The following is a 143,442-nucleotide window of genomic DNA, read 5'->3' on the forward strand; positions in this document are numbered from 1 at the left end:
ACATTCTAGCTTTAAATTTAGACTAGCATTGTCGTGCTGGCTCTGTTACAGAAGGCCATCCCACAGGCCATCCTAAGGTCAGTGGGTTTACAGAGTTCTTGCTGCCAAGCTTTTCAGATATGCTCAACATTGTTGCAACAATGTTGATGTGCATAGTGTATTTATTGTACTTGGTAGATGCCTGGTAGAGCAAGCGTGACATAACCATTACACTACATTACATTTAACGGATGTGTTGATCCAAAGCGACTTCAACTGAGGACATAAGCAGGAAAATAACATAACCCATAGAAAATTGGCCACTTGCCATACTCAATATATAATGTATTACCACACCCTGGCAAAAATACTTCCAAACAATCTGACATGTTTCTGTAAGGCACCGCATTCCAAAGTATCTTTTTATTGGAACCAACCAACATTTAGTTGGGAGTAAACGTCCACCCTTCCACCAGTGTAAAACCTTTACTACCATAATATTACACTATATTGCCATTCTGGAAACAACCAACTCTTTTACATGGGCCATCTCTTAAAGATGCGCTGTGTAGAATGGTGGCCAAATTTGATCTTTCCATGAATATGTACTAAATTATACACTAATATTCGCTATTTATGACCCAAGTACTGCAAGTTTTGGCATAGTTTAAAATGTCTGTTTCTGGAAATTCAAAATGGCGAACATGGAGAAGATCCACCTTCTCATGTACGAAAAGTGCAATTTTCACAGTTTTAATGAACACTTAGAATTGATGGTGGAGGTAAATATGTGACATTTGCGCTCCCTGGCTCCCTCCCTCAGTTGAAGGCAGCCAAGCTGGAGATCCGCGACCTGGCGTCAGAGTTTGAGCTGGAGCGTGACGACTACCTGGCCAGTCTCCGGCGGCTGGAGCGCGAGGGCCAGCTGCTGCAGGCCCTGCTGGAGCGCATGGCGCCCCTAGTGCGCCGCGACTGCAACTACAGCAACGTGGAGCGGCTGCGCAGGGAGGCGGCCTGGGACGAGGAGAGCGGCACCTGGAGGCTGCCCGAGGTGCTGGTGCAGAAGACTGCCCTGCCCGCAGGTGAGGAGGAGGAGGCCTGGGGGGGTGTAGAGACCAGACTGCCCGCAAGTGAGGAGGGGGAGGCCTGGGGGGGTGTAGAGACCGCCCTGCCCGCAAGTGAGGACGGGGAGGCCTGGGGGGGTGTAGAGACCGCCCTTCCCGCAGGTGAGGAGGAGGCGTGGGGGGATGTAGAGACCCCTGCAGGTGAGGAGGAGGCGTGGGGGGGTGTAGAGACCGCCCTGCCCGAAGGTGAGGAGGAGGCGTGGGGGGGTGTAGAGACCGCCCTGCCCGCAAGTGAGGAGGTGAGGAGGGGGGAGGCCCAGGGGGGTGTAGAGACCGCCCTGCCCGCAAGTTAGGAGGAGGTGTGGGGGGATGTAGAGACCAGACTGCCCGCAGGTGAGGAGGGAGAGGCCTGGGAGCATGTAGTAGCTCAACAGATAGTGGGGTGGATTGTAGGTCACACAGAGTTGAAATTAAAAGGCAGTTAGGCAACATTTGCTGGTTCATGCAGTAGCTCAACAGGTGGGAGTTTGTGTGAAGACTGGTAGGTCAGCTCTATTTACTCGGAAATTGAATTTAAGGGCCATTAGGCAACATTTGCTGATGCAAAAGACAGGTAAGTTATAGCGTGAAGTGAGCTGGGGTGGGCACTGTAATGTCAACTCTATTTGGGCAGAACTATTTGAGGTGACTAAGCAACATTTGCTGGTGCAGAAAACGGCCCTCCCTGTAATATCTCAACTCCATTTGGCCTATTTTTTGGCCTGTTTAGGTCTGGAGCCTATCATATTTTGCACAGAAATGAAATTATAGGGCAACATTTGCTGGTGCAGTAGAGCGCCCTGCCCGTGAGGTGAGGTGAGGTGAGGGGGATGTAGTACCTCGAAAGATTTTAAATTTGGTAACCTATATAAATAGTTTCCTACATTTCCTCCTAAATTTTTTCATTCTCAACCTCTGCTAGTCTCCTAAAGGGGCATGACAGCTCATAAACATGCATTGTAGGACCTTACGTCATATTTGATTCTGGAAGAAGCTCCTTATTAACTGTCTCATTCGTCTCTGGTATCTCGACCATATTTGTACAGAAATTAAATTAAAGGTGCACTGTGTAGGATGGTGGCCAAAGTAGGTATCGCAACTATGCTGCTCACTGAAACTGTGCTGCCTATTGCCAAATTTGGTCTTTTCATGAATGTTTACAAAATAATAACTAATGATAATAACAAATATTTAATAGTATGGCCAAAGTTTTGCAGCTAGAAATGTTTATTTCTGGACATTCAAAATGGCGAACATGGATCCCCCTTTTCATGTATGAAATGTGCAATTTTCCCAGTCATAATGCATGAATTCTTCGAATTCGAGGGTGCTGTGGTGAGCGTTCATGAAAAAGTTAACATTTGAGAATGAGCAGCATGGATTCTGGATAGAAACTACTAAATAAATATTACACAGTGCACCTTTAAAGGCCACATATGCTGATTCAGAACACCACACTGGGACTGCCCACTGGTATGTGGCAGTGTGTAGGGGAACAGACATTGCATTTGTTTTGTGCAGTAACTAATCTTGTCATATTAAGAGTGATGTTGGGTATCTGTGTCATGATTAGGTACCTGTTTCATAGTCACTAACGTTGCCGGCCAGGCTATTTGTCTCCAGTGTACTGTAATGTTGAATGTATCCCTGGTAAAGAACACACCTCCATGGTTTCCCCCCTCTCTCTCTCTCTCTCTCTCTCTCTCTCTCTCTCTCTCTCTCTCTCTCTCTCTCTCTCTCTCTCTCTCTCTCTCTCTCTCTCTCAGCAGTGTCTACTCCGGTGGCGTCCCCAGCAGGCCGAGTCCCTGGGCGCCGCAACTCGGGGCCGGAACCTGGAGATGCTGCACCCTTCATAGTGAGCCAGCTCCTAACCAATTACTGTATCTACTGTTACCTACTACAGTGCATGCCTATTGATGTGCTTTGGTCACAAGATGGATGGATGGATGGATGGATGGATGGATGGATGGATGGATGGATGGATGGATAGATGGATAGATAGATAGATAGATAGATAGATAGATAGATAGATAGATAGATAGATAGATAGATAGATAGATAGATAGATAGATAGATAGATAGATAGATAGATATATCTCATTCAGTAAAGAAATACAAATGTGAGTATGAGTGAAAACTGTAAGTATATTTAGAATTTGAACGGCTTAATTTCAATATATGATACTGCATGTCACCCAGTTATGTCTTTTTAATGCAAAAACATGTCTGACTGCTGTGATGTGTGTATGACTTGCTTGTCTTCAGGAGGAGGAGGAGGACCGCTACAAGGAGATGCTGAACCGCAGTGACAGTGAGAACATCGCCAGCAACTACTTCAAGTCCAAGAGGGCCACCCAGCTGCTCTCGGGAGAGCCCATTAAGGCTATGGGTAAGATTAACATGAGGATGATGATTGATTATAATAATATAATATAATAATAATAATAATAATAATAATAATAATAATAATATAATATTATTGTTATTATTTGTAGTAGTACTACTATTAGTAGTGTTGTTGTTGCTGTCATTGTTTTTATTCTTTTTTTATTATTATTTTATTTTTTATTTCATCTATAGATTTAATCTTCTTATGTATGTGTTAATTGTCTACTTGGAAAGTTCTCTGACACCATGGCTAATGGTGAGACCATGCGATAAGAAATGGAAAGGGAATTGAATTGGTGGTCAGGGCTGCGGGGAAGACTGCAGTATGTTCATGCACAATCAAGGCTGCATGCATGTAAGACTGTGTTATGTTAGTGCCCATCAAGGCTACTGTAATTGTATTGCACTGCTCCATGACATTTCATGTGGCTCAATCAATGCTGCTATGTGACACTTCCAAACATGGACACAAGATGGCACTCATCCCAAACCAGAGGTTATGACTAAACAGCAGCAGAGAGGTCTAATAGCAGGGGTGGGGAACCTTTTTCATTCGAGGGGCCACTTCAAATTCATCCGAGGGCCGTAGAAGTCTTCAGAGGGCCGTATTATGAACACAAACCAGGATTTCCCCCTGCACTTTCGGCCTATATTGAAGGCAGCCACCTTTAAAACAGACCCCACCTTCTCTAGGTCCCCTGAATATAACTTAATTGTATTGCAAATGTATTTTCTAATTTTCCTTTACAAAATATGTCATATTTCATGTGAAGCTGCATAACATTAAAACTATATTGTGGGCCAGATAAAATGGCCGCAAGGGCCGCAAATCGAGACATAGGTTCCCCACTCCTGTTCTATAGACAGGCTGTGCCAGCACCCACTACTCCTGAAGTGAAAGTAATGTACATTGATAAGGCTTATGGCCGTGACCTGGAAAGCACTGATATTCACTTATATTGCTGTCATAAAAAATATGGAACAAGGACATCTTATGTAATACTAATAAATGTCACTGTAGCCTTCTGCATTTGAGAAGACACATTTACAATGTCTCAAACATTTACGACATTAAACGCTGAATCAATATTTGAGGACAATTGATCCAGCAGCTGAATATTTCCCATCCTCGAGCATCGAGCCAAGGTTACCCGTCGGACCCACTCTGCTGTTCGAAGTTATGATAGGTGTCCTTACTTGGACTCGTGACGAAGCAGTCATGTACTCAGAGGGTTACTCAGGGCTGGGCTCCTGAGCAGTAGGCCTAATCCCATTATGCTAACAAGAGCTGACTAGTCCACGTGTAGCTAGGGCCTTTGGGAGGTAAGTTGATGTTGCCACACTCTCTAACTTATTCTCCTGCTAAAAAAAAGGTTTATTGCACCATGTCTAAAAACATAGGCGTTTCAGCGGTCAAGCATACTGCTTAGTGCGGTAAACCGATTTTATTAACGAAATTAAACTGAAGAACATAGTTTCTTTTCCACTTTGTTTGACTCTTTTTATACACCCCCAAAGTCACACCCTAAACATTTTTTTTTAACTTTGAGCTTGCCAAATAACTAAATTGTTGACACTGTATGCAGCAAGTCTAACCAATTACCAGCTTTTATTACATTACACTAGCTGTCGCCTTTATCCAAAGCAACACTTGTTTAGGTTCAGGTATTGGTTACAGACCCTTGTGCAATGTGGGGTTATGTGGCTTGCTCAAGGGCACTTCAGCCATGGATGAAGGTGGTGGTAAGGGTGGAATTTGAACCTGCAACCCTATGATCTAAAGGCCAGTGCTCTAACCACTGAGCCATGGCTGCCCCTATTCCTATACAGCCATAGGTGTAGGCCAGTGGGAAACTGCACAGACAGTGTTTCAAAGTAAATTATCACACAATAGGGCAAAAGGTTCACTACCTTGTTTACATTGCAGTTCATATGCAACCAGGCCATAGTTCGCGACACAGTTAGATACGTCAATGCAGGAACATTATGCTATGGTTATGGTTTAAGATGGTTGTGGTAGGCCTACATATTAACAGATGTTGAACTGAATCCATAGTAGTGTGTCTTGCAATGCGTCATCACTTTTTTTTTACTGGAATATAATTGCAGAATCTGCTAAAAAGAAAACACCCTTTTCCTAAACTGCCATAAGACTTCATATCATTCTCATCTCATCTTCTCTTATTGTCGTCCTCCATGGGTAGTTGCCGGTGTGTCTCTGATTGGCCTTATTGTTTTGCTTTGTTTTACTGGGATACAATAGTTGGGAACATTTTCATTGGAGGGTCTACATGAGGGTGTCATCTAACCGTCATAAGAATGACATAACCCATCTGGAACATTACTGACACATTATTGATGTTTAACTGTTGTCATAATATGTCAGTTTTTGTAATGTCATGTCACCCAAACAATGTCAACTTGGCATAAAAGTGACACATTGTGACAACAGTCATAAACATCAATAATGGGTCATTAACACATTGATGATGGATGTACGCAACATTGATCTAGGCCAGTGGTTCTTAACCTTTTTTCCTGAACGCACCCCCTTAGCTGTTCCCAAGACAAGCCGCGCACCCCCATCCCAAATGTCTACACATGTATGCGCACAAAAGAAAGACTTAATTGCTTAATTACAATGATTCTTACTTTAGACATTAATCAATACTTTAATGAATTTACATGGGGACGAAAACATGTTTAAACTTGGTCTTAATTTGGCCTAACAATAATGTTTGGAAGCAGAATTTTGGTCAAAACCTCAACGCAAACAAAATTCCACGCACCCCCTGAAATCTGTGGCGCACCCCCACGGGGTTCCCGCACCCCAGGTTAAGAACCACTGATCTAGGCGCCTGGAGCTGCATGGATGCATGGTCACCTTTTCCCAAGAAGGGCTTAGGCATTTAGCAGGTGTTTTTTTTTTGCTGGTGCCTAAGGTCAACATTTTCTTCAACATACTGAAAAATTGGGATGCAATATGACTAATATTAACAAAATTATTTCACTGCCATAAGCCTTTGTTAGACTCATCTTATCCTTGGTGGTGTTTGCATTTGTCATCTGCTCTGACCAGTGATTGGCAACCTGAACTGAGAAGCTGCAATCCCATGCCGCACATTATATAATATAATATAATGTAATGTAATGTAATGTAATGTAATGTAATATAATATAATTCACGTATATTCCAAATGTCCTGCTTTTACCTTGCCAATTAGGGCACTTGAACTACAGGTACAAATTTGGAATATGTGGCACGGGATTGTAGCTGTATGGCTTCTGATTGCATAGGTGGGTCATTGGCATTTTTAGTTTGTAGACAAAGTGTGGAGAGGCAGCCTTTAGCTTCTATGCTTCAAAGCTTTGGAACCAGCTTCCAGATGACATAAAAAATGCACCCACTATTGATAGCTTTAAATCTAGACTCAAGACAAAGCTGTTCTCAGATGCTTTCCCCTAGCTTAAATTACTTATTCTTATTATTTTTATTTTTTATTTAATTTGTTTCATTTTATTTTATTTTATTATTATTTTTACCTTGTGTTTTATCTTAATGTTTTTAAATGCTTTTTGACTCTAATTCATTTCCTTCTTTCTTCCCTGTTTCCTTTCATTTACATTTGTTAACTTTGTGAAGCACATTGAGTTGCACCTGTGTATGAAATGCGCTATATAAATAAACTTGCCTTGCCTTGCCTTAGGCAGGTGGTGCAACCACAGCTAATGCCACTGTTGCATGGAGTAAATTATTATTGTTATTACTTATATATGGGTCATTTCACGTGAAATCAGACACTTTGGGACCCGACCGACCCGGATTTCGATCATACTTGGTGTGCCTTTTCAGTAGCAAGGTAGCACCCCAGAACTGCATTGGTTTGAATCTGACACTAATATTAAGGGAGAAACAGACTAGGAAAGGTTTACATGTGAGGGTAGGACACTATACATTCAGCCTTGAATATATCAGTCAGTGTTAGTCACAAAAAGATGTCTGTGGTGTTGTTTGAAAGCTCTTTTCTGGCTCTACATATTACACAATCACCTTGGAATACAACTACTCTCAGAATATGAATTATGATAAATTGAAAAATTAAAAATTGAATATCTAAAAAACCTATATTTTAAAATGGCCAGTTCCTTGTCCAAACGTAGCCGGCAATGTCATGAGCAGCACCTAAAATGCTGGTGTTCGGTTTGTTATTCATTTCAGAGAGAATTTGACTCACAAATATGGCGTCATACAGACCACTTACTAATAATATGGTAATACCATAGTAGCATCACATGACAAAACAAAAACAAAACAAAAATGGTCAGTGTCCATGGTCCAAGGTTTCAGAAACTAAGGCAGATGTCCATTTATACACACCAAATGATGATATGTGAATGTTTGAACATTCCTTCTCTGTGTACCTGTGCCATCTTCCCTTTACCGTACTTTAAAGAGATAATCAAAGGTTCCACTACCAGAAGCACATCCTGATGATCCATGACAAGTCTATCTGGTCTGAAGGGAAAAGTGAAGGATGGAGATGGCCCATGAGGATGCAGGAAGTTCAGTTTCAGCTCTCCAGTGCTCGGCATACATTCCTCAGCACATGCTAGCCACCAGTTGCCATCATATACAGCTACAACATACCCTTTGATGCTTGAAAATGTAACACATTCCTTTACTGAGCTCACTCTTTCAACTCTGCCTTCTCTGAATGCTGAAAATGGCCTAACTTCCACTGTGTCCATTGACAATGGGCAGAAGCTGTGTAGTTTTTGAGTACCTGGAATAGTTCTTGCAGATTCAAACCTTTTCAACAGGTTCTCAGCTTCATGATGGTACATCTCTGTTGTGGCAAACTGGCAATGGATGTTCTTGACATTATCCTTGACTGACTCCCTTGAACCAGGAACGTTTTTAAAACTATAGTTTTATAATTCAAGATGCTATTCAATCATTTCACTGGAACAACCAGTGCAGGCCACAATCCATCCATTTGTATGCTACTACCAAGATCAGTTGAAACTGGGGGAAAAAATCTGTTTTGTTGTTATTTCAGACTGCAACATTCATGATACAATTGCTGTACATCTGTTTCAGAAGCTCCTAATTCAGTTCCTCAGTGACACTTCATCAATGACAGAACGTCCAAAGAAGATCCTATATTTTTTCTGATGGCTGTGCTGCACAATATAAGAACCTTAAAAACACAACAAATTTGTGCCACCACGACGCAGATTTTCACATACCTGCAGAGTGGTTGCCACATCACATGGCAAAGGTCCATGTGATGGCGTTGGAGGGACAGTTCAATGGCTTGCTGCACGAGCAAGTCTGCAACGTCCTATTGACAATTAAATTGTAACGCCATACCAACTGTTTGAATTTGTCAAGGATAATGTCAAGAACATCCATTGCCAGTTTGCCACAACAGAGATGTACCATCATGAAGCTGAGAACCTGTTGAAAAGGTTTGAATCTGCAAGAACTATCCCAGGTACTCAAAAACTACACAGCTTCTGCCCATTGTCAATGGACACAGTGGAAGTTAGGCCATTTTCAGCATTCAGAGAAGGCAGAGTTGAAAGAGTGAGCTCAGTAAAGTAATGTGTTACATTTTCAAGCATCAAAGGGTATGTTGTAGCTGTATATGATGGCAACTGGTGGCTAGCATGTGCTGAGGAATGTATGCCGAGCACTGGAGAGCTGAAACTGAACTTCCTGCATCCTCATGGGCCATCTCCATCCTTCACTTTTCCCTTCAGACTAGATAGACTTGTCATGGATCATCAGGATGTGCTTCTGGTAGTGGAACCTGTAACTGCAACGGGACGTACTTATACATTATCTACAAAAGACACAGCTGCTGCTTCAAATGCACTGGTAGAGTACAAAATGAGAGTGTAGCCATTGATTATCTCTTTAAAGTACGGTAAAGGGAAGATGGCACAGGTACACAGAGAAGGAATGTTCAAACATTCACATATCATCATTTGGTGTGGATAAATGGACATCTGCCTTAGTTTCTGAAACCTGGGACCATGGACACTGACCATTTTTGTTTTGTTTTTGTTTTGTCATGTGATGCTACTATGGTATTACCATATTATTAGTAAGTGGTCTGTATGACGCCATATTTGTGAGTCAACTTCTCTCTGAAATGAATAACAAACCGAACACCAGCATTTTAGGTGCTGCTCATGACATTGCCGGCTACGTTTGGACAAGGAACTGGCCATTTTAAAATATAAGTTTTTTAGATATTCAATTTTTAATTTTTCAATTTCTCATAATTCATATTCTGAGAGTAGTTGAATTCCAAGGTCAAGAACATCCATTGCCAGTTTGCCACAACAGAGATGTACCATCATGAAGCTGAGAACCTGTTGAAAAGGTTTGAATCTGCAAGAACTATCCCAGGTACTCAAAAACTACACAGCTTCTGCCCATTGTCAATGGACACAGTGGAAGTTAGGCCATTTTCAGCATTCAGAGAAGGCAGAGTTGAAAGAGTGAGCTCAGTAAAGGAATGTGTTACATTTTCAAGCATCAAAGGGTATGTTGTAGCTGTATATGATGGCAACTGGTGGCTAGCATGTGCTGAGGAATGTATGCCGAGCACTGGAGAGCTGAAACTGAACTTCCTGCATCCTCATGGGCCATCTCCATCCTTCACTTTTCCCTTCAGACTAGATAGACTTGTCATGGATCATCAGGATGTGCTTCTGGTAGTGGAACCTGTAACTGCAACGGGACGTACTTATACATTATCTACAAAAGACACAGCTGCTGCTTCAAATGCACTGGTAGAGTACAAAATGAGAGTGTAGCCATTGATTATCTCTTTAAAGTACGGTAAAGGGAAGATGGCACAGGTACACAGAGAAGGAATGTTCAAACATTCACATATCATCATTTGGTGTGGATAAATGGACATCTGCCTTAGTTTCTGAAACCTGGGACCATGGACACTGACCATTTTTGTTTTGTTTTTGTTTTGTCATGTGATGCTACTATGGTATTACCATATTATTAGTAAGTGGTCTGTATGACGCCATATTTGTGAGTCAACTTCTCTCTGAAATGAATAACAAACCGAACACCAGCATTTTAGGTGCTGCTCATGACATTGCCGGCTACGTTTGGACAAGGAACTGGCCATTTTAAAATATACGTTTTTTAGATATTCAATTTTTAATTTTTCAATTTCTCATAATTCATATTCTGAGAGTAGTTGAATTCCAAGGTGATTGTGTAATATGTAGAGCCAGAAAAGAGCTTTCAAACAATACCACAGGCATCAATTTGTGACTAACACTGACTGATATAGGCCTATTCAAGGCTGAATGTATAGTGGCCTACCCTAAAATGTGAACCTTTCCTAGTCTGTTTCTCCCTTAATATTAGTGTCAGATTCAAACCAATGCAGTTCTGGGGTGCTACCTTGCTACTGAAAAGGCACAGCAAGTATGATCGAAATCCGGGTCGGTCGGGTCCCAAAGTGTCTGATTTCACGTGAAATGACCCATATTAAAAAAAACTTTCAGTCCATATAAATGAAACATGTCACACAATTGATTAATGGACCGACTTAAAACAATAGAGCTCTTCAGCGTTGACGTCAACTTGTATGCGGCGTTTGGACTTCCGGTTCGATGGCGATTTTTTACATTGCAAAACGCCATAGAGATTCAGGTTTGGCAAAAATATAAGTTGCACGGCAACAACAAACATTAGCGTGTCCCCGCATCCCTTTCTCATTAGTGGAACGGATCGTATCATCATGTTGGTGTATTCACATGTTAAATCATGACGATTATAATTCAATATTGCTAACCCCTTTCTGATCATTAAAACTTCCGAACTACATACTTTCCTTTGGTTGCCATGGGTACAAGCCTCCGCACGTACATAGAGGCGCCGCTTCTGTAGTCGCCAAAAGCTTCCGGGTTTAGCATATGGACGCAACATCGTATTTATGTCGAAGTTTGACACAAAATGATCAACCATGTCATACCTACAGCCTATTTTTAACACCCTCGACAGTTTGCGGGGGTTCGCTAAGCGCGTGCTTGCACTCGGAGCTTATTTGAAATTTACCCCTATTCATTCCCTATGGAGGCCGGAAGCCAATACGAACCAGGAAGTCCTTAAATGCTAACATGAAAGACTACAATCTACTACATGCTTCCGCGTTACTGAAGAACTCTATAGTGACATCCACCCTGACACCACCCTGACGTCCTCTTCAAAACTGTCAATGACCCAGACCAGCATCAGGGTGCCCATCACCACCTCTGCCTGACCTTAGTCTACTGTTCTCCCTACAGCCCTCCACTCCAGTCCCCTGGGTAACGGCAGCCCCCACCTGACCTCCAGCGGCAGCAACCTGACCCTGGTGGCCTCCCACGGTGGCCCCCCCTCCGACTCCCTCATGCCCAGACCCTTCCGCCTGGAGGCCCTGGGCTTCCCCCCAGCCAACGGCAAGGCCAAGCGGAAGAAGAGCAAAGCCCACACCTCCTAGGATGGCAAGTGAGGCCGGGTGGGTGGGTGAGTGTATACTGGGTGTGTACACTCTGGTGACTGAGAGCTGGTGTGGTGGTGCCGGTGATGATGGTGGTCATCACAATGAGGAGATAGCAGTAGTTTCCTTTTTCCCCCTTTTTTGTTACTCTGGACTTGAAATATTTATTTTAATCTGCACTTGACCTGGCTGGGAAGGTCTGAGTGAAAACCCAGGTAGCGAGTGCTTTACACATTGATTGATCATTGAACTGGATGAATGCATCATCGGAGTCGGTGCAGAAGATGATTTCTACGAGAGTACTCTGCAATATGTGACGCGCTGCCATGGACATGTAGTTCTGCTGCTTCTGTATGAGATTTGTGGCTGCTTGTGTGTTGATCTTTGTTAAACAACTGTGACATAACTCTCTTGAACTACCGACGTCTGAGACTACTACCATATATACGTATATAAAATGAAAATTTAGAATCATAGTTCACTTATGTTTCAATTCAAATGTTAATTATGGAATAGCAATATTGAACTATCATGTCTACAAAATGTACTAGTAATAATAAATTATTTCAACTGCCTTTTTTGTTGGAAAATATTTTATTTTTTTACGTAGGTGAACATTGTCTGATCTCTATAGCACATCTTACCTTTAGAATCATCACTGCAATGTATAGTCATTGTACTTTGTGCCACTGGGAAAACAAATGCAGTATTTACTTAATACATCTTATCGCTACAACACCATGAGCAGTATTTGCCTTTCTGACAACATAATGTGCAAAGTAGTCTTTTTAAGGCAATGTTCAGTGTATATATCTACACCCCCAAGCAGCACAAACGTTCCCCCACAAAGAGGCCGTTGCCACGAACAGTCAAACGTCCCATCTTTTGTCTTGCACTAGGGGCCTTCATTTGAATAGTGCTTTTATAGTGTCAGGTATCTTCCTCAAGATCACATTTCTCACTGTGGCCGGATGGGACCACACAGTCGCAGCTTTGTCTGTCCCTCTGAGTCTCTGAGTGGTGTTTAAGTCCGTCCTCCTCCGCTATGCAAAGCGCTGGAGCTGGCAACTCAATCATAACACTCCGCTATCAGATCATCCCTCTCAGCTGTTATGGCAACCAAGCTCCTATTGTCACCATGAGATGGATATCCCAAACACACACACATACACATACACACACACACCCCTGCAAAGTCCCTCTCCTTCTGTCTAGCAAAATATCTCTGTTGCTTTTGGTCAGTGAGGGTCATTAACACCAAGTGTTTGTTGTGTGACTGATTATTAATAGCAAAGTCGATTACCCGCTAGACTTTAGTCAGTGGTGTCTGTGGAGCTACTGTAGGGCTGTGGGGACGTTTTTCACAAAGAGGAGCATTATAATCTGAAAGTGCAGAACCCTGTTGACGAGAGATCTCAAATGCCAGTGGCCTGCGTGTAAGATGAGTAGTTTGACTATCGAGCGAGTAGTGTGTGTGTGTGTGTGTGTGTGTGTGTGTGTGTGTGTGTGTGTGTGTGTGTGTGTGTGTGTGTGTGTGTGTGTGTGTGTGTGTGTGTGTGTGTGTGTGTGTGTGCGTGCATTTGTGTCTTGTGTGTATTTGTGTCTTGTGTGTGTGTGGGCGACTGCATGTGTGTGTGTGTTAAGGGGAGGAAGCTTGCAGTAATGAGAAACCTTGGAACATAGTGTACGTGCCGACTGAAACTGGGAGAGAAGGCATTCAACTGCTTTATACCTGCACTGTGAAAGCATTCTTTGCCACGACTCAAACTGTTGGTGAGGTGAGGAGAAAAGAATGAAGTGGGTTAATAAGTGATGAAAGTCAGGGCTGAAAAACAGCTTGATTTTTAAAGCCCACAGTGTTTATACACCATGGCTTCTTACGCAACGGCTCCGATTTCTATTTGTGCCTTATCCCCCTATCAGAATACCTTCGACCATTTAATTCCCCCCTGTGCTCGACGAGCTAACTTGGGAGTTAACCCACAAACCTCGGCATGCAAAGCACTTAAAAAAAACATGCAGCATTTTTTTCTTGGGGCATTGTTTGACTGCTTATTTAAAATAAAGTACCATGCAAGCAACTACTTTATGTTGCAATGATTTGACTTTTGATGCTGCATTGAAGAAAAAGAAAATGACTGCCAAGACACCTGAGCTTTGTCCAGGTAACTCTAGCCAGTGGTGAAAGGGACACGGACTGAATGCGGTGTGCGTCTGATGATGATCATAAGTGATAACACTGCGGGTAACTAACAGGCCATATATCCGCGTAATGGGGTCAAAACAGTCTACGGTTACAGGCGGTCAGGTCACAAAATGATAGCGGTGCAACAACTGTGTGTCTAGGTTAGTCTAGTTACTCATGCATACAGGTGTAATGCACGCAGAATTATTTATTAATTTGATTTTTGAGGTGTCCATAAGGATGGTTTTTGCGGCCTAACATCAAAGCTGACACCAAGTGCACCTTGTAGCTTACCAAACTCATGACGAGCATACCATTTTTTCTATCCCTCACACCTACCCTGAAGTTAATCAGACAGACACAGAATTCACTCCATGTCGTAAAAAAAAACCCAACAACAAAAAAATTACATGTCACAGTAGGCCTCCTAAAACAAGGCACCAAGACACCTCCCTAAATGTACAATGCAGCTTGCAAGATTGCTAGCTGGGTTTTAGTCAGTTGTGATTGTGTGTCAACCATGAATCCCAACACAGTACACTTCATGCCAAACCATCAATACTAATATTCCCTCTGGAGAAGACCACAAGAGCTTGTAATTCTGGGATGTTTTCCTCAGTCCTTCAGCAGTCCCAGTTTCCTCAGAGCCTCCCGACGCTCCTCTGCCATGCGAGGAGGAAGCTGTACTCCTGAGGTCGCCGACTGGCTGTGCACGTGGCCTTTGACCCCAGACGCCTGTGGTCTCGTCTGGAAGGAAGCGCTGCGATCTAAGCGTCCGACCCCGCTGCCACTGCCAGTGCACTCGTCCTTCAAAGACTCCAGGGTCTTGGAGCGGGGTTTCCCGTGTGGGAGCACACCATTGGCAATCGCCCGTGGTATTAATGTGGTGCTCTTGCCATCTTTTCTCTCGCAGAAGCTCTGGCTGGAGAACGAGCTACCCAGGCCTAGTCCAGATCGCTCCAGCGTGACAGACTTGCCACCCGCGGGCCTCGCGGACACCGGCTGCGGGATGTGTGACATATCGCTCATGGAGCGGTGATGGACGACGCCACTCGTCCAGTGCGTGGTCTTCCTGGCTATGAGCTCCGCTGCGGGGGGTTTCGGGCCCTGTTTAGAGTGGAATGGGTCCAGGGCTGGCTTGGAGGCTGGGGGACGAGGTGGTGGAAACCCGGGCGGCCGTGACCAATCGCACTGATCTGGCTGGCTTGGACAGGGAGCTGTGGACGACTGTTGATCCTTCAGCAGTCCCAGTTTATACAAGGCCTCCAGCCTCACTTTCTGGGGGTTCATGGGGCACTTGTCAGTCCCCGGGGCCGTGGGGCTCACAGGGATACTTGCGGGGATCCTTTTGGGTTTGGGTGCCACGGCAGGAGGGACGACGGGCTTCCTCGTCCCCAACTGGTCTGTCGGTGCGTGTGTACTGTCACACTCAAGGGGAATATGTTTAATTGGCTTAGAAGGCTGCTTATCCTTGTCCTCAAGGGTCGCACAGGTCTCCTGTCCTTTCCTATCGCAGGCGGCTTTACGGAGCTGCACAAGGTCCCCATACGAGAGAGGCCCCCGTGGGTTGGACCGTTCCGGGCCCGTCTCCTGCTCAGGCTTGTGGTCCAGTAGGCTTGTGTGGTCTGTGGTGCCACTCGTCACCTTTAACACTACAAACACATGGGAATCTGTATGATCATGGCCGTTTACAGCCGCCCTTGCCGGTTTGGGGGATCTCAATCCCCTTGGTACGATGCCGTTCTTTGATTTGTTGTTTCCATTGGCCATGACCAGTGGTGTGGGGACAAGGTAATTATGGACCTGGTTATGATCTTGGCCAGGTTTGTTGTTGTTGTTTTTCGCAACTTCTGCCTTGCGAGAAATGGACACATCTGGTTGGGGGGAAAAAAAACAAGAAAATGAATTAAAAATACAGTCATTGCCAATACTTATACAGTACATGTACACCACTCACTGTACACCAAAACAATCAACTCTCGTGAAAATGACAAAATAGAATTACACTTGGACAACTCCTTAAAAATGAACTAATTTTAATAAATGTACATCCTTAGCAGTTCCAAATACACACCCGTTATTTTGCTTTTGGACATGGAGGCAGAGAGGTTTGCCATCCTGGCAGCCAGGTTCCCCGGCATGGGGAGATGGTCCGGCTCATCATTGGACAGTCCGCTGTCCTCCTCCGTCTCCAGAGACTCGATGGTCTCCTCCAGGAACATAAGGCAGGCCCTCTCCTCTGGAGACAGGTATTCCAGGCTGTCATCACTCTGCAAGACATTCAAGACCATCATCACAATCAACGATCTACAACTACGACGGCCCGCAACAAGGTACACCAGGCTTTCATTACTCTGAAACATCTAAGACCCATCATCATCATCATCACAATCAACATCTACAACTGCCCGCAACAAAGTACACAAGACTTTAATTTCTCTGAAACATCTAAGACCCATCATCATCATCATCACAACCAACACCTACAATTACAACTGCCTGCAACGAGGAGTTCTCTACAAACACAGACAGGGTTCAAGTTCTTGCTGCACTGTTTCTATACTGGGTTCAAGTTCCTCCAGGTATGCTACCATTCCCTCTTCATTCCCTCAACCTGAACTGATGAAGCTCTTTGGATGAGGAACAAACTCCAATCTCCATGGCTGCGCAAAAATCTCCTTGAGTGCTCAGCCCTGAAGCACCCACAGAATCAGATCACAACCAATAACATTGGGGCTAATGTTATTACGCAACCATGTTTTTGTGGAGATAATTGTACAAATATTGGTGCTGTTGCTTTGTACTTTTTATGGTGAAATCCAAGCATGAACATACAATTACTTACCATTTTTTTAAGAGCTACGTTCCAGTGCAAAAATGTAATATTAACATTAATATTCCAGCAGCTTTTTTTTGCGTTTTGCAGTTTGGAGTCAATATATTTGGAGCTTTGGCCACTTACAAAAGTAGAGTTGATGCTGACGACGCTGTCGCAGCTTCCTGCGCTGTCCATCTCCTTCATGGTGTCGGGTACTATCACACCTGGCCAGGTGTCACTCTTTGGCATCTTGAGAGAAGCAGCAGTGTGTTGGATGCAGACTCGTTAGGCTGAGAGGACGCAGACTCATGCCTAGATCTGTAAAGGTGAAAGCAGCTGTAAACAATTTGTTGTATGCAAACTCCTTAGGTTGAGAAGACCCAGACTCATGTACTTGAAATACACGCCAGATTAATCACTAAAACATATTCTTGGGGATACCCTGCAGCTGCATATGGGCAAAAAAAGGACCAAGGGGGCCACACACTGACAAAAGAGACGCAAACAATATCTTAATTTTGAAAATTATTATTCACCCATTGATGCTGGATGTTGTGTTGCGCAACATTGGCCCTGGCGCCTGGAGCTGCATGACGCAACATTCATGCTCATGAGATTTGAGACAATTATATTAAAAATCTTGGTATGTTAGAGCTGAATGAACACTTTCCAATGCAAGATGAGGCTCTTAGCATTTAACTTATTGCATGTTTTTATGTGCTTCAGAGGCTGAGATATTTCGTTTTTTATAGGCTGAGGGCAACTTTTCTTAAAAAGGGCCTAGGCATTAAGCAGCCTTTTTTGCAGGTGCTTTAGGCATCAATGGGTTGAAGCAGCATAGAAGTTTCATTTTGTGGCTTGTCTTAATGCTATAATTTTTAAAAACTCCATCTTTTAGATTTTGTGTTTTTTTTATTCTTATTTTTTTCACTGCATGGCCCACCATTTCTACAGTATAACAGATTTTTAATGTGTCTCAGTCTGCCATTCATATCAAATGGAGAATACAATAACAAACCAAACATTCATTTGCAAAACATTCATTTGCATTGAAGTCATTCGTCCAGTTATCTGTGCACCGGTAGCCTATCAGATCTACGCTATTTACTCTCTGCAGTTCTCAACTCCTGACCTTCCTCTTCCCCTCAGTCACAAACAACATTTCACTTACAGGTCACAGAACACATAGACACGCACACACAAAATCATGTGCGTATAACTATTTTTGTGAGGACTAGACCTTCTATGACTGTGCATATGAAGAAACTGACAATAAAAGCTGACTTAACTTGACTGAAAACCAGAGAGTGCTAACCTGTGCCCAGACTTAAGTAATCCATAACGCTAACTTGTCAGTGAAGAAAAGTCTTTTTCCCCTTTATAGTTTCATCAGAAACATCAAATACCAAGAAAAGACATAGTCAATGGCTGTGATGACCACCCTTTTCTCAAGTTACCCTGCTTTTGTGAGGACATTCGAACCTCACAAGTGTAGACCTACCATTACAAGTCACCAACACATCACACGAAAAGAGCATGAATTACTTTCAGTTTCTATATGCCTCTAGACTTTTATTGGAAACTGCACTTTCCAACTGTCATCCGCTTAACCTGCTCGAAAGTGAACCATTCAGCGAAACTGAACAAGACAAAGCCTGAACTCAAGCTGTTGCCAATGGCAATAGGTTAAACCAAACCCAAGCTGGCAGGCAAGTTGGCATTAAAGCCGACAACAAAGGCCATATGTTGCACATGCAGCAAAGGATGCATCTAATGCCTCTTTTCCACTGCCGGTTTTCCGGTAGGCCTACAGCTCCACACAGCAAAACTCGGCCGCCATTTTTTGCTTTGCGATTGAGCTGTGTCGTGTCTATTCGAAAAGCAAAAAGTGGCGGCCGACTTGCGCTCTGTCGAGCTGTAGGCCTACCAGAAAAATGGCAGTGGAAAAGAGGCATTAGTAGCAGAGAGACTGGATAAGATAATACTCTTAGAATTTCTGTTAGTAGCCTAAATTCATCCAAATAAGCCAAGCCATGGTGAGGTACATCACAGAGAGGCGAAGGTCAGTCCAGTTATAAGGACCTTCCAGTGCTGGAAGTCATGGGATGTGTTACAAGTCTCGAGAGTAGGCCTAAGGGAGCGGTGGGCCAGGGTGGCGTGCCAGACCCAGCATGAGTCCCCATCTCAGATGGTTTTTAGCTGATTACTCCACTGACCACACGTGACTCAGATTACACCAGCATGCTACGCTAAGCCACTTTAGCGGGATCGGGTTTAGCATGAATGGAAACGGACACATGAATTGGCACGCTGCTGGTTATACGGTCCCCTCAACGCAACTCCCCTCGCCATGCTTGCCTGCCCATTACCGAACTCAACACTGAGACACGTAACGCATAGAGTATCAGGCAGGCATGCACGCATCGCAGGCCACACGTCACATTAACACATTGCATTTCATTAATTGCCTGGTATATGGTATGGTCTAGTGGAAGGAAAGAAAGCGTGTGTGTGTGTGTGTGTGTGTGTGTGTGTGTGTGTGTGTGTGTGTGTGTGTGTGTGTGTGTGTGTGTGTGTGTGTGTGTGTGTGCGTGCGTGCGTGCGTGTGTGTGTGTAGATGGGGTGGGGCCATACCCAGTTACCTTCCCTACATAGGCCTATAGACTGCTGCAGAGGGATACGAAAGTTTGGGCATCCTTTTGGAAAGTCATTACATCAGTTTATCTCTTGTTGAGCTTTTAAAGCAGCAGCTTCATTTCAACATGTGTTAAACCACAGGGAAAGAGAAACATTTCAGTTGTGAAATAATTTTAAGATTTTTATGTGGATTTGAGCAAAAATAGGCATGTGTATGGGCACCCCAAAGATGGTATTCCATTAATATGAAGTAGAGCTCACCTTTGCTGATCTAATGGCTAATCTGTGGATTCTTGCTATTGGTGCAGACAACTCCCAACAGTGTGGTAGCCTACTACTGAATTGTTGCCAATTATTCTATCTATAGCATGTATCCCAACAAGAGATAATGACATAATGAAAGTGTGCCCAAACTTTCTCATAGCACTGTAGGCCAATATTCCTATAGCTACCGAATGTAGCCTACACACACCAAGAAAGGTCATGGAAAACTTTACGGCCTGGACCTGACGTAACCTATAAACTTATTTTGTGTTGCGGCTCAGGTTGAGAACAATCTGCTTTGTTTGTTGTAATTGTAATGGGCAGGCTACTGACTGCTTTTATGTAGGTCAGAGAAACAATAGACCACTCAACACCAGCTCAGCCATGGGAAGAGGAGATTCCCTACTTTAACTACACTCCTGCCAGCAGTTTATGTAAAATAAGAATATGTAGCCTGAGCCTCATATTGCAGCTGGGGTCGCCGGCAGGCCTATTCACTATTTGCTGAAAATACTTAACTACATCCTAACAACATTGCTATGACATTACAGAGAGCCTTAAGTAACAGATTAAGACACAGACACTACAATTTTGGTGACAGTTAGACACTACGGTAGTGTTATAACATAGGCTCTGCGTTAAGGGGTTAAAATACACCCTCAGCTTTGTATTTGAATGTGATGAAAGTAATGATGAAAATAAAGATAGCACCTTTTTTTTGGTGCTATCATATTCTAATGAGAAACTTCTCTCTTCCCACTTGGAAATCGACATGGGCGTGTGTGTGTGTTGTTTCATTCAAACCAAGTCAAACATGTCGCAGGAGACTGTGTTGTCACAGTGACGCTCAACAGCTACATTATGATCCCCTTTTACAAGTGTGACAATGTAGCATGCCTTTGACTGGAAGCCATAAACAAATTAGAGTGCCATGTTGTTACGCACATGTCGGGCCTCAGTAAAAACAATGCATCAACGCCTGCAAACAAGGTGTTATTACTCTAGTCTAGACCAGTGTTTCTCAAACTTTTTCAGACAGAGGACCACTTTCTCCCCCCCAAAAATGTTCAGGGACCACCTGTCAAATGAATTAACAGTTGAGGGGTGCTGTCAGTGTTTGGCCCTGGGGCCCGGTGTGCAATTGTTCCAACACTGCCCAATGTATGTAGGCTACTATATACAATGTACCGGTAGCCAATTGAGGACCAAATTCTGGGCCCCTCTCCTGGAGTTGAGACAACTGACCAATTTGACACCCCACCCCCATGGCTTCCCTGTTTACAGTAATCATAGGTAGACCATATTTACATAATAGAAAAACAACTCTGTGTTGTGAATCACGTCAGCATCTGTGGCTCCATTGTGGATTATTCTTGTTAATGAATTGCTTCACTGGAATTGAGTCATAGGCTGCATTATGGAACAACAGTTCTGGCACGCTGGGTCAGCCAAAGTTTGGGTTGCCAACATGAATGCCCAGCCTATACTGTCTGCCCGCTTGGTCTACAGAGATAGGCCTTCAAAGGTGCCATTATCTGAAGTTCGGAGTTCATTGAACCAGTGCGGCTAATGATTATTCTTCGATATTGCGTAAGATTAAAGGGACACTGTGCAGGAAATGGTCAAAAAAAGTACTGCAACTATGCTGCTCATTGAAACGGGGCTGCCTATTGCCAAATTTGATCTTTACAAGAAAGTTTACTAAGTAATAAACAAATATTTTCTAGTGTGGTCCAAGTACAGTCCTTTTTGCAGCTAAAAATGGCTATTTTTGGAAATTCAAAATGGCGGACCATGGAGAAGATCCCCCTTTTCATGTATGAAAAGTGAAATTTTTCCAGTCATAGTGAATACTTAGAATTTGATGGAGGTGGTAAGTATTCATGAAAAAGGTAACATTAGTGAATGGGCAGCATGAATTCTGGAAATAAATAACTTAAAATCTCACACAGTGTCCCTTTAAGTGAACTTGTCTGCACAGAAGCCTGCGTCTGACGCCTGATTTACTGTTACCAGAATCAGACATCGCGTCCTGCCCTGTAAATCACAATTTGAGTGCCACTGATAACAGGTCTGAAAACTGTGTGAAAAGATCAATTCTAATCACCCTTCCCTTATGCTTGTCCTTTACTTGTCCTTAAACTGTAGTCATATAGGCTATGTATATTAAATATATCATAGTCCATTTATAACACAAATTTAGTCTACTGCGGGTATAATACCGACTTGGTCTAAAAACAGTGATATAGGCTATTTCAGATGCAAGCGCAACAGTTCCATTATTGCAGGTAGCGTATTCATAGAACCCTTGCATGCGATGTATCTATGTGACGCGGAACACTGCTGCACACAGTCTTCAATAAACTACAGTAGCCTGTGGACGAAACTATTCCTGCACACACTGACCATTCCTCTACTAAATACGATCTGAAATACCGCACTTAAAGATTTGGTTAGAAGTTATAAAGTAGGCTAACCTGGGATAAAGAGCTGTCCAAAAAAGTCGGTTAAAAGTGTTCACGGAAATTACCTTTTCCCTGGATTCCGAAGAGCTGACTCCTACGTGGGAAAGTATTTCGCGCAGCCTTGGTACTTTGCGCCTCTGACACTTGTAGGGCTGAGGACAGGGACACGCTGGTCGTCTTTGTGCGCTTCTGTCCCCTCCTACGAGATACCGCAGCAACCAATCGCAGCGCGCAGAAATTACATTCCATGGTAAGTGATTAGTTTGCTGAACTGTCTTGCCTGCACCTGACTGAGGATGCAAATACAGTGTGGACCATTGAGCGCAGCCAGGTGTCTATGACATAGGGTCGCGCTCCGGGGAAGAGATGGAGAGGGTCTGCGCGTCTGTTTTTGTTTCTGGTAGCTACTGTATTTTACAAGCGCATGCCAGTCAATATAAATAAATCTCTGAGCCAAGACTTGTTTCATTTAGGTGGAACTAGTTAACTATTACTTTTTATGGGTCAAACAAACACACGTTTTTGTTTTGTTTTGTTTTAACCCACAAATCAAGCAGTGAACTAGTTCCACCCAAGTGATTAAACAAACATATTTGGCCACTCGTGCCTATGGAACTCCCATGAAGGCTTACTGGGAAAGGTTACCCAAAATAACAGTTGGTGTAATCCAGGCGAACGTGCGGTGATAATCCTCCTTCAAGGATCCATCATGGAGGTCACGCAGGTCAGCTAATATCTAAAATTCAAGGTGCAGCCCAGTCACTCTTCATCAGTAGAAAAAATACTGAAAATCATAGCGTAAATGCGCAATTGTTTGCGCGTTATTTTGGTCTTGGCGAGATGCCAAAGCCTTCTTTGACGCACAACCTCTCTGGCACACAGACACCCACTTCTCACAGGTATTAGAGACAGCATGTTAGGGCAGACCACGGCAGTAGCGACTGGGTTGCACATTTCTTTACTGTCCCTGTTGCCATTAAACTCTACCAAATTGACACATTTGCTACCACCCCCCAACAACCAGGAACAAAACATTTATTGCACTGACTGTTTTTCAATACAGCTATTCAGGAAAATCGCTTTTTTGTACGTGTGTGTGTGTGTGTGTGTGTGTGTGTGTGTGTGTGTGTGTGTGTGTGTGTGTGTGTGTGTGTGTGTGTGTGTGTGTGTGTGTGTGTGTGTGTGTGTGTGTGTGTGTGTGCAGAGGAGGTGTGGCCACACTTTATGGGCAATTTATGAATTCCTGGTTTTTCAATGGAAACTTGACCCTTATTTTTCTCTGGACTATGCACAGTGACCTTTTGAGACACCTAGACACTATTGGACATTTTTTCCAATTATTAACTTTTTGGCTGCTCTTTGCTATTGCCACTCAGCTATGGCAAATGTGATGTACCACTCTATTTTTCTCATCACCTACCACAGCTGTGTGTGTGTGTGTGTGTGTGTGTGTGTGTGTGTGTGTGTGTGTGTGTGTGTGTGAGAGAGAGAGAGAGAGAGAGAGAGAGAGAGAGAGAGAGAGAGAGAGAGAGAGAGAGAGAGAGAGAGAGAGATCTGTCAGATCTGACATTGGCTAAATGTATCAGTGTTTCCCATACATTGAGGAAACTATGGCGGCCCGCCATAGTTTAAATTTGGCCGCCATAGTTTACGAAAATGTAAAAAAAAAAAAAAAAAAAATTTTTTAAATTTTTTTTTTTTTTTTTTTTTAAACGATATCCGTTTTTGTTAAAAAATTACGATTTTGAATTTCCTTCGCATTTTCCTCCTGGAGTAAATACATCCTACAGACTCTGTATTGGTTAGATAAGTAGTCCCACGGTAACAGAAGGAGGGGAAAGCATCAGGAAGTGACCGTGAGGGTATTACAGTTGATTCATGTGTGCACACATGTAACATCGGGTGAGTAACAGAACATGTGCGCAACGATGCGTTATGACACGCCGATATGCGAGGATCTTCGTCCAAATCGCTAGTTGCATGCATCATCGCTAACTGCGTTTACATCGCGTGCCGCGTGTAAAGGAAATGTTTGTTGTTGACATGTATGGAATTCACTTCAATTTGTGCTGTTTCTTGCTTCAGTTGTGGACAAAACGATTGGCCAAACTCACAATAGAAAGCCTTTGCTGTGCTACTGAAAACCTTCATAGAAGAAGTCACTCTTAACAGCGGTGTTAACCAATCCAATGAGTTCTATCATTGCTCTCTCTCTCTCCTCTCTCTCTCTCTCTTTCTCTCTCTCCTCTCTCCTCTCTCTCTCTCTCTCTCTCTCTCTCTCTCTCTCTCTCTCTCATAGTAGCCTACTATTTACCCATAACAAATGGTGAATTTCTGAGCCCTTTTTAATTTGTAGCCTATACCACTGAAGGCATGATAATGCTTCATCATATTTTAGAAATAGGGCGTGCCTTTTATATACCAAATGTTTATCATTTTGAAATTGTTTCAGTTGTTTATGACTTGTGTATGACTGAAATTATCTCTGCATACTATCAGTGCTGCATTGCTTTGTAAAGATAGGCTATTCAACACACTTTAAAAGCACACTGAAAAGATACGGCCATAGTAGCCTACTAAAAACATTTTGTTCATAATAATGGTGATTAATAAATGGTGGTCTTAAATTTTCATACTGACATCCTTAAATTTGACTTGGTAGGTCACAGCAGACCATCAACTCAAAAGTAGATCTTGGTTAAAAAAAGGTTGGGCACTATAGAGCTGCTATAGAGAGAACCACAAGTGCTTGAAAGACAGGGATCAAAAGCCTAGTCAAGTTGTTGTAGTTAACTTGGGTTTGGGAGCAACATAAAAAACCTTCAGAGAAGGACAGTTGGGATGAGTTTACAAACACTCCCTAGGCTTTGTTTTACAGTTGTAATGAGTTTGGTGACAGACATGACACAGCAGAGGAGACATCGGGCTGCATATAGAAATGAATGTGTAATGAATGTGAATATAGACATAAATGTGTAATATGTTGTTCAGCCCTTTTAATGGGAGGAATTTGGAAAAAACTGGCCCTGTGACCAGCACCCCTCATGAAGAATGTGTACGCCTACAGATATGTGTGGGGGAAAAGGCATAGCCTACCCTCTAAGACCCTTTTTGTCTATGCGTTAACAATTTCACAGTGCTCTTAAATTCTTATCTCTGCTCCTATTTTGTTTTATTATTGTTTCCCAGACCCCTGCATGAGGGACGAATGAAACTGTGTTGTAAACAGAAATTATTCACTGTACTGCATTTTTTGACAATGACAATGTACTACTATTATACAAGTCATGGGTAAAATCTTATGTAGCCTTAATTCTCAAAATATAAATGGTTGAAATATAGGCCCAGGCCTACAGTTTCTCCATGCGCCAATGTCATACTGTAGTCATTGTTTTGCCGTTTTGCATTTACGCTGCAAGAATACAAACACCCCCCGCCCCGCACAAAATAAACCCCGGCTGCCCCCATAGTTTCCAAAATTTCTGTGGGAAACACTGTGTATGTAAGCATGTGCTGTATGATTAATATGAAAGTGAAAGTGAAAGGCCTATTGGGAAACACCAACTCCCATTGACACCGTGACACAGCACTTCACAGCACACAAGCGAACACTGCACAATATACACAACAAAATTGGATTTATGCCTCACCCGTGCAAGGGAGCAGCCCTCATGGAGGATAAAGCACTGGTTAATTACTCCCCCCACCAACTTGGCGGGTCAGGAGTCGAACCAACAACCTTTGGGACAGGTCGTAGCCTGATTATCATCGACTTTCAAATCTCAGCTGTTGCGTCACTAGGAGGGCAGGGCACGGCCTGGCTAGGTCTGACGCCCTAACAGCTCATCCATAACTGCCACTATATATGTAATATACAGTACTATGTGCAATGTGTGTAATGTCTGTTTTTTAAATTTTATTTAATGCATGTATGCTACTGGACACATTAAATTCCCTCGGGATTAATTAATGTTATGATCTGAATAAATTGCATCTTTTGTGGAGAATAGTTTATAGAAGGAAACAATGTTCATTTTACACAGGTCTATAATTAGTAAAATCAGAATAACTGATCCTTTCGAAGTGGTCTCTTAATTTTTAATTTTCCAAGGCTGTATGTCCGTTAGTGGGTTTGCTGAGCAGCATCAACTGGTTGAGAAGATAGCTGGACTAAATTGGTCAAGGTTTACAGTCTGAAGCTGGGATCTTAAAGGGCAACTCCTGCGAATTTCAATGTGCTGTTGTATTGCTCACGCTACCCTTGACTTGTCAGTACCCGGTGACGCCACATTTTTTGGCTCAGCCCTTTCCGAGATATGAGCTATTCTAATGGGGGCAACTTTTGTTTATATTTCAAAAAAACATTTTTATTTATTCCCAAAAACATCCAAAAGGTTATGCAACATCAGCAGACAGCTAGCAAACAGCGATACCTTTTGGGAAAACATTTGGAGTAGGCCTATGCTCATTTTTTAAAAAATGTAAACAAAAGTTGCCCCCATTAGAAGAGCTCATATCTCGGAAAGGGCTGGGCCAAAAACTGCGGCGTCACCGGGTACTGACAAGTCAAGGGTAGCGTGAGCAATACAACAGCACATTGAAATTCGCAGGAGTTGCCCTTTAATATATCATTAAGGCAATTTAAAAACACACCATTCAAACCATCATTACTCTTTATTTTCCCTCAATTTAAAATCGACTCAAAACAATTTCATCCAAGTTTGAACAAAAAACTGCATGACATCTTTTGGTGATCTGCAAAAAAGTAATAATTATTTAAAAAAACAACAACAATCAATCAATCAACACTCTCTGGCTTCACTTGCATCATGACCCAAGCCCAAATATTTAAAACAGTTTTAAAAAATACTATGAGAACGTTAACTTGTAGCACCATTGCCATCCTTGTTGATTTTGCATCAAAGAAAGCTGCAAGTTCATTAATGTTCCCTTGTCCAGTAAACTTAAAAGAGTTATTTTCTAGAAGTTCTTTCAGACAGAGAAAAAAACAAATGATGCCATTTAAAGCTAGTTATTGCCCATCTACTCACTACAATCCCAAGTTTTCTTTTATCTTCAGTGACTATTTATTTAAGTATTTTCAAGTAACAGTAATTAGTGTACCGACAGATACTGAGAACCTATGAAGAGCATCCAACCCACCTGCCAAGATGGCTCTTTAGAGTCCAAAAACACGACAAATAACTCTCTCGTACACACACACGCACGCACACACGCACGCACGCACTCACGCACTCACACACACACACACGCACACGCAGACAGCCGCGACGGCTGCAGTTGTGAAGTAGTGCCACAGGAGTGTTTGTGAGATGCTTTCGATAAAGGCCTTCTGTGTGAAAAAACAAATGAAAGCTGTGTGGGTGTGTGTGTGTGTTTGTTGTGTTTGTTTTGGCTTCCACTGAAACCTATTCTCTCCATCTAGATGTCTGCATACATTGCTTGAACCACCTTAACGGAGAACTCCTGCCCATTTCAACATGCAGTTCAATTGCTACCCTTCACCCAGTACCTGATGACGACATTTTTTTTTTTGCTCAGCCCTTTCTGAGATCCTGGCCATTCTGATGGGGGCATTGTTTGTTCTTCACATACTCCAAAAATATCATCCCAAATGTTAGGCAACCTCAGCAGACACACACACAGCAAGACAGCAATAACAATTGGGATTATACAACACAACTGCATGTTGTAATCGGTAGGACTTCTCCTTTAAGACGGTTCCGCACTAGTTAAGTGTGAAACTGTGTGTGATTTGTGTTAGCTTACAATACTGAGCTGATTTACCAAAAACTAAGACACCACAGGAACATTTAAAACAGCAGTCTCGCACCCCCGGAGGAGGATTACAGGGGGGGAAATAGTTTCATTTTTGTCTCTTTCTTTCTTGCTTTTTAATACTGACGTGGCGGGACCAGACAGTGTGGACTGTGGGGGGGTTGGGTAAGAGTATCTCTTGGCTTTTGCTGGGCTTACGTGAGGTAGAGGACTGAACGCTCGCAGACACACACATACAAACACACTGGAACAGGTAGTCAGGTAGCAGGGAGCAGGGGGTCTGGACAAAGAAGAGTTCTGTTGTGTGGTGAGGAAGTTGTGGTCAGCAGGAAATGCGGTGGAGCTGGGGGTGGTTGGGTGGCTGTGTAGAGATCTGAGGTTAAGGTTGGGAGAGAAGAGGAGAGGAGAGGAGAGGAGAGGAGAGGAGAGGAGGGCAGGATAAGGGGTGGTGGGGAGGGTTGTGAGTGTGAGCATGAGGGAGCAAAGGAATGGAAAGTAAAGAGTTGGATGGTGGCGTCCGTCGTATGGACATCATCAAGGCAGCACGTCCATGTCATTAGTGTCGTCCTTTCCTCCGGCCTCTTGCCTTTGCGGATTTCCCTGCATTCAATATCCTTGACGCGAATAAGAGAATAATTTGGAGGATAACTGAAGATTGTTTTTGCGAGGTATTGAATAAAAACGTTGCTAATTTATGAAGTTGAGGCTCGCATCATGAGGGTAGAGTCCAAAGAAACAGGCAGTGGGGAAGAACTTGATTTGCAACCCAGGTGTCATTCTCAGACCCTGGGGGTATTCTAAGAGCATGGTTAAGTGATAAACGCATAGAGGTAAACCATAAGGCTAGAGGTGTTACGGCAATTCACGACAATGCTGGAAAACAGCAAGCGCAGTGTCTATATTGTGTAGGTACTAGGTAGACCTGTGTTCTTTATTCAATGCAAACCCATGGAGACCACGCCCCCAGCTCTGTCAATAAATAAAACCATAAGAATGTGAAAATGACACGGACCAGATTTGAAATGTTAGGCTAAATATCTACTCAAATCATCATACGAATCAATAAAATGTATTTTAGAATCATATTCAAAATCAATTCATAGCAGTTAGGGAGATATTTAGCAGCACATTTCTACTATTGTAGAATTGTATAGTGAGTTGAATTTTTAGCATTATGAAGCCATTTATTGACAGAGGTGGGTTCCTTCTCCATTCATTTACATTGCATAGGTTTACCTCCAAATAATGGCAGCCAGAATAGCTGTGACAATTGGGGGCGTGACACCGCAAGTCTTATGTTCCTCTATGGGTAAACCTGGCTAAGTTATCATACAAGTGGCAAATCTGCTAATAGATAGTCCCACAGGCGTCATGTAGTTAAGAAAATGAGGACTCCAGGCTCTTCTATTAGATGATTTACCACTACCACAAGGTTAATTTCTAAGCCAGGTTCTTTGAATACACCCCTTGTTTTGTTTTCTAGAACTTTCTGCCACCCTAACCCCCAACCCTGATCTCCATCCTTCTCCTCCATCCTCCTCCTCACACCTCCCCAAAGTTGGTGTGCCCAGTCTCCTTGGCGTGTTGCCGTGCTTCTTTCTGTCCCACCAGGCCCTGCTGGCACACCATGCAGCGCAGCGAGAAGCGGTTGACGTCCGTGAACTGCCGTTTGCGGCGCGCCTCGTCGGCCAGCTCCAGGGCCATGGCCAGGGTCACGTCGTCGTGCGTGGAGAAGACGGTCTGGGGCGGCGCGTCCGAGCCGGCCAGCGCCTTCTGCAGCGGGTCGTAGTGGATGCCGTCGTAGATGAGCAGCACGCGCTTGCCGTAGCCCGCGTCCTCGCCGAAGCGGTCCACGCGCACCGTCTGCGTGTCCACCACGCAGATCTCGCACTGGTAGAACTTGGAGAGGATGGAGACCTCGATGGCGCCGCCCCAGGTGTCGTCGCGCCGGATCCAGGTGCAGTACTCCTCGTTGGTTTTGCCCAGCACCGCCTCGCAGTAGGCCGCCGGGTCACTGGCCACGATCTGGGCGATCAGGCCGCGCATCTCCGGAGCGCACGCCGGATCGTACACTCCGCCCTCCACCACGTAGTGCACGCTGGTGAACAGGCAGGAGTTGTCGGCGGGCACCACGCGCCGCTCCAGGGTGGGCACGGCATCCTGCGGAGGCAGCAGTGTGGGGAGAGGGGTCACCTTGGCAGCGGGGGCGTTGGAGTTGGCAGCGGCGGGGGTGCCCGCGGGGGTGTTGGCAGGGGCGGGCGTTGGCGTGTTTGTGGTGGTCTGGGGCTGAGGCTGAGGCTGCGACGTGGCCTGTGACGGGGCCTTGGGCTTGTTCTTCTCCTCCTCTACGATGAGTGTGTCACCTGGTGATGAAATGGGAAAACAAGCATTCATGGAGTGTCACATTTTACATTAAACTTTGCTGATGCTTTTATCCAAAGTGACTTAAGATCATAAATAGACTTAAGCTAATTATGTAAGGGGTATTCAGTGTTTTTTCTGAGAATATTAGGTAGGTGGGAGGTTAGCCGGTATCAGAGACGTGTGGCTAAGTCAAGGGGGTAGGTGTTTGCTCAAGACATTTCAGTCATAGATGATATGGGACTCGAATCTACAGCCTTACGATTAAACTAAACATTAGACCACAGCTGACGCAAACAGCCACATGTTATTTGCTTTTCAAAGTGGAAGGAATGCACATTCCTCAGTGCCCAGTGGCTTGAAACATGCCACACCTGTTATGTTAGCTTAAATATTAAATAGGCCAGATTGTCAATGTATAACTTTGGCAACAATATCTACATTCACCGTTGGACAATGCAGACCGCTCATTTCTAGTATAATGGCTGGGGAGGGGAACATATTCATGGACAGCAATGAGCGGCAGACAATTTTTCAGTGACGTTAAGGGAAATGCACCTCCCTCCATTGAGACACTATTGCCAAAAAAGTATAATGGCTGGGGAGGGGAACATATTCATAGACAGCAACATTGTCAACATTTCAGTGGCATGGTGTGACATAATTTTGAAGGCATTAGACAACCTTGCATTCCAGATTTTCATTTTACACCAAATTTTCCTTATAGGGCAATGACTGGTCTGTAGGAGGATTTGGTCCTGATTAATGAGGTAGTCCTTGAGGCTGACGTCAGGTAAAACAGACTGAGTGTCAGTGGCACACAGTGGTAGAGGCAGTGTACTATGCTTGCCACAGTATATGCAATAGTATGTGCTTTGGGTGTGAGACCCGATGATTGATGGGATGGGATGGATTTATTGATGGGGTAGTAGTCCTGACCTAAAGCCTGGGGTCAGCCAGAACAGACTTGATTGGTAGCAGTAGTATACTGAGCAGAGGTAATGTCAGTGCAACTGTGCAATATGTGTGTCAAACAGCAGGTGCTTGAGTTTGGGACCTGCTTCCATGTGGTAGTCTAGTATGCATAAGAAGGTGCTTTGGGTGCGAGACCTGATTTGATGGGGTAGTCCTGGAGGTGAAACAGTGCCTACGATATGTAATGTCAAATAAAGTATGCTTTGGGTCAAGACCTTATTTGATGGGATAGTCCTGGAGGTACACATGTAATATGTCATGTCAAATATATTGTGCTTTGAGTGCGAGACCTGATTTGATGGGGTAGTCCTGCAGGCTGGCGTCTCCGTCGCGGAGGTCGAGGCTGGAGGGAGGGTAGCCCACCATGATCTTCTGCACGTGGCAGGGGATGCCTGTCAGCTCCTCCACCTTGTGCTTCAGCTCCTGCACGCACGAGTGGTGGGTCAGGCCCTGCATCAGGTGCGTCCCATTCTTGGCCTTGCAGCGCAGACGAAGCATCCTGTCCTCCTATCCTGGGGGCTGAGGACAAGAAAGCCACTTTTACTTTAGCAGTGGTCATCACAAGACAGTCACAAAGTCACAGTGGCAGGATTATGAAATACTACGGCTACAATCACAACAAGCTGGCAGCCCCTGATGATGACTAAGCAGTATTCAGACTCAACTTATAAGCAATTATAAACACATTTTAGAAACCGAACGAATGTAAGTGGCATAATGATGGCAATTCTGGTATATATTAGTCTGTCAACTTCATGAAATCCAAGCATTTAATTTCCCTACTACACAAAACCATGAAAAAAACAAGGTAGTGCACCAGCATGTTTTTTCCAATACAATGTTGTTACAATAGAGGACACATGATGTGGGTATTGCCGTCATTGCTAGAACTACAACTGGACGCATTGACTGGACGTTATCTGAAGTCGGATAAGACAAAACAAGAATAGTCTGCCTAGCATATTAGCAGGTTTTGCACTGGCTAAAGTGCTAGTTCAGCTACATAGACAAGTTGAAGGCGAGCCAAGTGTCACTACATTACACACCCTGCCCCAGTTCCAATTGAATCTCAAGTCAAATTTGTGAAAGTTACATCCATAAGCTTCATGTGATATCCAGCATCAAAGCATCATTCCATCCTGTATGATCTTTGGCACAAAAGAATGCTTGGCTTGCATTGCTTTGCTAAAACTGCTGCCGCTAACACCTTTTTTTACAGACTGTCAGGCGAGTCCTTACATACAACTAATACAATTTTAGCAACCGGTGCAGTCTACACTTTTGTTATCACGAAGGTATGTAATGAGTGTGATTATATTCTTCACTTGGATACCAAATAGGCGACATGACAACTCGTTAGCCTAGTTCTAGCTAACCGGCTGTTGACACTAGCAAGCTAACATTAGCTTTTTGAATTGTGGATGACATAAAGCCAACACTTGTACGTTTTAATTAACCGGTAACATATAGTCATCATTATAAAATGCTGTCGATGCTTCACTTTCAATCATAACAGACAAAATGAAAAGTATTATACTCCACCACTACGTGGAAAGTTGTTTCTCTTACCACTCTTCTCTCAGACAACACTGACAACTCACGTGCGTGACGCGTCATCAAAGAATACAATGTGACGTAAATGACAGCGTCCCTCTGTCATGTTCCGTGTCCCCATGTCTTTGATTGTACTCTAGTGTTGGTTAATGTTTGCACTGTACTCCGCCTTTCCAACGTTTGTCTTTGATGTGTTGTTACAATAAAAAAGACCTACTCTAGTGTAGCCGTATAACTATAATATGACATTATGTAGTACAGAAATGATTATAAAGATAAGGAAAAAATACACAAATTTTCCATTTAACATTTTAATGTACAGATTGCATACTATTCTTACAGCCATACATGTGCTTGATGAACAATCTTGTGAGCTTATAACAGAAATACATGGAGACAAAACCTCTATAAATACAGCAGACAATGACCTTCTCCACTTCAAAACACAGGAACATTTGTCAACAAGCAGACAAGTCAGCAACTACAGCAGACCCTACCATTCCAATGCAGCAAAACGTGAATTCCACAATGCACTGAACAAGGCTGGCTTCATAAAACGTCCATGGCACAGTAGAATAGGATTCAGCTCTGCTGAAGGCTTGTTGAACTGCGTTCATTTCGACAACGCGAAACACCATCACATAACAGAGCATAGTAGGCTACTATACCTTCTCCGTCTATTTCAGAGGCACAGCTTCACAATTAAAAAACACATTTCATACAACATCCCCTGAATTTAAAGGCATGTTTGCATTAGCATTGTCTTGATACAGCTGCAGGTGTAAATGCCTATCCAAAGCAAGACAGTTTTGTAGTAGTACCAGTAGTTTGTTTTTCTGAGCAGACAAAAGCTGTGCATCACAAGTCTCACATTCACAGCAGCATCATACAGTGATAGCAATGGGCCAAACTGCTGTATCAAGATTGTAAATCCTTTCTTTGCCAGACTATTAGCAAAATTATACATTTCTGTGTATCATATGTGGAACCAATGTATGCAAAGATATTTACATCCTTCAGTATGCCTATGTTGCCCTCCTAGAAGGCAGGTCTCTATAAATATACATCTACAGTTCATATCTAATATAGCTTTTGCTTATGCACTCTAATATTAAAGGGCACATACCATTACAAAACAAAATCAAAATCTCATCTCATCAAAATCTCATGACAGCTGTGAAAACATTCTTTCCAGTGTGATTTTCAATTTGATGACCTACTCGCCTTTAAAAAAAAAAAAAATCCAGTTTCTTTGACATTCTGCAAAGTGTAATTCATGCTTTCTATGCCTTTTAGTTTTAGTCAAAAATCTTCTATAGTACCCTAAAAATGAGATCCTTTGTATAGGATATCTGGCTTTGAGCTGGACAAAACCTGTGAAAGGCACGACATACTTTGTGGCAAATGGTGTTTGAGAATGGTGTAGTGACACCAATAGCAACATAACTAAAAATAATTATAATAATATTGTACCAATCTGTATTTTGTTCTGTGTTTCACTAACCACAAGAGGGCTCCATTTTGGTATTTTGAAAAGAAAGGCTAGTGCCTGTGTGTATTTTTTCTTGTTTCTTTAGTAAGCATTAATAATTTTGATACATTACAGTAGTATGTAAAATGTGATTACAATAGCCTTCTTTCATATCAAATACATCTAACAAATATATATAGGCCTATATATTAAATTAGTGAATGAAGTCTCCTGGTATGCCCAGACAACGTTGACAGGGAAACCCACAAACTGGTATTTGGTCCCTTCAACAGTTACTAAAGCCTGACTTCACTGTCTGCCAGTAGGGTAATAGAATTTATACATTACATCTTTGCATGTTCTATGTCAGTATGGCTCTAACCTACCCTTGTTTTTTGAGGTATGAGTGTTTTTGGCCTAAGCAGCAACCCCTGCTGGACTTTGACCTGTAATACACTACCAAAGCTACACCTCATCAAAGTAGAAAGTGGTTACACAAAGCAAACTTTTAGTTTTAGTTGTTTCACAAATAATTATTCTAATATAGTTGGTTTATGCATTCATGCAGGAAATATTTGGTATCTTTGGGTTGAAAAGCGTGTCAGTTATGTTGTACCCTGCACCCTATATAACCATGACAAACCCATGCAATAATTTGACATGTTGCCCAATTGTCCTTACAATCACAGCAGAGCCGTTACTCTATGGGTTAAATTACATCCCAGGCTGCATCTCTGTCAGTCACTGACTTACATTCTTTGGTGGGCAGCCAATGCCATCACTACCTCTGCAGGGTCTGCCCTACACATCACCTGTACACAAACTGATGAGCAGTTACCTCACTGTAACAGTCTGAATCTATAATAAACAAACATGTTAAGACTGACAAAAATCTTAGCGACCTGGCAGAAATTCAGACAAAAATGATGTTGATTGATTAAATACATAAAATAAGATTACCCTTGGCTCTGTCCAACATTCAGTTCAGTTTCAGTTCAAACTGATTTTTTTTCTCAGTGTTGTGCGTAGTCACAGATAAGGCATCCATAGCTGAAGACACGGGACTAATTGAAAGCATTTGAATATTTCTAAAGGAGTATAGGGCCCATGCTGAGCGCTTTTTCACTTGACTTGCTTTTTGTTGATATTATTGGACATGCTGGTTGTTTCATATTGAGCTACTTTGTTTCTATGTGCATTTGTGTGTCTGATCTACGTGTTAAGGATTACACATAAGTGGAAGATGAGGAGGAGGAGGAAGAGGAAGAGGAGGAGGTGGTGTGATAGCGAGATCAAGATATCCATTGGATGAGGAGTTTTGGAGGTTCAGGGGTGAGGTTGGTGGATGGTGTGGTCGGTGTACAGTGGAGTTGTCTCTCCCGTCTCTACTCAGTAGCGGACACAGTCACCAGTGTGTTCTGGGATGTCAGTGTCACTTCCTTCACAGAGGGGTTCCTTAGGGAGAGAAATTCACAACAGTTTACCTCCTCATGTAGAGGTAAATATTATTTATCATATCTATATTCTATGCACAAACAAAACGTTAACTGTGTGTAATATATTGTGTTTCAATACATACTAGACTAACTGAATATACTGACATCCATCATTATGTAACAAAATCACAAACAAAAGTTTAACGTACAAGTACTAATCAAATACTTTCCATAATTCATATTTTACATTACTTTATACTGTACAGTACATGGGTTAGGATATATAATAATTATGGAAGACAACAATATTTTTGGTTCTGTCACAACATAAATCCTTACACAGCAGATGGCAAAATGCTGCAACATATTAGAAAGAATTCAATCAGAGATCCCCAGTTACCATGGTTGGTCAGCAACTGGAGAATTCAATTGAATCCAGTAATACAGATGATATACTGGTAAGCACATAGTAAAGCAAAACAAGCAATTAATATATATTAAACAACTCAGGCCACAGCTTTAAAAAGTCTGTCGATGCAATTAATGGAAACAACTGTGCAGTTAGTGCCAAAAAAAATCTTGATCTTATCATTTTGACCCATCAAAATAAAATTAGCTTTAGTGTTACTATGTATATTAAGCAATGCTGGGTATTAAACTGCCAATATATGACAACTTTAAATATATTTTGATTAAACAGTATCTTGATGGGTGAACCACCAATTATTAGGTGGCTGGATTTACAAGTTAACCATCAACAACTTGATCCAATCAGAATATGATGCAAGGTTAGGGAAATACATTTTAAAAAACGGCGCAAAGTCAGAATGCAATTGTAGTGACTTTGAAATAGCACAAGAGGTTCAAGAGAGAAGCGGAAAAAAAGGAGAAAGGAAAGTGAGCAAACAGAGTGAAGAAGGAGGTCTCCAGAAATACTCACAGACAGCTGCTTCCCACCCGGGGCTGTGGAGATGACGGGAGGGAGAGAGGAGGACAGGACCACAGAAGGAGAAAGAAGGGAAGAAAGGAGAGGTAGAAATGGAGACGGGCTGACGCACAGTACTACTGACCAGGCCAAGCAATACGAACAACACACCACACCACATAAGCCCACTTGAAGACTGATGTGTAAACTGAAGTAATCCACACAATGTCAGCTGTTGGTCTCAAATGATCATCATTTTAGTGAAAAAAATGTCTTGACATACATTGACTACTACAGCTGGGTTTTTTACACACAAAATCATTCAAACTGTATATTTGAATGCTGACCATGCACCTTTCAAATATTTCAAAATTGCCCTTAAAATACAAAGGGCTGCATGAAAGTGACCGTGTGGAGTACTTCACATCACTGTGTGATTGGTATTTTTGTGACTCACATCAACCCCTTATTGATTGAATGTCTAGTAGTCAGGCTTTGGTAGCAAAAAATGATAACGTAATCATAAAACTAAAAACAAAAACAAATAGCAACAAAGCACTCGCACACCAAGCGCATACCAAAGCTGAGGGAGAGTCCAAGGCAACAAACAGAAGACATGCACGCACGCAGTACTACCCAAACACCAAAGAACAGAAGGACAAAGGAATTAGGATGGCAGGAACTCTAGAAGGAGGGGTAGGTAGGTAGGATTCACATTGGGAGTTGTTGTTTTACAACAGGCCAATCATGGTCTGACTAAACTCCACTTGATGACTGACAGAAACACACAAACATACATACGTACACACAAAGGGAGGATGCTAAGTATATCCTGTGGGGGAAAGAATTGATTTTCTGTTTGCTTGCGAGGAGAAGTAGGCAAGTTAGGAGGCGAGGGGAGGGGTTTTTGTCACAACAGGTGAAGTTATTATAAGCACAGACGTTCCAAAGGAAGAGGAGGGGGAGGAGGAGAAGAAGAAGAAGTGTCACCCATAAGGATCTGGGACACTAACTTGGCTTTGCTGGTGCATCAGCTCCCCCTCTGGCGTCTCGGGGAACTGCAGGGCAGAGGGGGCGGCCGCGAAGGGCAGAAAGGGCCGGTTGGTTGACGGCACGCTGTAGAGCCGCGGCCGTTTGACCTGGTCGTGACTGGAAAGAGGGGTGAAACTATTCCGACGGAGCAGCACGGGCGCGGGCTCTCTTCGCACTTTGCCCTGGTTACAAGATGGGAGAGACCACCAGTCAGGAGGAACGTTACAGGCAAAACAGGACAGCCATCGTGACCCACAAAGCCTCCCACCCATCCCTTCACAAAAACAAAACAAAGCAAAACAAAATCAGAAGCATCTCACACAACAGATCCTTGAAACGCCCAGTAAGGTTACAAATGCAAATGCCAAATCCTCTTGCACGTCGCCAAACTCTCACAAGCCAACAGAAATAAATAAACAAAAAAACAATAATTTCTCTAAGTGAATGATTACCACCACTCACAAGATCCCAACTAACTGCAAACACAGTCTGAGCCAGAACAGGAGACACAATCTTAAGACCACGACCAGTCAAACACGTCTATTAACCCTGCTATTCCACTCCACTCGTGATGGAGATTACTCTACATAGCGCACAACCACAGTTTATAATCGCTCACATCCAAAGTTTACGCCTAGTGCAGGATCAAAAACAAGTTCAAGTCTAAAGACAAAGGCGATCCACATATCAAATTAGCTCCTCTGTGTGTAAATCACATTTGTCAATAATGGGAGCTCCTCTGTGTGTAAATCACATTTGTCATTATACAATATGTACTGGAGATGATTGAATGTTAAATAATCTCCATAGGAAATGATCTGCCATAATGGGGAACGGAGTGAGAGGGAGATTGTTATCTGGTATCAGGGACTTGCTTTATGAGGAGCAAAATGTCTGAGCCTCAACAGAAGTTGAAAATAATAATAATAACAAAAACACCAAAAGAAAAGGGTCTGAAAGGATGGGAAAATACCAGTAGCATTGCATGTATCCAACGCCCACTACTAGTGGCGCACCCATACATATGGCACAGCGGGAACTGAAGATACATACACCTTTCAGGCTACTGAAGTGCAGGTAAAGCTAGTTGACATGCAAAACAAGTCACTTCTAACCGCACCTCAGTGGTGCTGCATGCTGTGGATAGATAATGCGTTGGGTAAGTGTGTGTCCATGTGCCCCCTTTACTTGGCAGACATGCAGTGCTTTGATGCTCTGGGCAGTGTGGTGTTGTCTAACAGGCTTAGGGCACCAAGACAGAGGTGTTGTAGCCTAGAGGAATTTATTTTGTGCAAATCATTTCCCTAAGCTCATGTCCTATCCTCCATCCTCCAACACCTCACACCTCAATGTCAACTTGGGCAAAGTCAGGTTTATGTCAGACATCAATTTAACATTCTAAATAAAATGACATCTTCAAAAGACAAAAATGGCATGTGCCACAAGTGTAACTTGACTCTCAGCAGATAAAGGGATTCCGCCTGGCTCCTCAAACATTCATATGGAGCTACGCCATTTGCGTAGGTCTGCGAAGGCATGGTTTTATTTTTTTTTAATCCTTGCACATAATTGGGGAAACACTTCTCTGCCATTTTTAACGAGGTGCTACTTTAACAAATCTGCTGGATTAATGTCAATGACTGAGTCCATCTGAGCGGCCATTGTCGTCTGAAACAACCGTCACTCACGTGTCACTTATTTTTCTCCACTACGTTTAAACTTTGACTATGTCACATCTCTGAAAGTCCCAGCATCCTGTTTGGTTTGGCTGCATGGCGAATCTGAAAGCCCTTCAGACACTTATGTGAGCTCACCAAGCTGAGCGGAAACAAGGGTCTAGCGAGAGTCAGGCTAGCACAAGAGGACATTTGTCTCTTTCTAAGTTGGTTTGAAAACAAACAGTGGTTCTTTTTTAGATACATTGTAGACATTGTATTTTGACTGTCAAATTGATGTCCTATATACAGTAAAACAGACTTTTCCCAAGTCGACAAAGCGGACACAAGGTCTGAGGCCAAATCAAAAGTTTGTGGAAATGATTTGCACTCTTTGTGATGAGTGGTGCTGGATAGATGGAGGGGCTAGGTGTTGTGGGTGACTTACAAGAGGTCGGTCGCGATGGGTGCTCACGGCCTCCACGTTCAGGAAAAACGTCTCCACGTTGCATCCTGGATGACAGGAGTCAGTAGAATATTACTTCAACCACAAAGTTCATTATTACATTGGGGTTACATTTCGTTCATGACATCTGTATCACTGCAGTATAGACAATAAATGGTATTTAAAAGGTGGAGTATGTCATTTTCTTTAGTAGTTTACTTCCAGAAATGATGCTGCCGATTCACCAATGTTATCTTTTTCATGAGTATGTGCCACCACCATCAATATCTAAGTATTCATTATGACTGGGAAATTTTCATTTTTCATACATAAAAGGCGGATCTTCTCTGTGTCTAACATTTTTCCAGTAATTAACCTCTTTAGCTGCAAAACTCAGACCAGTAAATATTTCTGTACTTCTTCATGAAAAGATCTGAGGTTTGAGCATGGGCAGCATAGTCGCAATGGGTAGCATACTGTAGTTGCATTGCCGACTGTGTCCTACCTACTTTTAAGGTTCATCAACCTCCATTTACTAAGATAGGATTAAGTGTTCATGACATTTGATGATTTACATGGTGCTGTGTGTGCTTTTGAAGGCCTTGATCTAGAAAACAAAACTATATGTCAAAACTCCTTACCATAAGCCACTGGTGTCAGCTTCAAAACTGTATGTAGTGGACATTTCAAGTAGGGAAGATCATCTACACACAAAACCAGAGCGAACAATGTAATGAGTACTTTTGATTCATCTTCACCATGGAAAAAAACAACATCATCTCAGACTGGACACAACATGTACAGTGCCCTCCATAATTATTGGCACCCCTGGTTGAGATGTGTTAAAAGCCTTAAAATAAATTCAGTGTTTATTGCAGAAGAATACTGGTCACACTGAAAATTTTAGGAAAATGTAGCCTTCAACTCAAATGAATTGTAGGAAAATAAAAAAATCCCTGACTAAAAAATAATTATTTTTCATTAAATCACCTGTTCCACAATTATTGGCACCCTTAAGAATTCCCAGGAAATAAATATAATTGAAGCATTTCTGTCATTTCTACAGTAGCTTACAAAGTTTACCAGAGTATGTAGGAACATTTAATTAGTAATTCATCACTTCCTGTTTCCCTGGGGTATAAATATGACGTGACACCGAGGCCATTTCTCTTATCCACTCTTAAACATGGGAAAGACAAAGGAACACAGCATACAAGTGAGGCAGATGTGCGTCGACCTTCACAGGTCAAGCAGAGGCTACAAGAAGATTGCCACTCAACTGCAGCTGCCCATATCTACTGTGAGAGGAATAATTAAGAAGTTCAAAACAACTGGAACAGTGGTAAACAAGCCTGGACGAGGACCCAAGTTTATTTTGCCACCACGCACAGTGAGGAGGATGGTAAGAGAAATCAAAATATCTCCAAAGCTCACTGTTACAGAATTACAACTAATGGTAGCATCCTGGGGTCACAAAGTCTCCAAATCAACCATCAGGCGCTGTCTACACGCCAACAAGCTGTTTGGGAGGCATGCACGGAGAAAACCTTTCCTCACCCACAATCAGAAACGCAAACGTCTGGAGTTCGCCAAGCGGTATTGGGGCTTCAACTGGGACCGTGTGCTTTGGTCAGATGAGACCAAGATTGAGCTTTTTGGCAACAAACACTCTAAGTGGGTCTGGCGTGCCACGAAAGATGCGCATGCTGAAAAGCACCTCATACCCACTGTGAAGTATGGGGGTGGGTCAGTGATGCTGTGGGGCTGTTTCGCTTCCAAAGGCCCTGGGAAGCTTGTTAGGGTGCATGGCATCATGAATGCTTTGAAATACCAGGACATTTTAAATCAAAATCTGTTGCCCTCTGCCCGAAAGCTGAAGATGGGTTGTCACTGGGTCTTTCAGCAAGACAATGACCCTAAACATATGGCCAAATCTACACAGAAATGGTTAACCAGACACAAAATCAAGCTCCTCCCATGGCCATCTCAGTCCCCAGACCTCAACCCCATTGAGAACCTGTGGGGTGAGCTGAAGAGGAGAGTACAGAGGAGAGGACCCAGGTCTCTGGATGATTTAGAGAGATTCTGCAAAGAGGAATGGCTGAAGATCCCTCTTTCTGTCTTTTCCCATCTTGTGAAACATTATAGGAGAAGATTAGGTGCTGTTTTGTTGGCAAAAGGGGGTTGTACAAAATATTAACAACAGGGGTGCTAATAATTGTGACACACATTATTTGATGTCAAATAATTATTTCTTTATGTGGGATTTTTTCCCCACTGAATAAATGCACTTGTATTGAAGGTTGGATTTTTCTCTTTTTTTCCATTAAGGTCCCATATTATTTAGAGAAAAATAATAATAATTGGAAGCTAAAAAACACATCTCAACCAGGGGTGCCAATAATAATGGAGGGCACTGTATGTAACCCACTGGCTGGTCAGGGGTGTATTTCTGGAAAGCGTAGTTGCTGACTATGTTAGCTACTTTGTTGGTAGTAATGCAATTTCCCATTGGCAACTACCGAAGATGCTAACTGCTAACAACTACGCTTTCCAGAAATGCACCCCTAATTTGTTGAAACTCCAGTACAGTAAACACTTCGGTAAAGTGACAGGCGGCCATTGACTCTGCCTCTGCAAACTTCATGTCTATAGGATGTTTGTCAGTCAGACCAAGATCCATTTGCAAAGAAAGCCACAAAATATCTGCAGATCAGCGTAATTCATCTTGCCCTTTCCTCTAGCGTAGTGATGTGAAGCTCATCATCACTGATCAAACTCTATGTCTTGCAAAAACCATAATTCAGAGGTTATTCTGTCATTCAAGATCGGGATGCTGACTGGGACGGAAAAAGGCATTTTACGCTGCTTGACTGCTGCAGGGAAACCTTTCTGCTTTTGCCATGGAAGAGGGGAGTCACCGGTAAAAGGCTGGAGGAAAGAGATAAGAGCAGGAGAAAAACACTGATTTGAAGCCAGCCTGTGACAGATAGACAGACAGCCAGCCACGAAGGCTGCTTGACTCCAGTGTTGCCAGATTGGGCCGTTTCCCGCCCAATTGGGCTGCTTAGGATGGCAGTGTGCGGGTAAAAATGGCATTTAGCAGAAAAACCCGCCCAATTTTTGCCATAGACATCAATAGAATTGGGAGGGTTTTTGTGCTTATAGGCAGGTTTTGAGCATTTTTGGGGCTGGAAATCATCAGCCTCATCTGGCAACCCTGCTTGGCTCACCTGCGCTCTTGTCCAGGAAGTAAGCCAGTAGGCAGCGCATGACGGCCTGGTGACAGATGACCAGCACGTTGCCCTGGCGCTCCAGCTCCATGATCACCGGCTCTAGGCGCTGCACCAGGTCCTGGTAGGACTACAGCAAGCCAGAAGGGACATGCAGAGTTTACACCGCTTGCATTTACAATCGTTACAGTAGAGTATGTGTACATGTACCCATTTCCACTTGATGTTGTGTATTTGACTGCCCTTTTTGTATAGCTTTAATCAGTCTTAATGAGTGTAGTAGTAGAGCAATTTGTCCACATTTAATGAGCATAAGGAAGTTGACATCTACAGGCATCAACATCCTTGTGTATACACATTTGGCAGAGTGTATTACAGTACAGACTGATTTCTGATTCTGTTATGAGATATTTAAGCTTGTGACTGGTCAGGGGCCTGAGGCTGCTTCCAGCTTCCTGTACAGTACTGTACCTCTCCTCCAGGGTAGCGGTAGTGGTACTTGTCCTGGTCTCGCAAGGCAAACTCCTCTGGGAAAGTGCTCTCTATCATCTCATAAGTCATCTCCTCACACACACCCTGCAGTTAAAAACACACACTCACACACACGCGCACGCACACACACGCAAGCACACAAACGTGCACACACACACACACAAACGTGCACACACACACACACACACACACACACACACACACACACACACACACACACACACACACACACACACACACACACACACACACACACACACACACACACACACACACACACACACACACACACACACACACACACACACACACACACACACACACACACACACACACACAAAATATGTAATGAGCAATGATGCGGTTCGGCAGCAACCAATAGAATGTCTACATTTTTCTAGACACTAGCTTCAGTTGGTCACTCTCCTTGATCAAGGCTTAAAGATCAAATCTTTTCACCATGTTCCTCATCCCTGATCTGTGCAATCCAGATGGGATTCTGTAGCTTTTTTGTTCTTTCAACGTCTGCTGTCTGTTCCTATCGTTAGTGTGTGTGTGTGTGTGTGCTTGCGTGTGTGTGTGCTTGCGCTTGCGTGAGTGTGTGTTTGTGTGTGTGTGTGTGTTTTTAACAGTTAGTGTATGTGTGTGTGTGTGTGTGTGTGTTCCTAGAGTTAGTGCGTGCGTGTGCATGTGTGTGTGGTGTATGGTGTGTGTGTGTGTGTGTGTGTGTAAGGGCTACTGACGGCGTCTATTTCGTTGAGGATCTTCCACTGCTCGTAGGGCACGCCCAGCTCCTCGGCCGTCTGGATGGTCCTGCGCAGCTGACTCGTCCACACCTTCAGGTCCGACAGCTTGTGCTCCTCGATGAAGTCGCGCAACGCATGAGAGAACTGCACCAGAGAGACAAAAGCACAGGAGAGAACCGCATGAGACGTCGGACACACAAAACGCTTAAAAGGGCTGGCATGACAGACATAATTAAAAACACAACCAAATAGCAGAACTGCATGAGACAGACACACAAAACTCGTGAGCGAATGCCATGACAAACAGAAAATGCATGACTACATGAGACACACACAAAGTACATGAGAACTGCATGAGAACTGCAGACACACAAATCAGAGAACCGCCTGGCAGGAGCATAAAAAGCAGTACCATAGTGAATGCTTCAACTTAAAACAAATTGTAACATCAACAGAAATGGATTGTAGACATTAGGGCTGCACGACTATGGAAAAAATCATAATCAAGATTATTTGGGTAAAAATCATAATCACAATTATTAATCACGATCATTGATTTTTGCTGTTCTAATATATATATATATATATATATATATATATATATATATATATATATATATATATATATATATATATATATATATATATATAACAAAATGAAATATAACCAAGAATTAATTCTATACAGGATTAGCAAAATGAAATTAATTGCAACAATCATGTAAAAGGCAATAGCATGAAACTTATTTGAACATATTTCTGGCCAGAAACACCAGCCTATCAGTATGTTTTGGCTTCAAGGACACTCTTGAAGGTAGGTCACTATTGCCAAGATTAAATCCAGATTGAAATCACGATTTTGATTTCACGATTATGTCACGATTTTCGATTATTTTCGATTAATTGTGCAGCCCTAGTAGACATGAAATGCTTTCTTTTTTCCATGACAACACTCTCTACATACCGAGCCAACAGGCCAGCTGCCGTTGCTGCTTAGCAACATCATTTGTTGAGTCAAGGGGAATACTTTTACGGACAGATATGCAAGACGTAAACAGACTGAACTTCGGAGACTGAACATTTTTCTTGACAACAGCCTGTTTATAAGATGTAACAGTTAGCTATTCAGAACCATCAACTCTCTGCAAGTTCGGAAAGCTCATTCAGTTCAGTGGAACTCTCTGCAGTGTGTTGACGAACCATGACATAAACAAGATCAACACAACAAGGCTATGTTAGGTTTAGAGCAGGGGTGGGGAACCTTTTTCATTCCAAGGGCCACTTCAAATTCATCCGAGGGCCGTAAAAGTCCTCCGAGGGAAGTGTATGAACACAAACCAGGATTCTCCCCTTCACTTAAAATGCCTATATTGAAGACAGCCACCTTTTAAACAAACAGCACCTTCTCTAGGTTCCCTGAATATAACTTAATTGCATTGCACATGCATTTTCTAAGATTCCTTTACAAAATATGTCATATTTCATGTGAAGCTGAATAACATTAAAATTATATCGAGGGCCTATTTGAGGAACTGTCAAGACCAGGTGTATTTACATAAAGACTCATTAAGGACAGTAAAATCACTTTGGGAAAAGGAACACGCATGCCCCTCTCTCTCTAGCACACGCACACGCACACGCACACGCACACGCACACGCACACGCACACGCACACGCACACGCACACACACACGCTACCTGCTTGCCACGCGGTGAGAGCTCAGAGTCTCCGCCGATGCGGCCCTGCACGTTGTGGTCGCTCTCTCCGTGCCGGCACAGGTAGATGGAGTGGGAGTGTACATGGATGTTCATGAGGTAGTAGACGATCTTGCTCTGGATGTAGTCCTGCACGCGGTTCACCAGGAACTGACGGCCCACGTTCATCACCTTGATGAAGGATAGGTCTCTACAGAGAAGTGCAGGTTACACAGCAGAGACAGGGCCAATTATGTGTGATGTTTGGAGAAGAGCTTTAAATATATTTTGCCATATGTAAGTTCGCACACTTAAAATCCTTTTTGTTATCAACAAAAACCCGGCGACCCGGGTTCGATTCCGGCCCGGGTCATTTGCCGATCCTTACTCATCTCTCTCCCCACACTTACTTCCTGTCATTATCTCCACTTTCCTATCAATAAACACAATAGGCACAAAAAAACCCTAAACAATATCTGTGGTATGCAAAAAATCCTCACTTGTCATATTCATCAGGGTCCAGTGGCTGATAGGTGACTTTGTAGCACTCGATACGCTTCAGGAAGTCATCCATCACCCTCTCCCTGTTGCTCTCTGGGTAATCTGGACTCGACACCTTCACTTCCTGCAAAGGAAAACAGCAATATGGGTCATGCTCATCAAATGTCAAAGGTTTAAAATATGCAAAACACACCACACCTACACACACCCACCCACACCCACACCCACACCCACACACACACACACACACACACACACACACACACACACACACACACACACACACACACACACACAATTCAATCAGAAACTCAAATGACTGACCATAATGTTAGCAGCAATCACTTCGGGGTCATCACACACTGACTCCACAAAGAACACCTGGACATATAAAGAATAAATAAATAAAAACAAAGACATAATCAATAATAATACATTCTTATTCTTATTGCATAAAACAGTGTTTCCCAACCAGGGGTACGTGTACCACTAGGGGTACGCGAGCACACTGCAGGGGGTACTTGGGAAAATGTAGTATTATCAAATGTATGGAGTATAGACACATTGGGATAGAGGAGAAGATATAGAGCATAAGTGAGGGGGTACTCATGGCGCAATAAAAAGGCTTAAGGGGTGCATGAGGCCAAAAAGGTTGGGAAACACTGGCATAAAACACTTCATGAAATTTGGATGCATTGTTAGTGCACAGTTGCAACAACATTCAAAAGCTGGGCCTGGAAGTGTAACATGATCCCAGAACATCACCAGGAACAACAGTGGCATTAGCCATAAATACAACACGTTGTAGTTAAGTACACTTCAAAATATGACCAAATTCCAGTACCATTATAGGAAATCTAACTCATTCCAACAGAAAGAAAAAAAAAAGGTCAGGCGAATCTGTACCTTGTAGGCATTCTCCTCTGCGAAGCTCAGAATGAGATCTCGTCTCTCCCTCGTGGTGTTGGTGGCATCAAACACCTGCACCAAAGACAGCCCATGCCGAAACAGAAATGATTCCAATGAATTTTGGCAAATGTGATAGCACAGCTTTGGCGAATTTTCCACCTAGCCACTCCTTATTAGTCTTAAAGTGATACTGTCTAATTTTTGGAAATAAGCTTATTTTACACCTCCCCTGGAGTTAAATAATTGGGTTTTACCTTTCTTCTGTACTTTCAACCATTCTCTGAGTACCGCAGTGCACATTTTACCTCTAAGCTAGCAGTTAACATGGAGTCCTATGAGACCAGTTAGCCGCCAGCTGGTCTCATAGGACTCCATGTTAACTGCTAGCATGGAGGGAAAATTTGCACTGCCATACTTGGAGAATGGTTGAAAGTACAGGAGAAAGGTGAAACCCAATTATTTCACTTAAGGGGAGATGTAGAATAAGCTTATTTCCAAAAATGGGACATTATCACTTTAATGAGAATAGAAATCTGACAAGAAAAGACCAAGGTGGGGATTTCACTACTTTTCACCAACAGGCGTACACTTGTCTTGCTTCCTGAGCAGCCAGGGAGATAATGTAAACATACACTTCTCACTAAGGTGACATTAATGTGCAATAGTCCTGTAATGTTTACATGTATGCCTGTCCTCCCTTAAACGAGTCTTGTTCAGGGATGTTAAATTAATATCAATGAAATTGACGATAAAGTGTTATCATATTGTCGTGATGGGATACTTGACGAATGATAATTAAAAAGTACGCCCAATGTAACACCCAAACATATCAGAGTCATCGGGGGGGACACTGATCTCACAAATCCCTGATTGAAGACAGTGCTTAAAAATGGAGTGATGAGAAACTGGAAGATGACTAAAAGGATATGTAAAGGATTAAACCAAAATCTTGGGGATCTTACGGCAATCTGGCCTCCCTCCTCGTTCAAGTAGGCCTTGACGTCTTGCAGTGCCACCAACGCACACTGTCTATGGAAGAGAGACAACAAGCCATTTCACAAAACTTTCACAGCATGCCTTTGGAAGGGCACTTGAAGGTCACACGCTGCATAAACAACTGTTAATTGTGGCTTTGTTTAAAACGTTAAGAAACTGACACTGTTAAAAGTTGGTTGTTACCATAATGACAATAACACATTACCATAACAAGTCATAACATTGCCAAAGACTCTTAAGACTATGTGTGCCAAATGCATTACCTCAGACTATAAGTAATGTCATGGAAGTGTTATGGTAGTTTTTTCAACAAATAACAAGAGCAATCAGAGATGGCAACATAGCCCCCTGCCCAATGCTAAACCCACTGAACTAAAATAATTCTTTTCAATTCAGTCAGTGGTTAGATCCGTGTGACGTTGTGTTACTTTGGTGCCACCCGCAGGTGACTGAAAAACATGGCTGGTGGACACACAGGCAGACAGACAAAAAAGGGACAGGGTCATTGCAATACCTGGCCCAAACCCCTGCAGTTGTTTCACTAATGGAACGGCGCACCTGAGGCTATGGTGCTCGAATTGCGAATCAGAAAGAGCTTCAATGTGGCAGGGATAAAAATATGACTGTGGAGTTAGCCCTCTTTACCAGCAGGTGCATGTGCGTGGAGCGTGACAGCTTTTGTGTCGAGCATGTGGGACACTACATGGAAATATTTCCTGGCTTTCTTTCAAGTAGCAGCAGCAGCCCTTTAACTTTCAAACGGCCGTGTCACGCCAGCTGTAAGTTTGGCTGGGACCTGCAGCAGTCAATCAAAAGGGTTACTACAGGGCATTGCCCGCCCACATTATCAAATCAGCCAACCCCTCTGGGCCTTAAGTAATGCTGCTGAATGAAATGCGAGCCAGGCTACAATTACTGATTTAATGTAATCAGTGTTGTGCAGGCATATGACTGTAATTGTGGATTAGAAGGATTTTTTGAAGCTGCGTCAAGCACAAGAAAGACAATCAAAAACAAGACCACTTTCCGGCACTGAGGAGGAAAACCATTTCCCTAGATGACCACTTTTGTGGAAACTCATTACAAAGCGCAGGAAAAGAGTGTGGGCATGAACTGATACACGAGATTAGCCAAGGCCCTTGATATCCTAACACATGCATGCCATGTACTCACATGCGCGCACTACAGACACGCCACCACCACTGACCAACCCCCAGTGCCGGGAGAGGAAGGGAGGAGACGCATCTAGTATGTCTGATACATCCGTCCCCATTGGCCACCCAGATGGTGTGTGAAGTTCATAATGATGTTAGCTGAGTGTCACATTATAGCGGGACACCTGCAGAACATTAGACATGAGCACCGGCACTAGGGTTGCCAACTGTCCCTTAAAATACGGAATTTTATTTAGAAATAAAAGTGAGGGTTCCGCATTGAGTTGAAACGGGACACAGGACATTAAAATGCAGGAAATGGCATCGAAGAAATACATTTTCCCGTGTCCCGTGTTTTTTTCATTCATAGTTGGCAACCCTAACCAGCACAGCAGACCAGGGCAAACAGGAGCAGCCAAGCAGAAGCCGACAATCTGAAACACGACACCTCAAACACACGGTGCGAGTCGCCCCACACACCGCTGCTGCCTCCTGCCATTTCAGATGCACACTTTACGTACAGCACACATGGAGTAGCACAAATGTTTGAAAATCCGCACACTGTGACTGGTCACCAATTTATTCAACACAAAGTTTCGACCTCACACGGTTTTCAATAAATCAGTAAGCAGCCACAGTGTGGGGATATTCCGTCTTCTACAAGTCTCTGTTTGATCCAGCACCTGTTTTACTGGATGTGCGCTCATCCCCTACACTACTTTTACATATCACCAAGCTTTGACTCCCACACACCTCAAGGGAATAAATATTGAAGAATCAGAGTATTATGTTAAGATCAATACTCCAGAGATTCTTTTTTGTCTAAGCAATATCAGTAGGGATCAGTTGTGTGAATGATAACAGTAAGGAGAAACTAGGGCTGACCATGATGTTGTACTGTATACAGGTAATAACAGCAACAACCGCTGAATTTTTTTCAAGGTATGAATGGAAACATGGTGTGTCCTTACGACTCTCCTTACTCCGTTTGCATAAACATGAATTAATCACTACTCACTATTATCAATCATTCATCCCACACAGCTGCACTCACATGTCCTTTACACAGCTGGTTTGCTTGTTAACCTGCCCGCTTTGGCATGTTGGTGAAAGACAAGTTAAACTCTAGCCCACCTTACGTGTGTGCAATGGACCAATCAGGACCAAGTGCCCACGTGTTTATCCTCACACCAAAAAAAAAAGAAAAAGAAAAGAAAGAAAAACAGAAAAGACAGAAAAATGGCTGACTTGCTAAACCGGTTTTCTGGAATGTTCAGGAGAGAGCAGAGAGACTGAGAGAGAGAGAGAGAGATTTTCCATACAATGGAATGGTACACAGGCAGGCAGCAGAACTCAAACTTACTTCCTTATTTTCATGGCCTCCGCGTTGTCATGCCTGAAGAAGTCATAGGACTTGTACGCTTTCACGGCCTCTCGGCGATACACGCCCAGGTTAAACACTGCAAGGTGATCAAACACACACACACACACACACACACACACACACACACACACACACACACACACACACACACACACACACACACACACACACACACACACACACACACACACACGCACACACACGATGTCAATGAAACCACTACGCAGATATGCCCCAAATTTGCAAGATAAGGTCCAGCGTCATAGATACACAGCAAGTCCACGCTACTGCAGAACTGCTTGTGTTGATTTTTCTCTGATTAAGCTGTGACAACAGGTGCCATGGAGTCTGTGAGGGACATTTGAGCGCTCTATTCCAAAACACTATATAAATGCATTTAAATGCAATTTTCACAAGGTAGCGTGGAGGCAATTTTAACTGGGTGATCAGATTTTTCCTTACCAAATTAAAACAACAAAACTGATACTGATATTCACTAAGAACTACAATACAAACACATCATAGCTTAATATTTTTGAAAATGGATACATAGTACCTATACAGTAGCGTTTTGGAAAAGAGCAGTTCATTTCAATGTCCTAAGCCACATAGCTGCTGATGGTTACATGCAGTCATTCATGTCATTATAAGGTCACACATGGCATTTGTCAGATATGCGTGCTCAATGATCTATTCATAGTAGTATGCTAATAATACATTATTATACAACAATAGTAATACAATATTATTATTAGACACAGTGGCTACCCACAGTGGTGTTGCCCTCTCCCTCACCTTTGGTTGGCACTCCAATCCAGTTGAGGTATCGGGTCAGCTTCTTTGACATGTAGGTCTTGCCCCTGGCGGGTAGGCCAATCATGACTATGACAGTGGGGGAGTTGGTCATGTACGAGGCCCATGCTAGAGACAGAAACAGAGACAGAGAGAAAAAGGGAAACCGATTCAAGCAAAACGACTTCAGGCAAAAGGCTTAAAATAGATCATTTCCTTTACCAGGGGGATCTAATTTGGCTGACACATGAAACAGAATTCTAAAGAGGTAGACGTGGTGCATTGAGCAGTCAGTTGAAGCTGTTAATTTCTCATGAGGGATCCTTGAGCATGTGTGTGTCTGATCTCATCTGATGGTGATATCACTCATATAAGGATATAATTGTGAATGTATTTAGGCCATTAACTTGCTTAAGAAAAACAATTGCATCTTGGTGGATGACAAAGCCGAAACCTGATGCTATGATACTAGATCAATAATAAAGTGTGTGTGTGTGTGTGAGAGAGAGAGAGAGAGAGAGAGAGAGAGAGAGAGAGAGAGAGAGAGAGAGAGAGAGAGAGAGAGAGAGAGAGAGAGAGAGAGAGAGAGAGAGAGAGAGAGAGAGAGAGATATGCAGGTGTTTGGAAAAGACTGGTGTGTGATGATTCTGCCTATTTCTGCCCATTGTCTGACGAAGCAGCACAGACAAACGAGAAATTGCACTCACAGCATTTCTTCTCATTGCCTCGGGGCTCGGTCCTCTTGGGTTCAGCGCCACTGGCTAACCCTTTATCCCGCTGTAGGCACGCAGACATGGTGACCTTTCCGGTGCGCTGGGCTGAGTTGAAGGCAATGTTGACGTCTTTGCTCTATGAAAACATGACTTCAGGCTGAACTGGAGGGGTGACAGGGAAAATACAATAATACAGAAGATGGTATTTTGCGGGTTGATTGAACACCGGCCGGCTTTTGGAGAGTTTCATCCATTATCTGCACGACACACGTACAGACACCAGCCTCAAAAGATGCTGACTTGTCTGGTAAACTGTAACAACAAGCCGCTATTTCCTGTGCCTGAACATCGGTCAAATTAACTTATTACTGAGACAAGTGTTATGATTAAAAAGATGCATCCTATCGGCAATCACATACAATTAGCACTGGCTTGTTGTTACACAGAAAGCGCATCGCATCAGTTTCCTCACTATGCTACGTCATTAGCGGAACAAATACACTGCAAAATGCTAAATACAAAACAAATCCTATTTCTAGACAATAAGCCTAGTTTCCTGAGTCTAAGAATAACACTATAGCAAATTAACCAAAGCGGGGAGGTGAATTAGACTGGCCAGTGCAAAGGCGTATACAGCAAGGTAAGGTTACCGCAAAGAAGGAAATGCAGCCTCCCTACCGCCCGAGATTTTTTTTATCCAGTTCCAGCCGCTGCAGCCGATTGTCGTCCGCCCGCCTGGTGCAGCGGTCGGGTAACTGCTGTGCTGGTGCTCGAACACCCTGGTGCCAACATGCACCAAAGACGCACTTGGTGACCTTCCAAGTCAATAAACGCGATGCCTGGAGCCAAACGTTTTGGAAAAGGTGTGCCCTGACGTCATAATTTCCTTACCGTATGTCCGTTAGTAAAAGGGCAACGACATTGGGCTTACAACGATTCATAAGCACCGAATTACAAGAATAACCTTATGGGCCAATGTTCCTAACAGCCTAAACTGTTCTGTTTTTTTGTTGTTGTTGTTTTTCTAATAAGGAAGGCAAAAAATAAGTGCAGGTGCGTCATTTAGGTGCTGTGGTTGGTTTGCATCAAGGCAAGGCAAGGCCATTTTATTTGTAGGCTATAGCGCATACATAAATGCAATTCAATGTGCTGTACAGTAAAGTAAGATTAAAAAAAATGATGCAAGATAAAATAATATGGAATAAAATAAAAAATAAGAGCATAAGGCATGGCAGGTAAATAGAATAAAAAAGTAAAGATAAAAGCAAGAAATACAGAAAAAAGACAGATAAAAATATCAAAAACATTTTGATCTCTAAGAGAAGGCATCGGAGAAAAGCTTTGCCTTGAAACTATCAACAGTAGCATCAAATCAAGGATTGAAAAATATCTCTCTCACACACACACACACAACACCAGTTACTCAAATACCTTTTTTATTTTTTTCATAGGGGTATTGGTTGAACTCAGCACTTTCCACTCCAAGCTTTAAGTTCAGTATGACAGATCTTTAGAATAGATTTCACCCTCATTTTGCGGTGATTTCCTTATTCACAGGTGTGTTAGCCTTTAGTGGCTTGACTTGCAGTCCTTTGCGAATAGTATTCATACAACAATCTCAACAGTATTTTCACTAAACAAATCATCACCTATAGTACAAAAATGCTTTCATAAATCATCAAAAGACTGGTCAATCTTGGTCACAGTCTATTCTACCATCGGAGTCGTTCATATCCCATTTCATGACACACGACTTCTGACACCTCACACACAACTTTCCATATTTTGTGAAATGTGTCAGACAGAACGTCCTCTTTGAAAGTTAAGAAGGCACTTCAGTGGTTATGAGTAAAGCCAGGCTTCCATCCCTTTCTTGCACTTGTGCCGTTTCTGTATGGCATTCCAGAAGCCTGGGGGGTAATTCCAACAACCTGGCTTAGTAGGAAACCAGTAGTAGCAAACCAGGTTGATTTAGCCTTGAGGTGGTGGTAAATCACCTAATAGAAGAGCCTAGCTGCCTCTCTTCCTAAATGAATGACACCTGTGGGATATCTATTAGCAGGTTTACCACTTCCTGTTAGTTATTCTTGGAATGCGCAGGCCTGTGTCCGAAATGTTCACTGGTTCACAAATCAGAGGTCGCTACACATGACACGAGTTGCATCGGTAGAAAGGTAGATAGTGCATATAATGCACTTGTTGCATCGTCATAATAATGTAATGACTGAACATTTTAGATTGAGCAACACTGGTCAACATTGATGATTAACCTGGATTCATCCGTTACAATCCAGTGTCACATCTTCCAAATGACCTGGTTTTACCAATCCAATTCCACCAAGTGATTTCCTGGTTGGATGATTACCTGGGAGACAGGTATTCCAAGAAGATGATTATGTGATGAACCTGGCTAATTTAACCTGCAGGAAGTGGGAAGCTGCTAAAGAAAATGACAACTCTTTTATTCACTTTTATTAGATGATTTACCACTGCCTCAAGGTTTACTTAACCTGGTTTACTTCTGAGCCAGGTTCTTGGAATACCCCCTGGTTGAATTGGACAGGTATGTCATTTGTAACATGTAGTACTGGATTCTAATAAATCCAGGTTGCTCATCACAGCTGGCGAATCACCCCACACAACAGAGTTGGGGGTTCCATAGAGATAAAGACTAGATGCAGCGTTGACCACTACTTTGTAATGGAACGAATGGCTGAAGTGAGATCACTTAGAAAAAAAGAGGTATCACACACCAATGAAGTCTTTTTTGAGGTGCTGGCTTCTTGTGCATTCAAATGTCAAAGAAAATAAAGAAAATGCTGCACTTATTTTGAACATTTCGGTCGTCTGTCTGTCTTCGAACTTCCACTTCAAACAACGTTAGAAGAAGGCTGGACGACCGAAGCGTTACTTCAAAATAAAAAATGGAGCAGAGTGTGCAGCATTTTCTTTATTTTCTGGAGTCATCGCTGCTAGTTCAGCAGGTATAACGCTGCCATCAATCGGTGACACGCCCGATACGGCGATACGCACATTATCTTGTAGGCCCAAGTCGGTGGACCCAGGGATTGGGTCACGTCAAAAGACTAAACACAGCATCTAGAGTTCATATCTATTGGGGGGGGCTCAAGAGATCAGGATTCACATGTTAGAGGTCAGATGAGAGCATGCCTGATATACTGTAATAATGCCTGACATATGTGCATAAAGGAAAAACAATAAAAACATTTACAACAACAAAAGCCTCCCGATCACTCCGCCAGAGGCTGAGCGATGCAGGGTTTTTTTGGTCAGTAGATTTTGCACATAGGCTGTAGTTCTAGTAAGAGCGCTGATGGAAAAAAGGTGGTCTGGCTGCTCGTCCAGACGGAAGGTGCATAACCCGAGCGTCACCTCGCCTCGCCTCATGTCGCCTCCGGGGTCCCAAAGTCCTCCACGTTTAAGAGTCACATCTCAAGGCTTTATCTTCCACAGCTGAAAGCAAACAGCAGGTGATGTTAGCTTTTGTGTCTTCAGGGGATATTCATGAATGTATACATTCAGCTGCTAAAAACACAAATTAATCTTTAACAAGGCAATACACCAAAGCTAAGATGGGCTCTGTAAAAAAAGGCAAAAAAAAGTTCATGTCACAACACACACGAAATAATGACACAGCTGAGCTGTCAGCCTGTTAAAAGCTAGTGCTGCTTAACCCGAGCAGTTAACCTTCACATAGAACAATTTTTTCTAGGGTCCCGCAAAGTGTCAGCTAAGTGTATTGTAATACTCCTGTAGGTGACTATAGCGAATGTTGAGTGGACGCGACTCACTCTGATGTTGAAGCCCAGCAGGTCGCTGACCACTGCGGAGATGGCGGACAGGATGACCACGCGGGTGATGTTGTAGATGAGCGGGTTCACCGTCAGGCCCAGCAGACGGAACGGAGTGTCCAGCTCCTGCCACACACACGCACACACACACACACACACACACACACACACACACACACACACACGCACACGCACACACACACGCACACACACACGCACACACACACGCACACACACACACACACACACACATTCAGGTGGAGTTCTAATGAGCCCTACAAACTAGTGCAGTAGTGCAGTAACTACACCAACATTGAAACTGAGGACAAATGCCTTCACAGCCTTGCAGGGCTCTAAATTAACACCCACCAACCCGCCAGATGCGCGTGAATATTCATTTTGGCTAGTAGAGAAAATGATCTACGCGCCAATTTGGCTGGTAGCGCCCGACTGGAATAAATTATGAACTTATTTACAGCTGCTTCTGAGAACCCAAAGACGGCAAGGTTTCCTACATTACCCATGGACACTAGCCTACCGTCATGATGTAGCCTATAACCATTGGTCAGTCATTTAATCACAGTTACGTAGCCTCGCGCCTATTGGCTAACTGCATCACAGCGCGCACCAGAGCCACTGCTTGTTTGAAGAGCAGAGAGATTTTTAAAAGAGTTGCGCGGCTCGCACTGAAACCAGTTTCTATATTAGGACTAGCACGGGTTACTTCTGCGTTGTATATTTTGTACGGGTGATAAAGAATGTGGTAGTGGTTACGGCAAAGGTTCTGTGTCGGTGAATGCACGTAGGCTAATGGAGACGTTAAATGGAGTGGTGTGGTGGAGCGAATGCGACAAGGACAGATGAGGAGAGCTGCCTGTCAATTTATGAGAATAGCTGTCAGTCAGAAGTAGTCTGACATTTTCTAAGTCCTGGCGAAATTGCATGGAGTTGCTGATTCGTAAGGCCCACTCCATCGGAAAGAAGGGCACACCTTGCATGGACGTGCGAGTGCGTGAAAAAAAGCATTAACAAAGAAACTGCCGACGCTATGGAAGTAAAAAAAAGAAAGCGAACATTTCCGTGACATGGCGTAATCGCTACTTGTCATTTTGTTGCGAGTTGAGCTCCTGGAGGAAATTAAGGTGTCTAGCAGGCTACTTCTGTACATAAACACACAAGACATCATACACTTTATTGCACAACGTGTGCATGCGCGTGTGTGTTCTCTCCTCTCCTCTCCTCTGCTCCCTCTCCTCTGTGCATGGTCCATGATATTTGCCAATATGTTGATGGCATGCTGTGTTTGTGTGAGGTTTAGGTTTGTTATGTAGGCCTACTGTAGGCTTGGTTTGAGGGAGGGTTTGTAGTGTTGGCTGTATTTGGTAGTGCTGGCATATGTGATGCGATTCACTGTTTTCAGTGAAAATGGAGGAAAAACTAATTAAATGGATTGAATAATAAAAAATAAACAGAAGTTGAAAAATGTTTTTAAAAGTATATAGCATGTAGGCTACAGCACATATAATAGTAGGTATATGTAGGCCTATATCCTTTATCTGTGTTGTGGAAATAGCTGAATAAAAAAATAATTAAAAAAAACCATAACGCATAGTTTATTTTGGCGAGATAAAAAAAATGGCTAGTTGAACTTCTGTTTGGCTGGTAAGAAGAAATATCTACCAGCCAAATTGGCTGGTGGTGGAAAAAGTTCATTTAGAGCCCTGCAGCCTTGATATTAAGATTGGATATTGTAGATACTGCAAACTTGACATAGCAATATCTCTGAAATGGGACAAATTTGGACCATAAGACTTTTGTCACCAGATAAGTTGTAAGTTTTAAGAGTTGTAATGAAGACTATTGTTAGTTTAACTCAATTGTGACAAAATACGTAGTTACTGCACTTTGCCTTTGTAGGGTAGTCATCCTTAAAATCAACCCCATATTACAGATTTTAGGCAATGTCAATGATTTTTTAAAAACTGGAGCATGTTAAAAAGTTTGTGCTTTCTAATTATGTAACAATGTTACATAACATTACATAATCATGTTTCTTTCTATATTCCTTCAAGGGAGTATTTTTTTGGCATGTCTAGCAATCTAAAATGAAAGATTATATCATCCATTCTTCAGGGACTTTGCTGAACCCTATTCAGAAAAAGTGCTTCACATCACAGACCCAAAGTTGAAGATCTCAACTTCAAGAGATTCTGACAAAACAAGGTCATTACAGAGGAGAAAACACAATCTTAGCTCTGGACTTACTTTCATAAGTTTGGTGGCCAGCTTCAGAACGTTATTGACAATGTTCAACTCATCTTTCTTATTAGGCTTCTTCTCCATCTTCAGGTATAAATTGATCTGTGATCAAAATTGAAAAGCAAACAAGATGAAAAAAATGATACGGGAAACAGGAAAATATACTGTACAAAACAAAACTATGGTTGCAATAGACAAAACTGTGGTTGTGAACTGTGATGGCATATCTTGCCGTTATAGTGTGTTAAAATATTTGACTGCTTTGGCATGAAGTTGGGAGGAGAGTCCCCACACTGAGTACTAAAACAATGTTACAATATGAAAATGAAAATAAAGACATTATTTTAAACACGTCAAAATGTGTAAATGTATTGACAAAAAAGCTAAGGTAAACACATTGAAGTAAAATAAAGTCCAGAGTCCAAGGAAACTCGAGAGGGAAGTAGAGTCAAAAGCAGATGGAAAGGAAATGCCAAAAATAATAATTTCTGTTTACTTGTTTTTACTTAGGTATCCAATGAACCTACTGCATATTCAATAGTGACCTTGTGGAAGTGACAATACTACAATACAACATGCATGAACATTTTCAGAATATGTTCATGACTTTCTTTTAGCTACGTATTTTGGGCAGATGAATATGGTTCCGCCTTGCTACGTAAGGAAAAGGCCCCTGGTGGAGCTTTGCGGAACATACTTGTACATCTGGTGAGAACCAGATGAGCAGAACATGGGCAAGAAACATAATGAAAAAATGAAATGAGTGACGTCTCCACATGTTGGGTTCTCTCCATTATTGTAACTCCCATCCTCATTTGTGATTGTGGCCTCATGATGATGTCGCAAGACGTCATTGATGTAAGAAGTTTAATTCAATTTCTTGCAAAAGCGCAATTCAAAAGGTCACTTTCTCATTTGTAATCGGTATATTGAATGGGGAAAAGTCCTCTCCAGTCCAAAGTCCTCTCAGGGAAGCATAAGACCCCAAGCACAAGTGGAGGATGGGAGTGAGAGTGTACCCGTTGCCAGTGTAGCCTTGCCTGTTCTGTGAGCAGCACAGAGGCGTTGCTGTACTTGCGGTTGGTCTCGGCGCCCAGCGCTGCCAGACGCAGCAGGAAGAAGCTGAGGGCAGCACACCAGATCAGCAACTCCCAGTTGGTCTCCGAATCCAGGAATGTATGATGACTATGAAGCAACTATGGACGTGTATATACATGCACACGCGCACACACACATGCGCACACACACACGCACGCGCGCACACACACGCAGGCGTGCACACACACACACCATCACAGTAAAACACAAGATGAGACCTCATAAACATATCCATCTGCATGCACACCATTCCTGGAGACTCATGAAAATATAGTGGCAACTTTTCTACACTACGCATCAGACTTCATGCAGATAACTTTTTTACACCGCTTTGAATTCGTCTGAAGAATATAACAAAAACACACCAAAAACAAATTGAGAGTCAAGAGAGTTAAGATGCTGCCATTTGGAGTTGTTGGAGTGTAAACGAAAAACTTCAATTGGTCACGATTTTGACCGTTAGCCGTATTCATTTCATTTGCGCAGAACAAAATTAGTGCAAGGAGATGGTAAAACCCAGCCAGTTCTTAGTATCGCTACAAGCCATGTAAAATGGTGTGACAGTTTGCATTTTGCTTGCTAGGGCCGGCAACAACAAAGGGTGTTAGGGCAATGTTGCATGGTGTAACTCTGGTGCCGAGAGCAGACCTGGCCCTGTGGTGACCCTGACCCAGCCAGAGGCAATGGTGGGCATCTGCTCTGAGAGAGAGAGAGAGAGAGAGAGAGAGAGAGAGAGAGAGAAAGAGAAAGAGAGAGAGAGAGAGAGAGAAAGAGAAAGAGAGAGAGATAGAGAGAGAGATAGAGACAGGGATGGCTGACCTGGGCGCAACAGATGAAGGCGAAGGACAAAGCGAGGAAGAAGATGGAGGACACGATGACGTCGACGGAGCGCTGGGGGCCTCGCCTCTGTTACGGACGGAGGGACTACAGGTCAGCATGGCAAGTCACTTACACAACACACATACAGTATAAGGGTCAATCACGGCTCTAGAAACAATGTTTCAAGAAGGAGGCCGCACCTTGCATAGCAGTGTTTTTTTATTGCACAAACGCGTTTCGGCAAACGTTGCACACTGAAGAAGGCACACGCCGAAACGTGTTTGTGCAATAAAAAACACTGCTATGCAAGGTGCGGCCTCCTTCTTGAAACATTGAATTCAGCATTTGGGCCAGCACACTATAATTAAGAGTGACGTCTGCTCCAAGAAGAAAATTGTCGGTTCTAGAAACAGACATCAGGATGGAGGACTCCTCACTCCAAACTTTGGCCTCCTCAGATATTCACCTTCAGGAAAGAGCGCAGTGACAGCCATATTTTGATGTTCTGCACCTTCTTCAACCTGAAGTGGGGGATCTCGGACTTCTTGGCCTTGCGTGCTGACGTCAGGTGACTGAAGAGCTTGGCAAACAGAAGTCTCTGTGGAAAACATGATCACAGCAAATCAGGTCATCCGATTCCAGCAACCCCAATTAACACTTTTCCTAATTTCTTTACATGTGTGAGATAGTAAACAATTTTTTTTTAATTTGCCATTATTATAATTCACCTCACTCTCAACATGTTCATAGTTTGGTTTGTTCTCATGTGATGCCAATAGCCAATTTCAACATGCTTCAAGATGTCTGATGTCTAAACATGATCACATTCCTCCATTTCTATTACTCTCTATGGTATTTAATTGAAGACCACCTCTGTGTCTGTAAGTAACAGGGTGTTTACTGTGTGTGTGTGTGTGTGTGTGTGTGTGTGTGTGTGTGTGTGTGTGTGTGTGTGTGTGTGTGTGTGTGTGTGTGTGTGTGTGTGTGTGTGTGTGTGTGTGTGTGTGTGAGTGAGAGAAGAGCCGAACAGAGTAGTGTCCTATGTGTATATACTGTGTATGTTTTACTCTGTGTGACACTGCGTGTGCGTGCGAGTGAGTGAGCGAGCGAGCGAGTGAGAGAGAGAGAAAAGAGCCGAACAGAGAAATGTTCTCTGTGTATACTGTGTATGTTTTTCTCTGTGTGACACTGCGTATGAGTGTGTATGTGTGCACGTGTGCAACACTATGCATGCATCCCCCTTGCGTTTGAGTCCCACCCACCTGCTTGTAGGTCCTCTCGGCCACGCAGGTCATGAAGAAGAAGAGGCCGGTGAGGCAGACGCGCTCCAGCGTGCTGATGAGGAAGAAGGCGTAGGCGGCGGGGCTGGGCGGGCCCAGGGCCATGGCCAGCAGCTCGTGGCCGCACAGCGAGCCCACGCGCGCCACCTCCAGCCGCTGCGCCAGCCGGAAGACGAAGGGCAGCAGCGCCAGCGTGGCCGTCACCAGCCCGCCCAGCAGCAGGTAGCCCATGCCCTGCTCCACCACCTTCACCTGTGGACGCACAGGAAACATACAGAAAATCACACAGAAATCATACAGAAATAATACACAACCTTCACCTGTGGACCAGGGACACACAGAAAACATACAGAATATCAAACAGAAAACATACAGAATATCATACAGAAATCATACTTAATCATACACAACCTTCACCTGTGGACCAGGGACACACAGAAAACATACAGAATATCATACAGAAATCATACTTAATCATACACAACCTTCACCTGTGGACACCAGGGACGCACAGAAAACACACCATTATACAGAAGTCATACATAATCATACACGACCCAGCAGCAGCTAGCCCATGCCCTGCTCCACCGCCTTCACCTGTGGACCAGGGACACACAGAAATCATACAGAATATCATACAGAAGACTCTACTGTGGTGGCGCTAACGGTAGGGCACTCGTCTACTATGCGGCCGACCAGGATTTGATTCCTGGCCTTGGTCCTTTGCCAGCCCTTCTCGGTCTCTCTCTCTCCCAACTCACTTCCTGTCTGTCCTCCACCATCCTGTATAATAATAACCAATAAAAGACTTGAAAAGCCCCCCCAAAAATAAAAAAGGAATATCATACAGAAGTCATACATAATCATATACGACCCAGCAGCAGGTAGCCCATGCCCTGCTCCACCACTTTCGTCAACAAGCGGTGGTGCACGAACATTAAAGTGCACCACACAGTCTGCACACCTGACATAGAAATGCTTTCTCTGTCTCTGCGCCCCTTTCATCTCCCGAGGGAGTTCCCGACAGTTGTGGTCAGCTGTGTATACATCCACCCCGGTGCCAACACCGGAGCCGCCGCGGAGCTGGTAGCCACAAGTACTAGCCAGCTGATGGCCAAGTACCCCGACGCTCCGGTGCTCATCCTGGGCGATTTCAACAGTTGCAGACTGGACGGTGTCATGCCCTCTTTCCACCAGTACGTAAACATTCCCACCAGAAAAAACAACACGCTGGACTTATGTTATGGCAACATCCCGGAAGCTTTTGTAGCACATGCACATCCTCCACTCGGCTATTCCGATCACAACACTGTTTTCCTCTTGCCACACTACAAACCGGAACTGAAGCGCACCAAACCACACACTCACTACACCTCCGTCTGGTCGGATGACGCCATTACACAACTACAGGGCTCACTTGCATGCACAGATTGGGACATATTTCAGGGGGATTTGGAGCACAGGGTGACAGTGATTACGGACTACATTAACTTTTGCATCTCATGTACCATTCCCACCAAAACTGTCAGACGCTTTCCCAACTCTAAACCCTGGATCACTCACCACATTAAGATCAGTTTAAGGGAAAAACACAAGGCTTTCCAACGCAAAGACTGGGCAGCGGTCAATACACTCAATAGACAAATAAAGACAGACATTATTAAAGCCAAGCAGAGATACAAGGACAGATTAGAACATGAATTCAGCACCATGAACACCAAACAAGCATTCCACAAAGTAAAAATGCTCACTGGACAAGCACCCACTCAGTCTCACAACACTAACATCACAGACCCTCCCACCTTTGCTGCCACCCTGAACACCTTCTATGCACGCTTCGACACCCAAGACCACTCTGCCACATGTGAGGAACTACTGAACACCCTACCTTCAGACACCCCCACTCACCCACCATTCACCATACAGGACGTACAGCGGCAGCTGGGCGGGTGCAAAGCTGGCAAAGCACCAGGCCCAGACAACATCTCCGGCAAGGTGCTGAAGCTCTGCGCCATGGAACTGGCCCCCCCTCTGCATACCATCTTTTGGGACTCCATCAGGTCAGCAACCATACCCACCATCTGGAAAACCTCAGCCATCATCCCTGTACCCAAGAACACGCGTCCCACCGAACCCAACCACTACCGGCCAGTTGCACTTACTTCCATAATCATGAAATGCCTGGAAAAACTCATACTTCACACCATTCTGCCAGTTGTCCGCCCCCTGCTGGACCCATTCCAGTTTGCCTACAGGGCCAGCAGGGGGACGGAGGATGCTGTAGCATCTCTCCTCCACCCCCTCCTACAACACCTGGAACACCCGGACAACATCGCAAGCATCCTCTTCGTCGACTTCAGTTCAGCCTTCAACACTATCCAACGCCACCAGATGATCCAGAAACTCTGCCACCTTAACGTTCCCCCACCTCTCACCCGCTGGATCCACAACTTTCTCACCAACCGTCCACAAGCCGTCAGGATAGGCACAGTCACCTCATCCACCATCATCACTAACACAGGAGCTCCACAGGGCTGCTGTCTCAGTCCCTTTCTTTACACCCTATACACCAATGACTGCACCAGCCCCTCCCCCACCACCACATATTTTAAGTACTCCGACGACACTGCCATCCTAGGCCTGCTCAACGACGACGACTCAATCTCAGCCTACCAACATTCCATAACCCACTTCACTCAGTGGTGCACAGAGAACTTTTTGGAACTCAATGTAACAAAAACAAAGGAAATGGTCTTTCACAACACACTATCACCCCGCCTGGCCCCCACCTCCATCAACAACCAGATAGTGGAACAGGTCAATCACTTCAAATACCTTGGACTCACTATTGACAATAAACTCACTTTTGATGCACATGTCACCAACATCCACAAAAGATCTCAACAGAGGCTTTATGTAATCCGTAAACTCTCCACCCTCTCTGTCGCCCCTCATCTCCTCTCCCACCTGTACTCCAGCATCATACAGCCAATCCTAGTGTACTGCTCACCCTGTTTTTACAACATGCTCTCCACCAGCTGCAGGAACAAACTCACTAAAATCACACACACTGCATCCAAAATCACTCGCCACACCACACAGAATCTAACTGATCTCAACCTCAAAGCTGTCACACGTCTAGCACAGTCAATAATCAGAGACCACACACACCCTCTTCATCATCATTTCACACTGCTCCCATCAGGACGGAGGTATAGATCACTAAGATGGCGACGAGCACGTTTTAGCAAAAGCTTTATCCCATCTGCCATCACAGCACTGAACAACCTACCGCAATAACCCTGTATGGTCCCCCCCCCCCCTGGTTGTGCATTTAATGTTTAATGTATATAGTATGGGGTCATTTCACGTGAAATCAGACACTTTGGGACCCGACCGACCCGGATTTCAATCATACTTGGTGTGCCTTTTCAGTAGCAAGGTAGCACCCCAGAACTGCATTGGTTTGAATCTGACACTAATATTAAGGGAGAAACAGACTAGGAAAGGTTCACATGTGAGGGTAGGACACTATACATTCAGCCTTGAATATATCAGTCAGTGTTAGTCACAAAAAGATGCCTGTGGTGTTGTTTGAATACAACTGGAATACAACTACTCTCAGAATATGAATTATGATAAATTGAAAAATTAAAAATTGAATATCTAAAAAACTCATATTTTAAAATGGCCAGTTCCTTGTCCAAACGTAGCCGGCAATGTCATGAGCAGCACCTAAAATGCTGGTGTTCGGGTTGTTATTCATTTCAGAGATAATTTGACTCACATATATGGCGTCATACAGACCACTTACTAATAATATGGTAATACCATAGTAGCATCACATGACAAAACAAAAACAAAACAAAAATGGTCAGTGTCCATGGTCCCAGGTTTCAGAAACTAAGGCAGATGTCCATTTATACACACCAAATGATGATATGTGAATGTTTGAACATTCCTTCTCTGTGTACCTGTGCCATCTTCCCTTTACCGTACTTTAAAGAGATAATCAATGGCTTTTGTACTCTACCAGTGCATTTGAAGCAGCAGCTGTGTCTTTTGTAGATAATGTATAAGTATGTCCCGTTGCAGTTACAGGTTCCACTACCAGAAGCACATCCTGATGATCCATGACAAGTCTATCTGGTCTGAAGGGAAAAGTGAAGGATGGAGATGGCCCATGAGGATGCAGGAAGTTCAGTTTCACCTCTCCAGTGCTCGGCATACATTCCTCAGCACATGCTAGCCACCAGTTGAAATCATATACAGCTACAACATACCCTTTGATGCTTGAAAATGTAACACATTCCTTTACTGATCTCACTCTTTCAACTCTGCCTTCTCTGAATGCTGAAAATGGCCTAACTTCCACTGTGTCCATTGACAATGGGCAGAAGCTGTGTAGTTTTTGAGTACCTGAATAGTTCTTGCAGATTCAAACCTTTCCACAGGTTCTCAGCTTCATGATGGTACATCTCTGTTGTGGCAAACTGGCAATGGATGTTCTTGACATTATCCTTGACTGACTCCCTTGAACCAGGAACGTTTTTAAATCTATAGTTTTGTAATTCAAGATGCTATTCAATCATTTCACTGGAACAACCAGTGCAGGCCACAATCCATCCATATGTATGCTACTACCAAGATCAGTTGAAACTGGAAAAAAAATCTGTTTTGTTGTTATTTCAGACTGCAACATTCATGATACAATTGCTGTACATCTGTTTCAGAAGCTCCTAATTCAGTTCCTCAGTGACACTTCATCAATGACAGAACGTCCAAAGAAGATCCTATATTTTTTCTGATGGCTGTGCTGCACAATATAGGAACCTCAAAAACACAACAAATTTGTGCCACCACGAGGCAGATTTTCACATACCTGCAGAGTGGCACTTTTTTGCCACATCACATGGCAAAGGTCCATGTGATGGCGTTGGAGGGACAGTTAAATGGCTTGCTGCACGAGCAAGTCTGCAACGTCCTATTGACAATTAAATTGTAACGCACCAACTGTTTGAATTTGTCAAGGATAATGTCAAGAACATCCATTGCCAGTTTGCCACAACAGAGATGTACCATCATGAAGCTGAGAACCTGTTGAAAAGGTTTGAATCTGCAAGAACTATTCCAGGTACTCAAAAACTACACAGCTTCTGCCCATTGTCAATGGACACAGTGGAAGTTAGGCCATTTTCAGCATTCAGAGAAGGCAGAGTTGAAAGAGTGAGCTCAGTAAAGGAATGTGTTACATTTTCAAGCATCAAAGGGTATGTTGTAGCTGTATATGATGGCAACTGGTGGCTAGCATGTGCTGAGGAATGTATGCCGAGCACTGGAGAGGTGAAACTGAACTTCCTGCATCCTCATGGGCCATCTCCATCCTTCACTTTTCCCTTCAGACCAGATAGACTTGTCATGGATCATCAGGATGTGCTTCTGGTAGTGGAACCTGTAACTGCAACGGGACGTACTTATACATTATCTACAAAGACACAGCTGCTGCTTCAAATGCACTGGTAGAGTACAAAATGAGAGTGAAGCCATTGATTATCTCTTTAAAGTACGGTAAAGGGAAGATGGCACAGGTACACAGAGAAGGAATGTTCAAACATTCACATATCATCATGTGTATAAATGGACATCTGCCTTAGTTTCTGAAACCTGGGACCATGGACACTGACCATTTTTGTTTTGTTTTTGTTTTGTCATGTGATGCTACTATGGTATTACCATATTATTAGTAAGTGGTCTGTATGACGCCATATATGTGAGTCAAATTATCTCTGAAATGAATAACAACCCGAACACCAGCATTTTAGGTGCTGCTCATGACATTGCCGGCTACGTTTGGACAAGGAACTGGCCATTTTAAAATATGAGTTTTTTAGATATTCAATTTTTAATTTTTCAATTTATCATAATTCATATTCTGAGAGTAGTTGTATTCCAAGGTGATTGTGTAATATGTAGAGCCAGAAAAGAGCTTTCAAACAACACCACAGGCATCTTTTTGTGACTAACACTGACTGATATATTCAAGGCTGAATGTATAGTGTCCTACCCTCACATGTGAACCTTTCCTAGTCTGTTTCTCCCTTAATATTAGTGTCAGATTCAAACCAATGCAGTTCTGGGGTGCTACCTTGCTACTGAAAAGGCACACCAAGTATGATTGAAATCCGGGTCGGTCGGGTCCCAAAGTGTCTGATTTCACGTGAAATGACCCTATGTTGTATGAGAATATGTGTTGGAGTGTGCATGAACAGGTGAATGTGTGTATGAAGGTGTGAGTATGTCTATGTGTATGAATGCACAGTATATTACATGTGATGTCCTTATTGTTTGTCCCTGTGTATTTTCAATAGTGTACTGCTATCTGTTTCATGTCTTAATGTTGGCTTGTAACATGTCTTTGACGGTGGTGAAAACGAATTTCCCTCTGGGACAATAAAGGCAATCTAATCTTCACCTGTGGACCAGGGACACACAGAAAACTCATGATGTGATGTGTATGTTTGATGTACCGACACCCCTCAGATTCCAGGTTAAATTATTCGTATAGCCAAGCGCATTTGGCCAAAACAACGGTTTCTACTCTGGTGTAGGGACAAGAAGCCAATCGTACACCAATCCAATCACAGCCAATCGTACCCGAGTGAGAATGATGCCACTGATCTCCAACACTGACATGTCGGCCTTCTTGCACTCCCCCTGCTCCCAGAAGATGGCGCTCACGCGGTCTTTAGAGGGGTGGCACGCCTGCAGCCATGACATCTGGCTCTGAGGAGAGGACAGGAGAGGAGAGGAGAAAAGAGAGGCTTGTGAGGAAGAGGAGGTGGTGTGTGTGTGTGTGTGTGTGTGTGTGTGTGTGTGTGTGTGTGTGTTTCCCTTGTTCCCACTAGTGGGAAAATCATTGCTAATGAGGCCAAATCATTAACAGTTGCCATATGCCATATTTCTTCTTCTGTCTCACTCTTCCACTCATTTCCTGACACACACTTTCACTGTCCTGTCCAATTATAGGCATAAAATCTTTAAAAAATATATTTAATAAAAGTGGGACCTTACTACCTTTGACAAGGAGGTCATGTGATCGTCTGCGTTTGTTTGTCTGCTCGTTAGTTAGTTTGTTTGTTTGTTACTGTCCACCAGAGGGCGCTCTTCTGTAGTTGAGACCAGAGCCGTATATAAAGAGGGTCTGGCCAACTATGGGTCCGAACGTTCATGCTATCCCGCTATTTTGATTGGTTCTGGGCTGGTCACATGTTTTATGGACGCCATTTTTGTTCCCCACGCTCCCATTAATGAGCATTATCAGATATAAAAAATAACGCTTCACTATAATATTATTACATTATTATTATTAAAAACTGCTGTGCATATGGCTGTAGTGCAGGGCCGGGTCAGGAGAAAAAAACAGCATTGTTTAACTCGTGACAGAAATGGAGGATTTGGGACATACACGGATATAAACTCCCCTTTATGGAATATAAAGGTCAGAATTAATAACCGGAAAGCAGGAGATTTCTCTGTGTTGTGTGAGGTAAATGTATTTTTCCCCCTTCGACTTTTGCTAACAATTACTTTTGAAAGAAATAGTCATGATGATGGCATGCTCTCAAAAACTCCTGTCCGCACTTTGAAAACGAATGAAGCTAGGTTTCTGTCACAACTTGAAATTAGCTTGTCAAATCTTAATTGCCACCTGTATGTATGCTATACTGTGAAAACATAACTTTGCCCACCAAGTTATTATTTCTGTCGCGCTAATAAGGTCCTTTCGCCCTACGATTTAAAAACTCACGTCCCGTCTCATACTATGAATATCCAGCTCATCCTACGAGCATCCAGACTCATCCTACAGTTTTACTGTCTGCAATTGCGAATGCACAACTGATCGTTATTTTTAAACTACTAAATCTCGACACAACGTGAAACTTTGGCGCAAGTATCACCAGGGTCCCTGTACATGAACTTGACCATTGTTGTGAATATTATTTCTGTACATTACTTAAATATCTACTTTGACGTTGGCCCTACCTAGGCAACAACAACACGGAAGTAACGCTTGAACGCACTGCTGAGCACATCAAAACTATGCTGACAAAACCCTCTTTTAAGCAAACCCCTTCTATACGAACAAACTTATTAACGTTTGTTTTCATATGTTGGGATCTTGATAATACTACAACCCAAGTTTGATGGTCTATGAAGCCTTATTTGTATTTTAAATCCAGCGATTTTGACGGTATGCTGCCCATAGGGTTACACTGTAGAATCCTCGTCGTGGGCAGCGAAAATGGCGTCCATGATTCGAGTTGGCCAGACTCTCTTTATATACGGCTCTGGTTGAGACTATTTTCCCACCTGTGGAAACGTCGTCTCCTCGTCGCTACTGAGGCCGTTGCCGGGGGCCAGCGTGTGGGCGGCGTGAGCGTGCGCGTGCCGGGCGTCTTCCTCGCTGTCTGTGCTCCGGGAGGAGGCTGAGTCAGGGCCCTGCAGAAGCTCCTCCCACAGCATGTCGTCGGTGTCGGAGGCCGCCTGCGAGCCCACCGAGGTGATCAGGTGCTCCACGTCTCGCGGCTTCGCACCCGCCGCCACCATGGTCACAGACTTGCCTTCGTCCTGCACCGCAAGGAAAACAACAGATAAAATGCTGTTTCCTACTCTAAAATAAGGTTAGGAATATCATGATATATCATAGCAGCCAATCTGAAAGTCTTAGGGCCTTTAGAGCAGTTTTAACACATTGAATGCCAGGCATGTAATTAATCGTACATTTTTTGCTCGCATGCATTGAGTGCCAACCCGTAATAATTTTTTCTGATTTTGTTTTCTAAATGTTCTTCTTTGTTAATCTCTCTGTGATGTACTGACCTCACACAGATTGTGATCAAACTTACGTCACTTCTCGAACGTCACAATTTGGATATTTCACCTTGATATTTTAGCGAAACACAGCCTGTTTGATTGTTATTACAGCGAAGTATCAAACCATGCACTTCCTGATCATGTCACGTCAAGTTCCATGGGTTTGTCAAAACACTAATGCTTTAGTAGTCATGGGACATACGGAAGGACTAGCGACCTTTAATGAGATCTTCTGCTTTTGAAATAGCCTACATTTCTGGCACTCTACCACCAAAATTGTGGTATTCAATGTGCTTAGTTGTGGTTCATATAGTTTACATTGAATGACAATTACATATTGGCAATTATACTTCATACCTTTTATGTAGTATGTAGTTTAGAGGTATAGCCTTTTGGTACATTAGTTACACCTTAGTCCTAGATTCAGAATATTTGGAAATCATGTAGTACATAGTCATTACAATGGGTCATTACACATTAAAAAATACACACTTTTCACCTCAGCCACACCCTGTAGCACACAAGCAAAAAATGAAAACCCTTTACTTGTTATTAAATGGCAATATCCGACCCAGGGGTTGCACCAAACAGCAAGACCCTTCACCGGACTGACAGACAGACAGACAGACAGAGCTTTGACCTCAGACATAGACAGACAGATCCTTCGCCTGACAGACAGATCCTACACCTGCCAGTCAGACAGAGAGGGAGACCCTTCACCAGACAGATAGAGAGAGATCCTTCATCTGACAGAGCAGACAGACCCTTCAGTTCACATACAGACTCTTCAACAGAAAGACAGACAGAGAGACAGACAGAGAGACAGACACAGAGACAGAGGCCTCCGATCGATCGACGGACAGAAAGACCTTTCACGACACAGACAGACCGACAGACCGACCAACCGACAGACAGACAGGCAGACCCTTCACCTGGGGCTGGGCAGGAGGAGGGGGGGAGAAGGGAGGAGGGGGACTTTTGGCCGGGCTCCTGACCCTCTTCCTGAGTATTGAGGGCGGCTTGGGGCCGTCTGCCTTCAGGTGCCTCTCGCGGACCGACTGGTGGAAGGGCGCCGCTCCCTCCCGCTCCTCTTTCTCCTCCTCGTCACTGGAGATCTCCTCCGAGAGTCCGTACATGGACTTCCTCACAGGGCTCTGGAGAACCACAGGCAAAAACAAAAACAAAACAATCAGAGATGGTCGCCTGACCAATGCTAGATGCACATGGTGTGTGTGTGTGTGTGTGTGTGTGTGGTGGGTGTGTGTGTTTGTGTGTGTGTGTGTCAGCCTGTGTTTGGCTCCCCTAGAGGCATTCCAAAACATTGCGGGCAGACACACAGACACACTGAGTGCATTCAAATATGCAACCTTGCGTCCTCCACTTGTGCGCCTCCATGGAGGAAACAATTAGGTTTCCCCGCTGTCAGCCTAGCCCCAACAATTTTTGGGGGATCGTTCTTCACCATCCAGTTTGCGAACGAGAAAATGACTTTACAATTGAAATATAATGCTGATGTCTGTGATGTCGTCACGACGTATTACTTCCTGGTACGAGGCCACAAGCACAAGTGGAGAACGCAAGGTCGCATATTGGAACGCACCCGCAGACAAACTGGCCCAACCCCCTTCGAGAGGCCCAGATAACAAAACCAGAACAATCAGAGATGGTACCCTGCCCCCTGGCCAATGCTAGATTACAAGGGATGTGTTATGTGTTTGGTGCCCCCGGCAGAGGACCCAAACACACCACAGGTGGACACATAGACCAACAGAGTAATTGCACTACCTGCCCAAACCCCTCCGGGGGCCAATACAGCAAGATCAGAACTTCAGGCAGGGCTACTTCTGACCAAGAGAAAAATGCAAGAAAATGAACCAAGAAAAACTCTTGAGAAAAATACAGGAAAATGTTCGGTCCTTTGTGCACCAAAATGAACAACTAAATACCCTGAGCACTCTGGTGTTCCCTGGGTCTTGTCACAGAAAAGTTGCCCTGTCTGCCGTCCTTATTCCTCAGTCAGGGACCGCGGGCACCATTTAAACTTGAACCTGAACAGCAAGATATTTAGGGGTACAACGCTGCACTGCTGTATTTGCAACTATCGACCGGTTGAGCTGGTTTTCAATACGGCCCCCCTCAGGCAAGCGTCAAACACTGTGGGCATGGCAAAAATGCTTCTGGTGTGTTTTTGTTTATAACATTCAATCAATGACATCCATTATTACACATCGTTAGGGTTGTGGTGGATGCAAATCAATGATTCTTGGATGCACAGTTGGCTAGGTAGTAGGGGGTAAATATAAAGGTTGATTTCCAATGTGCAGGGTAGTAAAGGCACAGAGAGTGAGTTGAAGTGCTGACTGTAAACAGAGCCATTTTAATATTCCACGCTGGTGGCTGCTGAGACCCGAGAAAGCTGTAGCCACTGAAGTGAATAGAACGTCACAGCAAAAAAGCAAGAATATGAAGTTACAGCTTTGTGCTAAATCAACAGACCATTTCACAATACGCCATTGCCTAAGCAGTGGGAGGCGCTTAAGGGTGAACATCTTTCTTTTATTCAAACTAAATGAACCGAGATAAAAACATTTGCACTCTTGGACGAAACTCAAAAGTTGAGCTTTTCTGGCAGAACATTTTGTCTCTTAGCTCTTGTCAAATATTCCAGTGCATAGTCCCATTTTGATACCATTTCCGCAGCCAATACAAATTTTTATTTCATAAACTTCTAACAAGACAGATCACTGCATACATCCAGAAATGTTTTAAGCACAGAGTTACTGAGGCTACTGTACACACCTGTGCTAATATATATATATATATAAGCACATCTCCCTCAATCTTCAAGAATTAAGTAAAGTCTCTTCCTCTTTCGTGACTATCTTCAACACTAATGCTTAAGCTGCCCCAGTCCTGGGCCAGGCTCTATGGCATGATGTGTGTGTGTGTGTGTGTGTACTCTACCCTGTGCTTATTTACTTAAAAAATAAACACATAAAATAAAATTTAAATAAAAACAACCCTACTCAGCATCAGCACTTGTTCTGTATATTTCCTGTGCACTTCGTATCTGGTAGTGATGTTGGCTATGAGTATCTCCTTGATTTGTAGTCGCTTTGGTTAAAAAAAAGTGTCTGTCAAATGCAATATAGTGTAATATATTGAAGTCAATATGAAAGCAAGCCTACCCTTCTCTTCTCACTCTTTGGTAGCCTCGGCTTCTCCACGGCTTCTTGCCACGGCAGCGGCCTGGAGTCCGTTCCGTTCCCATGGTCCTCTGCTTTCTTTGGTCCCTTGCTCTTCCTCTGTCTATGCATCAAGACATTACGCCACATGACATTACATTACATTAAGCACACTTTAATTTAAAGTGAGGAGGCTTAAGAAAAGACATTGTGTCAAATTCGGCACTACAATAGGCACACTTCCAATCAACTTGACTTGTAAAACCATCTCTGTGCAAACTGCTCTCTGGAGCGACACATGAATGAGTTAACAAATAATGTCCTCAATGCAATGCTGTATCAACTACCCCTACCCTTCACCTGTGCCTAATCTGAAGTGTTTGGTACATATCCTCCTCCTGCTGAGGAAAATTCCACTATCTTTTAATTTTACATGTACACATTTCTTTTGACTGATGGGAAATCCACTTTTTTGTGTATTCATGCCGCCTTCGTGTGGTGTTGGGTACCTCTTCCTTCTGACAAGAAATCCACTACTTTTGAGTTCAAGTATCCCTGCCCCCCAAGCGTTTGTATCTCTTCCTGCTGATAGAGATCTTCTTTTGAAGAATATGACCCCAAAAGTATATGCAAGGCTTCCTGCTGAGGGAATAGCCACTTTTTCCCAACTTAATATGTACCCGTCGTGGTCACCTAAAGTACATCCAAAACAGTGTTAGGTACAGTACGCACCTCTTCCTCCTGACGGGGCTGGGAGCTCTGCTGGAGGGGGGGCTGGGCTGTGGGCTGCGGCAGGACTCTGTGGAGACGATCTGGCAGTGCACCGTGCCCAGCAGCAGCATGAGGCAGGCCGGCCCCACCACCTCACTGGCACTGGCCACCGGCACCTCCACATACAGCACCACCGCTGCCACTGCAGAGGCACACAAGGGGGACACAACAACACAGGTATCATAACGCTGCACCTGCTATGAACTTCCACGTACAGCACCACCGCTGCCACTGCAGAGTTAGACACAACGACACAAGTATCATAACGCTGCACCTGCTAACGAACTTCCACGTACAGCGCTGCAGCTGCCACTGCAGATGAGACACAACAACACAAGTGTAACAACATAACGACAATGCATAACACTGCACTTGCATAACAACAACTAACTAACGAACTTCCACATACAGCACCACCGCTGCCACAGCAGAGTTACACAGGGAAGACACAACAACACAAGTGTAACAACATAACACTGCATAACACTGCACTTGCATAACAACAACTAACTAATGGTCTTCCACAGCGCTGCAGCTGCCACTGCAGAGGCAGACAAGGGGGACACAACAGAACAAGTATCATAACGCTGCACCTGCTAACGAACTTCCACATACAGCACCACCGCTGCCACTGCAGAGTTAAGCTTAGACGAATGAGACACAACAACACAAGTATAGCAAGCAACATAACAACACTGCATAACACTGCACCTGCATAACAACAACTAACTAATGAAGCTCCACATACAGCACTGCAGCTGCCACTGCAGAGGCAGACAGGGGAGACACGACAACATAAGTATCATAACGCTGTATAACACGGCACCTGCATAACAACAATAACTAACTTCCACATACAGCACTGCAGCTGCCACAACAGAGTCAGAAAAGGGGAATACAACACTTGGGATGCACTGATACTGGTATCGGTATCGGCCCGATACTTGCTCATTGTACTCATACTCGTACTTGTCAAACACTTGCCGATACCAGGCAATGACATTGCTATTACAAGAAATGACAAACAAACATCTCATCACGTTCCATTGATTTGAAAGAAGCATGGGAAAAAAGTGCTGCCTCATACATTTCCTAACATTTAAATTAAACAAGGTTGTGCATTGACTTTCATTTTATGTTAGGGGTAAAAAATATCGGTACTTAACTCTGTACAGACATTCATGTACTCGTCCTCGTATCGGTTTTCAAAAAAAGTGGTATTGTGCATCCCTTAACAACACAAGCTTAACAACACTGCATAACACTGCACCTGCATAACAACACTAACTAATAACAACCCTCATCATACAGCATGGCTGCCGCCACTGCACAGCAGGGGGACACAACAACACAACCTTCAGTAAAGATTGGGAAGAATTTTCTGTGTTGCCCTGCAAAACAAAACTAACTAGCTAACTAACTAATCCCACATACTGCTCCGACATTGCCACTGCATAGCAGGGGACCACAACACAAGCTTCAGAAGACTGTTCTATAACTTAGTAACCATCATGTTACTTGCAGAGGCGTTCTTTACCCATTCATAGCAAAACTAATAGCCAAGTTAACTAACCCCCACATACAACAATGCAGCTGCCACTGCAAGCCAGGGAGACAACAACACAAGCATAACAACACTAACTAATGACCTTCATCATACAGCATGGCTGCCGCCACTGCAGAACACAACGACACAACTTGTAACTCGGGCCAACTTTTCTGTGTCAGCCTGCATAATAAAACTAACTGGCTTCCATGTATAGCACCAAGGGAACAACAAGAACACAAGCTTCAGTGAAGATTCAGAAGATTTTCCATTTTTCTACTTACCTCCGCCAAGGAGGTAATGTTTTTGGTCGCGTTGGTTTGTCTGTCTCTTTGTCAGCAGCAAAACTCAAGAACTAATGAACGGAAATGGACGAAACTTTGTGGAGTTTTTGATAATGACCCAAGGAACAAGTGATTAAATTCGGTGCGGTGATCCGGATCACGAACCGGAACCAGGACTTTTTAAAAGATTCTTCACCATTGCTGGCCTATATATCTAGACGCCCCTAGTGACCAGAAATTGAATTGCGGGGAGAAAGACCTGGGGAAAGACTTAGGGTGGTCAAGCAGGTTCCTTGGCGGAGATCTGCGCTCTCTGAGTGCTTCTAGTTTATAAATGTTTTTTGAAGGACATAAGCAAAAAACAACAATAGATAAGCATCACTTCATATTTTTGGTTATGCACAGGAAAAAGAGAACTTTCCTCTTCATAGCAAGACTAACTAACCTCCACACAGTCTGTGGGGTCAAAACAACACAACGTTTGACAAGTTTGATAACACTATTCTCTACTTAACTAACGTCCATGTACAGCACTGCCACAGCAGGTGAGGGGACACAGCAACACAACTTGTGACTCTTGAGAAGACTTTTCTTCTCGGAGAACGTTATCCTTCATAACAAAACTGACTTCTACATTACATGACATGTAGCATTTACATACCCTATTATCCAGCAGTAAGTCATTGTAAAATCATCATTAACAGTTTCAGTGATTTGCACTTACACTGCTGTTAAATTAAGGTTCTCCCTGCCTCCCCTCCTTGGGTTCTCCCAATATTGCTCGCACAACACACTGCAATGTATTACTAGACTACAACAGAGTGGCCAAGTAGCCAGTCAATTTCAAAATATTAAATTAAAAAATGGCACAAAGACTTAATTACACTATTGAATACCAAATGCACAGGCGGATGGAGAAAATAACAACTGCATTTCATGGTACTGGTCAGATGCCTTTGACCACAACATTACAGATGCTTTGAACACGAGTGTACAGATTTCATGAGAGGGCCCTGCAGCAAAACTCCCACCTTGCAGTAGGTACAAGATGAGGATCCAGGTAGAGATGCACTTGGACGTAACCTGGATCCACCACTGGAAGAAGAAGGGGAAGAAGAGGACTCGCACCAGGCCCTTCCTCGTCAGGGCTGTCCATGGGCTATCTGGCTTGGCTTTACTGAACGTGGAGCCTGGCCATGATGAAGCATATGGTGGGTCACAAGTCAGATGGCAAGAATAATCAGAGATGTATAAAGTAGACGTTCTGTTATTGGATGCAATTACAAGTAACACTAGTAGTATATTACATAGTTACCACCTTATCATACTAGTAGAGTTGTAATTACATCCGTAACAGTGCTTCTAATTTATACATCTTTGCGAATTATGCATTAATATTCACTTGCATTCAACTTGTGTGCCATTCATAATGGTTTTGTTAAAAAATGTCAGGCTGGCTAAAATCAATATATTCTGGGTTTGACGCATTGACATCATCTCACTCAAGCGTCACTGTGTCAAACTGTACCCATCCATGTTCAGATGACATTGTTGAGTCGCTCAGACACAGAATGGATTGTTTTAAGACAGCGATTTAATAACCACCCCCATAATTTCCAATCAAGCCTATTATGGTCATTTAGCTTGTGGTTGCATGATGTGGGCTGTCAAGAGTGCCACACCAAACAAAAAACAATGTACTGAAAAGTAGCCACTCACCTCGCACTAGGTCAACATCAATGAGATCAGGCTTGATGTGTCCTGTCTTCTTGGGTTTGTTGTGGATACCCTGCCGGTAATTAAACAGAGACTGCCTTTCTTAAGATCTGAATCAAGGGTCCAGGTTTCATTAAGATTTCCCAAGATAACACTACTTCCTGCCACATTACTTCTCGGTGTTTGCAACCAACCTTTAGCTCGGCTTGTTCCAACGATTTCTCCCATATCTGCTGGTCATATGCACCAATCTGCAACCAAAAAAAAGCAGCGAGGTAAAATGTCAGGACATGCCCAGCACAATAGTTAATTGACAGCGTAAGCACAGTCTTAATGCATCACCTTCTCTTGATACCACGCTATCCTGGCCATTCTTGTAATCCGATGTGGTTGAGGGCTTGCAGTCAGGTCATTTCACAGGCACGACGGCAGAAATTGTCTGACTGCGACACCAGCCTTCACAAAAACAGAGAGGAAATGACACATACACATGCTAAACAAGGAATACCAGACAATGTGGTTTACGGGCAACAGAACAGCGCTCAAAATGACAGCATCCCACGATAGGCTTGTTCAGACTAGTCCTCATCATCATAGTTGGGTTGGGTTGACTTGGTCGTCTTTTCTTCTTCCAATGATTCTCGATGATCCTGTCATACCGTGTCATTGATATTTTAATATAGTACAAGCATTACGTTAAATAGCTTGACAATGACACTGTTCCTAGCTCTTTAATTAGCGTTTGCTAATGATGCTCACTTACCTCTTGTCAGCCCATACTTGAGCAGCATAAATTACAAACTGCCGAAGATGTTGGAAAGATGACAGTTTAGTTGCAACCACTTCAAAGAAGCCAGTATCGATTTTGGTATAGAGCTAAAGTTGGCTAACGTGCGTGCTATTCAAATAAATTAACGTTAGAGTCGCAAGCTGATTTGCATTTGCAAACTCTTACGCGGACTCATTTAAAGCAACCAAGTGACAGATTTCAGCAACTACCGCCATACACCGAAGTTAAAACAAACCTTAAACATTCCAAGTTGTAAATTCAAGTGCATAGCTGCCAAAGATGTTGCTGTCAAGTTTATCAACAATTAGTTGCCACACTTCCTTTTTCCGCTTTTGAGACAAAGTGGGCGTGTCCTGTACTATCATATGGATCACTGACCTAAAAACAGTGTGGCGCACCGGTGCCCTACAATAAACCTAACCGGATTGAGTGGAGAGGGTTATCTTATTTTTCGGTTATTCGCCATCTGCTGTAAATCAAATGCTTATCGTGTTTTTGTTCACTCAATGGGCACCTGAAGGATCTGTTCAGCCTGAGAAAAATTCTCTCTCTCTCTCTCTCTCTCTCTCTCTCTCTCTCTCTCTCTCTCTCTCTCTCTCTCTCTCTCTCTCTCTCTCTCTCTCTCTCTCTCTCTCTCTCTCTCTCTTGTTTTTTTGTTGTTGTTGCATAGTCCCTCTTCCTACTGTTGCAAATATTATGGCATGGCCTACTAGCATTCACATCAGCTGGATGATTTAAAAAAATATATAAAAAAATTGGGGGGCCTGTCATGAAAATGTGTAGCCTACTTTTAAAACAGACTTTTGAGCCCTGCAGCTAGTCTGCATATCCAGTGATGGCACTGCAATGTGTCTTGAATCTGTCCTTGTGTGTGTGTGTGTGTGTGTGTGTGTGTGTGTGTGTGTGTGTGTGTGTGTGTGTGTGTGTGTGTGTGTGTGTGTGTGTGTGTGTGTGTGTGTTTAGACTACATCAACAATTTTCAAAACAAATCATGTCAATTTGCATGGACTCTTGACAGCGTATTCAAATGTGCATATTGGAATTGGCAGACTTTTTGTCCTTTCAGCAGGATGTGCTGTGGCTGAGGAGGAGAGGAGGATTGCCGGTGGCGTGGATGTCACGTAATACGAGGCTGCTGACCTGCTTCACAGTCCCTCGGACATCAGCCAGAGTCCTTAAAGGAGAATTCCTGCCAATTGCAACCTGCCGTTGTCACGCCCTTGATTTGTTAGTCTCCCTGACAACGCTGCATTTTTCCTGCCCTTTGACTTTTTTTTCTTTTCAGCCCTTTCTAATATCCATTAACTGGCCATATACGTAGATACAGCAATAACTTTTTGGGAGTTTTTTTGGGAGTTAAGAAACGTTGTAAAATATGCAAACAAAGCAAGCCCCATTAGAAGTATCTCGGAAAAGCAGAACAAAAAAATTATGCATCACTGTGTGAGCAATTAGTCTACAACTGCATGTTGAAATTGGCAGGAATTTCCCTTAGGTCTACAGCACCTGCAGAGCACTTTCCATGTACACTTGTGTTTTTTGTTCTCCTGTGCGTGAGAAATTTTCTGACATTAAGCCATCTCCTACATGCAGTAGGAGCATGATGGGGAAATAGTAGAGATGCATCGGATCCTGATTTTTAGGATCCTGCCGGATACCGGATCCACTGCTTAAGATCCTGCCGGATCCGGAACCGGATACCGGATCCTACGAAAGGGTTGAAACACATAGTCTACTCGCACACGTGGGCCCTTTTTATTACGTTGGCTCAAACTATTTTTTAGACTCATTGGCTTACTGACAAACTGCCTGCAACGGCCGCTTCCAAAGGGCTCTCACTCCATGCAGTGATTGGGGTTGTGAAAGACTGACTAAAAAGCCTAGGCTACGTAAAAACTAGAGATGCACCAGATCCTGATTTTTAGGTAACTGCCGGATACCGGATCCACTGCTTAAGATCCTGCCGGATCCGGATCCTGTGAAAATCCCTATTATCCTGCCTTTTCCAGATCCGGAACCGGATCCGGTGCATCTCTAGTAAATAGTGAATTTGTAGGCCTGTAAGTTGACCTCTCTGAACACCAACCATTAAACCCCAATGCCTCATGCTCTCTACAAGTATCCCTGATACAAGGGATGTTGAATCAGCCGTCGAATCAATGCCCTTTTGCTAGCAGGGATACAGACCTCTCCTCACTCATAACCCATTCCTGCACACACACTGATAACTCAAAGCACTTTTTTGCACTTTAAGCATTGCATTATTGCAGTAACATTCCAGGTGATGAAGCAATTCTGTGGTCTTTGGTGTTTATTTGCAGTATTCTTGTTGAATAACCCATTTATCAATCATTTTTATACCATCTCCATGTTCTTTGACATCTGTTATAATTGCTAGCTTCTTTTCACTTCCTAGTAATTCTGGGGAACTCATACCCAAAACAAAATGAATGTGGTAACAGCTTTTTGTAGACTGACTGAATTCACACCTTTCCACCTGTTCATAAAAACTACTATTACATCAAGAGTCTTTAGCCTATATTAGTTTATATATTAGAAACAATATTTTTATATCATGTTTTCTTTTTGGGAATATAAAAAAGCAAAAGGGGAGCGAGTGTGCGACGGACATTCACCTTTATTGTCATAGTTTGCTCCTGCTTATTCCGTATTTGTTTTGTACCATATTTTGTTAAACTATCTTACTATGCTTTTATAAAGTGTGCAAACACATTTTTGTTTGTGTTTTGAGCGTCTGACAACTGATAGAATAGTTTGATTGCACAATTCTGGATTTTCCCATGTTATTCCCGGAGCACTGAACTCTTTCAATATGACTCATGATGGATTTTCAACCCTCGGTCTGTTTACAAAACACTAAAATATGCAATATTTTAAGAATCATTCAAAAAAAGCACAGCATCTATGCAGTGCATAGTATTATGAAAAAAAGAACACACTTTTATTGGTACTTCACACAACATGTTTTTGTTCTGTTATTTGCAGTGCAGTGTTTTTTATTAACAGAGTTGCACAATATTCCAGTCAGCCCAGCCCATGCCCTACCCCACCCCCACCCCACTGCACCCCAGGGCTGAGCATGTCTGCACAAACACGTAGGGGGAATGATGGGAGTGTTGAGGGAGTTTCCTCACTTTAACCATGTATAAATAAGAACCCATTCTGTATACTTTCACGGTTCAGTGAAAGGACAGCCTTAACTTCAGCCATGTTCTCTTTGAAGACCACTGTTACATTGGCTTTCTTAGCCGTGCTGTTTGTGAGCGCTCACTGTGGATTTGGAGAAGGTAGGCTACAGTATGATTGACAATAGCTATTGATTTTTACACATAGTCTATGTTTCTACATGTCACATCCAACACTGTTACAAATAACACCCTGTTTCGAACATGCATATATTAAACATCCATTTGGGCCTTTTGTCTTCACGCAAATGGAGTTTTAACTGTGAGTTTTAAGTGGAGGAACACACCTGACACAATGGTGGTTTTATGTAAAAAATGTGTAAGCGGAAAAAAATATCCGTTTTTAAAAATATCTGCATATCTTCAAGCCCTTAGTGTGACTGTTGATGATTTATTGATGATTTATTATGATGTCTTTTTCAGGGACCAATTCCTACAACTATGACCTGTCCAAGATGTCTGACCTGAGAAAGCTGTACAACTCCAAGGTGTACGTGGCTGACAGGATGACACGACCTCTGAAGGGAACGTCCTTCCAAGTGGGACTGCTGAGCCACTCTGGAGTCAGGTAAACTATTGTCTATATATATATGCTTTTTTGCTTTGTTTTCAAATACCCAGTTGTGCATGCAGACAGGAATCCCAAAATGCTATGTGGCTAGGTGTTTAACATTGGAAGTTACATTGGACCAGTGTAGGCCTAGTGTGTCGTTACAACCTGTTTTCTAGTCAGCTGGATATTGTAGCGCTTTCCATGGTTTATGTGCTCACAACTCCATTCTATGAGAACATATCTTAACGTGAGTACATCAGAATCATTTATGCTTTGCAAATGAAGTTACCTTATATTGTACCACTAATTTGTGTGTGTGTGTGTGTGTGTGTGTGTGTGTGTGTGTGTGTGTGTGTGTGTGTGTGTGTGTGTGTGTGTGTGAGAGAGAGAGAGAGAGAGAGAGAGAGAGAGAGAGAGAGAGAGAGAGAGAGAGAGAGAGAGAGAGAGAGACTAATGAATCCCCTGTGCTTTAAAGGGTGACGTTGGCAGATGGAACCAAGTGGCTGGTGCACAAGGGGGATGGCTATGGCCTCAGTACCCAGACGGTGGTGGTACACGCACGTCACATGAGCGACAACTGGAAGGTAGAGTCTTACTTCTCAAAGTTCTCCATCCTCAAGATGATAGGCCTACTGACCGTATTATTACCTATATATGAAGGGCACATCTCTTCATGTGAAGGGTGGCAGTGTTGTGTAGAAGTGAAACAAACTTGGATAAGGCTTATTACAATTTCTATATAGAATTTACTTCAAAACATGTAAACTGCATTGACGTTTACTTCTCTGAACACTTCCTTTCTCACTTTGGTTTGAGGAAGATCCAACATTATGAATCCTCTGCTGAAATGCAAACCTGCTGAACTGCACTCCTGTTTCAGAGAGGCTGTCTTTCATTTTAAATGAACCACCAACTCTGGGCTAATCTTTGTGGTGGGTTCTGGTTTGGGTTGTGGTGGGTTTGTGGCTAAAATGCGTGTTCTTGTTTGGTTTTTAGTAGAGATGTCCGATAATATCGGCCCACAGATATTATCGGCCCGATAATAGCATAAAATTTAATATCGGTCAATATCGGTATCGGATTTTTGACCTATCAAAACCGATATAATAATGCTTGAATTACTGTGCACTTTTCTCCTTAATTATTTTCTATTTTGCACAGACGATGTTAATATTTGGAAAGCTTTGTTGCATTCGAGAATGCATCTAGTGGGGCATCACAATACAATTAAGCATATTTTATTCCACAACAGGAGATGTGTAATGTTACCTAAAATTTGTTATGAGGAAAAATAACCCACATATATCGGCATCGGTATCGGCCGGTATCGGAATCGAAAATTGATAGTTGGACAATATCGGCATATCGGATATCGGCAAAAAAGCCAATATCGGACATCTCTAGTTTTTAGTGTTTTTCAGTAACCAACCTCATTACAATGAACTTACATGTGTAACATGGACTATCACGTGCCAGTGTTGTATTTGCACCATGAATTTACTTTTACTTTTACTTTGGACACCTCTGTGGAGAACTGATGTGTATGAAAAAAACTTTTGTTGTGTTGTAATGCAGCACAAGCTTATGTGCAGACTGGGGTTCAGCCTCTGTTAGCCTGGGCCCAATTCCACCCCTGCCCAGCACGGCACACACTCACATAAACATATTGCCTTGAACGTAAACATATACCCTCAAAATCTTGACATTCTGCTTCTCTTTTTCAGATTATTGAGACCAAAAACTTTGGGGGCTCTAAGACGGTTTCGGATTTTGTGAAACAGGGGGGCACTGACTACAGCCTCATTTTTGACAACTGTCATGATGCATCTGGTCGCATGATGGATCAGTGATGATCACTTTTTTTGGAATTCATTTTTTTTTTCATTTTTGCATGTAAGAAAAGAAAAACAAACAGCATCAAACATCTCAATAACCGCATCTCCCACCCTTAATTCTTGCAGATGAGAGTTCCATAAATAAAATATCGAGCTGTGGTTATGCTGCTGATCACATTTTGTGTGGTGTTTTGTGTAATGATTTCTGTTTATGTACTGCTTATGCACTACTGTGCATTCTCTAACAGGAATGTAATTATCGGTGTTATGCCAATAAGAAGGGATCCCTCCTTTCTATAAACTGCAGAATATGTGTTCATAATAAATAGAATTTTTTTATTTCATTTCAACTGCTTTTGCCATTCATTTATTTTGCCAGGTTAGAACCCAAATATCCCTTTCACACAGCTTCCTCTTGCGTCCACAGTTCATCCTGTTGGATGTAGTTCGTCCAACACTGGACATCATGGCTCTTGGCACATCACAAAGACTTGCTGTCTTGTTCACAGATGTGCCAACAAGACATGCACCAATAATTTGGCCTCTTTTGAACTCGGATATGTCACCCAAAATGTTGTGTGCATTGCAATATTTTGAGCAGAACGGTGCTCTTATCCAGCTAGTTCAACCTTCATACTCTGTCCAAAGAACGTAGAATGGATAAGGAGGCTCTCGTGCTGGAAAATGCATTGGCCACGGTGGCGTAGCCTGAGACACGGTACGAATGGGGGCGAGTGTGCGACTCATCATGTCTGGTTGTCATTGTTCAGTTTGTGGCAGTCAGCATTAATTGCCTGGGATAATTAAGGACAGATGACAAAAATTCAAGGTGTCCTATGACCTGTTCCACACTCCAACCCTGGTTGTAGTGGTATTGCACTTTACCACTTTACCTAGCAGAGTTAGACACGCCATATTTAGACACTACAATGTTGATTTATCACTTCAATTCCCAATATCTACATACATAAGTGTCAGAATGAAGAGCATTATGAGGATAGTAACTTGGGTGGTAGCCATGTTTGTTTTCAGGTACCCTGTTGAGAGGGAGGTGGCACACAGCATTTTGGGTACAAGGCAGCACCAAGTCAGCATCTGATGCTGCCCTCAAATATCCCCGTTACGCCCACAATTGCAGTGAACTGCCAAGAGAGGAAATAAAGCAATTTTTCGTTCCTGTTCCGAATGGAGACACAGTAGGCCAACAGGAAACCAGAAGAGATGTTACAGTGGCTAAAGGAAGGACCCCATTTTGACATCTCAAATTTCTGGGGACCCAATACACATGTTGTTTTGTTTGTTTAAAAAAAAAACCACAACTTTAAAATCTATGCTGTGTTTCAGTCGGAATATTAATTAGTTATTGTGTTTGGCCTATAGGCTCACGTGTGTGTGTGTGTGTGTGTGTGTGTGTGTGTGTGTGTGTGTGTGTGTGTGTGTGTGTATGTGTGTGTGTGTGTGTGTGTGTGTGTGTGACTGGATTTTCACTGCAGCTTTTACAAACCCCGACTCCATAGAAGTTGGGACGCAAGGTTAATTGAGAATAATAACAAAATACTGCCATTTTCAGAAGTCTGGTTCTGACATTAGTCGGAGAACGGTACAAAGAAAACATATCAGCCATCAAAACTGACCAAAATTATTGTTTTGGGGATATTCATGAATATGTAAATCCAACGTGTCTCAAAAGAGTTGGGACGAAGACAATAAAAGGCAGCAAATGTTGAGGAAGACTAAAAACAAAACAAAAGACAACACTTAACAGTTAATAGCTATAGTCAATGAGATGATTTTATATAAAAACAGTGTTGATTCCTATTTTGGACATGATTTCAACAGCTTAAATGGTAGGTGTATTCCTTGTCATGTTTTGCAATGTTTTCCTTTCTGTAGTGCTTACAGTGTGACAGGTCTTGACCAAAAGCCTGCCATTTTATGTCCTGCTGGTCCTTATGTTGGAGTTAAACTGTTAAAAGAGAATACAATTTGTCCTTACTATGTGGCAGTAATCGAAGATCTCCCTTCAAAATATATTGCACGAGTGGCTTTTCATGCTGTTTAAAACCCATTTATTTCATTCAGTAGGCCTACTGTATTCAATTCTACAGGTTAGTTAGAACAGCTTAAACAATGTACTAATGCATCCCCATGCTATCATGGAGGCTGACTTTTGAAGTTAGCTCTAACACAAGTTGCATGGTCAATTTTCATTGTAGCACAGGATGTGCAAGACTATTATTTTCAAAAAGACTTGACTTCTGCAACTGCTGCTGACTTTTGTAAGCAAAGGACAGTTTCCCATGTCTTCTGGGTCTATTTTAAGTGAGCTGGGGTGGATATGGGAATGTTAAACCCCTCTATCATTTGCACACATGAAGTGTCCTTAATATGGTCAAGTTTTCACTAGCTGTAATTCTTGGAGTGCTAGAGTGAGACTACAGCCAATATATATTTCATGATGTCATGAACCTATACAATGATTTTAATGACAAAAAATATGTCTTATATACACTCAATCACGGTAAATCAAGGGCATTCAAAACTTTATGTAATAACTATGGTAATTGTTCCCTCTGCATCTTTAATTCTGAGTGACTCAGCCTCTCTGTGATTGTCTTATACATGGACGTTCAAATTTTTCATCAGTACAATTCATTTTGAAATGTTCTTCCTTGTTGTTTTATCTTATTTGGATGTTTATAACATTTCACTGATCCCCGTCCCAACTTATTTGAGACGTGTTGCAGTTATCAAATTAGAAATGAGTACATATGTCCCCTAAAACAATATTTTTTCTCGGTTTTAACACTTGATATGTTGTCTTTTCACTATTTTCCATCTAAGGAATTGAATGTTTTGAAAATGATAGCATTTTGATTTTATTCTCAGTTTACCAAACATCCCAACTTCACCGGAGTTGGGGTTTGTATTTGATGTCATTATCAAATTCCAAAGAATGCATGTGTTGGTGTCATGCAGATGATCATTTGTCTGATTTGTATTACATTTTTTTGTCCCCCAACTGTATTATTTGCTATGATATTAAATTGGCTTTGACTTTTTGTGATGGGTCATGCTTTTTTCCTTTTTTTGTGGTACAGACCGTATTTATTTCCATTTTAAAATTACATACATTTGAAGGGGAAAGATGAAACACAATTTCTGGACACAGAACACTAAAACTTCTTTTTTTCCTGAAGTAGTTGAACCATGTCAGTAATTTAAGCGTTGTAGCAAATCAAAACTTGGCATAGCGGAACACATACACAGACACGCTTAGTAGGTCAATATTAATGTAATTCAAAAAAATCCAATAACTTTAAGCTTACTTTTAGGGTCTGATTGCACCACCTGGAGTTGAAAAGAGGTAGTGATTCCACAGATTGTTGCTACGATCTCTGGTGACGCTCAGTGCCCAATTGCATCCACTGCATATTAGATCACTTACCGTGTCTCATCTTTCAGTACATCTCTTCCATGGTTAAATTAGAATGTCCCACTCCAGTCACTAATGTACTGCAAGGGTAAAATGTATTTGCTCAATCTAGTGGTTATTTTGGGAGGAACAGGCTAAGGCGTTTCATCCCACTACACTGGCTTGACCAAAGAACTAGACATTGTTTATAACTGTAGAGGGACAAAAATGGATCTGTCAAGTTGGCTTTTTTTCCTTTGGTGTTGCATAGCCTATTCATGTTTATTCTGCAGCTAAATCTGAATCCTCAAAGCAGTCTCCTTGGAAATGCAGTCCTTCTTGAATGGTTCCTGTAGACACAAGATAAACATGTATTAAGTCACAGTATGGCCAGAGTAGGTATTGCAACTATGCTGCTAATTGAAACTGCCTGTTGCTAAATATGATCTTTTCATGAATATGATCTTTTCATGAATATTTACTAAGTAATAAATTAACATTTACAATTATGACCAAAGTACAGCATGTTTAGCAGCTAAAATTTATATTTCTGGAAATTCAAAATGGCGGAAATGGAGACGATCCACCTTTTCATGTATGAAAACTGCAATTTCCCAGTCATAATGAATACTTAGAATTGAATGGTAACTATTCATGAAAGGTAGCATTTGTGAATGAGCATCATGGATTCTGGAAATAAACTACTAAAATATTACACAGTGCACCTTTAAGATATGCAAGGTTGCCAGGTGTTAACACATTGAATACCGGCGGTGCTCACGGAATTATGTCGTAGAATACCAGCGTTCTAAGCCCTTTTTTACGTTTTTTTGTAGACTCACAGCTTATTATGTGATAGGGCCACTGAAATATGTTATGACTCGTTTGAAAGTGGAGACGCTGCCCTCTTAGTAGGTGAAAACTGTGTGTCTCTACGAGCTTTTATTGCCGAGTAAACCCACGCTAAACCGAAGTGGGTATCCATGGAATTCAGCTACAATCGGAGATATTGAGGTTTTTGTGAAGGGTGCGCTTCTTCAGAATGTGACGAGTTTGAAAGGGGATGGGTTGGTTTTAATCACAATTTGGTGCAAGGTTAGCTCTGACACACATCTTCCTGCACGTCAAGACACGCCTCCTGCTCTAAACCACTACGACACCGGCAATCAATGCCCTTCGAAATCCACGTTTTTCACACAGACTGAACACAAGCTCTTTGCACACATGCAGAAGGTCGGACATTTGCTAAAATAGTTCCCGATGACTCCCGAAATAATAGCCCAACATTGACAACAAATCCCAATGATATGATGCTTAGTAGCCCATCCGATCCAATTAGCCATCTATGCTAGCTTCTGGCTTTTCACATACAGGAAGACAGTTCAACATAGGGGTGAATAATCAAATAAACTTATCTGGTTGGCGATCAAACTTCTAAATCGGAGCGCATTACTCCAATTACAATTCGGGTGCCATTTTGATCCAAGGAGCTGGTAAAGGTCTAGGTAGCAAGCCCAGAAAGTTCAAGATACTCCTGGCACGATATACAATGGTCTCTGTGTTTACCTATTGCGTGAAGTCAGACACAATGCACGCTACCGATCGTGGGCTACCATAGAACTAATACAATAGAATGGCCCATCAGCTTCTGGGCATGCGTCTGTACCGCCGCCATCTTGGAACAGGGTTCTAATCAGTTATCTGTTCATTTAACATTATGGCCACGCCAGTCGGTGATCACTTTGTAAAGTTGAAGGATATTTGTGCCGCTATGCTTGCAGCAACGAGAGGACGAAAAACAGCCAAAGAAGGTGTAACATGAGGTAAGGTGTTATCTTGTGATTTTGAATGTTATCGATATTAAGTTTCTGTGACAAACAACGGCATGATGTGTTTGCCTTGAGCAATGTTGTTAGCCTAGAGCTAATATCATTTCACAGTTGGTCCACTGAGGTAAATCAAGGACGATTTAACTGTAGGACATGATGACACTTGACATGCCCAATAAAGGCGATAGTTAAGACTCTTTTCTTTTCTTTTCTTTTGTTCCTGAATCAATATATTTGACGCTTTGTTCGGCGAAAATAACGTTGTGAGGCAAGCAACGCTAACGTTGGCCTGTACGAATCATATTATAGTTCTAATACTACCTGTAGGTATTAGTCAAAAGCGCTTCCTGAGGAAAGTCAACGATGATTTGGGTGATTCTGGGATATTTGTTTAAGTCGTGAATTAATATTTATGGCGCCATGTTTGACGAACTTGCGAAAATCTCAGATAGATCTCTACATTTAAAGTTAGCTAACTAGTTGCAACAGTGTTTGTTGCAACGGACATTCCGTACGTGCCTCAGTTGATGTACACTTGAATATCAAATATTGTTTTTATGTACTATGATGTCCACATGTTTGTTCATTGTTTAAAGGATAACTTTTAAGTTTGTCAGGCGTGCTTGTTACAGTGCTTGTTGCAACATGTCAATAACAGCGTTCCCTAAACCTCAGTTGTACAATTAATTAAACATGTCTTGTGCCTGGTCCGTGGATCTTCTGGCCAATCGATTTTCATTTTCAAATCGGGAAATAGAAAACAGAAAATAACTCGTTATCCGATTTTTGTTTTGGAAATCGGGAAACGAAAATCGGAAAACGAACCAATTTTCGTTATCCGTTTCATTCTGTTAAATGCGGGCAGGCTTGTAATTCAGAATTAAATTATGGCTTCGTTTTTCCATCACCTATTTTTTAATTACATGAACCGGAAGACGTTGATTGAGCGCCTGTCCGTCAGCTGTCAAGGAACGTAGGCCTACGGTGCGAGCGCAGACCTAGGTCTGTGGGTGCGAGTGATATTCCCAACATCTGGCCAACATTCCTTTGATTTGGGTTGCAGTCTTGCATAGAAATAATACAATAGAATGGCCCATGAATGGAGCGGTCAATAGGAACGCTTGCGTCAAACAGGCCGCCATCTTGGAACATGGGAAGCGCCGCGGAGCGCTGCTTTGAAATGAATGAACGTCTATCGGAACCAAGCCAACATGCGGGATTAAATCCGCATAAATTGACATATTTGACCACCGGAGTTTTTAGGTTTTGTTTAATCCTGGTTTGTTACAAAATGTTAGTCATTTACTTACCCTGAAAAATTAATAGTTAAACCATTTTTTGTCAACATAGCCTACATTTACGCTCAACTAATTAGGCCTACCTTTTCCCCATTCATACCAGCTGTACGAGACTTCCTGATGAACAGGGCATAGCCTACCTCGAAAACGTTTACATGGGGGAAAATTAAACATACACATTTCACAAGCAAATAACTAGGCCTACATTATACTTGGACAAAATATTTACAATGAATCATTAGTTTCTTCATTCCCGTCTGTAAAAAGCGTCAGCTAAGAAGAGCAATGTAATGTAATCTAATGTACCGTATGAGTGTATAGCCTACCGTTGTCTACAGGCTATTGGTTACGTTATGGACACTATCTAAATTAGGCTACATTACACTTGAATGTGCCATCATTGTGTAGGGCCTACACGAATGCAATATTTGCACAAGTCACAACAGTGAAGGCTGGTTTATTGTTTGGTGCCTTATAATATTTGAGGGCTGCACTAACCAAGCTACAACAGCACCGTTGTCTTATTTCTGGACATCTCCAATAAGACCAGCAATAAGCCCTATGGGCCCAGTTTCAACAATGTGATCACAGGTTAAATCCATAATTTCCTGAAACCCTTTGATCCTATTCAGCATGTTTACAATAAATATTACATAGGCCTACACAGGGTTGGTGAGGTTACTTTTGAAATGTAATAAGCTACATATGTTATCAGTAATGTAATCCCATTACCATAATATTTAAGCAATGCAACAGATTGCTTTGACTACTTTATTCCCAAATATTTACAATGGTTTCAGTGAATCGTTAAAAAACAAAAAAATAGGAAACTTAAAGTTTAACTCCAGCCAATTTCAACATGCTCCCACTAAATAATAATAAAAAAACCCATCTTGATTTATTCCCCAAAACATCCAAAAGGTTATGCAAAATCAGACAACTAGCAAACAGCGATAAACAAAATCTGCCCCCATTAGAATAGCTCAAATCCCGGAAAGGGCTGAGCCAAAAAATGCAGCATCACCAGATAAGTCGAGGGTAGTGTGAGCAATACAACTGCATGTTGAAATTGGCTGGAGTTATCCTTTAAGCAGAGTTTGGCAATGAAAGTACACAGCAAGGCCTGACCACACTTCAATTTATTGAAAAAAGACAACTATATACACAATCAACATCAGAACCCCGCCACAACCATCCATTAACCAATGTACTTCAGACATTTCGATGGTAGGGTCACAGGGATGTTGATGTGACGTGCTTTAAAATCAGTTGACGTTGTTGTGGAGGTGTGCCCTCCCTGTTGATATTGGTCAAACCTCCTGCTGTTAGAGTGGTCATTTTAGGATGGTGGGCCAGGTGTGTTAGAGCACGTATGCCCCCTCATCCCTGGTTTTTGTTCACAGGGATGAGGGGGCATACATGCAGTCACACACCTAGACCACCATCCAAAAAGGATAACTCAGTAGGAAGTGTGACCAACCTGTCAATATTGACAGGGAGGGCACACCTCCATAACAACATCAGCTCATTTCAAAGCACATGACACATCAACATCCCTGTGACCCTACCGTCGAAACATATCTGGTAAAATCCAGAAGAACAGCCTCTGAAGACCTCATTTACCAACCCTTCCTCAGGGGAAGATATCTACCTGATCAGGAAATTAGCTAGAAATATGCTCAAGGCTTACGGTCCTATCATCAGTCCCTTTGGAACAGTTAAATGGCAACACATTGTTGATCTGAATAATGTTCAGGATCCTGAGGGTCTTCATGCAGCAAAAACAAGGTGATCAGAAGGCATGTTGACTTTGATGGCCAAAAGATGAAGGTGTCTGTGGCAGCTCAAACATTGCGTTGATCTGTGGCACTGGCGCTCACTGTGCTGAAGGGCGCAGGATATCAGCAGTTCACAGCCTGTTCTCCAACTGCTGAGCATTTAAAAAACATTCACATTTTAAAAAACATGCCAAACAGTGACATCAACACAGCAAAACTGAGGGCCTCACTTGTTTGTTTCTACAAGCTTATTTGTCAGTCTGTTTTCAAGTAAAAACACCCTTGATCTGATAATGGGCCACTTGGTCAAGCTGGTTATCTAGGTGAAACAGTGGTACAAAAAGTAAAAGCAAAGAAACCCTGCCACAGATTCCCTCCAACATAGGTTTGACCTCTCCAAGTAACTGGCTGTGACTCAATATCAGATCAAGAAAATGTCTGTAAAATACTTGTATTGGTAAGAGTTTACAACTAGGTTTTAGGCCTCAAAATTCTAGTTCTACAATTCTAGTGAGTTTTTGGAGGACTGGCGTTCATTTAAGAGTGACATGACTAACTGAGCATTTTTACTTGAAAATAGACAAAAATACGCTTATTGAAATGTGCTGGGCCATCAGTTGTGCCGTGTTGACGTCAGGTGGATAGACAGCTGACATTGCTGTTGGACAACAGCTAGAATTATATTTTTTGGTAAGCACATCTACATGTGTTCATGCACAGTTTTGATGCCCTCCATGTAAATACAAAATGAAAATCCACGAAACATACCGAGAATGCATAAATGAAAAGGTTCGCTTCATTAATACAATTGAAGATTCCAATATAAAACACTAAAAACATCAGAAATCAAATAAGAAAAGTTACCAAGTGTCTGTAGCCCGTCAACTCAATGCTGACTGGAGGGTCACAAACGCAGACAGTCACCCCATGCCCTCCATGAAGAGTGGAACACAGGACTGGAACTACCCTAATAAAAGTTAAAAACAAAACATTAGGAGCCAATATGCATATTATTTACTCAGTTAAAACACAGTACAGTAATCCTTAATTATATGCATGACAGGGGGATCAAGTGATGGTGGCAAATGGCTGCAGCAAGAGAGTGGTAAGAACTTCACAAGTCATGCTTTAAAACTTCCTAGTCAGTCATGCGACTCAGAACAAGTCAAATGATTCAGGGCCCTCATTTATCAAGCGCATCAAACGTGCCTAAATCTACGCACACCCCAGACCATGAGTGCGTTGCAATATGCGACCTTGCCTCCTCCACTTGCGCTTGCCTCCTCGTCCCGCCTCCTGGCCCCTCCTCTGTGGAGAAAACGATAAAGTTTCCCAGCTGTCAGCCTAGCCACAACAACTTTTGAGGGACTGTTTTTCATTCACCATCCCAATTGCAAATGAGAAAAAGACTCTACAATTGAGCTTTTGCAAGATATTGAAATATAATGCTGTTGTCAGTGATGTCATCATGACATATTACTTCCTGGTACGAGGAGGGAAGCAAGTGGAGGAGGCAAGGTCGCATATTGCAACGCACGCCATGCGTGCACCATCCTCCTGTTGAAAGCACCTCCACCTCCTCCACGGAAATGTCTCCACCTGTGCACTTGCTGCCAGCACTTCATGTGACGCGTGTGTTCATGTGCGAGAGAGAGAGAAACCCAGACAGTGTTGCCAGATATATGATGATTATTGTATTTGTACCATAATTGTCAATTTTGTCCTCACTGATCAAAAAAGCATGATGTACAATCATTTCAGAGTTGTAATTCAGTTCATTTTGATGCCTTGAAACAACAATCTGGGTCTTGTACGATAATCTCCTCCCAAATAGTCCCCAAAAAGGATAATTTTGAGGTTTTGGTAGATAATTCAGCATTTTCCAGCTGGCAACACTGAACCCAGATCCCCACATAGGCAAACACAGTATGACACCATCAAGGTTATCTACTTATAAATGCATACATGATGTTCCTTAGTAGAGCCTGAAAGAACAATTCATGATTAATTATGAGATATCATGCAACTAATTGTTTGACTAACCTTGGACAAGTGTTTGGGGAAGTTGAAGTTGAAATTGATGGCTCTCTGAGCCGAACAGTTTGCTCAGGAGGTAAGTGGCAGCATCAGATCAGCATTGTTTTGGCACAAACCTCTCTCTCTCTCTTCAAAGCCAGAGCCCATGCCCGCCTCGCTCCTTCTTTTGGGCCATCTGCACAGAACAAGTTGTAGTAGCAATAACCTTATCAACTTTATCCTTCCAGTGCAAAGCAGAATAGCAACATTTGGTGCGAGATGTGTACATGATCCTTATGTTTGTGTAACCACGTTAATAACGTGGCGCTTTCTTGAAAACAAAACTTACCAACAGGGTATAGGCACGGTCCGTGGATCTTCTGGCCAATCGATTTTCATTTTCAAATCGGAAAACGGACCACGAAAAATGACCGGTTTCCCGATTTTTAAGTAAACAATAAACGAGAAACCACTCGCATTTTGTTTCCCGTTTGGAAACCGGAAAACGAAAAACGAGAATCAAGTCATTTTCTGATTTCCTTTTCAGCGCTTTCATATGGGAATCAGAATTAGAGAGACGACCCGTTTTCCCATTTCTTATTTTGCTAAATATTAAGTTTTTGTTGACCCGGAAACTGTGCTAATGTGTCAGGGAGGCTGTGGGTAAAGAGTTGGCTTAGCCACACCAGAGGTGTTTACTCTAGTCTAGCCTATATTTTATAAGTTTTTAACACGTCCTCATTTAAATGTAGACTAGGCACTAATATTTATGTTTCCCAGAGCAACGTTCATCAGTAATTGCATGCTTGTAGGTCCACCTCAAAGCATGACGAGGTCCGCTATCGCAGACATCCCATGAAGGGAGTATGATAGCAGCCCCCCCCTGTCCCTGATGCCTGCGAGTCAGATAAAATATCCCTGATTTTAGAAGGGACAGAGAAAGACAATGACTCGTGCGGAATGTGTGGAATAGTTTTGCGCGAGCACACAAGTAGGACGCCCTGTAAAAGTCCTAGGAAAAATAGTAGGGTATTAGGCAGATGTTATATGCAGACTGGGCAATATACGTAAAGGACATGATTACACGCGTTTAATGGCATTTTGATTGTCGGGGGTGTCGAGGGTCGATAAGCATCTCCCTGAAATAAGATTTTTGGATCTTGGGATGTCTGCTATCCGCTCGAGAGGGAATATGACTATCGGTTGTTATATCACAGATACTCTAGGAAGACGGGCTGTGGTTATATTTCATCTCGTTCATGAATAGCCACTAAGGCTACTTGGACAGCCAGAGCTAAACAGTTTGGGCTGTGGGTGTCATCATGCCAGCTAGCCTACTTGAGTGCTAGCGTTACGAAGAGGGCAAGTCAAAAACTTTCGTCATACTCTGCAAACTTACTTACACGCGCAGGGGTATTTATACCAGGGTAATAATTACCCAAACAAACCAGAATTTAAAAGACAGACAGCCATAACTACAAGACTGCCATAGAACTAATACAATAGAATGGCCCATCAGCTTCTGGGCATGCGTCTGTACCGCCGCCATCTTGGAACAGGGTTCTAATCAGTTATCTGTTCATTTAACATTATGGCCACGCCAGTCGGTGATCACTTTGTAAAGTTGAAGGATATTTGTGCCGCTATGCTTGCAGCAACGAGAGGACGAAAAACAGCCAAAGAAGGTGTAACATGAGGTAAGGTGTTATCTTGTGATTTTGAATGTTATCGATATTAAGTTTCTGTGACAAACAACGGCATGATGTGTTTGCCTTGAGCAATGTTGTTAGCCTAGAGCTAATATCATTTCACAGTTGGTCCACTGAGGTAAATCAAGGACGATTTAACTGTAGGACATGATGACACTTGACATGCCCAATAAAGGCGATAGTTAAGACTCTTTTCTTTTCTTTTCTTTTGTTCCTGAATCAATATATTTGACGCTTTGTTCGGCGAAAATAACGTTGTGAGGCAAGCAACGCTAACGTTGGCCTGTACGAATCATATTATAGTTCTAATACTACCTGTAGGTATTAGTCAAAAGCGCTTCCTGAGGAAAGTCAACGATGATTTGGGTGATTCTGGGATATTTGTTTAAGTCGTGAATTAATATTTATGGCGCCATGTTTGACGAACTTGCGAAAATCTCAGATAGATCTCTACATTTAAAGTTAGCTAACTAGTTGCAACAGTGTTTGTTGCAACGGACATTCCGTACGTGCCTCAGTTGATGTACACTTGAATATCAAATATTGTTTTTATGTACTATGATGTCCACATGTTTGTTCATTGTTTAAAGGATAACTTTTAAGTTTGTCAGGCGTGCTTGTTACAGTGCTTGTTGCAACATGTCAATAACAGCGTTCCCTAAACCTCAGTTGTACAATTAATTAATCATGTCTTGTGCCTGGTCCGTGGATCTTCTGGCCAATCGATTTTCATTTTCAAATCGGGAAATAGAAAACAGAAAATAACTCGTTATCCGATTTTTGTTTTGGAAATCGGGAAACGAAAATCGGAAAACGAACCAATTTTCGTTATCCGTTTCATTCTGTTAAATGCGGGCAGGCTTGTAATTCAGAATTAAATTATGGCTTCGTTTTTCCATCACCTATTTTTTAATTACATGAACCGGAAGACGTTGATTGAGCGCCTGTCCGTCAGCTGTCAAGGAACGTAGGCCTACGGTGCGAGCGCAGACCTAGGTCTGTGGGTGCGAGTGATATTCCCAACATCTGGCCAACATTCCTTTGATTTGGGTTGCAGTCTTGTAGTTATGGCTGTCTGTCTTTTAAATTCTGGTTTGTTTGGGTTATTATTACCCTGGTATAAATACCCCTGCACGTGTAAGTAAGTTTGCAGAGTATGACGAAAGTTTTTGACTTGCCCTCTTCGTAACGCTAGCACTCAAGTAGGCTAGCTGGCATGATGCCACCCACAGCCCAAACTGTTTAGCTCTGGCTGTCCAAGTAGCCTTAGTGGCTATTCATGAACGAGATGAAATATAACCACAGCCCGTCTTCCTAGAGTATCTGTGATATAACAACCGATAGTCATATTCCCTCTCGAGCGGATAGCAGACATCCCAAGATCCAAAAACTTCTTTCAGGGAGATGCTTATCGACCCTCGACACCCCCGACAATCAAAATGCCATTAAACGCGTGTAATCATGTCCTTTACGTATATTGCCAAGTCTGCATATAACATCTGCCTAATACCCTACTATTTTTCCTAGGACTTTTACAGGGCGTCCTACTTGTGTGCTCGCGCAAAACTATTCCACACATTCCGCACGAGTCATTATCTTTCTCTGTCCCTTCTAAAATCAGGGATATTTTATCTGACTCGCAGGCATCAGGGACAGGGGGGGGCTGCTATCATACTCCCTTCATGGGATGTCTGCGATAGCGGACCTCGTCATGCTTTGAGGTGGACCTACAAGCATGCAATTACTGATGAACGTTGCTCTGGGAAACATAAATATTAGTGCCTAGTCTACATTTAAATGAGGACGTGTTTAAAAACTTATAAAATATAGGCTAGACTAGAGTAAACACCTCTGGTGTGGCTAAGCCAACTCTTTACCCACAGCCTCCCTGACACATTAGCACAGTTTCCGGGTCAACAAAAACTTAATATTTAGCAAAATAAGAAATGGGAAAACGGGTCGTCTCTCTAATTCTGATTCCCATATGAAAGCGCTGAAAAGGAAATCAGAAAATGACTTGATTCTCGTTTTTCGTTTTCCGGTTTCCAAACGGGAAACAAAATGCGAGTGGTTTCTCGTTTATTGTTTACTTAAAAATCGGGAAACCGGTCATTTTTCGTGGTCCGTTTTCCGATTTGAAAATGAAAATCGATTGGCCAGAAGATCCACGGACCGTGCCTATACCCTGTTGGTAAGTTTTGTTTTCAAGAAAGCGCCACGTTATTAACGTGGTTACACAAACATAAGGATCATGTACACATCTCGCACCAAATGTTGCTATTCTGCTTTGCACTGGAAGGATAAAGTTGATAAGGTTATTGCTACTACAACTTGTTCTGTGCAGATGGCCCAAAAGAAGGAGCGAGGCGGGCATGGGCTCTGGCTTTGAAGAGAGAGAGAGAGGTTTGTGCCAAAACAATGCTGATCTGATGCTGCCACTTACCTCCTGAGCAAACTGTTCGGCTCAGAGAGCCATCAATTTCAACTTCAACTTCCCCAAACACTTGTCCAAGGTTAGTCAAACAATTAGTTGCATGATATCTCATAATTAATCATGAATTGTTCTTTCAGGCTCTACTAAGGAACATCATGTATGCATTTATAAGTAGATAACCTTGATGGTGTCATACTGTGTTTGCCTATGTGGGGATCTGGGTTCAGTGTTGCCAGCTGGAAAATGCTGAATTATCTACCAAAACCTCAAAATTATCCTTTTTGGGGACTATTTGGGAGGAGATTATCGTACAAGACCCAGATTGTTGTTTCAAGGCATCAAAATGAACTGAATTACAACTCTGAAATGATTGTACATCATGCTTTTTTGATCAGTGAGGACAAAATTGACAATTATGGTACAAATACAATAATCATCATATATCTGGCAACACTGTCTGGGTTTCTCTCTCTCTCGCACATGAACACACGCGTCACATGAAGTGCTGGCAGCAAGTGCACAGGTGGAGACATTTCCGTGGAGGAGGTGGAGGTGCTTTCAACAGGAGGATGGTGCACGCATGGCGTGCGTTGCAATATGCGACCTTGCCTCCTCCACTTGCTTCCCTCCTCGTACCAGGAAGTAATATGTCATGATGACATCACTGACAACAGCATTATATTTCAATATCTTGCAAAAGCTCAATTGTAGAGTCTTTTTCTCATTTGCAATTGGGATGGTGAATGAAAAACAGTCCCTCAAAAGTTGTTGTGGCTAGGCTGACAGCTGGGAAACTTTATCGTTTTCTCCACAGAGGAGGGGCCAGGAGGCGGGACGAGGAGGCAAGCGCAAGTGGAGGAGGCAAGGTCGCATATTGCAACGCACTCATGGTCTGGGGTGTGCGTAGATTTAGGCACGTTTGATGCGCTTGATAAATGAGGGCCCTGAATCATTTGACTTGTTCTGAGTCGCATGACTGACTAGGAAGTTTTAAAGCATGACTTGTGAAGTTCTTACCACTCTCTTGCTGCAGCCATTTGCCACCATCACTTGATCCCCCTGTCATGCATATAATTAAGGATTACTGTACTGTGTTTTAACTGAGTAAATAATATGCATATTGGCTCCTAATGTTTTGTTTTTAACTTTTATTAGGGTAGTTCCAGTCCTGTGTTCCACTCTTCATGGAGGGCATGGGGTGACTGTCTGCGTTTGTGACCCTCCAGTCAGCATTGAGTTGACGGGCTACAGACACTTGGTAACTTTTCTTATTTGATTTCTGATGTTTTTAGTGTTTTATATTGGAATCTTCAATTGTATTAATGAAGCGAACCTTTTCATTTATGCATTCTCGGTATGTTTCGTGGATTTTCATTTTGTATTTACATGGAGGGCATCAAAACTGTGCATGAACACATGTAGATGTGCTTACCAAAAAATATAATTCTAGCTGTTGTCCAACAGCAATGTCAGCTGTCTATCCACCTGACGTCAACACGGCACAACTGATGGCCCAGCACATTTCAATAAGCGTATTTTTGTCTATTTTCAAGTAAAAATGCTCAGTTAGTCATGTCACTCTTAAATGAACGCCAGTCCTCCAAAAACTCACTAGAATTGTAGAACTAGAATTTTGAGGCCTAAAACCTAGTTGTAAACTCTTACCAATACAAGTATTTTACAGACATTTTCTTGATCTGATATTGAGTCACAGCCAGTTACTTGGAGAGGTCAAACCTATGTTGGAGGGAATCTGTGGCAGGGTTTCTTTGCTTTTACTTTTTGTACCACTGTTTCACCTAGATAACCAGCTTGACCAAGTGGCCCATTATCAGATCAAGGGTGTTTTTACTTGAAAACAGACTGACAAATAAGCTTGTAGAAACAAACAAGTGAGGCCCTCAGTTTTGCTGTGTTGATGTCACTGTTTGGCATGTTTTTTAAAATGTGAATGTTTTTTAAATGCTCAGCAGTTGGAGAACAGGCTGTGAACTGCTGATATCCTGCGCCCTTCAGCACAGTGAGCGCCAGTGCCACAGATCAACGCAATGTTTGAGCTGCCACAGACACCTTCATCTTTTGGCCATCAAAGTCAACATGCCTTCTGATCACCTTGTTTTTGCTGCATGAAGACCCTCAGGATCCTGAACATTATTCAGATCAACAATGTGTTGCCATTTAACTGTTCCAAAGGGACTGATGATAGGACCGTAAGCCTTGAGCATATTTCTAGCTAATTTCCTGATCAGGTAGATATCTTCCCCTGAGGAAGGGTTGGTAAATGAGGTCTTCAGAGGCTGTTCTTCTGGATTTTACCAGATATGTTTCGACGGTAGGGTCACAGGGATGTTGATGTGTCATGTGCTTTGAAATGAGCTGATGTTGTTATGGAGGTGTGCCCTCCCTGTCAATATTGACAGGTTGGTCACACTTCCTACTGAGTTATCCTTTTTGGATGGTGGTCTAGGTGTGTGACTGCATGTATGCCCCCTCATCCCTGTGAACAAAAACCAGGGATGAGGGGGCATACGTGCTCTAACACACCTGGCCCACCATCCTAAAATGACCACTCTAACAGCAGGAGGTTTGACCAATATCAACAGGGAGGGCACACCTCCACAACAACGTCAACTGATTTTAAAGCACGTCACATCAACATCCCTGTGACCCTACCATCGAAATGTCTGAAGTACATTGGTTAATGGATGGTTGTGGCGGGGTTCTGATGTTGATTGTGTATATAGTTGTCTTTTTTCAATAAATTGAAGTGTGGTCAGGCCTTGCTGTGTACTTTCATTGCCAAACTCTGCTTAAAGGATAACTCCAGCCAATTTCAACATGCAGTTGTATTGCTCACACTACCCTCGACTTATCTGGTGATGCTGCATTTTTTGGCTCAGCCCTTTCCGGGATTTGAGCTATTCTAATGGGGGCAGATTTTGTTTATCGCTGTTTGCTAGTTGTCTGATTTTGCATAACCTTTTGGATGTTTTGGGGAATAAATCAAGATGGTTTTTTTTATTATTATTTAGTGGGAGCATGTTGAAATTGGCTGGAGTTAAACTTTAAGTTTCCTATTTTTTTTGTTTTTTAACGATTCACTGAAACCATTGTAAATATTTGGGAATAAAGTAGTCAAAGCAATCTGTTGCATTGCTTAAATATTATGGTAATGGGATTACATTACTGATAACATATGTAGCTTATTACATTTCAAAAGTAACCTCACCAACCCTGTGTAGGCCTATGTAATATTTATTGTAAACATGCTGAATAGGATCAAAGGGTTTCAGGAAATTATGGATTTAACCTGTGATCACATTGTTGAAACTGGGCCCATAGGGCTTATTGCTGGTCTTATTGGAGATGTCCAGAAATAAGACAACGGTGCTGTTGTAGCTTGGTTAGTGCAGCCCTCAAATATTATAAGGCACCAAACAATAAACCAGCCTTCACTGTTGTGACTTGTGCAAATATTGCATTCGTGTAGGCCCTACACAATGATGGCACATTCAAGTGTAATGTAGCCTAATTTAGATAGTGTCCATAACGTAACCAATAGCCTGTAGACAACGGTAGGCTATACACTCATACGGTACATTAGATTACATTACATTGCTCTTCTTAGCTGACGCTTTTTACAGACGGGAATGAAGAAACTAATGATTCATTGTAAATATTTTGTCCAAGTATAATGTAGGCCTAGTTATTTGCTTGTGAAATGTGTATGTTTAATTTTCCCCCATGTAAACGTTTTCGAGGTAGGCTATGCCCTGTTCATCAGGAAGTCTCGTACAGCTGGTATGAATGGGGAAAAGGTAGGCCTAATTAGTTGAGCGTAAATGTAGGCTATGTTGACAAAAAATGGTTTAACTATTAATTTTTCAGGGTAAGTAAATGACTAACATTTTGTAACAAACCAGGATTAAACAAAACCTAAAAACTCCGGTGGTCAAATATGTCAATTTATGCGGATTTAATCCCGCATGTTGGCTTGGTTCCGATAGACGTTCATTCATTTCAAAGCAGCGCTCCGCGGCGCTTCCCATGTTCCAAGATGGCGGCCTGTTTGACGCAAGCGTTCCTATTGACCGCTCCATTCATGGGCCATTCTATTGTATTATTTCTATGGTGGGCTACTAGGGAAACAACAACATAGCACGATTCACGAATACGGCAGCACACCTCCTGCTCTGTCACACTACGACACCAGCAATCGATGCCCTTTGAAATCCCCGTTTTTCACGTGGACTGAACACAAACTCTTTGCACACATGCAGAGGGTGAGACATTTGCTAAAATAGCTCCCGATGACTCCCGAAATAATAGCCCAACATTGACAACAAATCCAAATGATATGATGCTTAGATGTAGCCTAGCCCATCCGATCCGAATCATATGCGGTGGCAGATGGACACTCCCAACTAAGATCGCTCCCGGACGTGTAGTCCCAGGTGTTTCTATCACTCCCGGACGTGTAGTCCCACCCGGATCGATAGTCTGGCTAGTGGGAGCGAGCCGACAGGGGAGCGTCCTGCGTTGGGAGCGACAATCAGGGAATCATGATATGTAGCCATGCTAGCTTCTGGCTTCTCACATACAGGAAGACACAGAAACTTATCTTTTTTGGCGATCAAACGTCCAAATCGGAGCGCATTACTGCAATCACATATCGGGTGCCATTTGGATCCAAGGATCTGGTAAAGGTCTAGCAAGTCCAGAAAGTTCAAGATACTCCAGGCACTATACAATGGTGTTTACCTATTGCGTGAAGTCAGAGACAACACATGCTACAGTGACCGTACTAGGGAAATCAATGCAGGCAGCGCGATAGGCGACATGGGTTGGCATCCAGACATCTTGGTAAGTTAAATTAAAATATCCAAATCATAACACTCAAACATCATAACAATCAAACAACTTTGGACTGCAAATGTTGTCATTTATGTCCATCACAGAGCTACCAAAATCACATATATTGTCCATTGAAGGGTGTAGATTCAAAATATGATATTTAAATGCAAAAACGTATGTTTACGTTTTGGTATACAACGCATGGGCGTGAAAAACGCATTATTACGTCGTCGGTACTCAATGTGTTAAATGTGGGCCTGTTCCCTGAGAGTTAACAGGGAGACAACACAATAAGGGGTACTGCACCCCTGTCTCACTGGAAGGTTTGCTTTGGCACAGAAATGGAACTCAAACTTCAGACTTGGTACTGAGACTAGTAGTAGAGCGGCTACAAGGCCAATTTGGCTTTAATCGTGCAAATTATGATACAAGCATGAAACTTGGCAGATATGTGCTTAAGACCAATAAAATAAAATCTGCCTGATTGGCCACTTGAAATGGTGGCCATTTTCCAAGATGGCTGCCAAAAAAGGCTCCAGAAATTGATTTATTGCATAGAATTGACCTTGAAAATTATGATACAAGCATGAAACTCAACATGTATGTGCTTAAGACCCATTCGATCAAATCTACCCGATTGGCCACTTGAAATGGTGGCCATTTTCCAAGATGGCCGCCAAAAAAGACCCCAGAAATTGATTTATTGCATAGAATTGACCTAGAAAATTATGATACAAGCATGAAATTCAACATGTATGTGCTTAAGACCAATGCGATCAAATCTACCTGATTTGCCACTTGAAATGGTGGCCATTTTCCAAGATGGCCGCCAAAAAAGGCCCCAGAAATTGATTTATTGCATAGAATTGACCTAGAAAATTATGATACAAGCATGAAATTCAACATTTATGTGCTTAAGATCAATACGATCAAATCTACCTGATTAGCCACTTGAAATGGTCGCCATTTTCCAAGATGGCCGCCAAAATTACCCCAGAAATTGATTTATTGCATAGAATTGACCAAGAAAATTATGCTACAAGCATGAAATTCAACATTTATGTGCTTAAGACCAATACAATCAAATCTACCTGATTAGCCACTTGAAATGGTAGCCATTTTCCAAGATGGCCGCCAAAATGACCCCAGAAATAGATTTATTGCATAGAATTGACCTAGCAAATTATGATAAAAGCATGAAATTCAACATTAATGCCCTTAAGACCAGTGCAATCAAATTTACCCAATTGGTCACTTGAAATGGCGGCCATTTTCTAAGATGGCTGCCAAAAAAGACCCTAGACAATGATTTATTGCACAGAATTATCCAAGCAATTTATGATGGACACATGAAATTCGGCATGTATGTGATTAAGACCAATTATACTTGATTTACTACTTAAAATGTGATGACGATGTGTCCAAAAAGACCCTAGAAATTTGCAAATTGCAAATTTGGTGGAAATAATTGTTCACTCTCCTCAAATATGTTTCCATAGATGATGAAGTGATACAGACATTAAAATGTTCAGCAATGACACATAAGCCAGTTCTTAACTTAATGTCAATGGACCCCAAGGTTATGACATGCTAATAATACGATGACAGTGTGGTAACAATATGCTAATAACAGCAATTCATGGTTCTCTCGATATTGCTGTTAAACAGAAGGTGCGTGAACACCAGAAACAAGCTTTGTCATGAATTTGCGTTATTCGCTCTGGACTTGACATTAAACATGTTTAATTTAGCTAATCACATAACTGCTCTGGCTTGTCAGCCTGGGACATTCGAAGATATGAACATCCTCCCCTGGCTGCCCTCTCCAGACACTGTGCTGTCCCCTTTGCGCACCCGACCTCCGCTAATGATGGTTGACGTTCGGGCACAAGTTCTGTGGAACACAAGACTGATTGTGGCAAGGCCACCTGAATCCTCGCCTCTTCTAATAGGACGCATTACCCGTGTCTCCCTTGGGTCGGTCACCCCTTACTTGTGCGCGTCTCATGCGCTCAGCAGGAGCGCGAGTGTCAGTTGTGCTGCCTGGAGCGCTGTCCCTGGGTAGGGCGCCCGTGGTTAGCTAGATCATACTTCTCCAATGAAGTATCTCAGGCCCCTGCTCGACCAGGCTGCCTGATTGAGGGGAAGTGCGTCTTTGATGTCCCCCTGGGAACCAGAGCGTGTGCCCCCAAACAGGTGTCTATCGGGGCTTTCTTGGCCGGCTCGCTGTGGTGGAGGTTGCTACTCGGTTCTCCATCCGCAACTTGGACCTGCGGCCCTGCTGGAGAATGACTGGGTCTTTTCTGCCAGCAAGATCGCATGGCAGCTCAAGCTTGCCTGGCGGTCTTGGGCATGGTGCCTCTCAGTTGCACCTGCAGGTGTTGTGTACTGAACATGCTGGATATTCCCCCTTGTGCCAAGGCCTGGTTTTCCATTGGGGAATACCTCTTGATATTGGGGGCCTCGCTATACCTCTGTGGGCTCCACTTGCACATCGGTTACACTCAGACGGGTGGTTTCCGTGCCCTGAGTTCCCTCCACTGTGTGCTTTCCGTGGTATTGGATGTCTGGACGCTGCCTTTGTGCGCCCCGTGCTTAACCCCCCCTCCCCCTCCGGGTTCGGAACGAAGATTGCGCCTCTTTCTTGTTCCCCTGCTAGCGTTGCCGGGATCCGCCCTCTAAACACTTTATTGACACCGGTAGGCCGAGTCTGGGCGGTGTGCCTGCTCTAATGATGGTGTCAAGTGCCTGCCTAACCCCTAGGTTGGTACTGGTATCAACTTTCCCCATGGTTGGTGTCTGTCTGGAGGGATTAGGGGCTTGCCTCCCCTGCTCTTCCAAGTGCACCCTTCGGGTGCAGCTCTTGCCCCTGGCCCCTGGGCCCTTGGGCGGCTGTTGGGCGAGCCGTGTCGCTTATCGCTGTTGATGGACGCTGCCTCTCCGCCTTCAACAGCTCTGGGCATCGGCAGGAAGGGTCTGTGCTGCGGCCAGGCTTTTGCTTGCGCATTCTAGGTAACTGGCAACGCAATCAGGAGTTTTTCAATACCCATAGTAAGATGTCGAGTGATTCAACCGAAAGAGAACTATAGGTCACCGAGGGCAACCCTGGTTCTCTGAGGGAGATGAACGAGACATCTCGCCAGATTGCCACACTCACCCACAAGCTCAAAGGTTAGTTGTCTCAGATTGAAGATCAGAGCCCGGCACACCTGAGCTTTGTCCCCGAGGGGACGGGATCCCCATCTGCGCAGCTCATTGGTCTGACGGCATGATTGAAAGCAAGTTTTGGCAAATGGCCACGCAAAGGGCGTTACCCATAGTGAGATGTCTCGTTCATATCCCTCAGAGAACCGGGGTTACCCTTGGTAACCTATAGTTATGTGCCTTTCTGCTTGATTATGTTTCCTTCTATGATGAATTCATTGGAAATTCAAACATAGTGATTGTTTATTTGGGCCACATCTGGTAGATTCATTGCAATTAATGAAGTTCTAGTGTCTTCTTTGATGGCCATCTTTAAAAATGGCTGCCATGTTACATTTTCAAGTTGCAAATGAGGGGGATTTGATTATATTGCTCTTAAGCACAAACACATAAAGTTACATACTTATATCATAATTTTCTTGCTCACTTCTGGGCTAAATTCAGTGTTTTAGCAGCCATATTGTAAAATGGCTTCCATTTCAAGTGTTGAGTCAGGTAAATTTGATTGTATTGTTGTTTTTTTTGCACATTCATGCCTAAATTGATGCTTGTATAATAATTTGCTTGATCTATCCTGTGCAACAAATCCATTTCTATGGTATTTTTTGTCAGCCATCTTGGAAAATGGCAGTCATTTAAACTGGGAAATCCCTTAAAATGTATTGTGTTGGTCTTAAGCACATAATGGTCAAATTTCTTGATTGTATCATAGTTTCCTTTCTCAATGCTGTGCAACAAATCAATTTCTGAGGTCTTTTTTGGTGGCCATCTTGGAAAATGGCCACCATTTCAAGTGGCCAATCAGGTAGATTTGATCGTATTGGTCTTAAGCACATACATGTTGAATTTCATGCTTGTATCATAATTTTCTAGGTCAATTCTATGCAATAAATCAATTTCTGGGGTCTTTTTTGGCGGCCATCTTGGAAAATGGCCGCCATTTCAAGTGGCCAATCAGGTGGATTTGATCGTATTGGTCTTTAGCACATACATGTTGAATTTCATGCTTGTATCATAATTTTCTACGTCAATTCTATGCAATAAATCAATTTCTGGGGTCTTTTTTGGTGGCCATCTTGGAAAATGGCCGCCATTTCAAGTGGCCAATTGGGTAGATTTGATCGAATGGGTCTTAAGCACATACATGTTGAATTTCATGCTTGTATCATAATTTTCTAGGTCAATTCTATGCAATAAATCAATTTCTGGGGTCTTTTTTGGCGGCCATCTTGGAAAATGGCCGGCATTTCAAGTGGCCAATCAGGTGGATTTGATCGTATTGGTCTTTAGCACATACATGTTGAATTTCATGCTTGTATCATAATTTTCTACGTCAATTCTATGCAATAAATCAATTTCTGGGGTCTTTTTTGGTGGCCATCTTGGAAAATGGCCGCCATTTCAAGTGGCCAATCGGGTAGATTTGATCGAATGGGTCTAGAGCACATACCTGCCGAATTTCACGCTTGTATCATAATTTGCACGATTTTCCCTGTAGCCGCTCTACTATAGGTACCGAGCTAGGTTGGCTAAATTGCACCCACAGAATAGACTTCACATTACCAGCCAAACTGTACTGTGTGGGAAGGGAGGCAGTCTACCGCCACCAAATGCACGAAGCCTAGTCCAACCTAGATGCATGTATTGTGGTGAAAATGAGAACAGCACGGTTTTACTTTCTGTGTGTTTGCTTCATGAATCATGACATGAATCAGATCTCTTTTTTTCACATTAGACTGACTGAAAGACTCAGGAGAAGCTTTTTATCCACAAGCCATTCAAACTTTGAATAAATCACTTGACACACTTCCCACATCATCAGTGGTGGAAAAAACACAGAACAATTGCTAAGACTAAAAAGTATCTTTTACTTTGCATACATCAAGTAAAAGTAATTACCTTTAATTATTATATGGTTGTGACGTCATCGGTCGAATGCTCCATTCATTTCAACGGGGCTCCCCAACGTTCGCACGTCTGTTATTTTTCGATAACGGACGGGTTGGTCTATAACAGACCGCTGTCAATGGCAACACGACTTTTCACTGCTAAAGCGACTTTTCAACAAGACTCTAATCAGCTGCTGTGATAGACAACACCTGTTGTCCTGGCTACCTAGCTGTTGCCTAGCGGTGTTCCACAACGTCACTGTTTTGTTTTGCGCAGCAACAATCTTAACATTAAATAGGCCTAAAGAAATGCCCCCGCCATGTGTGAATCATTTAAGTATATCCATATAATAAGCGGGTTAACTTTCGGCGAGTCGGTCGCTTTGTGGAATAGCAGCACTTCAGAGAGAACAAGGCCCCTCCGCTCCGCGTCGGGGTCTAAAGATTCTCTCTGTCGTGCTGCTATTCCACGGTAGCGACCTTCTCGCCGAACGTTAACCCTTACTTAGCTTTCCTCTCACAAATTCTTTTTAAAAGTTTTTTTTTGTCTTTTTGATTTTATTTATGACAGGACAGTGAGTGAAGGTGGTGACAGGAAGCGAGTGGGGAGAGAGAGACGGGGAAGGGTTGGCAAAGGACCTGGGGCGGGAATCGAACCCGAGTCAGCCGCATGGTACACGAGTGCCCTACCCATTGGCCACGGGAGGGCCTTCTCTCACAGAGTGCATTCCAACATGCGAACTTGCGTCCTCCACTTGTGCTTGTGGCCTCACGTTTTGCCGATGCCCCGCCTCCGTGGAGAAAACAATTAAGTTTCCCTGTTGTCAACCTAGCCACAACAATTTTTGGGGGACTATTCTTCATTCACCATCCAGTTTGCAAATGAGAAAATGACTTTACAATTGAGCTTTATTGAGATATTGAAATATAATGCTGTTGTCAGTGATATCATGACGTATTACTTTCTGGTACAAGGCCACAAGCACAAGTGGAGGATGCAAGGTCAGATATTGGAACGCACTTACAAATGTAATGTCTCTTTTTCATGAATATCGTCCTCCATGACCTCTATCTCTTGCTTAGTAGGTTACCAGCCATCATCCACCGCATTGATCCAAGGAAGGAAGCACAAGGAAATTGGTGAAAATATTGTGCACAATCCTGGGAATTCCCTTTAAAGGCACTGTGTAGGATGAGGCCAGAGTAGGTATTGCAACTACCCTGCCCATTGAAACTGTGCTGCTTATTGCCAAATATGATCTTTTCATGAATATTTACTAAATAATAAACCAATATCACAAGCAGTTGCAACTGGTTACAACAGGCCCACTTATGCCACAGGACAGAAGGCACACACATACTACACAGTTATTGTATAAAAAGTCATTAATTAATTATCAAGCTGTTTTTGTGTCTTGAAAATGCAGGACATGTATAAACATCAGCAGAGAAATATTATTATACAATAAAAACAAGAGAGAACACTGTAATAAGCTCAAGCCAAATTTTATTTGTTTTCTAATTTGTTGGTCACTTGAAATACGCACGTGTGACACAAACATTGCCAAAAGACGGAATTGTGCATTCCCTGCTATAACTGTGTTCAAAGGAAGGGGGAGGAATCGGAAACAAACATCAGAAAAGCGGCGAGGCAGAATTTAGAACTTTCCGAATTCCTCTTCTTCAAAGTCAAAGCCAAGGTCACATCCACAACGTGAGGAAGTCTTTCAAACCGTCGAAAGAACACCTTTGCTCAATACTACATCCATCATTGCGGTCACTTGTGGTCTTTATGGCCCAGAAAAAAAAACACATTATATTATATTTAACTCACAGATAATTGTTCTTAAATGTCCATGTCCTTGAACAGGATTGTGAGATCGCGTCTAGAGTAGTCTTCTAGAGGGATCCATGGCTCTGCATTTCCACAGCAGTGCTGTTGGTTTATTACATCTCACTCCACCTTTAATCTCTATTTGGAACTATACAGCCCCCCCGGGGTAATCGATTACACCCTACTTAATGTAAGGAAAACATTTCTTCTGTGTGATAATAATGTGATAGTCTGTACACATAGCTCTCACACAAAACACATCCTCTCAAGTAGAATTCTGCTTTTGGTGGAAGTCATATACAGTTCATGATTTAGAATTACAATATCTGGTAACGTAAAGTTTTTTTTAATATATATAAAGCTTTTCTTTTCACGGTACCTGGTACTCATACACACAGCCTAAGATTCCTGTTGTTCATGGATGAACATGTATGTTTTTTAAATATGTTTGCCTATTCATGTAAAACAACATCAAGGAAACAGTGTCCAAAACAATTAATTTACAATTAATTTGGAAAATCAGATGAAGCTGTAGACCTAACCCATCTTCTACGGTGTACCCTATCCCCTGCAAATGGCGATGACCTTTGGCCAGTGCAAATGCATCTCCCCCAACAGATTGTATGGTATTATATTTTCGAATTGGTGTCGTGTTGCAACTGTAAAAAGAAAGTCAAAGCTCCAGAGGTGATTTCTACACCAACACATTCATCTCATACGCAAACCCTCTCCCACAAGGCCACTCATGCGGCAACAGACTTAAGTGCTTACTGTGCATCCTTCCAGAGTGATTACAGAAGAGAAAACAAAAACGACAACAAATAACTGCAGTTCAAGGCACACCCACAAGGGGGAGCAGTTCATCTCAAGTATACAGCTGGCGTTGGGAGTTCCAGTGAAGAGTTCTAGTTCTAGAGTGGTGGTGGGGTTCCAGGCAGAGAGCCCAGTGCAGGACACAGGCGAGCAGGCAGAAGCAGTTGGCACAGGTGACCTGGGCTAGACTGGACTGGGGATTGGGGTGGGTAGGTGGCAGGTGGGGTGGGAGCTCACAGTGACGTGATGTGTCTAATAGCTGTCCTCCTGTTCTCCACATCCAACTGGGGTGAACTGGCAACAGTAACTCCTAGAACCCCCTCATTCTCAAGTCATTCTCAAGTCCTATACACCTATACACAGATATATCCCAATACATCCCGATGTATCTTAATATATCCATAGGCCAATGGTTTCAGTGCATACAGTGATCCATCATGTTCAGCATACTGCATTGTGTATGTATGTGGAACGGTGGGCGTATTTACAGATATTGGTTAGAATATATTTCTGTATATATGTACATAGCTACAGAACTTGGCTGGGTGATGGACTTTAAAGCACACACACACACACACCTACACTCGACAAGGTCCAAATGTGCCTTGGCTACTGTATGATAAGGTCATATGCACACGCACACACACACACACGCACACACGTACACGCATACGTAATCCCACGCACACACTCACACACACACACACAGAGCGTCTCCCCAACCAATACGTAGATGAAAACGATTGTGTGTAGCCACCGATATACAGTACAATATAATGCACATAGCCTATGTACAGTACAGAAGAAATGTTGGAAGAGCAGGTATACATACACTCCACTCCAGTATTTACATTCTCCAGTAGATTAAATAATACACTTTAAAGTTACGGGACGTCAAAGTCCACACCATGAAAGCATGAAGAGTCATCAAGAGGGGCTTTTTTGCAGACGCAGTGTAGTTAGGATATTCTGGCTGCTACACTACACACGCAAAACCAAAACGCACCGCCCGCCATCTTGTGGAAGTAGAGCGGGACCAAAGAATTGTCTAGTAGAGGAAGATACTTCAAGCCCATGCACTTCCTGGATCCATGTGATGTCAGGTGAACGCCCCCTTCAGGAGACCTTTGCTTAGGAGACCTTTGGAGACGTAAGGTTGAGAATAAATGGAGTTCCTTTGGCTGTAGATGGCGGTAGCACGTATCTTATGCAAGCCGTCACCAAATGCCACAGAAAGAGAAGAAAAAGGAGGGGACAACGCCCCCTTAGGAGACCAAACTTGAGCACACTCGTTGGCATTAAGTGGACAGAGTTTGAATTATCTTTCTATACTAAGAAAATCTTTGGTGGGACTTTATAGGGTGCTGGTTCTGGGGTTGTGGGGCGAAAGAGGGGCGGGGGGAGGGGTGCATGGGGGTGCGGGGCTGGCAACGGCGGGGAAGACGAAAACGCGAGGGCTGGTGGGGGACGCCAGCTCGTGCCATTGGCTGAAGTAGACGGGGTATCTCATTGGATCTCCGTACGCCAGCGGAGACACCACCACGCCCCCACGAAGCAGCGTGGCGGGATCCAGCCCGGCGCCTGCCGGACAGCTGTCAATCATGGGGCAGGACAGAGGCAGTTGGGCGGCGGCGGCAGCAGCAGCGCCATCTAGCGTTGTGGAGGCCAGCTGCAAGAGACCAGAAGAGAGACTCAGTGGAGTTAGAGCAGCAAGGGATCAGCCCAGCCGTGGCTCAATCGGCTGGGCACTGGTCTGCTACACCGGCGGCCCGGGTTCGAGTCCGGCCCGGGTCATTTGCAGAACCCTCCCCTTCTCTCTCCCCACTCACTTCCTGTCACCGTCTAAAGCCATAAAAATAAAGTCTTAAAGACCAAAAAAATCTAAAAAAAGAGCAGTGAGGGGCCAGATGAGACCGACAGTGCCGTTAAAGGAGGAGATACAATAGAGTAAGGCATTGCATTTACAGCTGCACTGAGGCAGTCACACCAGCAGGACATTAAAGGAAAACCATTTTAACAGTGCAGTTACAGCTGAAAGAGAGTGAATGGTACAGCCAATGCAGTAACGTGTGCATCTATTGGTACTGCACGTGGTCTCAGGTATAGGTGCATTAAAATATCGCAAATATTTGCAGATATAAATAAATATCTACATTCATTGTTCACATGCACACATAAACACAACACACCAACACATCATACCTTCCTCACTCACACACAGAGACACACAGACACAGACACACAGACACAGACACACACACACACACACACACACACACACACACACACACACACACACACACCAACACACACACACACACACACACACACACACACACACACACACTCACACACAGAGACACACAGACACAGACACACAGACACAGACACACACACACAAACGTACAAAAACACACACAGTGCTCACCTCCAGGGTGAGTGTTCTCCTGGCCCTGACCCGGGCCTCTGCCCTGGCTCTGCCCTCCTGCCACTGGGCCGGCATGCTGGGGTCCGCCCTGTTCTGGGGGCTCCCTTGGCCCACCGCTGGTACCACCCCTGGAGCTGCTTGTACCCCTGGTACTGCTGCTGACAGCCCTGGCACAGTGGGCTCCCCGGCCCATTCATCCCCTGGCCAGTGCATCGGTGGTTGTGTGGCCATGGTGTTGCCTGTGATGTTAGCCCTGGCTGTGATGTTAGCCCTGGCGGAGATGTTAGCCCTGGCGATGGGTGTGTTGTTGTTACTGTTGTTGTTGGTCTGGTGGTCCTGAACTCTGCCTGCTATAGCTGCCGCCGTGTTGTTGCTGTTATTGGTCTGGGCCTGAGCGGGCCTGACGATTGGCTGGTGGGGAGGTGGGGTGGAGCCTGTCGTCGGAGGCTGGTAGGAGGCAGCGGTGCTTGCTCCAGATCCTGGCAGAGAGAGAGAGGGAGAGGACAGCGTTCAGTTCACTTCAGACGCACCTCATAGGTTATATACTGAGGCTCACCTAACTGAACAGTGAACAGCTCACCTCATTTACTGAACAGTAACTACACCCTAATATAACATGTGTGTCAATGATGTTTTAGTAGTAGGCCTACCACACGTCAGGGTGGTGCAGCCACCGCTATAACCGCTATTGTATGGATTTAATTATTTTCCTTCATTATTAGTGGATTATCTAAGAAGCATATTCATTGCAGTACGTTCAAAAAGCACCTACAATCATACTTATTCACTGAGGCCTATGGTCCTTAACCACCCTGCCCCAACCTCACCTCTACCCGCCTCCTCTCCTCTCTCTTTATTCCCCTGCCCATTCTCCTTTTGTAAAGCGACCTTAGGTTACTTGAAAGGTATAAAACCAAGTTATTATTATTATTATTATTATTACATTAATTACCAATTACTAATTAATTTATGCGCATTAGCTTTTGTTGTCACCTGACATCTGAGCCCAAAACACGTCATTGATCCATGTTCATCTAACTCATTGTGCAGAAAACATGCAAGGACAGCATTCACCTTTGTTGTATTTGCTGAATAGAGAGTAACGGCACCTAATATGTTAATCTAATTCCCGGAAGGTGTTTAAAAGACTATGTTATTGATTAGATGGATTAGTAAGTGGGCATTACTGATTGGAGTTACTGTAGTGTCAGGAGAGTGGCAGAGCAAGGGCAGCGTTCCCTTCAGACATTTAAATGTGTATTCCTGCATTTACGTAAGAGTGACTGAGCCATGATGTACTGTATAGATATAAGTTCTATTGTACAGGAAACAGCACAGGGATAAAGTTTCCTTCAGACAGCGTTTCACATACTACTACTGACACTGTCACTTATTTGAGTCTCTATTGGAAAACAACGGTAGCTTAATAAATGAATAATATGTCATCCTACAGGCAACTGCTCAATGACAATAAAGCTGATGAAGGAGAGGCTTGGTGGGAATCAACCCACAGTCTAATGAGGTATACAAACTTGCAAATTTGAAAATAGTTGCAAATAGTTTTAGTTTTAGTTGGTTAGAGTACCACATCATTACTCAGTCTGCGTGTCCATTTTTTTACAATAATTTTCTTATCAGCAGCACTGTCTGTGTGTCTGCATTGATTTACACCAAACTGAGTAAATGAAATTGCGTTAGGCAAGCAATGAACTCCAAAGTCAAAGGGTGCAGTGAACATAATGAATAGCTAAGAGTTATGGATGATATCAAAATTAGAGATGCACCGGATCCAAGATCCGGTTCCGGATCCGGCAGGCTAATAGGGTTTTTCACAGGATCCGGATCCGGTTCCAGGATCCAGGATCCGGTAGCATAGGCTTTTCAGTCAAAATAGTTTGAGCCAACGTAATAAAAAGAGCCCACATGTGCGAGTAGGCTATGTGTTTCAACCCTTTCGTAGGATCCGGTATCCGGTTGCGGATCCGGCAGGATCTTAAGCAGTGGATCCAGTATCCGGCAGTATCCAAAAAATCAGGATCCGGTGCATCTCTAATAAAAATGTGTAATAGACAGGATAGTTACTACTACCACGCTCTTTGCCGAGGCACAGCCGCTTCAAGGTGGTCCCTGAAAGAAGAGGAGCACAGCTCCATCAGTCTCACGGCAACAGACACATTCACACAATCAGATACACAGAGACGGCGGAACAAGCTTGCGGCAGCGCTACGTTTAAAACATTAAGCAAACAAAACATTTGCTGCATACTACAAACTGTTTCGTAGTAACTGCATGCATTTAAATGCAGTTAAATGACATTCATCTAAGAAAAAGATTTGAGTCTTGAGCGGTGTACAACTTGAAATGAAGCACACACAAGACCATGACAAACAGGGCAGCGGTGAACCTACACATGTCTGACACGTTTGAACTAACACTGACACAGTGGACTGGAGCACTTCAGGACTATGGCTCTACAGCAAACAGACGGATGGAGGTCATGCATCCAAAAAAAAGGACAAATAAAAAACCATGCGGTGCAGTCGTGCTCGACTAGTAGGACTGTGGAAGCAAAGGCGAGGTCTCGCACAACACACTGGACTCCCAGACTGACGACGACTAGCAAACTAGATAACTAGCAGACTAGCCACACTCTACGGCCCTCAGCAGGGCATCTACACTGTAAAACATTGTAGCCAGGTAAAAGCTAAAAAAGTAAGTGGCCCAGCTGCCTTAAGTGTGTAAGTTAACTCAACTTGAGAAAGTCTCGAGTTAATTTAACTTACAAACTTAAGGCAGCAGGGCAACTTGCCTTTTTTACGTTTACAGTAACTGGCTCGCAATGTGTTACAGTGTAGCTCATCTACAGTGCCAACCATCAGCCATGCAGTACTCAAGCACATTACGGAGTGGGGAGGCCAAGAAGACCCTTCGTCACACAGCACAAGAGAAAGAGAAAAGAACGCAAACAGAAGAAGAACTGGCACAGGACAGACACAGAGAAAGAAGAAGGGGGTGACAGGTGAGGAGGAGAGACAGTGAGGAAGGGATGGGGAACAGTGGAGGAGAGAGACGAAAAGAGACGGGTGAGAGAGAGAGAGAGAGAAAGACAGGTAGAGAAATACAACTTGGGTGAAAGGAAGATCAAACAATCCGATGGAATCAAGGCATTAATTTAACAGGTTGTGAAAAAATGATAAGAGAAAGAGAGAGGGAGAAATGGAGGAGACAAAGAGATACAAACAGATGGACAGAGAAACAGGCCCACTGAGGAATCTAGCGCGGGGTTTGCTACTGCTGCCTTTATACTGCACCCTCTCTGGCGTTACGGGGTAGGTGGGCCAGCCTGCAGAGACGACACCGGGGGGGAAGAGAGAGGAACAGGAGTAGACACACACAACACACAAGAAGAAGAAGAAGAAGAAGAGTTGCAGGCCGAGCTCAGCACACACCCAACTCAACAACCAACTCAACTCACTGACTAACTCACTAATACATCACATTACATTACATTACACTTTTCTGATGCTCTCATCCAAAGCGACTTGCAGCTGTTTTACAGTCCCTGGAGCAATGTGGGGTTAGGTGCCTGCCTTGCTCAAAGGCACTTCAGCCATGGATGAAGGTGTAAGGAGAGGTAAGGGTGGGATTTGAACCTGCAACCCTCTGATATTAAGACCACCTCCCTGACCACCAGACTAACTAAGTAACAGACTGACCCACTAACTAATAACTGAGAGGTTATATAACTAATAAGGTAAAATAACTGAGAGGTTAACCAATTAACTGGAGCTGAGTCATAAACTGCAGTAACAAATGGGCTGTGTGACTGCCTGGCTGCCTGATTGAGATGTAGAAGTTTACTGGAAGTAATGAGCCATGGAATTACAGAAACCCAAAGGGCAAACACTCTCCCATTCAACAGCATAGGCGCTGTGTGTCTGTGTTTGTTTTGTACTCTATATAATTTCTGCTCATATTCCTACAGTATATCTATGATTTTATTAGTGACATGCATCATGAATCTCTGTCAGGGTGGTTGACAAACTGGTGTGAGAAAGCAAAAACCTGTTGCCATATACAATATATCCTTTGCCCATGCACTCCTACTGAGATCAGTGTGGGCAGTCATTTAGCAGCCAAACCTTTGTATTTTCTCTGTTTAATAAAAAGTAAACATAGGTGATTTTCAATTATCAGATCAGCTACTTGAATAATCACGCTAGTGAGGGCCAGCTGGTTCAGTGACTAGCTGGAATGAACATGTGACATGATTTTTACTTCCTTAAACCAGGATGCATCCCTGTGACAACTGTTAATGCTGCTTTGAGCCCGTATCTATTGAAAATGTCAGTATAATTTGTTTTATTTGAGGACATTTGCAGCCAAACTGAATGAAGGGAAAATGAAACCATGTCTTGTTATTATGCAGCTGTGCATGCTATTCACACGAATATCATGAAGACTCCTGGTGTACTTGTAATGGTTAGGGTAATGTATGGGATATACAACATCAAACACACATTTTCCATGAACAGTCATTAAACACAAAACATGTACGGCCTCATGAGAGTTTACCAACCCTAAAGTCAGAGCCAACCGGCTGCATTTTCATTTTTACCATTTATGTCGATGTTAGGCTATAAATACCACTTATGAACAAACTCCACCTTACACCAATTTCGATTATGACTCCTTAGAAACCCTTTTCCTCTCTCCCCTCTTCATTTCCCAAAAACGGTGCATTGCCTGAGTAGTCGGCTTAGAGGTTGCGACTACAAAAAAAACCCCTGATCACACTGCATTTGTTCAGCCTGGTTCAAAAGCATTCATACTGCTATATATCTAAGACTATTTATCTATCTTCAATCTATCTAAGACCTTCTGGATTTCCTGAGCTGTTGCCAGAGGTCTACATATGACGAAACACTTGCCCTCAGATAACACCAAGAGGACATCAGTATGCAAAGGCAGAACAACTGAACACCGGGCCCCGGGGCAAAACACGGATAGGGCACCCCCCCGTACAGAAAGCTAAGGTGCAATAAGGGCACAAGGCCCCACCACCAATACGGCCCTGGGTCCATGGGCAAAATGCTCTGCTAGCACCCCATATACCGGTACTGTAGCTCTGCCCCTGGCTGATAGTTGACACAGTCATGTACTGTACGTACAGTATCTACCGTGCTGCTGGTTAACACTGGGTCATGTGTCTATCTACTGTGCTGCTGGTTAACACTGGGCCGTGTGTCTATCTAGCGTGCTGCTGGTTAACACTGGGTCATGTGTCTATCTACCGTGCTGCTGGTTAACACTGAGTCATGTGTCTATCTACCGTGCTGCTGGTTAACACTGGGTCATGTGTCTATCTACCGTGCTGCTGGTTAACACTGGGCCGTGTGTCTATCTAGCGTGCTGCTGGTTAACACTGGGTCATGTGTCTATCTACCGTGCTGCTGGTTAACACTGAGTCATGTGTCTATCTACCGTGCTGCTGGTTAACACTGGGTCATGTGTCTATCTACCGTGCTGCTGGTTAACACTGGGTCATGTGTCTATCTAACGTGCTGCTGGTTAACACTGGGTCATGTGTCTTGAACTTGGCTTTATTTATAACCACTCCCCATAACTAGAGAGTGGCAAGGTGGTGTGGGTAATGTAGGAAACGCGCTGGGCTGGTCCAGGAAGAGAGCGAGATGCGCGTTCCGTTACAGTCTATCTACCGTGCTGCTGGTTAACACTGAGTCATGTGTATTCCACCGTATGCTGATATCTGGGCCATGTGTATCCTACAGTATGCTGCAGCCTTCGCCATATGTCCCCAGCCGTATTACCGCTCAGCACACCTGGCCAATAGCAGATGGCTGCATGGCTTACAATGTCATTTTACTTGTCATATGACCTCGAGGAAACACTATCGTAGAAATACTGTATGAAAGGATGCTATTGCATGAAGCTAACGGTCTATGGAGTCTATCTTTTATCATCCCAAGATGTCATTGTTTTAGAGCCGTAAAGGTGAAGTTTAAGAGGAACGCAATATTACATGATGCTACAAACTTTGAGTTTTGTTTTCCTATATGCCTAGATGCACTTTGGCAGCAACTATTTCACACAAAATGTGGCCTCATCTCAAATTATATCTGTAGCCGAATACTTTACCGTATATCATAACCAAACAAACTATGCGATGCTATGTCTGCGGACATACACATGTGTAGGCCTATATTGGTCCAGTCTGTAGATAAACTCATCATACAAGCTAAGCTTTGCCTGAGGATGTATGCATTGCACTGTATGGTACCTAGACTCTTACACAGCCTGGGTTATTGTATGCCATGTACAGTACTGAAGATGTAAAGTATATCCAGTATGCAGGTAGGTAGACTCTGAGACAGGCTGTGATGGACACCATATGGCATGCTGAGAGATGCAGACGAGAGTCTCTCCGCCTATAGGGGGGCGTAGCGGACACACTCACCTGGTCCGGGCTGGCCAGGTATAGCGGTGTGCTCTCCCTGCAGGCCCGCGTAGATGTTGTCGGAGGAGAGCGAGCCCTTCAGGGAGCACGGCTGCTGCGTCTGCACCGGCTCTGATCCGGAACCCGGCCCGGCCACCGTGCCACCTGGACCCGGGCCTGGACACATGAGGGGACCCCTGGCAGGAGAGCCGTTCACACTGGGGGCATGTTCAGCTACACGGAAGAGGAAAACAGTGAATAGGGGCATGTTCAGCTACACACAGAGGAGGAATAGGGGCATATTCAGCTTCACAGAAGAGGAAAATACAGTGACTAGGGCCATGTTCAGTTTGCATGTTCACAGGAGAGGAAAACACAATTTCTGTTCTCAAATCGCTTTTGTGTCAGTGCAGAGTTCTACAGAGTTTAGTGTAGACTTCTATAGTGCATATTGTCAATGGAATGTTTGGACTGTCCGTGCACTGAATTGTCAGAGTTAATATCCTGAAACATAGTGCCTGAAGCGCACCAAGGGCATGTTCAGCTACACAGGAGAGGAAAACACATTGGGCTCTTGCTAACCTACAGAGAGGAATAAATACCACTAGGTGGTGCTATTCAGACATAAAAGGATGATGTTTGACTTCCTCGACTGATACACAGATGTGTGTTCGATACTTTAATGTACAGACAATATAAGAGAGAAGCAAAATATCCTCTGACTGGCAAGGAAACACTGCAGAAAAGAAATATGTTATTCACAACAGCATACTACGGCGGATGGGGTGGAGGTACTTGTAGTTTGTTGTTTTAGAACCTGCTACTAACTATGCTTACAATTCAGAGATATTAATCAGTAATATTCATTATTACTAACAGCTAATGCTTGTGACATTATAATATTTAGTCAAATCCTCATATAAAAATGTCAACGCATATCAAACTACTGTATATAAAACTGTATGGCAGACAGTGTGATCCCACTCACTCCTGGTGGCCTCGGTGGCCTTATATCAAACCATATATATCGACATATGAATCTCTATAAGTGTTATCCAACTCGCTCTTGGAGACCTTATATCAAACCATATAAATCTGCATACAAGTGTCTGTATACGTGTTATCCAACTCGCTCTTGGCGGCCTTATATAAACCATATAAATCTGCATACAAGTGTCTGTATAAGTGTTATCCAACTCGCTCTTGGCGGCCTTATATAAACCATATAAATCTGCATACAAGTGTCTGTATAAGTGTTATCCAACTCGCTCTTGGTGGCCTTATATAAACCATATAAATCTGCATATAAGTGTCTGCATAAGTGTTATCCAACTCACTCTTGGTGGCATCGGTGGCCTTGCCGGCGTCCTGGCTCTTGGTGACGCCGCGTAGCTGCTGTACCAGGGGGCTGAGCAGCTTGCCGGCCTTCAACTTGTGCTTGCTAGTGCGCCGGCGTCGGCCACCAGAGGGCAGCGTGGCGCTGAGGCCCAGAGTGGGGGGCAGAGTCTTCCCCAGCCGCTGGTACAGCAGCTCGACCTCCCCCCGCTGGTGAGCCTGCAGCTCAGAGATCTCCTTCATATGCCTGGAGGACACACAAGGGAGGAGGAGGGCAGATACACAACATATGAAGAGTTCAGATGCAAAACCCCCTAAGTGCCATTTCAGAAAATAATCTTAATTAATTTTTATTTAATACAAAACTATCAAAGTTGCATAGTTTTTTTTATTTTTTTATTTATGTAATATAACTATTTATATGAATTATCAAGTACATGAATGTAAACCAAACCAACAACAGGTTTCTCTAAAAATATAGAAGTGTAGGTCTTCAGAAATGGAGTTAGGGGGTTTTGCGTCTGAACTCTTCATATATTATGGCCTGTACTAAGAAGCTGCTTCAGGAGCAAACCACGTTAAAGGGGCACAAAGTAGGATGACGCGTTTCCGCGGTGCCCGTGGCATGCCTGTCTCAAAATGTACACAGTCATGAAAAAATACTGTTTAAATAAACGCGCTGTGAAAATGTTTTCCATCGCGGAATGCCAGCTATTGATACAAACCTGAATACGGTATGTAAAGCGATTTTTCGTATGGAAAGTGTTTCCCACGACACTCGTTCGGACGGCGCTGTCAAAAGTTGCATTTGGGGTTTTCTGACAGCAGACCATGGAAGTGGACGCGAGAGTCATGGTTCACCTACTAATTACTCAAATAAGCACCGGCTGACTCGGGACAGTGATTAATTAGACTTTTAATCCTACCTAGAGCCCCTTTAAGTTAAGAAGTAAATCATCTAATAGAAGAGCCTGGTATTGCTGTTGAGCCACTGCTGTACCTGGCCTCAGATATGCAGTCTAAACAAGATATATAAGCTGACATGTCCCGAGATCTCCTTCATAGGTAAAGTAGTAAAGGCTTTACTTTTGTGATAGGGCAGTCAAGACAGACAGGAAGTAAGTGGGGAGAGAGAGACGGGGAGGGGTCAGCAAATGACCTCGGGCCGGAATCGAACCGGAGTCGCCAGTGTAGTAGTGCAGTGCCCTATAGCTTGAGTCACGGCAGGGCTGTATCTGTGCCTTCTAGATGTGACTTTGACATGTGATGAATGAAAATGAAATGAATTGAAATAATTATATGACAGATATTATGGGGTGAATAAGGTAATGCACTGCTTCCTAAATAAATACTGTACAAGGGAAATGTGTTGTACTGATGTCTCTCCTTGTCTCTACTGCTACTGTAAATGCACACAGAATTAACCCAGCACATCTCCATTCCCCTCTCCCTCTGTCTTCCTACGGCACTAACCCACACAGTGGAGTAGATGTGTCTGACTCACTTGAACCTCACTCTTCGTGATGCTGTGAGTGGTGCAGTAATGTATCATGTTAAACTGGTCCCACTCACTGGACCCACTCTGTCAGCTTCGCTCCTGACTACCGTAAATGCCTACAGGTGGCATGTCGTCTGAGTCACTAGTCGCAGAGCCTCTATGCCGCACTGACCCCTACAGAGTAAAGGCGTCTGACTCACTCCTTACCTCTGCAGCACACGACTGCTAACTGCTGTATAATAAATGCCTTCAGTACAAACTTACCAAGCCTCTACTCCTACGTGGACAGCATAAAACTCATTATCTGACTCACTGCTCTGTCAGACTCTGTACGGTAGCTCTGTCTCTAATGCTTAACAAAGACATGGCCCCATGGTTATAAATCAGCTGTTACGAATGGCAAGGACCAAGTTGTGATGTATTACTAAAAGTAAATGCCCTGTGCATTGACATAGTGATGTAGTACTTTGGTATTACCACAGTACAATGGTATTTCAGTCTTTTCAGTGACAGCCTTCCAGTGGTGTAACGGCATGCGTTAAGCCCTCACAGGTTAAGTGCTCACTCATGGAGTCTCCACTACTATATATACAGAATAAGGGTGGGCGATATGACGATATTAAATCGTGAATCGTGATATCGAGTACACGACAGTGGGGGGGGCAGTTCAGAGTGTGGTGTGTGTGTGTGTGTGTGTGTGTGGGGGGGCAGTTCAGAGTGTTGTGTGTGTGTGTGTGGTGATGGAGGAGGTGCAGTTGAGTGTGTGTGTGTGTGTGTGTGAGGGAGGGAGGGAGGTGGGTGGCAGTTGACTATGTGTGTAAGGGGGGGGGTGCTATTGTACATGTTTTATCAAATTGATTAATTAGTGGATGAATGAACGAGTGACTGTACATTAATATAGGATTAGGTATGTGTATGTATATTGCCTGTCTTCTTAGATTGAATGAATGCTTGGATGAATGGATAGGTTGTATTTTAAAACAACATTAAAACAGTTTTGTACATTTTACTTTAAAAGCCCTTCTAGGGATGGGCATTGGAAATTAGCCTATGGCTACAAATGCTATGATACTTATCTGCTAGGCTGCTGTACAGCCTACATGATGTGCATTTGTCCCCATTCAAATAAACCAGAACTGAACTGAACGATCGTCTCCAATCTGCCAAAGTGGAGAAATCGTATAGATTATCTTGCAGTGAGGATGTTTACTCTCTTCACTTTTATTCTTTACATTATTGTATTCCAATTGTGCACCCTATGAGAGCGTCATCAGTGTGTTAACATCAGTGGCTAGGGCTAGGGTTAGGGCAGTGGTTCTCAAACTTTTCTCATCATTCCCCCCTTCGGAGGGTCTGGATGCTTCCGAGCCACCAAACCCCCCCCACCCCCCCCGCCAAGCAACAGCAGTACTCGCACAGACTGATTTTACGATCGCTGCTTTGGGGACGTGTGTTCATTTCCTATGCTATTCAAATTCATGACAATTTATATAATGTTGGTGAGGGCTTAAAATATATTGCTTATTGGCGAGACAGGAAATATCAGATGTGTCACGCCCCCCCTGTGATGCCTCCGCGCCCCCCCAGGGGGGCTTGCGCCCCACTTTGAGAAACACTGGGTTAGGGTGAGTGTGTAACTCACTTCTCGCGTAGCCTCTGCAGCTCCCTCTTGATATCCGAGTCCTCCATCTCAGAGTCGTTATCGCTGCTGAAGTAGGACGACTGGTGGGCGGGACTACAGGCCACGCTGGCCCCTCCCATCGCCCGGCTGGGCGAATCAGAGCTCTGCACGCTGCTGCTGCGTCCTGAGCGGCGCAGGAAGGCCACCGCCCTCTTCATGAGGTCACTTCCCCTGCGCTCGGAGCGGGGGTGACGGCCCGGCGTGGCGGGGGCCAGACGGGCGGGACTGCTCTCCGCGCCCGAGTCTGAGGACATGAAGCGCCCGTGGCCGGCGTGCGTGTGCGCGTGGTGCGTGTGGGCGTGCACCGTCGTGTCCACGGGCACGGCCGTCATGGCGCGCGGCAGCGAGCCGCGTTTGGCGATCAGCGCCGGGGGAGGGGCCTCCAGGCAGAAGTCGGGCGGCGCGGAGTAGCGCGAGGAGGAGGAGGAGTAGCTGTGCTTGCGGCGCGTCGTGGCTCCGCTCTCGGCACTCACCACGGAGAAGCGGCCCACCGTGAGGATGCCTCCTGAAGGGGAGTCGAGACACTCCTCCACCCCCCCTCCACCTCCAGCACCACCGGCCCCGCTGCTGCTCCAGCTACGCTGCTTACGCTCCCCCAGAGAGCCCGGGGCGGCACCCATCATCTGCAGACACAACACACACAACAGATACATACAGGTCAGACACATACAATACTGCAATAGGACAGTCTCAAACACACACTCAGGTGAGACACACACACACAGTACCACGCCACACAGACACAGTAACACACACAGTACCACGCCACACAGACACAGTACCACACACAGTACCACGCCACACAGACACAGTACCACACACAGTACCACGCCACACAGACACAGTACCACACACAGTACCACGCCACACAGACACAGTACCACACACAGTACCACGCCACACAGACACAGTACCACACACAGTACCACGCCACACAGACACAGTACCACACACAGTACCACGCCACAAGTGTCATTCCACATAAAAAAGCACATAGTTCTACAGTATTCCACAGCAGTATGTACAGCACTAACAAACATCTGTCTGAAAATTGTACATCTGACATGGCCCATCATAAATGGTCTTGGAAGGGGAAGACATACAGGCAAGGCTTATTACGTGACTAGGATGACAAGGCAGGTACAAAAACAGACAGGTCAGAAGTTCAGCAAGGCAAGGACCAGCTTGTCATCCCCCGCTCCACACTACTGACCTTTGGTGACAGAACATTCTGCGTTGCTACCCCCACCCTCTGGAACAGTCTACCTCTCCACATCCGCCAAGCCCCCACACTGAATACATTCAAGAAGCACATCAAATTCCATCTCTTGACTGAGGCCTAGGGTCTTTAATCCTTCCCTCCTCCCTCCTCCCCAATTCCTTAGCCTCATCTGCTTTTGTAAAGCAACCTTGGGTTCCATGAAAGGCACTATTAAAAAAAACAAAGTTATTATTAGAGTTTCCGCAATTGAAAATAAAACCCTGTGTAGGCCTTGTTTACACGTTTCAAAGGCTTTTAAAATATCCTGAGCCTCTTGTTTACATGTAACAGAGTTATAGAGAATTTTGAAAAGCTGTTTCTGGATTATACTGGATAAGTGCAGGAGCAAATAAATCCACTTATAAAAATAAGCAGATAAGTATAAAAAGGGACTTAACAGAGTGAAACAACATTAATAAAGGCATGAACTCTAAAATAGTACTAAAATTACTCTAAAAATATCCTGCTTCTAAAATATGCAGCTGAAAACTTGCTCAAGACAGTTCATCTGCCTGCACTCAGCAGATCGCGTCCATAATCTAGCCCAGAATACTTTTTAAGCAACGTCGAGTGGCAACAACATTTATGACAGGTGCTTTTCAGATGGAACGACCTTTGGTAGGTATTTTGAAAAGATAAGTGGATAATGTTCCCAAAAACATTTTGTGGATAATATTGCTGAGCATGTCAATCGCTCAGCATGTCATCATCTTATTGCCTATTACCCCCTTGCTCCCACTACACTATTGTCCTTTGACTCATTTAATTTGACTCTGACAATGACAGATGAGGAGACAAAGTACCTTGAATCTCCTGGAGCTGGAGCCAGAGCAGGAGGTGGAGTGGGGCATCCCCTGTCTCCTGGCTGCTGAAGAAAGAAACACAGGCGTTAGATTCTCACACAGAGACACACAGGCTTTAGATCCTCACACAGAGACATGTGCATTATGTGGCATTACTTAAGGAAGAAAAATCCGCACTCACAAACTGCGTCTCATTATTTATTTATATTACCACCATGTCCAAAAAGCAAACGCGTTTCGGCTATCAAGCCTTCATCAGTGCGTGGTAAGTTTGATCCTTTTTATCGCTTTCGTAAAGACTTTCGTTTTTCCAAGAAGTTGAGCGTGTCCTTTGCCTAAACATTATGTGGCATTCCCATGTTATGGAAATTATGGTACAGTAAATATCAAATGCTGACATAAAAAGTGCACAATCTGCACATAAATACTCCTCCATGTGGCATTTTCCATTGGGCAATTTTTTGATGCACAAGACAAGTTGCCCAGATGAGATAACCTTTGACCTTTTCAGCATGGCGGAGAGTTTATTTCTCTCAAAAAATATTTTTGTAGGCAGCATATATCATTAATGGCAGGGGACATTTTAACAAGGCCACCAAATGTGAATCACAAAATGGTTTGACGTATGTTTGGCGGTTTCAAACATGCACACTAACAACATCATCATCATCGGCTCTGTTGTGTTTTATGTTACTAGGACAACAAACTTAAATAAACTTGAACAAGTATCATCTTCCCAATGTGAATGGCACATTAGTTACCGAGGTGTTCGTTATGTGTGTGTTTCAGAGGCCACTCACTATCATTTGTTACACTCACCTGCTAAACCAGAGTCACTGTGGATGCTCAGACTGTCCATCCTCTCAGGGATCTGAGGCTGGAACATAGATAAAGAAACACAAACTCGGCATTAGAAAATAGATGTCCTGTCTTTGAAATACATCACTGAACATCACAGTACACATCACTGTATACAGACAACATTTTAACATTTTGACATTTTTATAGGGTTCTGTCATAGGAAAATGCTTCTAAAACAGAGATAAAGGGTCTAATTGGAGATTCCTATTCTCATTTGATATGTATGATATGTGATATGTGATGGGCTTTTCCTCCTTGAACCATTATCATCTACTAGTGCCAGGAAATAATAATAATACTGATAACATTCTGATAATGGTAATAAAATTGTGTAGCCATTTTCATATAAAGCACTGAGCTCCGATTGCTTCAGAGCTTGTCAGTCGTTACCAGCTGCTCTCCAGCCCTGATTCGTCCGTCAGCCAGCGGTCCCGGCGTGCTACTTCCTGAGCCCTCCACCGCGCTCTCGGGCCCCGGGGGGGACTGCACGTATTCCGTGCCCGAGCCCGGCGTGTCGGCCACAGTGCCCGATGGGTACATGGGCGCGTACTCCTGGTACAGCCAAGTGGAGGAGAGTAGAGTAGAGTAGAGTAGAATCACAGAATTAACATTGAGAATTAACATTGAATTAATGTTGAATTAACATTGTGAACTGTACTGTAGTGTACATGTATATTCAAACAAAAAAAACAAAAAAATTCAGACCTGGTAGAGCAGGTTCCTCAGCTTTTCGTCCAGGGTCTTGATGGTGCTGTCCACGAAGCCCCCGCCCCCCCTGGCCCGGCCCCCCTCCCCGTCCGACTCGGCGGTGACCCCGCCTGGCTGGGAGAGTGCGGGGCTCTGGGGGAGCGACGGAGCCTTAGCACCACCCCCCGCCCCCGCCGCGGCCGCCCCCACGCTGGAGAAGGGCTGTTGCATCACCACGGAGGCGTGCTCCCGCTCCCGCTCCCGGTCCGACAGCGCCTGCGCGGCCTCGCGTGCGTAGCTGAGGTCGGTGGGGGGTGCGGAGGAGGTGAATGTGGGGGGCGGCGCGCTGACGTCCAGGGAGAGTGGCATCACCAGCGGGCAGCAGGCCACCTCCTCCACCAGGGAGCTGGCACAGGCGAGCTGCGCCACGTGGATGGGGGACGGGGACGTCATCATGCGCCCGCTCAGCTGGCTCTCGTCTACGGACAACGAGCTGCGCAGAACTGGGCCTAGGGGCGGGCAAGATGGCAAAAATGTCTTATCACCATTTTTGTGTAGCAACGAAGAAAACATGCACATCTGTCTCAAAAAGATTGGGTGCAGGATTGCAAGTCACATGACATGACAATTTTTGGATTTTGATTTTTTAAATCATGATCTTCCATCAAGACATAAAAAACAAAAACAGGCATTTTAGGGCTACAAAACTCTGTGATCAAATGTTAATGAATATAGTTGCAATTTCACATGTAAAAACACTATAACAAACCAAAATACAATCTATACAACTTCTCCACTTTCACTGATGGTTAACGATCCGCTACTCGTTCTAATTCTTCGAGATTTAATATCATCACACCCCTACCTGGGCCAGATCCGGATACCGACCCCGGCCCAGATCCGGACCCAGCCTGGTGGCCCTGGGCAACGTGGGTGTGGGTATGTAGGGGCCCAGCGGTGGAGGTGGTGATGCCCAGGGGGTCCTCTGTGCCGGGGAGGGAGGTGGGCGGCTGGGCTGGAAGGGCGGTGGAGGGCAGGGAGATGCCCAGGGAGAGGGATGCCAGCGGGTCAGAGAGGGGCAGGGGCAGAGGGCTGCTAATGCCCGTCACATCGCTGCCAGCGGAGGGTGGAGCTGATGTGGACTCAGAATCTGGAAGATAGAAGAAGAATAGTGGAACATTAGGAGAAAGTAAAAAAGAAAGAAGGTCTGTACACTGTTGCTGCTCCCAGTTTATTGTACACAATGTTTTGACCAGTCTGGTCTTTGTCAGGTGTAGCTAGGACCTTTCTTTTTTACTATCGCATTTAGTCCAGCACTTGTTCATTTGGATGTGCGCACGCTCCAAACGCTTACTGTGAACCTTAGGAGAAAGCACATGCTAACTGATGTGGCTGTACACCTTTCCATCAACACCAACCTTAGTATAACCTGCCCCCTATACTCTGTCTACACATTTTGACTTTTTACACTCTTGCTTCCTCTGTTCTCTGCAAATCTGCAGCTTTATTTCTGACCAGTTGCATAGATATAAACTGCTGCTATGTGCCATGTAAAGGGATGTGATGTTTTACTGTTCACTGTGTTAGTGTGTTCTTTAAGGTAACACTGTTTTTTTTGCATGTACAGTGCAAGCTATGGATGTTGGGGAACACTTAAAATTATGTTCATAATAAAAACCTTTCCGTGTTTCATCACCTTGTAACTGGCAACTTCCGAATTCACTTTGCAGCACTTTGAGCAATAACCACAGCTTATTTCACCAATTTGCAGTTTCAACAAGACATGAAAAAAACTATTTAGCTTCCCATCTGTTGGCTGACCTCAGAGGAAAAGCTTTTTACTGTAGTGTTGCTTTTAAGGCTTAGCCTACCTTGGAAGACATCAGCGATTAGTCAGACGTACCCTTAGAGACTGAATAAATCAGTCTGCACTCTAAAGCCTGTGTAAATGGTACATTTGGAGAATGTGGATACTGTGGCAATGTGTCGATGATAGAGAGTGTGGCAGCAGACAAAAAACTGTCTCTTTCTTACTCCCTCTGAACTATTTCCATTTTTTACCAATGGAACGGTGAGGCTGATGAGCTTTCGACCAGTGGGACACTTTTTCGCCTGCACCTCACTCAAACAACATACAAGGCTTACACAGTCACAGTCTGAGCGGGCTGTAAGAGGAGAATGGAGATCTTCACTACCTACATCATCGTGTCCTCTAAAGAGTGAGTCAGTGTTACCTTTTGAAGAATGTAAATGCTGTGTCTGTGGAACCTGGGAGTCAGTGTGCAGTTTTAAGGATATATTACTGTAACAGTATCATTGGAAAATGTGTATGATGACTAAATATATGGCTGGGTCAGGGCGTCCTTTACAAATAGTACATGTACTCTACCTTTCCCTTTAGAATATATCAATACTGTGTCAGTGTTTCATTTGGAGAGGGTGAATGTGGACTGTGTCAGTGATAGCTTTGGAGAGTGGAGCATGCTATGGCACCTTTGGAGAACGTGTATATATTATATAAGTGCTACTTTTGGAGAATGTGAATATTATCTCAGTGCTACTTTTGGGGTATGTAAATGCAACGTAAATGGCAGCTTTGGAGAACACGGATGTTATCTAAATTGTACGTTTGCAGAAAGTAGATGCTATTTAAGTGTTACTTTTGGAAAATGTAGATCACTGAATAAATGTGCCAATGGTGGCTTTAAACGCTGCATAAACAGTACCTTTGGAGAACACGGAGGAGGCGGCGCTGGCCCCGGCTGCATGGCTGCTGGTGCCGTCTCCGGAGTGTGCTGTGGCGCCCCCCTCAGGCTTGACGGTGATGGTGCCAGAGGAGTGGGTGGAGGCCGTGCCATCAGACGGGGCGTTTCTCCTGGCAGAGGGCATCTCCTCCACAGGGCAGATGATGAACCACCTCTTACCAGTGTGCAGCACTGAGGGACAGAGGCACAGGAGAGGAGACAGGTTAGATTATTACCAGCACCGAGGGACAGAGCAAGAGGAAGAGTAGAGAGTGAGAAACTTAGATCAGTACTGTATATTCACAAGAGTACAGGGTTTTGGCTAGTGCCAGTGTGCAGAACTGAGGGACAGATTGACTGGAGTACAGGACAGTAGCTAAACAATCTCTGGCACACAGGAAAATTGTTAGACTAGTGCAGTGGTTTGCAAACCTTTTCAGCGGGGACCCCTTTTGGACTTAAGCATATTTTAGGTGCCTCGCTCAAGGGCACTTCAGTCCTGGGTGGAAGGTGTAGTGTAGGGAAAGATAAGGGTTTGATTCCACCCTGTAACCCTCTGGACTTAAGACCACCTCCCTAACCATTAGGCCACAGCTGCTGGTATGGGACTAGGAGGCAGACTGACAGGAGCACAGCAGGTTGTTTGGCTAGGCTAATGGTAGTTTGAGGGAGTGATAGAGGTAGACTACACTGATGAGAGATCCACAGGAGAACAGGAAAGCGGTGAGGCTAATGCCAGTGTGCAGGACTGAGACAGATTCACACAGACACACACAGTGGTGAGACTGGATGACTTTTCACTGAATGTGTGAAAATAATTCACTGTTATTTATGTATTTATGCATTATGGAGTCAGGAAAATGGGCACATTTTTTTGTTAGTGTTGACACTTTCAGGAAGCATGTCAGTAGGGCATTGTAAGGCACAGTGACCATGTAAGGGAGTCACATACTACAGCAGGTACAGGTACGTACATCGGTGTCAGGTTCAACCCTACCCCGAAGCCACAACTGGCCCAGTAGTGTAATATTTTGCAAGTGTTACATAAACATGGTCAGACAGCCCAGACAGCGCAGGACAGTTAACACCTGCATTTCAGGTATTTAATTATCCCATATTTATTTATAATTTGTATGGCACATGCTTATTGGTACTTTTAGGGCTTAATGCTCTTGTTCCATTTTGTCTTTGTCATTTTGTGCATTTTTTGGCCTTTATTATTTCAGTATAGTATGAGAGTAGACAGGAAACGATTGGGAGAGAGAGATGGGGCAGGACCTGGAAATGACCCCGGCCGGACTCGAACCGGGGTCCCCGTGGCCATGCAAGCCCAAATGTGGGGGGCTTAGCACACTGTGCCACAGCGCCCCCACATTTCACAATTTGTCATTCAAGCCATTCATTGAAGCATCATCAATTCCCCACACTGAAGCCTACGACAATGAGGATTGAAAGGTCTGTTTCCTCTGCCAATAAGGGCATGTAATAAATGGATGTAATTTAATAAACACAATAAAGGAATATAATAAAGTCAAATAATGGATGGAATAAGTGTATTGGAGTACACACATTTACAGCATTGGAAGAATAGGGGTAAAAGGCTAACATTGGACATATACAGATAATGGGAACTGGGATGTAGAGAAAAGAGACGTGAACAGAGAAACATTGGCAGCTGATGTTGGGTTGTCATGTTACTAACCGTTCTGCTGGTAGACAGGCTGGGAAACTCCAGAACCGTTACTCACACCCTGAGGGAGGAGGAGAGAAGAGACGACAAAATTAAACAGGAGCATGAACAGAAGGGAGAGAGAGAGGGAGGGAGAAAGAGAGAGAGAGAGAGAGAGAGAGAGAGAGAGAGAGAGATGGGAAGGATGACCACAAGGGAGGGGTTGTCTAGCGAGTATGAAAATAAAGGTGTGAACAGGTGTATGCGGGTTGTCTGTAAGAATGAAAGGGAAAGGGACTACTTCTGTGTGTGTAGGAGGTAGGGAGATGCTGTGGGTATATCAATCTGCGAGTGTGAGAAAAAGTCTCCATTTCACCTGTGTGTGTGTGTGTGTGTGTGTGTGTGTGTGTGTGTGTGTGTGTGTGTGTGTGTGTGTGTGTGTGTGTGTGTGTCTCTCTATGCTTCAGTTGGTCCCCTCACCTCACTGCTGGTGTGTGTGTGTGTGTGTGTGTGTGTGTGTGTGTGTGTGTGTGTGTGTGTGTGTGTGTGTGTGTGTGCGCGCGTACATGTGTATGTGTGTGCGTAAATGTTCACCTCTCCGGTGGTGACAAAAGGTCCATGGCTATGCTGTGGGCTGCCCCCTCTGCTGTGTGTGTGTGTGTGCGTGAGTATATGTGTGCGTGTGAGTGTACGTGCGTGCGTGTCTATATTTTCACCTCTCCGGTGGTAATGGGCACATGGCTCTGCTGGGGGCTGCCCCCTCTGCTGCCGGCCCTCTCCCCCTCCGTGTCCTCGCTCAGCATGTCCTCCGCCTTGTCCACAATGTCCTTCAGCTGCTCGATGAACACCTCCTTCTCGATCAGCAGGATGAAGCCATTCTCCACCTACAGCACAAAGAACGCCATTACACCTGGAGCTGCGGGAGAGCAGGTTACTGTAATTATTACATGAATGGGGCTGGATACAGAGAGAGAGAGAGAGAGAGAGAGAGAGAGAGAGAGAGAGAGAGAGAGAGAGAGAGAGAGAGAGAGAGAGAGAGAGAGAGAGAGAGAGAGAGAGAGAGAGAGAGAGAGAGAAAGAGAGAGAGCGCTGAAGCAGCCATTCATTGCATTACTGCAGTACAGGAACTCCTTGAATGGCTACAGATGTATCGTAAAAGGTGTATCTCATCTAGATCAGGTGTTGGACAGCTGTACCATGTACGTCGCAATCTCCTCTGGTGCGTCTCCGTCCAGATCAAACTTGAAGGTCACCATCTTGTGGTTGTGAGTCTCCAGTTGGCACTCCACCATCTTGTCACCTGTGTCACACACCTGTGGGCAGGTCAGGTAAGACAAGGCAGGTAAGACACTATTCTGGTAAGGACTTCATTTATGAATGCTGACACCGTCTTACGTATGTACTTGCACTACATAAAAAGTAATCTTCAAAAAGAAATCTATTATGAGAGATTATGTCTGTGATGTTGATTTCAGCTATTGCTTTCTCTATTGCTTCCAAAGGATAATATCAACCATCAAAGTTGTTGTTTCGTTTCTTTGTGTACGTAAACAGCCCAGAACCTTAAAGGGGCAGTTCAGATTTCTTATTTTCTAATTTCTCTTGCTGTCCCTTTACATCAAGGGTTAACAGCTATTACCACTAAACTGTTATTACTATGCTCAGGTTATTTGTCTTTATAAATATGTACAGAGAGTTGATGTGAAAGAGCTCTGTCTCACATTGAGCATGCTGAGTTTGGGTTTGCTGGTCCTCTCCTGGCGGGAGCGTGTGCGAGCTGACTTGCGGTGATGTTTCCGTTTCCCGTCCCCCTTGCCGCCACTGGTGGTGCCCTCATAGCTATCACTCATCTCTTTGCCCGAAGCTGCGTCTGAGTTCACACTGTCACGGCAAAGAGTTCAAAGTGAGGAAGACCCTACTAATGTTTGCAAGAGAGCAACGCTACTCCTTCTAGGGCTGCTACAGTAGTAAGAACAATAATACAGTATAATACAGTAACAATAGTATTGTTTTATTTCAGCTCCCAACACTTAATCAAACAGACTTAATTTTCTCGTGTCTAACCCTAGATTTAGTTTCTTCATGTCAGATATCAGTGCAGCTAACAAGGTTTTTCTCTTATTGCAATCACGAGTCACATGCATCTTTTTAATCTGTATAAGTATAAGTATATGGTGAGGAGCATTAAAGCATTAACATCATTATGTAACCATTTCCCTTCTCTGGACTAACTCAACGGCTTGCTGCACCAACTGTGGCCATGTCCCTATCTGAGTCAATAGGTTTGTATAACCAATTATTATTTGCTCAGCAGAAGACATCATGATCTTATCATGAATCTACACCTCGAAATGGCCAAATCCCCTCAGTGTCAGAAAATATCCAATCTTAAAATATAATCTCAGAGGTCGTATTGGGATTATGGAGTCATGTGGTGTGAGAGGAATGTTTGTCTGCTAGGCCAGCTGGCGAGCCTGCCAGGAGGAAAAAAACTCTAATGAGTCATTTTTCAGCATGACTACCCACCTGTCCTTGGGATCGTCCATGCTGTGTGTGTCTGTCTAGTAGTAGATGAGTAGATGTGTGTGTATTCTAGGGCTGTAATGATATTGTATCGAACTGAGAAATCGTGATACACAGAGTCACGAAACTGTATCGTGATACAAAGAAGCAGTATCGTGATACGCCCCTTTAACGTTTTGATACCCATCTGCCCAGATGACCCAACAGCCACATGATATGAAGTGATAGTGCTTCCAAGCATCATCATTATAATATAGAAACTTTAAAAAAATATTTGTAGCCTCTTGTAACCTACTCTACCTTTGAGCTATCATAGTTTTTATTCATAAAGATTATAATGTTGGCAAATGTAAAATCGAGGGGTGTATCGAACCGTAGGTCATGAATCGTGATACAAACCGAATCGTGAGTTGAGTGTATCGTTACAGCCCTAGTGTATTCAAAATGAGTCTTTATGTGTGTGTGTGAGTGCGTACTTGTTTGTGTGTGTTTGTCCCTGGCGTCTAACAGAGGTGGAGCATAGGCTGCATTACTACACACTATTGCCACTGCTAATACCACAACGCACCTGTCATAGGCATAATTGAGGAGGGCAGCCTGCCTGTCTTGCATCAGCTCCTGAGGAAGAGACAAGACAACGTCAGTCTCATTCAGACTCTACCATCACGAGCTGTCAAAAACCCAATGCAACTCTCTCTCTCTCTCTCACACACACACACACACAAACACAAACACACACACACACACACACACACACACACACACACACACACACACACACACACACACACACACACACACACACACACACACACACACACACACACGTATTCTAATAAAAGTTCCAATAAAATCTTTTTCAAAAGCTATCGTTTAAAAAAAAATCTTACATCTCTACCTGCCACAGAAACTGAGAAATGGTGTAAGTGTTGACTATTTCGTGCAATTTTGTCAAGCCAAAATGGGTCAATAAATGGTAAAAAAAATAAACGAGAAATAATATTGTGCATTACCTCCTGCCCAGGCTCTGCAGTGGGCTGGGTGGGGACCTGCCCTGGGGGCCGACCAGTTGCAGCGCTGCCACTGTCCAGGCCGGCAGGTGCCAGGTCACTGTTGGGCAGGGTAGCAGGCGCATGGGCAGGGGGGCTGGGGGGGTAGCCCTGGGCTGGAGCACTAGCCGGCTCAGCCTCCTGCTCAGCCCTCCATGGAGGAGACTGAATGGAGGAGGCGGTGGGGACAGGGGGAGCGGAGTGCCCGGTAGCCTGGAAAGACGCCTCCTCCTGGGGCTGGGCACTGACCTCCTGGGGCTGTTGGGGAAGTGGAGGAGGAGGAGGAAGATGAGGAAGAAGGGGAGGAGGGCAAAGAGGAGGAAGAAGGTAGACAAATTGCCGTTTTAGCCTGCTGTGGTAGGTTGTAGAATAACAGCAAAACGTATCTCAGAAGTAACTCATCAATATGCCAAACTCCAACAAAATGTCAAGATAAAATAGCACATGCTAACAGCTGCTGTTAAAAAGCTAGCGCTTACAAAACCCGAGATCTACAGTGTTCGAAGGTAGTGCAGTGTCATTGGCAGTGCTTCGCAGGAGAAAAGTAAAGGCTTTGATCGGAGACTATGCCACACCTTTTAACATAAGTGAAAACTCAGCAGCAAGAGGTGCCAGTGGTGCAGTTGGGTGGTTGTGGAGCAAAGAGCCTAGAAACTAAGAGGGCCTTACTGGCCAGAAAATACAATTGGCAGAGATGAGGTCCAAAAGTACGGTTCCAGGAGTAGCGCCATTGGGCCCATCTGGCACCATTTTAGAGGGACAGGTACGAAGCGTCATTTCCATGGGTGTCAGTTCACCCCACAGCCTGATAGATAAAAGTACAGCCTTACAAAGGCAAAGTGCAGTAAGTACATCTTTTGTCAAAATTTTGTTTAGACTTACAATGGTCTCAGTAACACCGCTTTTATCTTGTGACAAAGCCTTATAGTCCAAATGTGTTCCATTTTAGAGATAGTACTATGTCAAATTTTCAGCAGCTGCAATATCCAACCACATACCAATAATTTTAAGGCGTTTTCCTCAGTTCAATATTGCTGTAGTTACTGCACTTTGCCTCTGTAGGGGAGAGCTGCAGGCCGAACCATCCATATCCTGGTACACACTGTCTGTGAACCAACGCTAAAACCAATAGAAGAAGTTACTTCCTCCCCCTGAAATGACGCCAATGGCCGTACTACACATTTAGGATGCGAAGAAGTAAGCCCTCTTTGTGCCTAGGCTCTTTGGTTCCGGATGCTGGTGCAAATTACCTGCACTGCTGCCTCAGCCAATCTCTGTTCTTGCTGAGAGAGGGAGGCGGGGCATTCTAAACTAGGCTGCAGGAGGGGCAATGGTGCAGCGGATTGGCCAGGGTAGAGTGTGGGAGGGTTTTCGGGTGGAGGGATGGGGGAGTAGGCGGGCTGCGGGTGGGGGGACGGAATCGGAAGGGCCATGGAGGGGGAGATGGCCATGGCTAGCAGAGGGATAGGGGGTGCTAACAGCTGCTGGGGCTGGGTCAGGGGGGACTGAGGGTGAGGGCTGCCCAGGGTGAGGCACTCGGGCTGGGTAGAGGTCAGGGGCAGAGTGGGGTGGGCCGGAACAGGGGCGGGCGAGTAGTAAGGGGAGACCGGGGGGGCAAAAGAAGTGGGGTAGGCAGACGACATAGGTACAGGGGAGTAGGGCATTGGGTCGCATCCCGCTGCGGAGACCCCTGCTGGCTGCACTGAGAATGCAGGGCTGGGGAACTGAGGAGGAGGGAGAAAAGAAAAGCTATAACACAAAACCAAACATAAGTGAAGCATATGCAAGTCAAACAACTCAATAGAGCAGAATAATCGAATGCAACTGAAGAGCTGAAGGAAGATACAGCAATCCCCATGTGCCCTTATAAACACACACACCTATAATCATCAAGATGCCACTGACACACAAATTAAGTGTGGCTAAAAGTAAATGTGTGAGAGAAGGAGAGCGAGAGAGAGAGAGAGAGAGAGAGAGAGAGAGAGAGAGAGAGAGAGAGAGAGAGAGAGAGGAGGGAAATGAGACTAAGAGGAAAGGCAAGACCAAGACCAACATAATGGGACTGGGAGAGAGAGATGGAAAGAGAAAGACAATTATAGAGAGACAGAGCGAAAGAGACATCAAGAGAGAGAAAAATAGAGAGAGAGAGAGAGAGAGAGAGAGAGAGAGAGAGAGAGAGAGAGAGAGAGAGTAAGAGTGTAAGAGAGAGAGAGTGTGTAAGAGTGTAAGAGAGAGAGATGAGGAGGAGGAGGAGGAGGAGAGAGAGGGGTGTAATCAGGAGGATTATATTAAGCCGCTGCAATAGACCTGTGTGGTTATTTGAAGGGGCTGCAGCAGGGGCGAGACGTGAGCTGGCTGTGCAGCAGGAGGGGGCAGAGTCTGAAGAGCACCGGGCATGGTGGTGGCCGCCTGGAGCAGTTGAGGAGGGAAGCTGTGGCCCTCTGGACAAACCTGGGTAGGGGAAGGGTGGTGGACACAACCCAGAGAGAGAGGGAGAGAGAGGGGGAGGGGGGAGGCAAAGGCAGAGACAGAGACAGAGAGAGAGACAGAAAGGGAGTATGAGAGAGTGATGAGAGGGGAAACAGAGGCACAGAGGCATAGAAAGGGAGGAATAATTGAGGAGTGAAAGAAAGCAGAAAGGTCATTGCTAAGGGCGAGTGGGTCATGTTTAGCCCAGTTATCAGTCTGAACACAAACCTGAAGGGGGTGGGCATGTGACTCTTGGAAAACAATATGATTGGGAATAATTCTCCGACCCAGTCTGATCATCTTACCGAGCCAGGCAGATTTACAGTAAGCTGCATGTGTACAGTAGGGGTTGGCTTCCAGATGGATGAATATAGAATTTATACTGCATGTTATAGCAGTTGATCAGACAGAAAGCAGTATGATTCAGCACTAGGCTGCCTGCATGCATGAGAGTTTGCCACAGGAAAGGACAAATAGCCAATGAGGAGGTGGCAATGTGTTGAGGAAGTGGGAGATGTCCAATCAGGGAAGGGCTGGAGGTGTTTGGATTGTTTCTGAGGCGGTTGGCTCTACCTGGGGCTGGAAAACTGCAGGGTGGAGATAGAGGTGGAACTGAGGAAAATAAACAAATAAACAAACAAACAAACACAGGGGAAGAAAACAGCCTAAATTAAAACCACATAATAAAACTCGCTCTCTGACAAAATCAGAGGAATTCAGCCTAAATCACAAACCACACACAACAACCCTGATATCTAAAATTAATAAACTCAGTTTATCTTTCATCACCCCACCACGCTGTCTCTCACACACAGTCACGCAGTCTTAGCGAGCCGAGCGCGGGCTGCAAGTGTGAATTATGGGCAAGCTTCCTGTGCCTCAAGGCTGTGTGGCTCACTCACCTCCTGTGCCATCTGAGGGTGCTGCTGCTGCTGCTGGCTGTGCTGCAGTGTAGGTTGTGGAGGGGTAGGATGGGGGGACGTGGGGAAGCCTGGAAGACTGCTGTGTTGCTGGCCAGGCGGTGCACTCAGGGTCGCGGTGGCGGGAGCAGACAGTGTGTGTGTCTGCACCAGAGATGCACTCGACTGGGAGAAAATGGACACTAAGGTTAGGCTAAGGTCATGGCAGGAGAAATACAAATGATGCTCACCTGCTATGTCACTCACAAGCATAGCTAGAGGACTGTGCTAACTGGAAAATACTTCAGCCTTACAAAATGAGAAGCAGGACTTGAATGTTTGGTATTTCTCTGTGAATGAAACAGGGATTAGAGATCTATTTAAAGACCATTGGGCTGCATACTCATTATATACACATTTGAACAGAGAGACCAACAAACCAATCAGCAGAGGAGAACTACAAAAGGAATCTTCTAATCCTCTACGACTAATGGAACATCAAAGAGGAGGGAGCTTCTGGACCGATGGCATTAAGCTGAAAGGTAAAAGGGTCTACTGTAGGTAAAAGCCATGCAGTCACGCTTCTCACTCTCATTCGACATCAAAGAAGGCGAGCCATCCACTCTTCCATCCAAGCATTCGTTCCACGCAAAAGAACCTCATCCATTCCATCCTCTTTTCCATCAATGGCGGAAGTGCTACTATCTCTACACATGAGGGAGAGGCAGGAGGGGAGCTGAGGGACACAGCTGGTCCTTCAGGATAAGACTATTATGCGTCAGGAGAGTCTTGCCAAGAGAGCTGAGCCAAGCGCAGTGGAGTGGAGTGGAGTGATGGGGATTGGTTGCTGATGCAAGCTGAGGGTTTCTGAGCAGCTGTCCACAGGAGCGGAGTACAGATAGACCTCTCTAATATCAATATCAATAACATACCAGGTGGCCAGACGAAGGAGGGCTGGGCATAGTTGATGTGGAATGAAGAGAAGCTGGTTGGCACTGGGGCACTGGCAGTGACAACACAGGGACATCAGTCTTGGGCACTGGCAGTGATAAGACAGGGGTGTCTGAAGAGTGGGGCATCGACTGCGATTTCAGGGTAGACCCTGGGTGCCTTCGGCTGGGCAGCAGCAATGATGTACTGGTGTGACGGCGGTGGTTGATGTGGTGTGGGTGGGCAGGGGCATCTGATGGCTGAGGAAATGGCAGTGAATAGACTGCACCACGGTTGGGCATTGGAGAGCTGGTTCTGCGATGGATGACAATAGGGGTGTCTGGGGTCTGGCGCACTGTCAGTGAGTGGGTGGTGTGGTGTGAGTTGGCAGGGGTATCTGATGGCTGGGGAAATGGCGGTGAATAGATAGGACCATCGGGAGTCATGGGTATTGACAGTGGCATCGTCTGCGACACCTGGGGTCCTGGCTGTTCCGGGTGCCCATGGTTGGGCATTGGAGAGCTCGTTCTGCGATGGATGGTAACAGGACTCCCGGAGGTCTGGGGCACTGGTAGTGAATAGACAGGGGCCTCGGAAGTCACAGGCACTGACAGTGGCATCACCTGAGACACCTGGGGTCCCAGATGCCTCACCAAGGACCCTCTTTCGGGCAGCACCGGGCTGCTGGTGCGGCGATGGATCATGACAGGGGCGACATTGGCCGTCTGGGGTACTGCCAACGAGTAGGCAGAGTAGGCATCAGAAGTCATGGGCATTGCCTGCGATGATGCAAGGAGTTCCGATTGCCCCGGATGTTCTCTGTCAGGCAGCAGCGGAGAGCGGGGTATCGTCTGCAATCCAAGTAGTCCTGGATTTGGACTCGGTTTTCCATGGTCAGGCAGCATCGGAGAGCTGGTGCGGCGATGGATGATGTGATGCAGCTGCCTGTGCAGCAGAAGGAGGTCAGAGCAGTCGCTCAGGCTGCGGGCGTTCTGGGCGGACAGGTCTAGCGAGGAGACTGGAGGGCTCTGTGGAGAGAGGGGAGTATGCGGGGACGTTGGGCAGCTGTGGACAGCTAGCCGGGGGTGGGAGGTGGATAAAGGGGGTGCTAAGTGGGACTGGGAGCTGCTGTGTGACTGGGATGACTGAGGGATGGGAGAGAGGAGGTTGGAAAAGGAGCGGGTGTTCCTGGGAGCACATCTTGCACCCTGAGCCAGCCGTGATGAGAGACAGCAGCGACAGAAAGAAGGAGGAGGAGGGAGTGTCGCTATGGAAATCTCAGGGGCGGGACTGAGAAGGCAATGAGGCGGGAAGGCAGAGGAAGCTGTGGAACTAGACAGTGGAATTGGACCTGAAGCGTAGCGGACAAAGTTGGAATGAGAAGAGAAGCGTGAAAAAGCTCTGGATTCAAATCCGACTCCAGTCCCGGGATTGACAGTCAGATTTCCCATTGAGATGCTGGAGCTGCATGGATCCAGAGAATGACACAAGCACGCTCCACCACCACCACCACCATTACCGCCACCACTCAGCTTGTCAAGGATGGAGGTGCTTCCACGTCTGAGGGGGTATGGTCCCTCATTAGCAGCCTCATACAACAGGTACTCCTTGAACTCACAAGGAATGCTCGAATGCCTCTGAGCAAGTAAGGGTCACGTTCAAATAAAAGAAAAAGGATCTTTTCATTAAAACTTTGTAGGGTAGTTATTACATCATAAAAGGTAATTGCGTTAAAATGTTTTTTTTATAGGAATATATAGATCAATTGTACAGATTAATTTCACACATCCTGCTAATTAAGAGGAAGAGATTGACATAATTAAATAATGTGTGGATGAATGATGGAAGAAGCAGACTTACAGGAGGGGGCTGCTGATAGCTGGCCTGGTGGAGCTGTAGAGAGGGTTGCTGGTAGGATCCCTGGCACAGCTGCTGCTGCTGTTGCTGCTGTTGTTGCTGTTGTTGTTGTAGTTGTTGTTGTTGTGCCACAGGAGGTTGCTGGTAGACCGCCTGACCGAGCTGCCCAGGAGCAGGCTGCGGTGGTAGGGAGCCCTGCTGCAGTTGTGTCGTCTGCTGCTGCTGCTGCTGCAAACCACCTGCATGATCCAGGGTTGGGACGTGTTGCATTGGTGTGGGCTGCTGCAGTTGAGCTCCTTGTTGTAGTTGTGCGACATGCTGAGCTTGACTGACTTGCGGCAGCTGGGGTATATGCTGCTGCTGCGGTGGAGCCACCTGTGACATCTGCGGTATTTGCTGCACCTGGGACACTGGGGGCAGCTGTGTGGTCTGCTGCGTCTGCACACCCGGGGGAATCTGTATCGTCAAGTGTGGCTGCTGCTGCTGCTGCTGCTGGACCACTTGTACTGGTGGAACCACTTGCATTGGTGGAACCACTTGCATTGGTGGGGCTTGCTG

The 143,442-nt window shown here is 43.9% G+C and overlaps 7 protein-coding genes and 2 long non-coding RNA genes across 19 annotated transcripts in view; 3 read left to right on the top strand and 6 right to left on the bottom strand.

Annotated features, from left to right (window-relative positions):
• kif17 (kinesin family member 17) overlaps positions 1-12,570 on the top strand; it is a 27,021-nt gene extending 14,451 nt beyond the window's left edge. Inside the window, exons 12-15 of the mRNA XM_063215308.1 lie at positions 803-1,061; positions 2,849-2,937; positions 3,348-3,471; positions 11,802-12,570. Of these exons, the coding sequence (XP_063071378.1) occupies positions 803-1,061; positions 2,849-2,937; positions 3,348-3,471; positions 11,802-11,995 (666 nt within the window). The 3' untranslated portion in view covers positions 11,996-12,570. The remainder of the gene's footprint in view (positions 1-802; positions 1,062-2,848; positions 2,938-3,347; positions 3,472-11,801) is intronic.
• Positions 12,571-12,625: 55 nt separating this feature from the next.
• Positions 12,626-22,620, bottom strand: zgc:158258 (uncharacterized protein LOC791186 homolog). 2 transcript variants are annotated; one of them, XM_063215303.1, is made up of 4 exons: positions 22,430-22,620; positions 17,143-17,316; positions 16,255-16,450; positions 12,626-16,054 (listed from the first exon to the last, which is right to left on the bottom strand). In XM_063215303.1, exons 2-4 carry the CDS (start codon positions 17,245-17,247, stop codon positions 14,796-14,798), a joined length of 1,560 nt encoding a protein of 519 aa, XP_063071373.1. In that variant the 5' UTR covers positions 17,248-17,316; positions 22,430-22,620; the 3' UTR covers positions 12,626-14,795. The 2 variants fall into 2 exon arrangements, with proteins under 2 accessions (XP_063071373.1, XP_063071374.1); XM_063215304.1 differs by lacking the exon at positions 22,430-22,620 and having other exon boundaries at positions 17,143-17,529.
• Positions 22,621-27,019: 4,399 nt separating this feature from the next.
• Positions 27,020-33,115, bottom strand: yod1 (YOD1 deubiquitinase). 2 transcript variants are annotated; one of them, XM_063215309.1, is made up of 3 exons: positions 33,101-33,115; positions 31,790-32,018; positions 27,020-30,526 (listed from the first exon to the last, which is right to left on the bottom strand). In XM_063215309.1, exons 2-3 carry the CDS (start codon positions 31,995-31,997, stop codon positions 29,706-29,708), a joined length of 1,029 nt encoding a protein of 342 aa, XP_063071379.1. In that variant the 5' UTR covers positions 31,998-32,018; positions 33,101-33,115; the 3' UTR covers positions 27,020-29,705. The 2 variants fall into 2 exon arrangements, with proteins under 2 accessions (XP_063071379.1, XP_063071380.1); XM_063215310.1 differs by having other exon boundaries at positions 33,069-33,109.
• Positions 33,116-33,138: 23 nt separating this feature from the next.
• pfkfb2b (6-phosphofructo-2-kinase/fructose-2,6-biphosphatase 2b) lies at positions 33,139-53,962 on the bottom strand. Of its 5 annotated transcripts, none has more exons than XM_063215319.1 (17): positions 53,311-53,962; positions 52,627-52,768; positions 51,923-52,048; positions 51,107-51,203; positions 48,556-48,622; positions 47,591-47,665; positions 47,009-47,065; positions 46,684-46,808; positions 46,187-46,394; positions 44,486-44,632; positions 43,722-43,826; positions 43,251-43,380; positions 40,659-40,721; positions 40,021-40,085; positions 37,899-38,099; positions 36,901-36,923; positions 33,139-35,979 (listed from the first exon to the last, which is right to left on the bottom strand). In XM_063215319.1, the coding sequence occupies exons 2-17, from the start codon at positions 52,712-52,714 to the stop codon at positions 35,910-35,912; spliced, it is 1,647 nt and encodes a 548-aa protein (XP_063071389.1). In that variant the 5' UTR covers positions 52,715-52,768; positions 53,311-53,962; the 3' UTR covers positions 33,139-35,909. The 5 variants fall into 5 exon arrangements, with proteins under 5 accessions (XP_063071389.1, XP_063071388.1, XP_063071386.1 ...); XM_063215318.1 differs by having other exon boundaries at positions 53,283-53,962; XM_063215316.1 differs by having other exon boundaries at positions 52,627-52,794; positions 53,283-53,962.
• An 89-nt stretch (positions 53,963-54,051) lies between these two features.
• Positions 54,052-79,388, bottom strand: phtf1 (putative homeodomain transcription factor 1). Of its 5 annotated transcripts, XM_063215314.1 has the most exons (18): positions 79,302-79,329; positions 79,040-79,077; positions 78,619-78,732; positions 78,471-78,527; positions 78,280-78,349; positions 77,592-77,750; positions 74,692-74,872; positions 73,963-74,083; positions 71,707-71,928; positions 70,271-70,528; positions 68,555-68,683; positions 61,883-62,152; positions 61,087-61,218; positions 60,621-60,707; positions 59,744-59,899; positions 58,710-58,805; positions 56,445-56,570; positions 54,052-56,106 (listed from the first exon to the last, which is right to left on the bottom strand). In XM_063215314.1, the coding sequence occupies exons 3-18, from the start codon at positions 78,646-78,648 to the stop codon at positions 56,086-56,088; spliced, it is 2,115 nt and encodes a 704-aa protein (XP_063071384.1). In that variant the 5' UTR covers positions 78,649-78,732; positions 79,040-79,077; positions 79,302-79,329; the 3' UTR covers positions 54,052-56,085. The 5 variants fall into 5 exon arrangements, with proteins under 5 accessions (XP_063071384.1, XP_063071382.1, XP_063071385.1 ...); XM_063215312.1 differs by lacking the exon at positions 79,040-79,077 and having other exon boundaries at positions 79,302-79,388; XM_063215315.1 differs by having other exon boundaries at positions 71,770-71,928; positions 79,040-79,388.
• Positions 79,389-82,246: 2,858 nt separating this feature from the next.
• LOC134462342 (uncharacterized) lies at positions 82,247-85,010 on the top strand. Its single transcript, XM_063215321.1, has 4 exons — positions 82,247-82,374; positions 82,696-82,840; positions 83,301-83,409; positions 84,550-85,010. The coding sequence occupies exons 1-4, from the start codon at positions 82,296-82,298 to the stop codon at positions 84,673-84,675; spliced, it is 459 nt and encodes a 152-aa protein (XP_063071391.1). The 5' UTR covers positions 82,247-82,295; the 3' UTR covers positions 84,676-85,010.
• A 6,970-nt stretch (positions 85,011-91,980) lies between these two features.
• On the bottom strand, positions 91,981-95,348 carry LOC134463224 (uncharacterized). Its single transcript, XR_010037679.1, has 3 exons — positions 95,024-95,348; positions 93,845-93,947; positions 91,981-93,132 (listed from the first exon to the last, which is right to left on the bottom strand). It is a non-coding gene; the product is annotated as an uncharacterized LOC134463224 (long non-coding RNA).
• A 3,547-nt stretch (positions 95,349-98,895) lies between these two features.
• On the top strand, positions 98,896-102,339 carry LOC134463225 (uncharacterized). Its single transcript, XR_010037680.1, has 3 exons — positions 98,896-99,218; positions 100,295-100,397; positions 101,110-102,339. It is a non-coding gene; the product is annotated as an uncharacterized LOC134463225 (long non-coding RNA).
• A 10,748-nt stretch (positions 102,340-113,087) lies between these two features.
• wnk2 (WNK lysine deficient protein kinase 2) overlaps positions 113,088-143,442 on the bottom strand; it is a 59,699-nt gene continuing 29,344 nt past the window's right edge. Inside the window, exons 8-31 of the mRNA XM_063216635.1 lie at positions 143,014-143,442; positions 142,888-142,971; positions 140,101-140,283; positions 139,772-139,810; positions 139,037-139,180; positions 136,694-136,981; positions 136,249-136,298; positions 134,879-135,038; positions 134,354-134,470; positions 133,874-134,041; positions 133,191-133,239; positions 131,471-131,680; positions 129,610-129,894; positions 128,763-129,253; positions 128,448-128,609; positions 128,016-128,073; positions 127,197-127,258; positions 125,094-125,755; positions 121,956-122,200; positions 120,640-120,852; positions 117,403-117,504; positions 116,244-116,288; positions 114,162-114,640; positions 113,088-113,402 (exon numbers count right to left, since the gene is read on the bottom strand). The exon at positions 143,014-143,442 is cut by the window's right edge and continues 281 nt beyond it. Coding sequence (XP_063072705.1) covers positions 113,088-113,402; positions 114,162-114,640; positions 116,244-116,288; positions 117,403-117,504; positions 120,640-120,852; positions 121,956-122,200; positions 125,094-125,755; positions 127,197-127,258; positions 128,016-128,073; positions 128,448-128,609; positions 128,763-129,253; positions 129,610-129,894; positions 131,471-131,680; positions 133,191-133,239; positions 133,874-134,041; positions 134,354-134,470; positions 134,879-135,038; positions 136,249-136,298; positions 136,694-136,981; positions 139,037-139,180; positions 139,772-139,810; positions 140,101-140,283; positions 142,888-142,971; positions 143,014-143,442 — 5,040 coding nt within the window. The remainder of the gene's footprint in view (positions 113,403-114,161; positions 114,641-116,243; positions 116,289-117,402; positions 117,505-120,639; positions 120,853-121,955; positions 122,201-125,093; positions 125,756-127,196; positions 127,259-128,015; positions 128,074-128,447; positions 128,610-128,762; positions 129,254-129,609; positions 129,895-131,470; positions 131,681-133,190; positions 133,240-133,873; positions 134,042-134,353; positions 134,471-134,878; positions 135,039-136,248; positions 136,299-136,693; positions 136,982-139,036; positions 139,181-139,771; positions 139,811-140,100; positions 140,284-142,887; positions 142,972-143,013) is intronic.

The sequence above is a fragment of the Engraulis encrasicolus genome, chromosome 14 (genome assembly GCF_034702125.1).
Source record: "Engraulis encrasicolus isolate BLACKSEA-1 chromosome 14, IST_EnEncr_1.0, whole genome shotgun sequence".
Lineage (NCBI taxonomy): Eukaryota > Metazoa > Chordata > Actinopteri > Clupeiformes > Engraulidae > Engraulis > Engraulis encrasicolus.

Excerpts from the sequence above, each read along its gene's own strand:
- zgc:158258 (XM_063215303.1), bottom strand. The coding sequence starts at position 17,247 with ATGCCAAAGAGTGACACCTGGCCAGGTGTGATAGTACCCGACACCATG. Across the intron at positions 16,451-17,142 it reads TCAGCATCAACTCTACTTTT|AGTGATGACAGCCTGGAATA; the intron begins GTAAGTGGCCAA and ends AATGTCTTGCAG. Across the intron at positions 16,055-16,254 it reads GTCCAAAAGCAAAATAACGG|ATGTGTCCATTTCTCGCAAG; the intron begins GTGTGTATTTGG and ends CCCCCCAACCAG.
- yod1 (XM_063215309.1), bottom strand. The coding sequence starts at position 31,997 with ATGCTTCGTCTGCGCTGCAAGGCCAAGAATGGGACGCACCTGATGCAG. Across the intron at positions 30,527-31,789 it reads GGACTACCCCATCAAATCAG|GTGACACACTCATCGTAGAG; the intron begins GTCTCGCACTCA and ends TTTCATCACCAG.
- pfkfb2b (XM_063215319.1), bottom strand. The coding sequence starts at position 52,714 with ATGTCTGCGTGCCTACAGCGGGATAAAGGGTTAGCCAGTGGCGCTGAA. Across the intron at positions 47,666-48,555 it reads AGGAGGGAGGCCAGATTGCC|GTGTTTGATGCCACCAACAC; the intron begins GTAAGATCCCCA and ends TCTTTGGTGCAG. Across the intron at positions 47,066-47,590 it reads CAGAGGAGAATGCCTACAAG|GTGTTCTTTGTGGAGTCAGT; the intron begins GTACAGATTCGC and ends TTATATGTCCAG.
- phtf1 (XM_063215312.1), bottom strand. The coding sequence starts at position 78,648 with ATGGCCAGGATAGCGTGGTATCAAGAGAAG. Across the intron at positions 71,929-73,962 it reads CAAAGAGTGAGAAGAGAAGG|AGCCCTGTGAGGAAGTCCAT; the intron begins GTAGGCTTGCTT and ends GTGGTTCTCCAG. Across the intron at positions 68,684-70,270 it reads AGGAGACGACGTTTCCACAG|AGCCAGATGTCATGGCTGCA; the intron begins GTGGGAAAATAG and ends TCCTCTCCTCAG.
- LOC134462342 (XM_063215321.1), top strand. The coding sequence starts at position 82,296 with ATGTTCTCTTTGAAGACCACTGTTACATTGGCTTTCTTAGCCGTGCTG. Across the intron at positions 82,841-83,300 it reads CTGAGCCACTCTGGAGTCAG|GGTGACGTTGGCAGATGGAA; the intron begins GTAAACTATTGT and ends TGTGCTTTAAAG. Across the intron at positions 83,410-84,549 it reads ACATGAGCGACAACTGGAAG|ATTATTGAGACCAAAAACTT; the intron begins GTAGAGTCTTAC and ends TCTCTTTTTCAG.